This window comes from Electrophorus electricus, chromosome 2 (genome assembly GCF_041902795.1).
Source record: "Electrophorus electricus isolate QZ-2024a chromosome 2, ASM4190279v1, whole genome shotgun sequence".
NCBI classification, from domain to species: domain Eukaryota; kingdom Metazoa; phylum Chordata; class Actinopteri; order Gymnotiformes; family Gymnotidae; genus Electrophorus; species Electrophorus electricus.
The window spans coordinates 14,838,091-14,982,269 of NC_137498.1; the positions used below are offsets into that span (position 1 = coordinate 14,838,091).

The 144,179-nt window shown below is 39.7% G+C and overlaps 5 protein-coding genes and 1 long non-coding RNA gene across 6 annotated transcripts; 3 read left to right on the forward strand and 3 right to left on the reverse strand.

Moving 5' to 3' along the window:
- The first annotated feature begins 11,492 nt into the window (after positions 1 to 11,492).
- On the forward strand, positions 11,493 to 13,980 carry LOC145660287 (uncharacterized). The gene is made up of 3 exons (XR_014126535.1): positions 11,493 to 11,787; positions 11,945 to 12,012; positions 13,398 to 13,980. It is a non-coding gene; the product is annotated as an uncharacterized LOC145660287 (long non-coding RNA).
- Positions 13,981 to 18,328: 4,348 nt separating this feature from the next.
- LOC145643470 (polymeric immunoglobulin receptor-like) lies at positions 18,329 to 112,356 on the reverse strand. Its single transcript, XM_081694743.1, has 4 exons — positions 112,311 to 112,356; positions 111,387 to 111,695; positions 33,303 to 33,611; positions 18,329 to 18,594 (listed from the first exon to the last, which is right to left on the reverse strand). The coding sequence occupies exons 1-4, from the start codon at positions 112,354 to 112,356 to the stop codon at positions 18,329 to 18,331; spliced, it is 930 nt and encodes a 309-aa protein (XP_081550869.1).
- Positions 47,585 to 50,028, forward strand: LOC145660288 (alpha-1-antitrypsin homolog). The gene is made up of 4 exons (XM_081724741.1): positions 47,585 to 48,295; positions 48,390 to 48,660; positions 48,831 to 48,978; positions 49,505 to 50,028. The coding sequence occupies exons 1-4, from the start codon at positions 47,617 to 47,619 to the stop codon at positions 49,694 to 49,696; spliced, it is 1,290 nt and encodes a 429-aa protein (XP_081580867.1). The 5' UTR covers positions 47,585 to 47,616; the 3' UTR covers positions 49,697 to 50,028.
- Positions 79,182 to 80,457, reverse strand: LOC145660289 (alpha-1-antitrypsin homolog). The gene is made up of 2 exons (XM_081724744.1): positions 79,528 to 80,457; positions 79,182 to 79,432 (listed from the first exon to the last, which is right to left on the reverse strand). The coding sequence occupies exons 1-2, from the start codon at positions 80,204 to 80,206 to the stop codon at positions 79,200 to 79,202; spliced, it is 912 nt and encodes a 303-aa protein (XP_081580870.1). The 5' UTR covers positions 80,207 to 80,457; the 3' UTR covers positions 79,182 to 79,199.
- On the reverse strand, positions 107,286 to 109,131 carry LOC145643381 (alpha-1-antitrypsin homolog). The gene is made up of 4 exons (XM_081694423.1): positions 109,017 to 109,131; positions 108,651 to 108,921; positions 108,320 to 108,467; positions 107,286 to 107,804 (listed from the first exon to the last, which is right to left on the reverse strand). Exons 1-4 carry the CDS (start codon positions 109,129 to 109,131, stop codon positions 107,613 to 107,615), a joined length of 726 nt encoding a protein of 241 aa, XP_081550549.1. The 3' UTR covers positions 107,286 to 107,612.
- A 21,456-nt stretch (positions 112,357 to 133,812) lies between the features above and the next one.
- LOC145643471 (polymeric immunoglobulin receptor-like) lies at positions 133,813 to 141,194 on the forward strand. The gene is made up of 3 exons (XM_081694751.1): positions 133,813 to 134,125; positions 138,571 to 138,888; positions 140,507 to 141,194. The coding sequence occupies exons 1-3, from the start codon at positions 133,813 to 133,815 to the stop codon at positions 141,049 to 141,051; spliced, it is 1,176 nt and encodes a 391-aa protein (XP_081550877.1). The 3' UTR covers positions 141,052 to 141,194.
- Positions 141,195 to 144,179: the final 2,985 nt, after the last annotated feature.

Here is a 144,179-nt window from a genome sequence, read left to right on the forward strand (position 1 = left end):
TGTCCACTACCCACTTCTGTATCCAGCTGCCTGTGTCAGAGGTCACACCTCATTGTGGTTGATGGTGGTACAGTCCTTTACATGTGGTGTATGATGTATGTGTTTGGTGCTTCTGTGCGTTTTCCCAAATACGGAGTGGGTGTGGGTTTGGGGGAGAGACTACAGTGAGTTCTGATCTCATGAATTCTGACATACCCATCAAATCCAAGACAGTACTACGCTATACTACCATGGAGACCTCAGGAGGGGCGGAGCTCACTACCTAAAGGATAAAGAGTTGGATTAGTTTTGAATAAATACATTTGGCAAGACAAGTGGTCCAGATCCCATTCCTTATGGTCCATATTTGGAATCTAATCTATAAAATATCCCATTTTGAAATCACTGCTTCTCTGATGTCATGAGAACCAGCTCATTTACATATCTCCACCTCTTCGGCCTACAGCAGTTTAACCTCTACCACCTACATTGCAGTTCTCAGACATATTTCAGATCTTAGTGCTTTTTAAATGAAGCACAGGGTAGCCAATCAGAACAGAGCTCATTTATCTTGCATTCTAAAGGTACAGCAACAGAAATGGGCTGTTTAATTCTTAGGGATAAGGAGATGTTAGAAAATAGTTGTGTAAAGCTGAATTATTATCTGACTTTTGCTGGAAGATCAAGCCACACAAACATTGTAAGAGGACACCAAAGAAAACTATAAAAGAAAGGATAAATGTAGGATATGCGCCCCCTCTAAAGGCGTTTAGTATTTGGTGAGATGGGAAGGTGAGTGGCTACAGCTACAGCTGAGGAAGCACCAGGGGCTCCTGTCTGGGTCTCACTGGGCAGCCATATGCAGGGCAGCTGTGTACAGCACAGGTTCTGAACTTGGCTGAAGGGTGCAGTTTCAGTACCTTGAACAGCAGTCAGACTGTCCTGGAGCTGAAAGATGTTTGGTCTGTGGTATTGGTCTACAACTCTGAACACGTTTTACTAAAGTCCGTCCTTATTCAATCCTTTTTATGAAACCTGCATCTCTAAGTACAAACCCCATCTCTAGGGAAACATTGAAACAAAAAATGACAAAAAAAAATTAGCAAAGCATTAGTCATTAGATTAGAACATATTCCATCACTGATACACCCTGATCAAACTGGTTTCATCAAAGGTGACACTCAACCATTAACATGCGTAGACTACTTTACCAAATGCATTACACTTCACTCCACATATTACAAACTGCTATAGTCACACTGGATGCAGAGAAGGCTTTCGATAAAGGAAACTGGAAGTTTTTCTCCTCACATTGTGTAAAATCCTTTATACCACACCAAAGGTCAGTACTAATGCAATAACATCAAATGTCACAGAGGCACTAGGCAAGGAAGCCCACTCTCTATTCCTGTTCTCAATTTTTACATTTATACATTTTTTTAAATTTTTTAGTATGTTTGCTGTTTTTGGCCCTTTTTTTCAGTTTTTATTTTATTTTGTTGTTGTTACATTGTAGTGCACACTAGCCCACAGCCTAAATTAGTTATGCTACAGATATTCATCATCAAACAGTCTACCTCTAAAGTGATCTTTAGATGGTTGCCATTATCAGAAACTCTTGTAATTAGCAAATGTGTTTAGTGATGGTCCAAACAGTCACAAAGGAGCCACAGAGCCACCCTGGACATGGAGCACAAGCCCCTGCTGACTGCTTTAGTGATTCTGTCTCAATGGTAGATCTCTCAGCTTCTCTTAAGTAGTTTTTACTTCAGCGTATGACAAATTACAACATGATCATAGATGTCTGCATTCCACCTGTACTTTATGAATAATATGAAAGTTATCAGACAATCCTCAGGTTTACCTGATTAAATGAGCAATGTTTATTTTGAGCAGCATGTAGTCTAGAGATCTTCTTGTCTGATCTCTCTAATATTTGCTAAGCTATACATTCAGTTTGGCCTTCTGATCACTAAGTGCAGGTGTGAAATGATGTGACCACATCACTGTGTAGCACTACTTCTTACTGCAGGATCACTTTCCTGAGGATGGGGACTGAACACTGGGCAGCAAAGGAGGAAGTGATGACACTAGAAAGACACTGTTAGATTTAGTCTGTATGTAAAAAGGAAGAGGAGGATTAATTTGTTTTGCACTTGAACACACTTCCCCTCTACTATGGACATTAGTGGGTGGTGAATTTCATTGGAGTTCTACAGAGAGAGCTGTAGAGTTCCAGGTCATAGTTGTGTGGTGATTCCCACAGACAGACTGTAGTCTGATCTGCAGTTTTCAGAGCGTTCAGTACACTGTAGTTTTGTAGAGTGTATAAGATGTGTAGCAGCGTTACTGCTGTAGCTGTGTTTTTATCGGCAATGATGTGCAGACGAAGTCCTGTGAAGCGTTTGAGGTTCTTCCTTATTGTACTGCTAAAGGATTCGAAGCATCGAAAGCTTTTGACAAAACAGCGACACCTGGTGGTTTTTAGAAATTATAGCAGCCATAGATTCAAAACTGCGCAGCTCTAGAAATAACACTGCACCGCCATCATATTTAATTTTTTTAATAGGTTTTTTGATGATCAGTAATGTTTAGACATACAATTTCTGAATTAACTTGTTTAAAATCATTTTTCCTTTTTATATGAAAACGCAGCATAGTAAAATGTTGCAAACTACACAGGGAGAGAACGGGTTGACGGTATGAAACATTTGTTCTCCCTTTTAGCCTCTATATTTTCCACATTTCCAATTTGTTTTATAGCTTATAGAACAGTACCAAACTCAGGAAACAGTCTCACCCTCATCCTTGCGTAGACGGCAAACACAGAGACTACAAATGAGATCTAAACAAACAAAACAGGAGTAAGGAGCAACACAGGTTCTTATCACAAACTAAATGAAAGACAAACACTCTTACCATGACAAAGCGCAACCAACACCGTCGCGAACTAACCAACAACCGAGAGAACCATATTAACGACGGCGTCATGAGAAACAATAACAGACAAACACGATACGTAGGGACGGGGTTTTATAAGACTATAATCAGGGATAAATTAGAAACAGCTGGAGACAAAGGGGAGGAGACAGGGACCCATAGAGAATGACGAAAACCCGGAAGTTACTAGGTTGCCTGGGAAACGGGGAATGCTCCGGTCTGTAGACGCGACAAACTGATACAAGCTCCGGGACGCTGTGTGATCTGAGTTTCGATGCCTTAGTATCAAACGTTATATCACTCTTTGGTTTCTGCACAGTTCTTAGATCGTTCTTCTGCCATTTTGTGGTGTTCCGTTTAGTTTGCATCATTTAGTAACGTTTGACGTTATGTCTACCTGTTTTGGAAATAAAGAATTTCGTTTACACATGTGCGTCAAGTCCTGCCTCCGCTTCACATTATCGTTCTGAAAACTGCACAGTGTGCAGATCATTGAGAGAGAGAGAGAGAGAGAGAGAGAGAGAGAGAGAGAACATGACAAGATGAAGTGGGTGGCCAGGGCAGGAATGCGAGGGAGGGAGAGAGAGAACAAGAACAAGCCTAAGGGAGAGATTTCTCCAAATGTACCTCTTCAGCCCATCAACTCTGCTCCAGCTCCACTCTCAGCTCTGCTCCAGCATTAACGCCACACGGTTCAGAATTTCTTTACAATCTTGATTGTTCAACAGCAGAGTTTGTCCACCACTGACCAATCAAAGAGTGACCACATACGAGCAGCATCCCTGTCATACCACATCCAAGAGGAACCCACAGCTCATAGAAGAGTGATTTGCAGTCCTGAATAACAACTGATAAATAACAATATGTATGCAAGAGACCACAGATGACCACAGCAGTTGGGGCAAACAAGATCAAGACTTCATAGATGAGAGTTTGGCCTACACATATGAATATGTTATACTATGTCATTTCAACCAAGAAAATCATGTCATGATAAATGAAGTTGTAGCTCAGTCTCTCTCAGTGTGTACATTTCTCAGCTACCTTTATGAGTGCGTTATGGAATTTGTAGTTCATGAAGCATTTATGTACAAAGTCTTGTAAGTTTGCGTTTTTTTTTTTTTTTTTTTTTTTTTTGTTTTTTTTTTTTTTTTTTTTAGCGCAGTTTTGTAGCTGGTTGGGTTGAGTCTTTAAATTAAAATTTTCTGTAATGTCTATGGAAGTGCTGAGCAATATGCTTCCAGATCCAAGACCACTGAATAAATGTGTGGTCACTGTTCATCCCCTATTTAGGTTAAATTTAAAGGCAGCATCAGACACTGAATTTTCAGTGTAAAGTGTCAGTCACACCGCACATGAGTAAAATCTGCCTGGCAAAAAAGTTCATTCACTTGAACAGACAAGAATGCAAAAAATGTGGAAATTTGCTTCCGGTAGTGAGTAATCAGGAGGCAGACAGATAGACTATTAGACACAATTTACCTGCCATTGACTAATTAGATTAGATTAAGAGTGAACTCATGCAAGATGTTTCTTTTCACATTTTAAGAGTAAAACTAACAGGAACAGGCCTTTGGTAATATGTAGATGCTGAAAGCAACAGTACATCTGTGGTGTGAGTAGAGTTCACATTCCTAGAGGTGGAATGATATTCTTACAATGCCGGCTCCAGTTTTGGCTACTAAGCACAAGACATCAATCATGCAGACAAATTGTCCACCAAATATGGAAAGATCCAGTACTCAATTTGAACATGAATGGAACAAATCCTCACTAAGTTCTCATGGACTGCATTGTGGGTAATAAAAATGCTCTGAAAGTAAAATACTCCTTTAATCATCTGTTAAAGTCTTCTTGTTCTAAAGCCTCATGCAGCCTGTTTTAGGCCCCTCTCCACTGCAGTCTAGCTCTTCAGTCTCCACCAGCAGGGCTTTAGTGAACTCTGCTCATAATATGGCAGGTTTAGCTTCACCTGCTATTTTCATTAGTAATAGAAAAGATCCCTTTGACCCGTTGAAGTAGTTTGGGTGTTATAGAGAAATGAACTGACCAAACAGCACTGAGGGAGGTCATTTTAGGTCACTCCCACTGGCAATCACATTTTGTCTCTATGACAACGGACTGAAACGTTCAAGTTACAATGATGACGTTCTCACTTATGATGTGAAACTATCTGCTAGATCACTGACTGATAAAGAAGAAAGAGGACATACCAAATGACAATGTATTAAACCCTACAGGATCACTATATATGTGAGTGAGAATGTTGTCATTCTTACTTATGTGTGTCTGTGTTGGGGATAGACGTTGGTCAGAACTTCATCTGAATGCACTTCCTCTCCACTATAACTGTAGTTGTCATATTATTCAGTAGAGTAGTTCTGAAGAGTGTGTGTATGGTGTGTATCAGCAGTCCTGCTGTAGCTGTGTGTAGTGTGTGTGTAACTCAGTAAGAATGCAGGTGTGTGTTTATCTGCTCCTTGTGCTCCATGCTGCTGATGGTGAGTGTTACCTTCTCTCTACTTCTGTAGATCATCAAATATCTACTCAGTAGCTACTTTATAAGAAACACTGAAAACATCTATAGGAGTTCAGTTAGAGACGACATCTCTGACCACGTATAAAAGGCACTTTAAAGGCACATGTGGACACTAGTGCCAATGGGTGATGTTACTGTTTCTAATAAAGTAGGTGGTGAGAATAAAATTGTGCGTGTGTGTGTGTGTGTGTGTGTGTGTGTGTGTGTGCGCGTGTGTGTGTTGTATATTACCTGAACATGTAAGGTAGAATTTAAGATTTGGTTATTGGGCTGCTTTCAGTTGTAAACCAAACCTTGAACACAATGTGTCATTGTGGTGCAGTTATATCTAATTACATATAACCCATGCATATCGGATTCAGTGCTCAGACTAGAGCATAATAATCAGAGTAAAGTAAGTAGTCAGTACATGGTTGTATAGTAAATGTTACTCTGAACAATCACAAATCTCTGTGTGCTTGAGATAGTTAAGCCATGTTAAAGAGAAAAGAGATGAAAAGAGTAAAGAGATGAAACTCAAATGTTGGGACATGCACATGAGGGGATTGATGGTGAAGGTCTTCTACTGGTGTGTTTCTGCAGGCTGTACACTGGAACATCAGAAGATCACAGAGATCACTGCATACGCAGGAGACTCAGTACTACTGCCCTGTTCCTGCACAGACCCACAAATCAGACCTGAGAGTTTCACCTGGCAGAAACACCAAAACTCCAGTTATACAGACCTCTCCAGTGAGAGTGAACAGTACAGAAACAGACTTCAGCTGGGTACTGCTCACGCTCCAGGAAATCTCTCTCTACTCATATCACACCTGACTGAGGAGGATGAGGGAGACTACAGGTGTCAAACTAAAGGGAATAAACACAAAGACATCAAACTTTATGTTTCAGGTAAAATATTATTCAGAAACACAGACAAATTAAAATCTCCTAAGTAGATTTCGCCTGGTGGATCTCCATCATGAACTTCGCTTTTCAAACATACATATAAATGTAATATAAATACATTCACCACACACTTTATTAGACACACATACATCACATTTTACTAAAATTCAAAAACAGGACATTTAAAAATAGAGAAACACCATTACATATTTATCTATCTAACATGTGGACCACATTATCCTCAGATATTAGTCACCAGACATCCTCTGTCACCAGTCTAGAAGAGTTAAACACAACTAACATACATTTCACCTGCCCTCACTGAACACTTTCAGTACCTCTAATAAGTGAATGTGTAGGTATAATTACAGACTGTGTCCACCTGGTGTCTTACACAGTTTGTGTGTTACCCTGCACGCAGGATATCACTGGTCAGTTTCTGACCACAGATGTCCCATTATATGTGGATACTGAACCATTCTCCACACGTCAGTCCCACTACAGTGCTGGAGGCTTGGTAGTGGGTGTTGTACTGGTATGAGTGGTTCAGGTACAGCAGTGTTACTGGATTCAGTGCTATGGGTAGGTTGAGAGTGTTCTGACAGTGAAAGATATCCAGCCAGCAGTGGTTCAGTGGTCAGACACTGACCATGACTGGAGTTGGAGGATGGTTAACACTAACTGTGTATTACACCAGATGGGCTAGAACCACTGACTCTACAAGATTCTTCTAATCCATTTATATTTTAATGCATGTGACAGAGAGCATAAACTTGCATAAATTCTGTAACAAAAGGATGTTAAACATTTCACAAATGGATTTGTTTTGTCTTCATATGATGGTTCACAGAATAATGTCACTGGTTGTACAGGTTACTTCATAACAGTAGTGTAACATGTCAGTGTTTCTGCTCTCTCTAGTCTGCAAGGATGTTGTGAATCCTCCCATAGTGCTGAGTGGATACGTGGGAGGGTCTGTCCTGCTGCCCTGTTACTGCACTGAACTGCTGGCCAAGCCAAAAACCGTCAGATGGAGTTTTATAGAAGAATCTAATGCCATCTACCCAACTGACCAGACAAACCATTACACTGATAGAATTAAGCTGGTTGCTGCTCCAGGAAATTTCTCTCTATTCATATCTGGTCTGACTAAAGAGGACGGGGGACAGTACAGGTGTCGCATCAGCAGTGATTATCTTATAGAGGTCAAACTCCAAGTAACAGGTAAACCAACCTCTTGTGTATTTAATGTATGAAATGTTGTTGACTGCATATAGTGACTGATCTGTACCAATAACTACTGTACTACATAAAACAAAAAATCTATCCAGCAGCAGGATCTGCAGTTCTACTTCTGTCTGTTTCTAGTTACAGCTTCTGTTTGTATTTGTATTTCATGCCTGTAGTTAATGACTCTTGTCTTCTGTCCTGTTTAGGTTCTAGTCAGTTATATACCCATATTACACATGACTTGTTTAGTTTCCTTATTTAGTTACTACTGTTCTCATTTGCTCTAGAGAGAGGGGGAGAAAGAGAAAGAGGGAGAGAAAGAGGGAGAGAGAGAGGGAGAGAGAGAGAGAGAGAGAGAGAGAGAGAGAGAGAGAGAGAGAGAGAGGAAGAGACTCGACCCAGGAGCCCCTAATTCATTCACTCCCAAAAAGAGAGAGAGAGAGAGAGAGAAACGGATAAATGGAGAGAGAAGGAGGGAGGGGGAGAGGGAGAGATAGAAAGAAAAAGAAAAATAAGAGCAGAGAAGAGTCTCCTCTCACAGCTGGTGCTGTTCATTAACACACACTAACACTAACACATCAGGACCAGTCCGAAGTACAAACAGACCAAACCAAATTATTACACTGTAGCAGACGACCTGTACACAGTGACTGACATTAAACACAGAACCACGTTGACAAAGTCCAGACTCAGAGAACACAGCCTGGCCGTCCAAACCAGCCGATATAAATGTCATGGCTGCCCAGAGAACAGAGACTCTGTCAGCAATGTAAATATGACACTGTAGAGACAGAGCTGCACTTCCTCACTGAATGTGAAAAATTCATCCAAATATGGCAAATTTACTTTACAAAATCTGAGACGATCCACCCCAACTTTAAGTGTCTGTCTAACACTGAAACTGCCTATCCTACTGGGCGAAAAGAAGGAAAGCAGCGCTTTAGCTGGGTGATACATATCTGCCTGCCATAAGATGAGGGACAGTGATTAACCCACCCAAACACACACACACACACACACACACACACACACACACACACACACACACACACACACACACACAGTTTATAAAAGTTACCTAACTATTTATTTTTTATAAATATTTTTTATTTTCCATCCTTATTAGTTTTTTTTTTCCTTTCTTTTCACTTCTTCCCTTTTACTTCTTCCAATTATTATTATTTCAGAACAATTACAGTTCTTCAAGTTCTTTATCGTAACAGAATTCTTAATTTCCATAATTGCAAAGGTTGTAATGTTGTGTAATGTTCATGTTATAATACTGCTTTGGCAATACTACAATACTATAGTTGTATATGGTCATGCCAATAAAGCTTACTGAACTGAAATGAACTGAGAGAGAGAGAGAGAGAGAGAGAGAGACTCGACCCAGGAGCCCCTAATTCATTCACTCTCAGAAAATGACTGAAGGACACACTGCACCTACAGAGCCCTGCAGCTTCAGACTTAGTCAACGTATCACCACCACTGACACACAGAGAACTGAACACGTCTGCTTGGCCAAACTGTACATACATCAGTTCTGTAGTACAAAATCTAAACATGTTAAATACATAACAGCCCTGAACCCTCATTACTTATAATTGATCACACTTTTCTATTCTTGCAGAGGCTCCATATAAACCTGTAAATCCTTCTCCAGTGGACACTGACACATCAAGTCCAACAGCTTCAACTAAACCTACTACTACAATGACGTCTCCAAAAGGTTATAAGACATTCAGTCCATCCACTTCCAATGGAGGTAACACGCATTGGTTTAACGAGTGTGGGGCAGGATGCAAGCGTGACTTAGCCTGGTTTGATGCGTTTTTGTTTTTAATGAAAATGAAAGCACACATGAACGTACTGTGCTAATGTTGCATACACAAGGTAATACAAGCGATTAAGGCAAAATAACACATTAGGGGTTGTACTGGATTGGGCTTTATAGGGTAAATAATGAGGGTGAGACTAGACCCAGGTGACGGGGGTAAGTGAAAGGGGAAACACAGGACCCCTGTGTGAGGGCATGAACCACACAAAGCATGTGGAGGAATAAAAACAAACAAAGGAGCACATGGGGAGGAGGATGGTGGTGAGAGGTGTTACAGTAGCACCCACACCCCCCTTAACACGGGGCTCCTGTGTGATGGTGGTGAGGGGTGTTACAGTAGCACCCACACCCCACTTAACACGGGGCTCCTGTGTGATGGTGGTGAGAGGTGTTACAGTAGCACCCACACCCCCCTTAACACGGGGCTCCTGTGTGATGGTGGTGAGGGGTGTTACAGTAGCACCCACACCCCCCTTAACACGGGGCTCCTGTGTGATGGTGGTGAGAGGTGTTACAGTAGCACCCACACCCCCCTTAACACGGGGCTCCTGTGTGATGGTGGTGAGGGGTGTTACAGTAGCACCCACACCCCCCTTAACACGGGGCTCCTGTGTGATGGTGGTGAGAGGTGTTACAGTAGCACCCACACCCCCCTTAACACGGGGCTCCTGTGTGATGGTGGTGAGGGGTGTTACAGTAGCACCCACACCCTCCTTAACACGGGGCTCCTGTGTGATGGTGGTGAGGGGTGTTACAGTAGCACCCACACCCCCCTTAACACGGGGCTCCTGTGTGATGGTGGTGAGAGGTGTTACAGTAGCACCCACACCCCCCTTAACACGGGGCTCCTGTGTGATGGTGGTGAGGGGTGTTACAGTAGCACCCACACCCCCCTTAACACGGGGCTCCTGTGTGATGGTGGTGAGGGGTGTTACAGTAGCACCCACACCCCCCTTAACACGGGGCTCCTGTGTGATGGTGGTGAGGGGTGTTACAGTAGCACCCACACCCCCCTTAACACGGGGCTCCTGTGTGATGGTGGTGAGGGGTGTTACAGTAGCACCCACACCCCCCTTAACACGGGGCTCCTGTGTGATGGTGGTGAGAGGTGTTACAGTAGCACCCACACCCCCCTTAACACGGGGCTCCTGTGTGATGGTGGTGAGGGGTGTTACAGTAGCACCCACACCCCCCTTAACACGGGGCTCCTGTGTGATGGTGGTGAGGGGTGTTACAGTAGCACCCACACCCCCCTTAACACGGGGCTCCTGTGTGATGGTGGTGAGGGGTGTTACAGTAGCACCCAAACCCTCCTTAACACGGGGCTCCTGTGTGATGGTGGTGAGGGGTGTTACAGTAGCACCCACACCCTCCTTAACACGGGGCTCCTGACGTGCATAACAGTTGACAAGGGAGCCTGAGCCCGGCATCACACAGCAGGGTCTGGGGAATCTGGACAAGGACAGGTGGGAAAGGAGGAAAAAAAAGGGGAAAGTCCATCGGGTGAGGGGTGGAAACAGGACTTTGTACCACAACCAGAGACCTGACAGCAGGCTGGACAGGAGACGAGTGGGTTCCAGCTTGGGCAGCGGGATGGACGGGAGCCCGGCTGAGAGTAGGAGCACAGGATACGGGATAACAGGAACCCAAACCACAGCTGGGATTGGGACAGTTACAAAGACAGGAATGGGGACAGACAAAGGCAGACACTGGGATTGGTAGAATAACAATGAAAGATTGTCAATTCCAGTACAACAGAGATGTTACAGGAGGTGAAGTGGGTGGCTAGGCCGGGAATGAGGGAAAGAGAGAGAGAGAGATAGAGAGATAGAGATAGATAGAGAGAGAGAGAGAGAGAGAGAGAGACACTAACAAATGCCTGGAACTCAAGCGCACACTGACAAAACAAGTCCAACAGCTTCATTCTAAACCTACTACTACAATAACATTTGAAAATGGATAAAGGTTTTTTTCCGAGAACAAATGTAGTCTTAATGACATTGACAATGTCAACTTTTATTAATTACTAATAATATTATCAATATTAATCAATATCAATATTGTCAACTCTCAGTCAAGTATAATGCCAAAATTTGTAATTTCAGATTGTAGCAATACAGAGACTCATTCATGCTCCATCCTCTTTGTTTTTGTGCCAAAAAAACATTTGCATTGAATGCTTGTTATGAAATTCATACAATATAATATTAAAAGTGACAAATAACACATCAAATTTTAATTCTGCTTCCTACATTCCCACATGCAGGAAATGCAGACAATTCTCCAGTATACACACGTCATGTCATCTTAGCTGGTGTGGGGGGTTTACTGCTGTTGATGGGATTAGGAGGAGTCATCTGCTGGAGATACAGAGGTATACACACACACACACACACACACACACACACACACACACACACACACACACACACATACACATACATATATACATACATACATACATACATACTTACATACATACATACATACATATCTATCCACATCCATCTCACACTGAGTTCATTTTGTAGTTCAGAGATGTGAACAGACGGTGAGCAGAGAGGGACAAACAGGACAGAGGAGAGATCAGCAGACACAGGTGAGTGTCACACATCCATGTTATAATATCAGTGAACTCTGATTCAGTACACAGATCTGTTCTACAGTGCCAAAGCTTGGATCAGGAATCTGACTGTTTCTGCATGAATGTTAAACCCAATGAAAAAGGCATGCAGGTACTGGTGAGAGGTTGTGTGTATCTGAGAGTATGGAAGAACTTTAAGGGTTCTTGTGTACACAGAGAACTTCACTACAGTCTCTTTGCACACAGTTGATTCCGAATACTAAATTGTGATGAACAGTTTGACATCATCCAATATGCAGTAGTTCAGCAGAGCAGTTCTTATTTGTTTAATATTCTGTAGTTTAACAGAGCAGTTATTTGTTTAATATTCTGTAGTTTAACAGAGCAGTTATTATTTGTTTAATATTCTGTAGTTTAACTGTTATTTGTCTAATGTGCTGTGGTTCACCAGCATGACAGTTATTCACTTAAGACTTTTGCAGCATGTGGCTCTGCTAGAGATGATGGGCACTGCATCATGCAAACAGGGTTATCCTGGCCATCTGGTATAAGGGAAAATAATGAACATTTTATTTTGTGCCGACCAATCCCTTTAAGTGGCACCAGAACGAGGCAAGAAACCTTCGGTCTGACTAATTTTCAAGATCTTGCCAGTAAAAACTCATTAATTAAAGAAAAAGTGATCCACGTACATTTATCATTAGTATTTAAAAAGGGCAGGTGATGTATGTATGTGGTTACTCTCCTCAGCCACTTTATTAGGATCACCTTTACACTACATCATTATCTTCTAGCTGCGTGTAGTTCCTCAGGCTTGTGTATAAACTCCAGACACACTGCTGTTCTTGTTACACACTCATACATGCCCTAAAGACACTACCACTGCAGAGACACTTGTTCCTTGACAGTGGTCCACCATCCAGGTAGGATCCACTCAGCAGTGCTCCAGTGGTCACCCAATAAACAGTGGTGCACACCTGTAAGATAGGTGCACCTATTACAGTAAAGACTGACTTCAGGTGAATGCTGGTTATTCCTTTTTTATAGTGGCTAGTGATTGATTACATGTTTGTGAATGAATATAAATCAGATTGAATGGAAGCCTATTATGTGTAGGTATAGAGCAGGGGTCTAGGTGTAAACACATCTGCATATGCGGATGTGTGCGTTAATGTGTACATAAGTTGTCTCATTTGCCTTGTTTGGTTTTCTACAGGAACACTGTAATGTAGTTTATTATAAACCCAAGTATTGTATTATAATGTATTTTACTGTTGTATAAATGCAACATATTTTTTCAATATGTTATGTATTAATAACTGTAATAAACCACACAACAGTGTGGGCATTATTCTGTATGCGTGTGTGTTAACATTTTGTAATTTTGATATTTTCTGCAGGATGATGTGATGTATTCTACTGTAGCCCATATTAACACCACCAGACCAGCACCCAGAGAAATGGATAATGGAGATAATACAGAATACGCCAGGATCAAACTAAATTAACAAACTTAAATTCACACACGAGTGTACGTGCACACACACACACACACACACACACACACACACACGCACACACACACACACAGACTTTTATTGTATGGTATCTAGCCAATGAACTGTTATGTTCTTCTGTCTTGGTTTCAGTGCTGTCTTTGTATAATTTGCTGTATCTATTGGTAATTACTAATTAACTGCTAATTAGTTACTCCAGGTGTGGTTTCAGACTGGCATAAGTTAGGAATTGTAGGTGGAGGACTAACAGTGACAGGGGCAGGACTAAGACTGATAATATTACAGTGTAGCCACTCCAAGAACCAGAGTACTTGTGTTTCATTCCTTTTGATTTTATCTTCTACTTGGGAAAGGAGGCTAACTGCTAAATCTAAATGTTAAATGCTGTAAACGTCAATTAAAATGTTTTCAGTCTGTAACTATAATTGTGATTCCTACAAGTATCATTTCCTACAAGTATCATATGTCTGCACAATAATAAAAACAATTTATTATATTTATTACATTATGGATTTTTTCATCAGAATGGTTTTTCTTCATTTTATTTGTGTATCTCTGTTGAAGCATTTTCGGATATTTAATCTTTAAATTGTAGCACATTTTTATGTTAAGCAGGTCATTTTATAGTCAAATGCCGTCCGTTGTCTGTACACATCACTTCCACTGTGAGAGTCTATTGCTGTTTCATAAATAAAGAGCCAAAGCAGGACAGAGAGTTGTGGTTTCTGTTTATACCCACTGATAACCACATACATCATGAAGGTGTGTGTGGTGCAGTTCACTGACAGCTGTTGGATGTCACTGTCTGTTACTTTCTCTTTAGGACCGAGGTTGAACTCCAAAGTAGAGCAGATGGTTCTGCAGAATTGTACACAGTGTGAAACCAGATCAGTGACATGGAAACAGTCTCACTCAGACTCGAGCAAAAACACCAAATGTGAAAATCACCTTTTATCCCAAACAGGCGACTCGGGTTCAGTTCTTGGTGTGAAAGGGTTTATATGTAGGCTGGTCATAGGAGGTGGTTGCTTAGGGCAGTAGAGCTGTGTTGAAAAGGTTCTGCAAAGTGAATTTATTTTGCTGTTGTAGGTGAGGGAGTTGGCTTGCTACAGCTTTATATGACATTATTACCAATATAGTTATACTAAAATATAAATATTAGGAGTGTAATGGTATGTATTTTTATCCCAAATCACCCCATACACATTACAGTTCAGTGTATGCAGTCATACGGAGAGTACACAGTAGCCTAAGTGTGAAGGCCGATGAACATAATGTGGAATCAAACTTCACATCTGCGATTTCCACTCCAAACCTTAAGCTATAAGCTATTAGCAAGTTAGCAACATGCGAGGGTAAATGTAGCTCAAGCTCGTTAGCAAAATTTACTGAATCATTAACACTATGACCTGTTTCTTTCAAATCACCTGTGTGGGAAAGTTTCTCAGTGACCTGAGTGGTGGACGAGGACAGTATGTTGGTGTTGTAGGGTGTGTGTGCAAAAACACATTCTAGATTTATTTGGGTGAACTAGAACCATAACCTGGCTAGTTTTAGCCAATTAAAAATATGATTAAAATCTTTGTTCTTCAATTTTGGAATGTATTGTTACCAACTGACCATGTCTTTGAAAGTGGGATCACAGATGATTTTGTCTAATTAGACTTCATAGTGTATTTGTATAAAGACAAATAGAATATTAATTTTTTTGTTATTCACCAGTGTTCTAATCTTATTTGAACTGTTCAAAACTCTTAAAAGACGAGCATCTTTACAAGCAGATAAAGTTAAGGCTACACCTGAAATGTTAGTCTGTTACCGATGAGGAACTGAGGGTACTTAGTAAGTCGGATAAAGTGGCTCTACTGCCTCCTGCTTATTAACTGGAGCTACGTCTTTCCAATTAAATGTTGTCCTCCTCTGCTAAAGACTAACAGAAGAGCACTACGTTACAGAATGCAAACAGACAAAATCGTTGCATGAAGTAAGGATTATTTAAGGCAGTAAGTCAAAAAGTCAAAAGATATTTCAGAAAATGAAAAGACAGGTTGGGGAAAATAAAGGCAAAAAAGAAATACAAAATAAATTGGTAAAAAGAGCTGGGAAAAGTTAAAGAGTAGGGCTAATTTTGTTGGAGTGTTTGGCACAGGACAAGGTGCTTCTTACAGCCTGCCATGCTCGTCTGAAGAAGATGCGTACTCTCTTCAACTTCTTGTATTGTACTGAGCCTTTATATTTAAAACAAAAGTAGAATTTTAAAACTGTGTTCATGGAGTGGATGTATGTAAACTCTGATTATTGAAGTGGTGCTTTGATGTTACTCACAAGCTGGGGTGCTCTCCACTTTGGGTGCCTGAAATCATTAAGATTGCGTTTGGCTAGTTGTCGAACAAAATGCAATCGATTATGTTATTTGGCAGCGAAATCACAAAGGGGGACACCATTTCGGGGACTGGATGACAACCATTGGTCATATAAAACCTTCAAATGGACCACACACTGTGCGTCCAAAAAGTAATGCATTAGGGCTGAACCCCAAAGAATCTTGAAATGTGACGGATAACAAATAGGAGCAGAGGAACACCTTCATCCCAATCTTTATCATACTCAGCACAGTAAGACCTCAGCATATTTTTGAAAGTTTGATGGAACCTTTCCAATGCACCTTGAGACTCAGGGTGATATGCACTGGAGAAGTGGTGTTGGATCTTTAACTCATATTTTACTTGGGCAAATAGGTTTGAAGTGACATTAGTCCCTGTTAGATTGGATACATTTAGGTAGGCCAAAGGTAGTACAGAACTTAATCAATGCTTTAAACACAGCTTTAGATTTATGTGAACGAAGGGGGAATCGCTTCTGGGTACATAGTGGTGGTGCACATTAACGTCAACAAGTAACGATGTCCTGCCCATGTCTGTGGCAGGGGACCTACCCAATCTATGAGAACTCATTCAAAGGGTTCACCCACCAAAGGAATTGGAACCAAAGGTGCAGGGGGAATAACCTGGTTTGGTTTCCCAACAAGTTGGCATGTATTACAAGACCGACAGTAATTCACTACGTCTTTTCGGATTGACGGCCAAAAGAAATGTCTCAAAATCCGCTGTGCAGTCTTTCGCACACCCAGATGACCTGACAATGGGTGATCATGTGCTAAAAACAAGATATGGGCACGGTATTTAGCTGGTACCACTATTTGCGTCACTGTGTTCCACTCTTCACTAGGGTGAGTCAAAAACTATTTCCACATTAGCACTTCGTTTTCAAGGTAATACTCACTGGTATATCCTGTAGCTTTTTCTCCTTGTTTATCTATGAGGGTGAAGCAATGAAAAGGGTGCTGTCTTCTCTCTGAACCACAGCCAGCTCCTTTTGTGACATGAGATCGGGCATCTCAGGATCAGGAACAATGGGCACAACTTTTTCTTTAGGCGCTGCAAACACAGGTGCATCACCACCTACTGGCACATCACACATGAATGTTCCTTTCAGGGGAAGCACATCACCAAGTTTCTGTGCCTGAGCACAGGTCAAAACACAAGCAGGAAATGTGCCTAATGCCTCTTGTGTAGACTCACTAACCTCCACAGGATTCTCTATTACCTCAGGCATAGGGAACACCATACCAGTGGTCATATCATTACCTAAAATGAATGATACACCACGGATGGGCAGTTCAGATTGTACCGCCGCTTTAGCTGGCCCTGAATACACACTTGAGCATAGGTACAGATTATGTACAGGGAGCCTCATAATACTTAGTCCTACACCCTGCACAAACACATGGTTACCACTATATGTGTCTGATGACAATGACAGCACACTTCCCAATATCAGTGATACAGCAGCACCAGTATCCCTTAATCCCGTGATTGGCCGTTGTCCCTCATCATTAGTGAGAGACAGAACCTTGGAAAATAAGGGGCTGAAAAGCAGGTTCTAAACATTCAATTGTATCTGAGGGTAGAACACTCATCGCATTTATTTTCTTAGCTGCTCTTGCTGCCTTGCACTGTAGGGTTGGACAAGATGCAATGATGTGCCCTTTTTCATGACAATAGAAACACTCCCTTGTGTCCATTGTAGGAGAGGAAACAGGTGCTCGTGGTGGTTTCAGGGTTTTGTGAGGACTAGGACTAGGCAGAGTTGTAGTTGTATAGGTACACAGAGCAAACTCAGTTTTGTGAGTTAGAACATTCATCCGCCATAGTAGCAGCAGATGCCACTGTGCTCGCTTTCTACTCATTCAAGTAGACAATTCTTTCTGGCGGACAATTTTTAAACTCGTCGAATGTTTTCACACTACTTGCACTACATCACTTCTCAAATAAACAGGTTTTCTCCCTTGCAAACTGTATGTGTCTGGTTGGGGGATTTTCTCAAATGCCAAAAATTCTACCTATAGGCTTCTGGCACCAATTCATAAGCATGCAGTATTGCAGCTCTCACAACATCATAGTTAAAGCTCTGCTCTAAAGTTAATGATGAGCAAACCTCTTGTGCTTTTCCCACTAACTTGCACTGGAGCATGAGTGGCCAAAGATCCTTAGACCAATTTAATGCTGTGGCAATACCTCTATCCCGAAATGCTTGTACTAAACTTCTGCCGGCTGACGTCAAATCCATGTGCCACCTGTGTAGCGGATACAGGAGCAGTGAGCGATCCTGGCAGGCATGGTTTTGGTACCTGGCTACTGCCTTTAGCCAAGCCATCTGATATAGGGGAGGAGAACTTCCGGGGCCGAGGAATAGGACCCTCAGGACCCATGCTCTGCCTCCGGATTGCTGCCTCCTTATCTGCCTTTTCAACCTCAAGCTGTAAGGCCCACACCCTCAGTAACTGTCTCATGTTCCTGCCTCTTGATTTCCAGCTCCATAGCCAGCATCTGGTCACCACCAGGAAACTGGATGATCTGAGGCTCTATGCGTGAGCCGACCACAGAGTCGTCTCTGGTTTCCACCATTGACATGCCCTGTGTCAGGTTCACCACAACACCAACAGGACCACCTCGTTCTGGCAAAATTCCCCCTTGTACTAAGCAGGCCTCTAAGACTTCCTTGATTTCCCATTTTGTGGCTGAATAGGTCACCACAACGTCAAAGAAATCTGCTAGTAGTAACAGGTCTGCCTTTCTACACAGATCAAACTGCTCCAGGGTAGGACAAAGAGTAAAACCAGACTAATCAAAACTCACAATCCTAAGACAAGTGCTCCCAACACACTATGGCAAAACCCAAATGACACAACCACCCGTCCCACAAGAGAACACCACCAACCAGCACAGAAAACCCACCAAAACACACAAGGGGCAAAGAAAAAAAGGAACAAAGGACCCAATTATGCCCCAGTTATGTTACGACCCTGTCTAGGCTGGGAGGCTGTAACACAGGGTTGAGTATTACAACAGTAGAAATGAGTAACAGGATGAATAACCAGACAAAGCTGACAGCAAAGATCTAGTGAAGTTACAAGCTTTAGGTGTTTAAAGACAAGAAACTGGTGCAATTGCATCAGGAGTGACCAAGGCCAACACAACAAAACCACACTAGAAACAAAACAGCAACTGACTAAGCTAACAAATGAAACTTACAATGACTACACTGTGTGAAACAAAGATAAACCCACACCCAAACAAAAGGGCAGCCACTCCCTACCACCAGTGTGTAACTATATACGGGACAATATATATATAAGACACAAGAAACATATACTAACAAGCCATCAAACAAGGGGCAAATCCAGTCATACACATAAAGTCTAGCAAACACAAGCTCAAAATGTAGCAACAAGTCAAGAGCAGGAGCAAACTCTTCTCCAATGAGCTTTAATCCAAGCATTTTGTCTCTTCCTCTTCCTTTTATATTGTCCTCTGCTCACGGGAAAACCTGGTGTGGATTAGGAGAGAGGCAGAGGCAAAACCTGGAACACAGAATGCAGACATACAGGCGGACATAACATCACTGTCTCCATTTGCAAACCGAGAAAGTCAATATATGCAGCAGACTTGCCCTCAGGTGATGCAAGGACTGTGCTTTAGGAGCTGTGTTTAAGGCTGATTTCAATTGTCACAGGGATGATGTGAAACTCATTGTAGCATGATTGGTGTGCTAATTCATGTATTTCAAATAAGATTTAACAAAACAGAAACTCCACGAGTGCATCTGTATTTTATCTCCTAACAGAGATGTTATGCTACTTAGCTAATTACTAAAAGTAAATTCCTTCTAGTCTCCTGACAATTAAAATCCATGCAAAGAAATTTTAATGATGCAGAATTTGTGCACTAGGGACTGCTTTCCATGCTGATGTAACAGCCTACAGTGATCACGTAAAGCTCATCATATTATTCCTAGAGAGTAACATTCTGTCCCTCAAAGGCAATGAAACAAGAAAATGTTGGTTGGTGGGACTGAATTTTGCATCCTAATGGGGAGAAGACAATTCAAGCCAGTTTTTAAACTATGCCTTTCAGGCACCAAAAAGGAGGAAATGATGGATGGATCCAGAAGTCCCATTGCTGTATGGTTTCTGTAGTGTAGAGGTTATCATGTTTGCTTTACATGCAGAAAGGCACTGATTCAATACCAGGCTGAAACACTTTTCTTGGTAAATGTGTAACTGCTCTCCTTACAACTGAATGGAGGGCTGTTCTTCACAGAGCAAAGTCAGGCTCCTTAACTAATCCCCAAACTGATGAATTAAAACTCGTAGCGTAATGTCTATGCTAATTCAAGACTTTCAAACATTACTACAGGAAGTATAAACTTTAGTGAGTGTGTTCTCATTTTGTTTCCTAAAAGAGTTTATGCTAATTAGCTCAATTTTAAAAGTTACTTTCATCAAGTCTATGAAAAAATCCTTGCAAGGCAATTTCAAGCATACAGAATTTGAACTTCGGTGGGGTTGTCTGAATTTTGCATCCTAATGCTTGAGAAGTCAGACTGCTTAGCCAGATTTAAAACTATGATTTTCAAGCCCCAAAAATGAGCAAATGCTGGAAAGCAGCATTTTTTTCTGCAACTTTGAATCAGATATTTCTGTTAAATTAGAATTGTGAACCATTTAAATTTTAGGTACGTCTGCTCGTGCAACGCATTTTAGGCCATCCAACATACCCACGAAATTTGCGTAAAATTTACTAATCGTCAAAATGATTTATTGCTTGATTTGATTGGTTGATTTGACAGCTGTCAATCATCCTCGTCCGAGTCATCTTAGAAAAGAAAATTGATCCAATTATTCTAGTATAAATGTGATTAATAAATATACTTTTAAAAATATACTTATGTGGAGATGGTGGCCTACAGGTTAGTGTGGTTGAACAGCGTGAATAGGCCTAGAATTATTTAGATGTATGTTATAAGCCACAGTGACCTCTGTATACATTTCTGTAGACGTTGCCGGTTGTACGAGGTGAAATATTTGTGAGCTCCGCCAGAGGGCTCGATGAATCGTGGATGACAGTAGCGGGATTCACCCCCTCTGCCTCTGTGTGACAAATTAACGCACTTTATCTGCAGTTTAGTCCACAAAAGGTTTAAAATAAAGGGATTTATTCCCTCTTTTTGAACATTGTTCATCGTGTAACATTGCTGTATGAATATGTGAATTCCTAAATTCTCTGGCAAGCGGCGTGATTGGCAGCTGTTTCATCAAATAGAGGCGGTTTAGATGAAAACGTAGACCCCTCAGTTGCCTTATTTAGTCATCCCTTTAATGTTTAAAGGTCTGCGTACTGTGTACTGTCAGAGCTTCAGTGTTGTTAGCAGATAGCCTGGGTTTGACGCTGTTTGGCGAAACTCGTACAACCATAAGAATGATTTGATCGCCAATACTTTTGGACATCATGGAAAGGAAGAGGCTTATTTTAGCTGAAGTTTATGTGGAGTTGTTTGGGTGCTGCTAGCATAGACTAGCTTGGCTGCTAGCATGGACTAGCATTGATGTTTGCATAGCAAATCACTTGATGTTTTCATTCACTGCTGTAAAAATTTGTAATCCTGCTACAAATTGTAACTATAAATGAGAAAGTATACTACTTCTTTACAGTATTACAGCATTTACAGTATTTTCCTCAGTATTTACAGTATTAGCTACAGTATTTTCCCTTAATGATGCTAACAATGATGCTATGAAGCTAATATTGCTGTGGAACTTACTAAAGTAACTTACTGTGGTGTTTTAGCAAAAACAAACAAACAAAAACATGCAAAGTGCATGTATAGTGACTGATGACTTTGTGTGCATTTGGAGAGGTCTTTGGATGTCTAGGACACCTAGTGGGAAATACTGTGTAGCTACTTAGTCATTTCATGTATATGCTCAAAACTGTTCACTTTATTACACAAGACCCTGGTGAATCAGGAAATATAGAGGATGAGTTTACAAGGTTTAAAATAAAGGGATTTATTCCCTCTTTTTGAACATTGTTCATCGTGTAACATTGCTGTATGAATATGTAAATTCCATGTCCCTTCTCTCTCTCTCTCTCGTTCTCACACACACAATGTCCTCTATTAGTACTACAACTGACTTGTTTTAGTTAGGGAATACTATGTCTTCACTTACAGCTAACCTAAGCTCAGTAAGTAAATCATTCCTAAGTAACCAAAATATGCTTAATAAGGTCCAGCCAAATCCTGACAGCTCCTGATGTTCATCATAGTGTAAGGTGCATTATACAAGTGTCAGTCAGCAAACCAAACCAATTCTTCAGTAGAAATTACACCATTAAAACCTTTCTCTCATTCCAGAGGTCCTAAGTAAAACTACTAAAATCTACTGCAGTGATCAATGCCAAAGGAGATCAAAGTCGATAATAACAGACCTGAAATTTAGAAATATTCATATTGGGTAACAAGCACTAAACTATGAGATTAAAACAATGTATAAACAAGTGTTTCTGCATGGTCCATACAGCACTCATGGCACCAGGCATGGCTGATGAACACCATACTGGAAGCAGTATTATAAATGTTATACAGGACTGAAATCTTCTCTCATTCCAGAGGTTCCACTTAAAACCACAAAATCTACTCCAGTGATCACTGGCCAGACAAGACCAGTAACTACATCCTCTCAGAGGCCTACAGTGAGCACAGCACAGTGGCCCCTGCTGAAGGACGTCATAATTCTCTTGCTTTATGAACATACCAAAGACAACAAACCTGATCCTAGATTCATGTTTAATCTGAATACTGATGTCTATCAACAATGATCAGATCCCAGAATTCAGTGTGTGGGATTTGTGGCAGAGGGAGCACTTTCCTTTTCAGGTCATGTGACATTTTGTTTACGCTGTTTTCATATATGTGAACTCTTGTGTAAACCTGCATAGGAAGGAACTTATACATGTGAACTCTTGTGTAAACATTCATAGGAAGGAACTCCAAGGCCTGAGTCATTAGTTCAGAGCAATAAATCTGTCAGATCTGGGATTTAATTTTAAGACAGTAAATCAGTTAAGTAAGTATTATAAGATGTAAAATAGTTATACGTGCACCTAACAAACACACAGACACACACACACACACACACACACACACAGAGACACACACACACCAACATACATTCAGTCATACACTCACCCCACACCCATTGTAAATGTATAGCAGGGGGAGATCAAACAGAGTGTGATACAGATGGTAGTTATACAAATGATGGAGTTATTTTCCCAAAAGTCAAGGGAGTGGAGCATGATGCAGTAATCAGACAAGGAATCAATTAAATTTCAAAGAACAAAAAAACTAACAAAAAAAAAAAATTAAAAAATTAAAGTCAGTTAGTGATTGACTGATTAAAACATGAAGTTGATATCTGGATCACAGCAGAACCTAAAGCCCACAAAACCAAAAAAGAAACATAGACATGTGTGTCTGGGTCTGTGTGTGTTTGTGTGCATCAGCATTGGCTGTCCAGTTTTCTTGACCAAGTGTGTATTGACCAAAGAGCTGCGTTACAAACAATAAAAAAGTGAGAAATAAATAACACAAACAGAAATAAAGAAGTGAGTACAATTCTCACATCTGTAAACTGGTAGCTATATACACATATATGGGAGCAGGCATATATTTGTGAGTGTGTGTGTGTGTGTGGGGGGGGGGGGGGTAGGTGTGTATCACTTTGTACATTTAGTGTGTGTGTAAAATTATGTTTTTTTTTCCAGGTTCTTCAAATGTGGGTCTGGCCATCCTGAAGCAGCCGTATGTGTGTGTGTGTGTGTGTATGTGTGTGTATGTTTTTGTTTGTATGAATGTGCATGGGTGTGGGTGCATGTGTTTTTATGTGTGTGTATGTATGTGTGTGTGCCAAGTCCCCCCCCAGCTAGACACATCACAGATAGTGATGTCCAACAGATAGTGGCATGTCCAACTGCTGTCAGTGAACTGCACTCTACACACATTCTGCTGTCAAACTGCACCACACACCCCTTCATGATGTACTTGGTTATCAGTGGGTGTAAACAGAAACCACAACTCTCTGTCCTGCTTTGGCTCTTTATTTATGAAACAGCAATAGAATCACAGTGGAAGTGATGCATACAGCGAACAGTTTGGCATTTAACTTTAAAAGGCATGATTAATAACAGAAAAAAAATACTGCTATTTAAAGGTCAAATATCAAAAAATCCTTCAATAGAGCTACATACATAAAATGCAGAAAAATTATTCCTTGGGAAAAATACGATAATGTAATAATAAAATGCAATACATTTTTTACAGACTCATAGAGCAAAATGATGCTTGTTGGAGTCAGAATTTAGTTCTAGATTGACTAATTAATTTGACATTTACAGCATTTAACATTTTTGATTTAGCAGTTAGCCTCCTTTCTCAAGTGTGCCAAAGACATACAAGCAAAAAACCCCACAAGTTCTCTGGTTCTATATTTTGTCAGTCTTAGTCCTGCCTCTACAAGTCCTACTTTCTGCTAGCATCTAATTAGCAATTAGCAAGTAATTAGCACCGGTTCCTCTCTACCAGACCGAACCACAGCACAGATTTCAGTGCCATTTAACAGGATAGGTCGGTGAATAATCAAATTTACTTAATTTTCCCTTAACCCAGGTGGAAAAGACATGGTTGGAGTAAACTAAAGGAGCAGATTTTGCTCCTTTAATTTAGAACAAAAGCTGCTAATGTTGCTAACAGACCATGCTTTTACTCAATAAATGTATACAATGTCATTTTAGACATTTATTAGACATTTCAATATTACTTTATTCATGTATTTCACTACTTTGGTAAATTTCTTTCAATCACCAAAACAGGTCCACATGAGTAAAGGTATTTTTTCACATGAGATGAAAAATTTCCATATTCCATACATTGCTTTATGCAGTGATCCATGTCAAATTCTACCTCAATAGGAAGATAGCTGAGATTGTTTTGAACACTGTGATATCAAACATGTAAGTACCTTTAAGGTGAATTTAAGAAAATAAGCAGAACAGGCATTGCTCTGAGCCTTCAGATGGTTAAATGTCAGTAGTACACCAAAATTTTGTCACTGTAGAGCCTGCAACACACAGATCACCATTTCTGACGGCTCTTGTAAAAATATGTGACCACACTGTACTGTCATAAAAAATGAGTTAAACAACAATCATAATGTTTTTTTAGATGTTGTGATTTCTGATGGCTGGGTGCTGCTGCTCTCTGCTTATCCCAGATATAAATACCTTTGTGTAAATGAATGTATGAGGATGACAACACCTGTAGAGAGAAGGTAACACTCACCATCAGCAGCGTGGAGCACAAGGAGTAGATAAACACACACCTGCATTCTTACTGAGTTACACACACTACACACAGCTACAGCAGGACTGCTGATACACACCGTACATACTCTTCAAGACAGTCTACTGAATGACTTCACAAGTACACTTATAGTGGAGAGGAAGTGTATTCAAATGAAGAGATTCTGATAAATCTCTAACACACAAACACACACAAACTTGTTCAGGTCAGTGGGTACAGCTGATTAGATGTGTGTGGCAGGTCTGTTAAACAGGTGTGTAGGTCTGTAGCTGGTCTGTTGATTTCTCTTGGTTTTCTTCTCTACTGCAGACTAGCTGTTCCATCTCCACCAGCAGTGTTATAGTGAACTCTGCTCATTTCTGACACAGAAGCAGGTCACATGAACAATAACAACTCAGTTCATTCAGGATCTGACTCTGCACATGGTAAAATGGATGTTAATGGACACAATGAGAAAACAATCTGATTATAACAGCTTTCTAATAAGATTTTTACCTTTGTTTCTCTTGGTGTAATAAACCACAGCCACAATAATGTGGAGGAAGATCACAGTGACCAAAGCAAAGGGGATTTAGGGCAGTGTCTGAGGAGAGACTATAACAATACAACAAGCACTGACCCCAGTCTTACACAGCAGCAGAATACATTTATTTAACACAGCTGTGAACTGTTTCCTCTTCCAAACACTCCCTCTTAAACTAAATGTTAAACTAAATGACATTTACTACTAATATTATTAACATTAGTAGTAGTATTCGTAGTAGTAGTATATAGTGGGGAATCATTTTATGGAGTTGATGGGAGAATATTATTAAAGATGGAGAGATGAAAGTGAAGCGCAAATAGAACATCATATTTTAACACAGGAGCCCCGTGTTAAGGAAGGTGTGGGTGCTACTGTAACACCCCTCACCACCATCACACAGGAGCCCCGTGTTAAGGGGGGTGTGGGTGCTACTGTAACACCCCTCACCACCATCACACAGGAGCCCCGTGTTAAGGGGGGTGTGGGTGCTACTGTAACACCCCTCACCACCATCACACAGGAGCCCCGTGTTAAGGAGGGTGTGGGTGCTACTGTAACACCCCTCACCACATCACACAGGAGCCCCGTGTTAAGGGGGGTGTGGGTGCTACTGTAACACCCCTCACCACCATCCTCCTCCCCATGTGCTCCTTTGTTTGTTTTTATTCCTCCACATGCTTTGTGTTGTTCATGCCCTCACACAGGGGTCCTGTGTTTCCCCTTTCACTTACCCCCGTCACCTGGGTCTAGTCTCACCCTCATTATTTACCCTATAAAGCCCAATCCTGTACAACCACTAATGTCAGTTATTTTGCCTTAATCTCTTGCATGACATTGTGTATGCAACATTAGCACAGTATGTTCATGTGTGCTTTCATTTTCATTAAAAAATGCATCAGACCAGCTAACTCATGCTTGCATCCTGCCCCACACTCGTTAAACCAATGCGTGTTACCTCCATTTGTAGTTGATGGACTGAATGTCTTATAACCTTTTGGAGACGTCATTGTAGTAGTAGGTTTAGTTGAAGCTGTTGGACTTGTTGTGTCAGCGTCCACTGGAGGAGGATTTACAGGTTTATATGGAGCCTCTGCAAGAATAGAAAAGTGTGATCAGTTATAATTAATGAGGGTTCAGGGCTGTTATGTATTTTGTATGTTTAACTTTAGATTTTATACTACAGAATTGTATTTACAATTTGTACAAACAAAATTGTTCAGTTTGCTGTTTGGTTTGCTGTATGTCAGTGGTGGTAAAACAACAGCAAAGTCTGAGGTTACAGGGCTCTGTACTTCCTTTATGAAGCAGGAAGAATTGCTTTTTAAAAAAAAAAAAAATCAGTAATTTTCTGTGAGCAAATCAAATAATTACAGAGAGGCAAGGAGGTGGGACGTAATATTCTGTCATATTTTCTTATTGATTCTTAATGTTTGGTGCCTAAAAAGCCAGAGCTGTTTATGAAATTGTGCTTTTTAAACCTCATTACACAGTATAGTCAGCCACAATTCTGGTGTGTTTATACTCCAGTTTCAAATGAAACTCTGACGAACTTCTATCCGCAACACACACAGGATGTTTGTGTGGCTTAATCTTCCAACAAAAGTCAGTTAATAATTCAGTTTTACACAGCTATTTTCTAACCTCTCTTTATCCCCTGGAATTAAACAGGCCATTTCTGTTGCTGTGCCTTTAAGATGTAAGATAAATGAGCTCTGTTCTGATTGGCTGCCCTGTATTGTGCTTCATTTAAAAAGCACTAAGAGCTGAAATATGTCTGAGAACTGCAATGTAGGTGTTAGGGGTTAAACTGCTAAGGCCAAAGAGGCAGAGATAAGGAAATGAGCTGGTTCTCATGACATCAGAGAAACGGTGATTTCAAAACAGGCTATTTTTACAGATTATATTCCATATATGGACTGTAAGGAATAGGAGAATAAACAATGTGTTTTGAAAATTTAACAATCTTTACATATTACTTAAAATGAAATTACTTTTCATTTGAATAAAGTGAGTGAAATTCAGTTTTCCATGATATGGGCCCTTTAAGGATATGAAACCAGATTTGACTTTGGCAAAACCAATAAGCAGAGTCAATCTTCTCTGTTTGTATTTGGTACCTTTTGCCTTTATCACTCTAGGATGGCACTGCCATCCTGTGGGAGAAACTGACTTGGAGAACCAAGATGGATGACGCTTGTCCACAAACTGCCTAATTACTACTTCTTTGTGTGATATTCTGTGCAGATGAGTTTTTGACCGGGACAGATGTATAGAGAATAATTTTTTTTTTTTAAATTTCCATCAGTCATTCAGTGTTTTTGTTTCAATCTTTCCAAGAGATGACATGGGGGTTTAATCATGAAGTTAGCACCTTGAGATGTAGATATCAGTAAAAGGACTGAATAAGGACGGACTTTAGTAGAACATGTTGACCAATTGCTGTGGCAATACATATGGGAGGTGAAAGACATGCATGCTGGGAATTTTCACATTTGTAAACTCATTGCTTTGACCTCAGAGACAAAAAAAAAAAAAAAGACTAATTAAGAAAACTGTCTATAAACTGGAGTCACTGGAGTGAATGTGACAGAATCCATGCTGCCAGAGTCAGTTAGTTGATTGACTGATTAAAACATGAAGTTGATATCTGGATCACAGCAGAACCTAAAGCCCACAAAACCAAAAAAGAAGCATGGACATGTGTGTGTCTGTGTCTGTGTGTGTTTGTGTGTGTGTGTGTGTGTGTGTGTGTGTGTGCGCGCAAGCATGCATGAATGTGTTAGTGTAGGCATGAATGTGTGTATGTGTTTGTGTGCATCAGCACTGGCTGTCCAGTCTTCTTCACCAAGTGTGTAGTGACCAAAGAGCTGCATCACAAACAATAAAAAAGTGAGGAATAAATAATACAAACAGAAATAAAGAAGTGAGTGTGAGTGTGTGTGTTATTATTATTATTAGTATTCGTAGTAGTAGTATATAGTGGGGAATCATTTTATGGAGTTGATGGGAGAATATTATTAAACAAATGCATCTTAAATTCAGTGGTAGTTGATGAACAGAATGAATGTGGGGCCTCTGCAAGAATAGAAAATATGATGAGTTGAAAGTACTGAAGGTTCTGTGCTTTCATGCGTTTTACATGTTTACATTTATATTTTGTACTACAAAACTGATGTATGTACAGTTTGTAAAAGCAAAAGTCTTCGGTTCACTGTGTTACTGGTGGTTAATAGGATGGCTAAGTGTGAGGTTACAGGTTCTGTAGGTGCAGTGTGTCCTTCAGTCATTTTCTGTGAGTGAATGAAACAGGGACTGCTGGGTCAAGTCCTCATGGAGTGGATTAGTCTTCACCTGAGCAGAATAGCTGTCCCGGGGGGGGGTCTCTCTCTCTCTCGCTCTCTCTCTCTCTCTCTCTCTGCAGACATGCTCCCTCATTCCTGGCCTGGCTACCTCCTGTCACATCTCTGTTGTGCTTGGACTGACACGACTTTTCATTGTTACCCTACCAGTCCCAGTGTCTGCCTTTGTCTGTTCCCATTCATATCTTTGTAACTGTCCCAATCCCAGCTGTGGTTCGGTTCCTGTTATCCCGTATCCCGTGCTCCTACTCTCAGCCGGGCTCCCGTCCATCCCACTGCCCAAGCTGGAACCCAGTCGTCTCCTGTCCAGCCTGCTGTCAGGTCTCTGGTTGTGGTACAAAGTCCTGTTTCCACCCCTCACCCGATGGACTTGCCCCTTTTTTTCCTCCTTTCCCACCTGTCCTTGTCCAGATTCCCCAGACCCTGCTGTGTGACGCCGGGCTCGGGCTCCCTTGTTAACTGTTATGCACGTCAGGAGCCCCGTGTTAAGGAGGGTGTGGGTGCTACTGTAACACCCCTCACCACCATCACACAGGAGCCCCGTGTTAAGGAGGGTGTGGGTGCTACCGTAACACCCCTCACCACCATCACACAGGAGCCCCGTGTTAAGGGGGGTGTGGGGGCTACCGTAATACCCCTCACCACCATCACACAGGAGCCCCGTGTTAAGGGGGGTGTGGGTGCTACCATAATACCCCTCACCACCATCACACAGGAGCCCCGTGTTAAGGGGGGTGTGGGTGCTACCGTAATACCCCTCACCACCATCACACAGGGGTCCTGTGTTTCCTCTTTCACTTAGCTGTCCATAGGGTCTAGTCTCACCCTCATTATTTCCCATATAAAGCCTGAACCTTTCCAAACACTAATGTCAGTTATTTTGCATTAATCGCATGTATTACTCTGTGTATGCGACGTTCACACGGTATGTTCATGTGTGCTTTCATTTTCATTTAAAACCGCATCAAAGATAAATCACGCTTGCATCCTGCCCCACACTCGTTAAACCAATGTGTGTTACCTCCATTGGTAGATGATGGACTGAATGTCTTCTAACCTGTTGGAGACGTCATTGTAGTAGTAGGTTTAGTTGAAGCTGTTGGACTTGTTGTGTCAGTGTCCAATGCAGTAAGATTTACAGGTTTATATGGAGCCTCTGCAAGATTAGAAAAGTGTGATCAGTTATAATTAATGAGGGTTCAGGGCTGTTATGTATTTAACATGTTTAGATTTTGTACTACAGAACTGATGTATGTACAGTTTGGCCAAGCAGACGTGTTCAGTTGTCTGTGTGTCAGTGGTGGTGATACGTTGGCTACGTCTGAAGCTGCAGGACTCTGTAGGTGCAGTGTGTCCTTCAGTCATTTTCTGAATGAATGAATTAGGGACTTCTGAGTCAAGTCTCTCTCTCTCTCTCTCTCTCTCTCTCTCTCTCAGTGCATTTCAGTTCAGTAAGCTTTACTGGCGTGACCATATACCACTATAGTATTGTATTATTGCCAAAGCAGCGTTATAACATGAACATTACACAACATTACAACCTTTGCAATTATGGAAATTAAGAATTCTGTTATGATAAAGAACTTGAAGAGAAACTGTAATTGGGCTGAAATAATAATAATTGGAAGAAGTAAAAGGGAAGAAGTGAAAAGAAAGAGAAATAAATAAATAATAAGGATGTAAAATAATAAATAGTTAATAATAATAAATAGTTAGGTAACTTTTATAAACTGTGTGTGTATGCGTGTGTGTGTGTGTGTGTGTGTGTGTGTGTGTGTGTATGCGTGTGTGTGTGTGTGTGTTTGGGTGGGTTAATCACTGTCCCTCATCTTATGGCAGGCAGATATGCATCACCCAGCTAAAGCGCTGCTTTCCTTCTTTTCGCCCAGTAGGATGGGCAGTTTCAGTGTTAGACAGACACTTAAAGTTGGGGTGGATCGTCTCAGATTTTGTAAAGTAAATTTTCCGTATTTGGATACATTTTTCACATTCAGTGAGGAAGTGCAGCTCTGTCTCTACAGTGTCATATTTACATTGCTGACAGAGTCTCTGTTCTCTGGGCAGCCATGACATTTATATCAGCTGGTCTGGACGGCCAGGCTGTGTTCTCTGAGTCTGGACTTTGTCAACGTGGTTCTGTGTTTAATGTCAGTCACTGTGTACAGGTCGTCTGCTACAGTGTACTGACGTTTTAGGGCCAGATAACGCTGCATTTTGCTTTGTGCTTGTGTTTGTGTTCCAGTGGGTGATGTAGTTTAGTTTGTGAAGTGTAATAATTTGGTTTGGTCCGATTGTACTTCGGACTGGTCCTGATGTGTTAGTGTTAGTGTGTGTTAATGAACAGCACCAGCTGTGAGAGGAGACTCTTCTCTGCTCTTATTTTTCTTTTTTTATTTTTCTTTCTATCTCTCCCTCTCCCCCTCCCTCCTTCTCTCTCTCACCCTCCCTCCTTCACTCTCCATTTATCCCTTTCTCTCTCTCTCTCTCTCTCTCTCTCTCTCTTTTTGGGAGTGAATGAATTAGGGGCTCCTGGGTCAAGTCTCTTCCTCTCTCCCTCCTTTCCTCCCTCCCTCTTTCTCTCCTCCCCTCTCTCTCTCTCTCCCTCTTTCTCTTTCTCCCCCTCTCTCTAGAGCAAATGAGAACAGTAGTAACTAAATAAGGAAACTAAACAAGTCGTGTGTAATATGGGTATACAACTGACTAGAACCTAAACAGGACAGAAGACAAGAGTCATTAACTACAGGCATGAAATACAAATACAAACAGAAGATGTAACTAGAAACAGACAGAAGTAGAACTGCAGATCCTGCCGCTGGATAGATTTTTTGTTTTATGTAGTACAGTAGTTATTGGTACAGATCAGTCACTATATGCAGTCAACAACATTTCATACATTAAATACACAAGAGGTTGGTTTACCTGTTACTTGGAGTTTGACCTCTATAAGATAATCACTGCTGATGATACACCTGTACTGTCCCCCGTCCTCTTTAGTCAGACCAGATATGAATAGAGAGAAATTTCCTGGAGCAGCAACCAGCTTAATTCTATCAGTGTAACGGTTTGTCTGGTCAGTTGGGTAGATGACATTAGATTCTTCTATAAAACTCCATCTGATGGTTTTTGGCTCTGCCAGCAGTTCAGTGCAGTAACACGGCAGCAGGACAGACCCTCCCACGTATCCACTCAGCACTGTGGGAGGATTCACAACATCCTTGCAGACTAGAGAGAGCAGAAACACTGACATGTTACACTACTGTTATGAAGTAACCTGTACAACCAGTGACATTATTCTTTGAACCATCATATGAAGACAAAACAAATACATTTGGGAAATGTTTAACATCCTTTTGTTACAGAATTTATGCAAGTTTATGCTCTCTGTCACATGCATTAAAATATAAATGGATTAGAAGAATCTTGTAGAGTCAGTGGTTCTAGCCCATCTGGTGTAATACACAGTTAGTGTTAACCATCCTCCAACTCCAGTCATGGTCAGTGTCTGACCACTGAACCACTGCTGGCTGGATATCTTTCACTGGCAGAACACTCTCAACCTACCAGTAGCACTGAATCCAGTAACACTGCTGTACCTGAACCACTCATACCAGTACAACACCCACTACCAAGCCTCCAGCACTGTAGTGGGACTGACGTGTGGAGAATGGTTCAGTATCCACATATAATGGGACATCTGTGGTCAGAAACTGACCAGTGATATCCTGCGTGCAGGGTAACACACAAACTGTGTAAGACACCAGGTGGACACAGTCTGTAATTATACCTACACATTCACTTATTAGAGGTACTGAAAGTGTTCAGTGAGGGCAGGTGAAATGTATGTTAGTTGTGTTTAACTCTTCTAGACTGGTGACAGAGGATGTCTGGTGACTAATATCTGAGGATAATGTGGTCCACATGTTAGATAGATAAATATGTAATGGTGTTTCTCTATTTTTAAATGTCCTGTTTTTGAATTTTAGTAAAATGTGATGTATGTGTGTCTAATAAAGTGTGTGGTGAATGTATTTATATTACATTTATATGTATGTTTGAAAAGCGAAGTTCATGATGGAGATCCACCAGGCGAAATCTACTTAGGAGATTTTAATTTGTCTGTGTTTCTGAATAATATTTTACCTGAAACATAAAGTTTGATGTCTTTGTGTTTATTCCCTTTAGTTTGACACCTGTAGTCTCCCTCATCCTCCTCAGTCAGGTGTGATATGAGTAGAGAGAGATTTCCTGGAGCGTGAGCAGTACCCAGCTGAAGTCTGTTTCTGTACTGTTCACTCTCACTGGAGAGGTCTGTATAACTGGAGTTTTGGTGTTTCTGCCAGGTGAAACTCTCAGGTCTGATTTGTGGGTCTGTGCAGGAACAGGGCAGTAGTACTGAGTCTCCTGCGTATGCAGTGATCTCTGTGATCTTCTGATGTTCCAGTGTACAGCCTGCAGAAACACACCAGTAGAAGACCTTCACCATCAATCCCCTCATGTGCATGTCCCAACATTTGAGTTTCATCTCTTTACTCTTTTCATCTCTTTTCTCTTTAACATGGCTTAACTATCTCAAGCACACAGAGATTTGTGATTGTTCAGAGTAACATTTACTATACAACCATGTACTGACTACTTACTTTACTCTGATTATTATGCTCTAGTCTGAGCACTGAATCCGATATGCATGGGTTATATGTAATTAGATATAACTGCACCACAATGACACATTGTGTTCAAGGTTTGGTTTACAACTGAAAGCAGCCCAATAACCAAATCTTAAATTCTACCTTACATGTTCAGGTAATATACAACACACACACGCGCACACACACACACACACACACACACACACACACACGCACAATTTTATTCTCACCACCTACTTTATTAGAAACAGTAACATCACCCATTGGCACTAGTGTCCACATGTGCCTTTAAAGTGCCTTTTATACGTGGTCAGAGATGTCGTCTCTAACTGAACTCCTATAGATGTTTTCAGTGTTTCTTATAAAGTAGCTACTGAGTAGATATTTGATGATCTACAGAAGTAGAGAGAAGGTAACACTCACCATCAGCAGCATGGAGCACAAGGAGCAGATAAACACACACCTGCATTCTTACTGAGTTACACACACACTACACACAGCTACAGCAGGACTGCTGATACACACCATACACACACTCTTCAGAACTACTCTACTGAATAATATGACAACTACAGTTATAGTGGAGAGGAAGTGCATTCAGATGAAGTTCTGACCAACGTCTATCCCCAACACAGACACACATAAGTAAGAATGACAACATTCTCACTCACATATATAGTGATCCTGTAGGGTTTAATACATTGTCATTTGGTATGTCCTCTTTCTTCTTTATCAGTCAGTGATCTAGCAGATAGTTTCACATCATAAGTGAGAACGTCATCATTGTAACTTGAACGTTTCAGTCCGTTGTCATAGAGACAAAATGTGATTGCCAGTGGGAGTGACCTAAAATGACCTCCCTCAGTGCTGTTTGGTCAGTTCATTTCTCTATAACACCCAAACTACTTCAACGGGTCAAAGGGATCTTTTCTATTACTAATGAAAATAGCAGGTGAAGCTAAACCTGCCATATTATGAGCAGAGTTCACTAAAGCCCTGCTGGTGGAGACTGAAGAGCTAGACTGCAGTGGAGAGGGGCCTAAAACAGGCTGCATGAGGCTTTAGAACAAGAAGACTTTAACAGATGATTAAAGGAGTATTTTACTTTCAGAGCATTTTTATTACCCACAATGCAGTCCATGAGAACTTAGTGAGGATTTGTTCCATTCATGTTCAAATTGAGTACTGGATCTTTCCATATTTGGTGGACAATTTGTCTGCATGATTGATGTCTTGTGCTTAGTAGCCAAAACTGGAGCCGGCATTGTAAGAATATCATTCCACCTCTAGGAATGTGAACTCTACTCACACCACAGATGTACTGTTGCTTTCAGCATCTACATATTACCAAAGGCCTGTTCCTGTTAGTTTTACTCTTAAAATGTGAAAAGAAACATCTTGCATGAGTTCACTCTTAATCTAATCTAATTAGTCAATGGCAGGTAAATTGTGTCTAATAGTCTATCTGTCTGCCTCCTGATTACTCACTACCGGAAGCAAATTTCCACATTTTTTGCATTCTTGTCTGTTCAAGTGAATGAACTTTTTTGCCAGGCAGATTTTACTCATGTGCGGTGTGACTGACACTTTACACTGAAAATTCAGTGTCTGATGCTGCCTTTAAATTTAACCTAAATAGGGGATGAACAGTGACCACACATTTATTCAGTGGTCTTGGATCTGGAAGCATATTGGTCAGCACTTCCATAGACATTACAGAAAATTCTAATTTAAAGACTCAACCCAACCAGCTACAAAACTGAGCTAAAAAAAAAAAAAACAAAAAAAAAAAAAAAACAAAAAAAAAAAAAACGCAAACTTACAAGACTTTGTACATAAATGCTTCATGAACTACAAATTCCATAACGCACTCATAAAGGTAGCTGAGAAATGTACACACTGAGAGAGACTGAGCTACAACTTCATTTATCATGACATGATTTTCTTGGTTGAAATGACATAGTATAACATATTCATATGTGTAGGCCAAACTCTCATCTATGAAGTCTTGATCTTGTTTGCCCCAACTGCTGTGGTCATCTGTGGTCTCTTGCATACATATTGTTATTTATCAGTTGTTATTCAGGACTGCAAATCACTCTTCTATGAGCTGTGGGTTCCTCTTGGATGTGGTATGACAGGGATGCTGCTCGTATGTGGTCACTCTTTGATTGGTCAGTGGTGGACAAACTCTGCTGTTGAACAATCAAGATTGTAAAGAAATTCTGAACCGTGTGGCGTTAATGCTGGAGCAGAGCTGAGAGTGGAGCTGGAGCAGAGTTGATGGGCTGAAGAGGTACATTTGGAGAAATCTCTCCCTTAGGCTTGTTCTTGTTCTCTCTCTCCCTCCCTCGCATTCCTGCCCTGGCCACCCACTTCATCTTGTCATGTTCTCTCTCTCTCTCTCTCTCTCTCTCTCTCTCTCTCTCTCTCAATGATCTGCACACTGTGCAGTTTTCAGAACGATAATGTGAAGCGGAGGCAGAACTTGACGCACATGTGTAAACGAAATTCTTTATTTCCAAAACAGGTAGACATAACGTCAAACGTTACTAAATGATGCAAACTAAACGGAACACCACAAAATGGCAGAAGAACGATCTAAGAACTGTGCAGAAACCAAAGAGTGATATAACGTTTGATACTAAGGCATCGAAACTCAGATCACACAGCGTCCCGGAGCTTGTATCAGTTTGTCGCGTCTACAGACCGGAGCATTCCCCGTTTCCCAGGCAACCTAGTAACTTCCGGGTTTTCGTCATTCTCTATGGGTCCCTGTCTCCTCCCCTTTGTCTCCAGCTGTTTCTAATTTATCCCTGATTATAGTCTTATAAAACCCCGTCCCTACGTATCGTGTTTGTCTGTTATTGTTTCTCATGACGCCTTCGTTAATATGGTTCTCTCGGTTGTTGGTTAGTTCGCGACGGTGTTGGTTGCGCTTTGTCATGGTAAGAGTGTTTGTCTTTCATTTAGTTTGTGATAAGAACCTGTGTTGCTCCTTACTCCTGTTTTGTTTGTTTAGATCTCATTTGTAGTCTCTGTGTTTGCCGTCTACGCAAGGATGAGGGTGAGACTGTTTCCTAAGTTTGGTACTGTTCTATAAGCTATAAAACAAATTGGAAATGTGGAAAATATAGAGGCTAAAAGGGAGAACAAATGTTTCATACCGTCAACCCGTTCTCTCCCTGTGTAGTTTGCAACATTTTACTATGCTGCGTTTTCATATAAAAAGGAAAAATGATTTTAAACAAGTTAATTCAGAAATTGTATGTCTAAACATTACTGATCATCAAAAAACCTATTAAAAAAATTAAATATGATGGCGGTGCAGTGTTATTTCTAGAGCTGCGCAGTTTTGAATCTATGGCTGCTATAATTTCTAAAAACCACCAGGTGTCGCTGTTTTGTCAAAAGCTTTCGATGCTTCGAATCCTTTAGCAGTACAATAAGGAAGAACCTCAAACGCTTCACAGGACTTCGTCTGCACATCATTGCCGATAAAAACACAGCTACAGCAGTAACGCTGCTACACATCTTATACACTCTACAAAACTAGTGTACTGAACGCTCTGAAAACTGCAGATCAGACTACAGTCTGTCTGTGGGAATCACCACACAACTATGACCTGGAACTCTACAGCTCTCTCTGTAGAACTCCAATGAAATTCACCACCCACTAATGTCCATAGTAGAGGGGAAGTGTGTTCAAGTGCAAAACAAATTAATCCTCCTCTTCCTTTTTACATACAGACTAAATCTAACAGTGTCTTTCTAGTGTCATCACTTCCTCCTTTGCTGCCCAGTGTTCAGTCCCCATCCTCAGGAAAGTGATCCTGCAGTAAGAAGTAGTGCTACACAGTGATGTGGTCACATCATTTCACACCTGCACTTAGTGATCAGAAGGCCAAACTGAATGTATAGCTTAGCAAATATTAGAGAGATCAGACAAGAAGATCTCTAGACTACATGCTGCTCAAAATAAACATTGCTCATTTAATCAGGTAAACCTGAGGATTGTCTGATAACTTTCATATTATTCATAAAGTACAGGTGGAATGCAGACATCTATGATCATGTTGTAATTTGTCATACGCTGAAGTAAAAACTACTTAAGAGAAGCTGAGAGATCTACCATTGAGACAGAATCACTAAAGCAGTCAGCAGGGGCTTGTGCTCCATGTCCAGGGTGGCTCTGTGGCTCCTTTGTGACTGTTTGGACCATCACTAAACACATTTGCTAATTACAAGAGTTTCTGATAATGGCAACCATCTAAAGATCACTTTAGAGGTAGACTGTTTGATGATGAATATCTGTAGCATAACTAATTTAGGCTGTGGGCTAGTGTGCACTACAATGTAACAACAACAAAATAAAATAAAAACTGAAAAAAAGGGCCAAAAACAGCAAACATACTAAAAAATTTAAAAAAATGTATAAATGTAAAAATTGAGAACAGGAATAGAGAGTGGGCTTCCTTGCCTAGTGCCTCTGTGACATTTGATGTTATTGCATTAGTACTGACCTTTGGTGTGGTATAAAGGATTTTACACAATGTGAGGAGAAAAACTTCCAGTTTCCTTTATCGAAAGCCTTCTCTGCATCCAGTGTGACTATAGCAGTTTGTAATATGTGGAGTGAAGTGTAATGCATTTGGTAAAGTAGTCTACGCATGTTAATGGTTGAGTGTCACCTTTGATGAAACCAGTTTGATCAGGGTGTATCAGTGATGGAATATGTTCTAATCTAATGACTAATGCTTTGCTAATTTTTTTTTGTCATTTTTTGTTTCAATGTTTCCCTAGAGATGGGGTTTGTACTTAGAGATGCAGGTTTCATAAAAAGGATTGAATAAGGACGGACTTTAGTAAAACGTGTTCAGAGTTGTAGACCAATACCACAGACCAAACATCTTTCAGCTCCAGGACAGTCTGACTGCTGTTCAAGGTACTGAAACTGCACCCTTCAGCCAAGTTCAGAACCTGTGCTGTACACAGCTGCCCTGCATATGGCTGCCCAGTGAGACCCAGACAGGAGCCCCTGGTGCTTCCTCAGCTGTAGCTGTAGCCACTCACCTTCCCATCTCACCAAATACTAAACGCCTTTAGAGGGGGCGCATATCCTACATTTATCCTTTCTTTTATAGTTTTCTTTGGTGTCCTCTTACAATGTTTGTGTGGCTTGATCTTCCAGCAAAAGTCAGATAATAATTCAGCTTTACACAACTATTTTCTAACATCTCCTTATCCCTAAGAATTAAACAGCCCATTTCTGTTGCTGTACCTTTAGAATGCAAGATAAATGAGCTCTGTTCTGATTGGCTACCCTGTGCTTCATTTAAAAAGCACTAAGATCTGAAATATGTCTGAGAACTGCAATGTAGGTGGTAGAGGTTAAACTGCTGTAGGCCGAAGAGGTGGAGATATGTAAATGAGCTGGTTCTCATGACATCAGAGAAGCAGTGATTTCAAAATGGGATATTTTATAGATTAGATTCCAAATATGGACCATAAGGAATGGGATCTGGACCACTTGTCTTGCCAAATGTATTTATTCAAAACTAATCCAACTCTTTATCCTTTAGGTAGTGAGCTCCGCCCCTCCTGAGGTCTCCATGGTAGTATAGCGTAGTACTGTCTTGGATTTGATGGGTATGTCAGAATTCATGAGATCAGAACTCACTGTAGTCTCTCCCCCAAACCCACACCCACTCCGTATTTGGGAAAACGCACAGAAGCACCAAACACATACATCATACACCACATGTAAAGGACTGTACCACCATCAACCACAATGAGGTGTGACCTCTGACACAGGCAGCTGGATACAGAAGTGGGTAGTGGACAAGAGCTGCATCGTACACAGAATGAACAAGTGAGGAATAAATAACACATGGATGTGTGTCTTCATGGGCGTTCATGTTGTTCACAGGCTTAGAGAGGAACAAAACAGCAGAATTGTAAGCCCACTAACCCAAAAAGGAAGCATGTACATGCGTGTGTGAGAGTGTATCTGGGTGGGGGTTCTTGTATTTACAAGTATTATTTTGAATGGACATTTACTGTGTGTGTAAAATGATGTCTTTTTCCCAAGTCCTTCATATGTGGGTCACTGCAGCAGCAGTGCATGTTTGTGTGTGTGTGTGCATGCACATGCGTGTGTGCGCGTGCGCATGTTTGTGTTAGGTGTGTTAGTTATGTATTGCTAAATTGTTAAACAGCGCACCAAGTGTAGCAGTACATATGCGAGGAGGAAGACATACATGCTGGGAAACTACACTGTCTTTATGGTATTATAGTTTTTTGCAAGACACAAACCAATAACTCATATAGCCTGTCTACTGACCTGCTATACAAAAACAAGTACCTTCTCTGATTTACATTCATTTTGTAATTCTAAAACACGTTTTTCCAATATGCTAAACACAATTCTCTATATTATACACCTACTTTAAAACAGAAATACCTGTTTCTTATAGAAAAGCCTCAAATGCAAATGATAAATGGATGTATCAATTAACCAAACCCAGGACTCATAAGTGAAGACACTTATGATTGATTTGTACCATAAGACATCAGAGCCTGAGCAATATAAAGAGGCCACAGGTTAGCTATATTGGTTGGATATCAATGGAGGCCAGTATTTGACAGAGAGGATGAGGAAGCGGATGAAGACAAGGAACCATCACGGATGAGATCTGGGACACTTTGGTTGATCATATGGTTAAGCATGTGTTGTGTTTCAGGAAAGCTCAGCAGGGGTCCAGCCTAATCTGAGTCACTCAACTATAGTCAGGGTCCCTGAGCAGCATGGGAGTGATATCACAATGTGTGCAGCCATTAGCCAGAGTGATGGCATTCATTATCATGTCACTCTTGGTCCCTACAACACTGCCCACATGATCACCTTCCTCCACACACTACACAACAGACTCTTTCCCCATCACTAGGGGACTGCACCAGAGCAGTCCAGGTTTGTTGTCATCTGCAACAAGGTAAGTTTCCACCAGGCTGCTCTGCTCCACACTGAACACTCCTGATTTGTTGTGCATCACGCTCCACCACACCCTCCATTCCTAAATTCTATTGAGGAGTTCCTTTTCAGCATGGAAGGTCCATGATCACCAACCCCACATACACATACGCCTTCTCCAGGTGACGGAGGAAGCTTGTGGTGACATTGATGATGGAGCATGTCAGGGGTGGATACGTCACTCCAGATGGCACTTCCCCTGACTGTCTGGCCACACATCACCTGTGATGTTGATAAGATCTTGTAGCCAAACCCATGCAGGAGACAAGATGCAACCTAATTTTTGTTTCATTGTTACAAGCCTATTTTGTTATCTTCTATGTATTACAGTATATACAGCATGTGTCTTGCAGTAATGATCATGCAAAAAATTGAACTTTCCCCTTGTAATTGTGTTTTACTTTATGGTGTATGTGTACTGAATATGCATACATAGTCTGTATATTTGTGAAAATACGTGTATGTATGAGTACTATGACAAGCTAGTTGCCATGTACAAAAAGCCATTAATGTTATATTAGTGTAGACGCTTGTCGCAAAAATATCATTTTGGAAAGAGTTGAAATCGTTTGGATGAAGTGTTTGCTTTTTCAGGAAGCATGTGACATTTTGTATGTCAAAATTCATGAGATCAAAACTCACTGTCTCCCCCAAATCCACCCCCACCCCCCACCTTGGGCAAACAAACAGAGGCACCAAACACACACATCATACACCACATGTAATGGACTGCACCATATATACAGTCAACCACAATGAGGTGTGACCTCTGTCACAGGCAGCTGGATACAGAAGTGGGTAGTGGACAAGAACTGCATCATATACAGAATGAACAAGTGAGGAAAAAATACCACTAACAGAAACAGTGTGTGTGTGTGTGTGTGTGTGTGTGTGTGTGTGCGCGCGCGCGCGCGCAGCAGCATGGGCTGTCCAAGCCTCCTGACCAATTGATGAACAAATGAGGAATAAATAACATAAACAAGTGAGCACATTTCACATACCACATTACAAAAAAAAAAGAAAAAAAAAAAACTAATACATTTATAAAAACAATGCATAGACTTATAGAGCAAAATAATTCTTGTAAGAGTGACAATACTCTGTACTCTGTTTCTTAATTTTGTCAGTCTTAGTAATGTCCCTACAATAAGGTAGGAACCTTATGCTGGTCTGAAGTAACTAATTAGCAATTAGCAAGTAATTAGCACCGGTTACTCTGTACCGGACCGAACCACAGCGCAGATTTCAGTGCCACTTAACAAATAAAGTCAACAAATTTACTTTATTCTCCCTTAACCCGGGTGGACAAGACATGTTTGGAGTCCATATTTCGCTCCTTTAGAACAAAAAGCTGCTAACGTTGCTAACAAACATTGGAAGCCAACAGCAACGACAGCTAATAGGATTTGTAAATAAGTCAGATATCGAGCTACATGTCCTCAAACCTCATCCAGGTCGCTTCCCGGTGACGTGTTTCTTCACTTGTCTAGTTCACAGTGAGTTATACGACACACCGACTAGTCTGGGAGACATTTATTAACACTTGGATGCGGTTTGACCGGCTTGAGAGAAGTTTGTGGGCATGGATTTACGAAGGCTATATTTGAGCTGCTGTTGACCTCCAGTGTTTGTTAGCAACGTTCGCATTTAACAGCTTTTGTTCTAAACTAAAGAGGCAAAATTTTGACTTCAGACATTTCTTGGTAGATAGACAGAATCTGGGGTAAGTAGTGAGCTGCTGCTCTCAGATATAAATACCTTTGTGCAAATTTAATGTATGAGGATGACAACACCTGTAGAGAGAAGGTAACACTCACCATCAGCAGCGTGGAGCACAAGGAGCAGATAAACACACACCTGCATTCTTACTGAGTTACACACACTACACACAGCTACAGCAGGACTGCTGATACACACCGTACACACTCTTCAATACAGTCTACTGAATGACTTCACAGCTACACTTATAGTGGAGAGGAAGTGTATTCAGATGAAACTGACAAACTAACCACAACACAACACACACCAAATATAGAAATGCGGTAGGTTTTGTAAGTTGTCATGTGGTACGTCCTCTTTCTTCCTTATCAGTCAGTGATCTATCAGATATTCTCACATTGTCAGTGAGGACGGTCTCATTCTTAGTTAAGTGGCTCCGTCCTTTGTCATAGAGACACGATGTAGAAGCTCAGGGGGTGAGACCCAACATAACCTCCCTCACTGCTGTTTGGTCAGTTCATTTCACTACGACACCCAAAGTACTTCAAAGGCTTATTAATGAAAACAGTGTAACGCTTCTTACCTGGAGTGAGGAACAGGTGCTACGGGGTAACCGCGATGCGTGGAGTAAACATGGAGAGACACACACACACACACACACACACTGTTGTGGGCAATCTGAAAGACTTTTATTCTCTCCTGGACCACTTCAAGCCATCATTGTACTTATACGTAAAGGAAACAATAAAAAGCACCGTACAGCGTTACCAAAGAAAAAGGAATGTTGAGAAGACGAACAGAAAGGTGACGGTTCTCCCCCCTCTCACACACACACACACACACACACTCTCTCTCAGTTACTCAATCTACATAACCATAAAGCTCCCTCTTAAAGGCGCAGTACAACTGTATCTGTTACAACAGCATGTGGAATTACAGCAGCCACAGTACCGGCTACCTGAGACTTTCAAATTGTTTGAACAGATATTTAAAGGAGCATTTAATTTCAGAGCATTAATTTTTTACTCACAGTGCATAAAACATAAAACAGGGTGTATTTTAATTGCACATGTTCAGCTTGTGTGATTCATTTTCAAATTTGATGTGGAATTTGTTTGCAGGAGTAACGTGTTTGTTGGTCAAAAACTGGTCTTCACTTTGTAAGAATGTCATTCCACCACTAGAGATGTGAACTCTACTCACACCACAAATGTACTGTTGCTTTCAGCTTCTGCATATCAAAAGCCTTTTCTTGGTCCATGCAATAATGCACAGGCTAAAGGTATGGATTATGTATGTCAATAAAAAACATCAATTTTATAGAAGGAAAATTGGACTTTTAAAAAATCATTTATCAGTCTTAATAAGAAATTTGTAATTTTATAATACCAGTGTTGCCATATGATTTACGTAAAATTGTAACATGGGTCCACCTAGTGGTAAAACGTTAATTGCAGTTTTTACTGGATTGTAACTTAATTGGTGGTTTGAATTTTTTTTTTACATGTAATCTCATAAGAACTCAGTTGATTATCCCACATTTTGACTCTATTCTCTTAATTATGAGTAAATACAGTGCCTATTCCTACAAAGGCATAATGATCTATTGCACTAATGTAAATTGTACTGTACTGTTACCGCCGCCAAGATTTATATATATTCAGGGAAACCACAAAGGTGTAGCGGAACTAAAGAAATTATGTGTGACCATGGGCTCACTCAGAGGCCTCAATCTCCTTACAGTTACTCTGTAACAAAAAGTCCCCTGTGCACAAAGGTATTATTAAGTAAAGCAAAGCACTTCTGAGAGAGTTCTGAAGTCCTAGACAGCCTGCCTGCTGCCCATGGTGCTTAAATTATAGTTAGTTTCAGCACCAAAGACAGCCACAAACAGAGCCATTTAGTAAATCTTAGTTCTTTTTTTGTTGTTGAGGTTGCTGTTCAGTTTCCAGTTTTGTATGAAGGATTTACTAAAGATGCATGCTAAACATATATTCAGTGCTAACATTTATCTCCAGTTGTCTCTCTCAACATCTCAACAAGCTAAATTCAGTTTTACACAATCAACACAACTCAGAGTTCTTATTCTATATGTTACATTCTACATAAAATTCACCAGGTTGCCTTTACATTATGTAATGATGTCATTAGTTTGATGTTAGATTATTAGTTATTATGTGTATGATGTCATATCCTGAGTTATCATTATTTTGATTCATATTGCTAAAAAGGACACTCTGGGAGTAACATTAGCTACTGTTACCTTAAACAAAAATCAAGAGAATGCCAGATTGATCCTTCCCCAGAAAACTGTTGAAGCTAAAATTGTCCTGGGGAAATGTTCCTGTGGGTTGTGGCTGTGAATTATAAAAAAACGACAAACAGTTCACAGTGTGAACCTTCATGATGGAAAAAAAAAATTCCTACTTAGTGTCATCAAGGAATGTTTTACAATGTAAGTAGATTTTCCAATAGTTAACTAAATGGTGAAGTGTGTGACAGGAAGTTAATGTTTATAATCTCTCTTACATTATCCTAGGGGGAAATATAAACATGCTGTGACACTTCAATTAAGTAGTATTAAGGCACACCTCAAATCCACCATATGTACCTCATCTCCATCAGGTGGACCTCCACCAGGCAGACCTCATCTTCACCAGGTACACCATATCTCCACCAGGCAGAATTTAACTCCAACAGGTAGACATCAGCTCCACCAGGCAGTCCTCAGCTCCACTGGGAGGTCCTCGATATTGATGAGCAAGACACTGCAGCAGCTGTTTTCACCACAGTTAATACTGTGTTCCACTGAATAAATGATGATTTGATAATTATTACAGTCTGTAATATGTAAATTAGAGTCACATGTAGCATTAGCATTCCTGCTCAAATTCTTAATCAATCATTTCATACACATGTATCACTGAATCCTGTGGAACTGGAAAATGTACAAAACAGACATGGCAAGGAGACAAATGTAATGACACAAGCTTCCAGTTTGTTTGCTCTTCATGCATGCTGGCTGACCATGAAGGACGGTCCACAATAGTCGGTGCCAACTCTCAGACCAAATCAGGTTTCACAAAACAGGTTATTGAACTTGTCCTGAACTTGTGCCAAACCAAAGTATATTAAAAAAAATCTCACAAGCTTAGGTCTGCTTGCCTGATCTTTTTAAGATAGCAGAAAAAGTACAAATACTCTTTAGCTAATTTTGGGATCAACTGAACACTGGACACAACATTTGAACATTTGACTCTTTGTATGTAGTTTAGCTAAGAACATGATCATAAGAAATCTCAGTAATACTGGCATGTCAGGCACTGAAGAGACAAGCCTCATATCCTTATCAATAGAATTATGTGCTAAATAAAACATAAGGGGTTTAATTCTATGTGAGTTGGAACTGAAATGAAAATGAAACTTCACTGCGTGTACAATGCTGTTCTCAATTTTAAAATTAAATCCACAATATATTTTAACATCCCTGGATCTAGACTGCTCTGGTTGAGGAGGCAGTAAAACATAATGGGTTGGCATGTGTTTAGTCATATTTTGAAAGCCAGAACTATATTCTGGGCTTGATTTGAAGAGGGATGTGAGGAGATGCAAATCTCACAGTGAAAAAAAAAAAAATACATGCGGACAACCAACCCCTTGTAAAACATATCTCCCTTTACACCCCATCTGGATTAATATTAATGTGATGTCATTTAAGATGTCTTACTATTTTCACTCTAACCTTCTGTATGTTTTACACGCTAAGTTTCGTTGGGCGTATCAGGAATTCCTCGTGTCAAACAAGGTGGATCCGTAGAGTTGCGATCTTTCTCTTTACATTGGTGACTCAGTGGAGGGTTTGGTGCGTCATGCATCTGTCTTGCATGATTCTAGAAATGCAGCAAGATCTATGCACTTTATTCAAGAAGAAAAACAATAACCAACATTAACCAGTGAAAGATGTTTGGAGTTAATAAAACAGAAAATCTGATCCTATAACCGGGAATGTCCTAATATACAATCAAATAAGTTTTTTTTCCCCACTTTTAAAGGCAAACATGTTTCACAATCTGCTCAACCGTCATGATGAGAAATGCTAAGCTAATTTAGTCAGATATTATTGCTAGCAGTGTGGCTAACTCTACAACACGTCTGTGCATTTAAACCACATAAAGGCTCAGAGATGGAGCTTGCAGCTGACCCTGATGGTAAATGATGACAGCAGAGCTAATGATACAAGCTTAAATTGAAATATGAGGTAAATAAATAAAATAAAAATGCATACACCTGAGACTGAAATGTGCTGTGTGGCTAAATGTGCACTTTCAAAAAGCTTCCAAAACGCTGCGATGCCGAGGAATCGTTCAAGCTGTGTGAAGGTTCTCAGAGAGGTCAGTGGTACCGAGAAAACAAAGAGCTCTGAAAATACTAAGTACATCTTAGCTAATATGAAAAAAGACTGCCATCCTGTATAGCTGATAAAAATAACTGCACTTATGTACAAAGATCAGTTAGTGTATTCGAAGACCGCAGCAGCCGAGTTTGGAATGAGACTACACAGCCTCACAGGAATCAATACCAGAGCTAACGATGCCAGCGTACAGGGGTTTGGCATCAGTAATGTTAACTAAAGGATAAATGCTGTGCAATGTTCCTGCTCTATTTGAAACAGCCCCTCAGTGGTTAATGTTTAAAGGACTGACCTCAGATTACACCAAACAGGCTATAAAATGTATGAACTCAATCCCAATAGTTTACTGCTGACAGGACGTGGATGGTAAGTAAATGTACTGTAAGATGACTGATATTCTGGAGATACAAGTAATTTTTTCCTCAGATCTTGTTTGAACTAAATGACAAACACTTCAACAGCGATCTATTACATCTTTAAAAATGTAAAAACAGAATTAAAGACGACTCAAAAGTAGTCTCCATGCAGGCTATCACGTATATACCTCTCTTATGAAAATCCATGTATTGACTATTTTCTAATGTTGTGTTTAAATGAACCTGAGTGTGATACATTTCAAATCTGTGCAGTGCTTCTGCAGGTGTTAAAATGTGGGGAAAGGTCCAGTGCCATTTGATTGTTGTCCTCATACTGTCAGTGGACTGGACTGTAGGCATCAAGGACCAAGATCATGATCATGACCATTCAGCAGATCACCATCAACATCTCCATCATGGCAAGGATGCAGCCCACCCCCACCACGATGGAGAAGACAAACCCTGCCACAAACTCTCACCCCACAATGCAGACTTTGCTTTCTCCCTCTACAAGAAGCTGGCCAGCCATCCTGACACCCAGGGCAAGAATATGTTCTTCTCTCCTCTGAGTATCTCCATGGCTCTATCCATGCTGGCCCTGGGGGCCAAGGGTAATACCCACTCACAAATCTTCAGCACTCTGGACTACAGTGCTCTCACAGCTGATCAGGTCAATGAAGGCTATGAGCACCTTCTCCACATGCTGGACCACAGCCAGGATGCCCTACTGTTGGAGATAGGAGGAGCTGCAGCTGTACAAAAAGGCTTCAAGCCTGAAGACAAGTTTCTGAAAGATATCCAGCACTTCTACAAAGGTGAAGCCTTCAGTGTGGACTTTTCCACACCTGAAGTCGCTGTGCAAGAGATCAACAAGTTAATTGCCAAAAAGACCAAGGACATGATCACTGATATGGTCAAGAGTCTGGATGTTGACACTGTGATGATGCTCATCAACTATGTGTATTTCAAAGGTAAGAGTAGACAAGTAGAACCCACTAGAGATTAAATAATTTTCATGTATTTCACCTGATCTGCAGTAACCAGTTTTGTATTTCACTCTGTCAGGTAAATGGCAAGAGGCTTTTAAAGTGGAGGACACCAGCAAAGCTGACTTTCATGTGGATGAGAACACCACAGTGTCTGTGGATATGATGAACAGAAATAGTGAATATGACTTCTACTATGACCAGGGCAACTTTACGTCCGTTATCATGCTGCCATATAATGGAAACGCCTCCATGATCATCGTCCTGCCTGACCAGGGAAAAATGGAGGAGTTGGAGAAACACATCAGCAAGGATCACCTCAAGTACTGGAAGGACAAAGTCCACAAAACGTAATGTATCATGAAATGCTTTTAAAAATATAATTTCACTTATAGATATATAGTAGTACCAAAAAGTAGAACCTTTACTCCCTGACAAGGTTAACAAGGGCAAAAATGTTTTAAATAATTATTTTTTGCTTATATTATTCCATGTAAGAGTGCATTTGCCTTCTCTCCAGTACTTTGGACTTGTATATGCCCAAGTTCTCAGTGTCTGCCTCCTCCTGTCTTGGGGACACTCTGAAGGACATGGGAATGATTGATGCATTCTCAGACAGCGCAGACTTCTCTGGAATCAATAAGGTGGCCAAGTTGGCAGTTTCCAAGGTATGTGGAGAAACATTTCAAGAGATTCACTCTCATGTTTAAAGTGTCACATTATGAGTTTGGGAAAAATTATTTAAAACCATCTCAGTAGATGTCTGGGGGGTCCTTGGGGAAAAAAAAAACTGATGGATTTCTGATGCCTTTTTGTTTTGGTAAGAACACTGATTTGATCACTCTCTTCTGTAACGAGAAATTTGGTGGGATCTCGGCAGAGACTGCCCATCTTAAATATCCAGTAGAATTTTGTCTGCACTCAGCCTCAAATAAAACAATGAATTTCTAGGTTTGCCTCTCTTGATATGATACAATATGTAGTTACACTTCTATAGCGCCTTTCTCAGTACCCAAGGACACTTTACAATCAACACACTGCACAATGATTTTACATCCAGTCAACACACTAATGAGAAGCAGCAGCCAAATTCCAACTGCTGTCCATCAAGGACTGTTCAGAAGTTAATGCATCTACTGCATACATACATTAAAGTGTCATTCAATGACTGCCCAGATTGGTCCTTCCCCACAGGTCCTGCACAAGGCCGTCCTCAGCGTGGATGAGCAGGGCACTCAGGCTGCAGCTGCCACTACTGTTGAAATCGTGTACTACTCATACTTTAATTTCAAAATGGAAGTCAGTAGACCCTTCCTAGTCTTCATTGTGGAGAAGAACACCAGGAGTATCCTCTTCATGGGAAAGATCACCGACCCCACTGTGTAGTAGCAGATGTCTCCCACACAATCTTGTCAGCAATACAGTGTTAGTGCTACTGAGTTATCTCTCATATCAATTAGTAACAAATATAACCATGTCTCTATATTATCTATTAAAGGCTAAAGGTTGTGTTGTTTAGTCAGCAACAGACATTACAGAAGTGACTTTGTTTAGCTATAAACAAACAAAATATAAAATGCAGCTTTCAGACTTAGTCCAGTTCCCATAAACCAGATATGAGAAAAAGAAACAGACTGTTGGATTACTTCTGATGGCACAGTGAATACAGATGTACACAAACTCAGGCATCTGCACATTAATAAAGTTTTTAAATGAAACTTGAATGGGTCTTAATTTTTTACAAACCAATCTTAGCGTCTCTAGACATCAAGGGCAACTAAGACATTAGGGATGTTAATGATATTTGTCAGTGTTTCATACACATATTACATGTGGAACTGTGTAATTCTGAAACAGACATGGCAATGTGACAAACATACATTAACCTCCAAACTCTCTGACTGACCTGTGACTCAGTTTGGAGTTCTTTCAAATCAAATCAAAACAACATTTATATAATGCTTTTTAAAACAGAAATTGTCACAAAGCAGCTTTACAAATGTCCGAGTCCAAGCCCCCAGTGAGCAAACCAAGGGCAACAGTGGCAAGGAAAAACTCCTTAGAGCATGAAGAAGAAACCTTGAGAGGAACCAAGATTCAAAGGTGGGGCCCATCCTCCTCTAGCCAACAATGGTCACCACAATAATAATGTAAAAAAAAAAAAAAAAAAAAAATGAAAAAATAAGCACTTAATGTCTAGTCCAAGGTCTTAGTCTTGTCCCGAGTTGTGCATTCCCAGTGTGTTGTCTTGTATGTTGATTCACTGACTGCAAATCCACAGCCGGACTGATGACTCTACAGGGTCATGTGGGAGGGTCTGTTCTACTGCCCTGCTCCTGGACTGGACTACACACCAAATCACACACTCTTAAATGGACCTTCAGAGACAAAGAAATCTACATCACTGACCAGACTCAGCGTTACACAGGCCGAGTTCTGTGGCTCAGTGATTCTGCAGGAAATCTCGCTCTACTCATATCACAGCTGACTGAGGAGGATAAAGGGGTATATGTGTCATCCGCAGTCAGCTCTTCAGGAGAGTACTACCTGATATTACAGGTAGAAGAGACTTTGGCAGTTTTCACTTAGTTTGCATGAAGTTCAAAGGTTCAAAGGTTCAAAAGGCTTTATTGTCATTTCAGCTATGTACAAGTACACAGCAAAAACAAAACAATGTTCCTCCACGACCATGGTGCAACACAACACAAAACAAGTGCAACAGACAACACACTAAACGAGTGCAAACAATACAATACAGTGCAAGATGTCAAACTATACAATACAGTGCAAAATGTTGGAAGTGCTGCTCCCGATCAGGACTGACTGAGTGTGGTGGAGTGTGGTGGAGAAGGCATCATCCGTAGAGTGGTTGGAGCGGTACGTGAACTGTAGGGGGTCCAGAGAAGGGGGAAGCTGGATCTTGATGCGTCTCATGACGAGTTTCTTGAAGCAATTCATGATGATGGATGTGAATGCGACAGACTGGTAGTCATTGAGACACGACACCATGGGCTTCTTAGGCACAGGGACTATGGTGGTAGTCTTGAAGCATGTTGGGACAACGGTGCAGCTCAGAGAGATATTGAAGTTGTCTCTCAGGACATCTGCAAGCTAGTCAGCACATTCTCTGAACACACGACCCGGGATGTTGTCTGGTCCAGCAGCTTTCCATGGGTTAACTCCACGCAGAGTTCGCCTCACATCAGCCAGTCAGGTCATTTTGTGGAGGGATGGACTTCTCCGCTGCAACATTCTTCTGTGCTTCAAACCATGCATAGAAGTCATTCAGTGCATCTGGGAGGGAGGCATCACTATCACAGGAAAGTTTTCCTGTAGTTAGTAATGGCCTGAATGCCCTCCCACATTTGCCGTGTGTCACCAGTGTCTCTGAAGTGTCCATGGATGCTCTGTGCATGTACACACTTTGCTTCCATGATCGCACATATCTGAGTTGGGGGCGGGGCTCCGCCCGGTACGCACTGGAGATGTAAACAAGATCCAGCGTGTTCACTCCTCTCGTTGCAAAGTTCACATGTTGATGGAATTTAGGCAGTACTGACTTGAGATTTGTGTGGTTGAAATCTTCGGCGACAATAGACAGTACGTCTGGATGAATGTTCTGCAGTTCACTAATTGCTCCATACAGCTCCTGGAGAGCCTCTCGTGTGTTCGCGCTGGGTGGAATGTAAAGCATGATTATAAACATGGAGGTGAATTCCTGCGGTGAATAAAAATGTCTGCATCTAACCATACTCCACCAGTGGTGAGCAGTACTTAACGACAAGCACAGAGTTTTTATATCAGCTCTCATTGATATAAATGCATACTCCTCCTCCACGTGTTTTGCCGGAGAGTGCATTGTTTCTATCAGCACAGATTGAGACTAATCCCTCCATCTGAATGACGGCGTCTGGAATGCTGTCGCTGAGCCACATTTCAGTAAAGACTAAAACACAGCAGTCTCTGAACTCTCGCTGTCTAGTCTGCTGGAGTCTGATGCAGTCCAGTTTATTATCCAAGGAGTAGATGTTTGAGAGGAACAGAGATGGTAGAGCTGGTCTGCTAGGATTAGCTTTTAGCCTAGCAGGGACCCCAGCTCGCTTCCCCCGCTTCTGCTTCCTTGCACAACACTTGCAGTGTCTCCCCCTCCGGCATTCAGTCTTAGGCGATGCCGTGGTCGGCAGGCCTCGTTCCCATAACAACCCGAGCTCACAGAGCGTCTGAAGCACTTCGTTGTCCAGGTAAGTTTTTGCATGGTGTCTTAAGTGTAGCAGGCTCTGGCGGTGGTATACATGGAGGTTGGTTGCTCCCATGTATTTGTGGTTTAAATTGTTGGAAATATGTGTTGTAGAGATGACAAATAGTAACACAATAGCACCATTTATCAGACCTGGAGTGGCTGCTGCGTGCTACCGTGTCGCCACCTTCGTTTATATATATAATATATATAAAATGTTTTTAAAATATACAGTTTTAAGCTATACAGAGTCTCTCTCTCTCTCTCTCTCTCTCTCTCTCTCTCTCTCTCTCTCTCTCTCTCTCTCTCTCTCTCTCTCTCTCTCTCTCTCTGCTCCAGTGGCCAAAGTCCACACTACATCAGTACGTTCAACCACAGCATCATATCAGACACCTACTGCAACACACAGCACAGAGACCGCAGATAAAGGTAAGAGGTCATAGTTCTGATGGGTTTAGTTAAGATGTGAAGATATTACAGGTAAATTAATTATCCACAGGTCTCATTTTGTCCACAAGCAGTTTTGAGCTGTACTGAGATTTTAATCAGATCTCTCTCTCTCTCTCCACTTACAGGTATAAGAACCTTCAGTAGTTATGGTCTGTTATGGTCTGCCAAAAAGGCTGTAAATGACAATATTTGTATTTGGAAGCCCCTAGCCAATCATATTTATGGACTACCAGCAAAGGCCTGTGTGTGCTTTCTAGTCTCTGCCAGATTACATGATAGTTTCTTTCTCTCTCTCTCTCTCTCTCTCTCTCTCTCTCTCTCTCTCTCTCTCTCTCTCTCTCTCTCTCTCTTCATCTCCTGAAGAAACACTTCACACAGTGAGTTCGCTGTGTAGTTTTGTTACAAAGTCATGTAGGAAATGTATGTTGAGTTTATTCGTGTATGGTCTGTGTGTGCTTTCTAGTCTCCATCACAGTGGCTACACTGTGGCTACACCCTGTGGCCACACCATGCGGCCACAGCATGCATGTGCATTTCACAGGGACAGCAGCTGGGTCAGAGTGGGTGTGTGCGCTGTGAAGTGAAGTTATAACAGAGTAACAGCAAGTCTTCTCAGGACCCATGTGGCACTGTGTTTGGTTTTGTGAGACTAAAAAAAAACTGCTGATGAGAACATTAAAGAACAGAAGAGCTCTGGCCAAGCTCATTTGTTCTCACTTCCTCTCTGCTGGGTGGACATTAGGGTCTGGTGGACTGAAGTACTGCTAAGAGACTTCTGGAGTCAGTGTGTGTCCACAGTGGTAGTAGAGTTCTGGGTGTAGAGTTGTCAGTGGTGTTTCCATAGTGACAAAGTTGCTGAGTTTGTGTCTTCTCTTCACTGTGCTTCATCTCACTAAAAGTTATTGTGAAACTCTCGAAATGCTCAGTGACATGAACTGTACAGTTACGTGTTAATCTAAAAATGTTATTAAAGTGAGTTGAACCTTTTCAGGTAGAACTGGAAATTTCTTTTTGCTTAGCACGTAATTATTAAATATATCTGCATATCTTAAGATTAAATCTTATGAAGTCTGTGTACTTTTTAATATAGTTAAAATATAATTGTCCTATATTTCCTGGTATACGTTTCTATAGGCTACACTGTAGTAAAGAGTAGAAGACAATTACATGTTATTGCTTTAGTACGTCTTTGTCTCCATGTGCTTTTGTATGTTTTAGTTTGTAGCTCCTCCCCTGCTCTGCCCCTTGACATGTGTCTCATGTGAGTTTTGTCTCTTACCCCTCCCAGTAATTGTTCCCAGACATTCCCTGTTTGTCTCCTGCTGTATAAATACCCTAATGCTAATGTCTGCAGTCATGGTAGTGTATGACCCTACTTTCATGTAAATACTTGTGTCATGAAATAACTCAGCTCAGTGAATACATCAAATATAACATACAGGCTCCACTTTCACAGCAATGTTCTTAATCTATTAGTGTTGTGCGAAAAATATGGTTTGTGGACTAAATTGTGGTAGAAAAGTATTAGATATGTGTATGCATTTTAATGTGAATATGTGCAGTTTTTAAAGTCAATAAACATTTTGGTCTCAAAACACCTTATGAACACCCCAGAAGAAGGAGGAGACTGTTCTGGTCTGAGAGCTCAGGATGTCTGACGTCTGCTGTGGTTTCATTTCTCACAGTTCCAACCAGTGGGCAGTGGGTACCAGACCAGATTCTAAAGCCCTGCTTATGTACCTCTGCAGCTGAGCTGTGGTCACATACTCACAAGCTCAATTTTCTTCGTGTATTTCTTGCCTTATGCCATGACAGGCTTATCAGTGGTTTCTAGCTAGAAATAGTAGAAAATACTACATTTATTCTGTAATGTGTAGTTTAATAATCAAAACAGCAAAACTCTGACTGCTGGGTCTATACTAATGTGAAATTGGGATAAAGGATGATGAAACACAGACTAAAACTAGGACTAGGCTCCAATGTGTTCTCAATGGCAGGTCCAGTTTGACTGTAATTTAGTACAAAACAGGTTTAGTATGAGTAGGACTGGTATGGTTACTGATAATTTGGGGAATATTGTGTACTGTGAGGAGAGATGTCAGTACTTCACTGAGAAAAGGGACTGCTCATGTACTACCCAAACCATGTCTATGTTCAAAGTCTGATTAATAGAGTTTATCAAAGTTCAAATAGGTTCTTATTGTGAGTAATGCAGGTTTTTGTTGTTTGTTTTTGACTCATTCAGTAAATTCAGATTACTCACAAAAAATCTTAAAGAACTTTTCTACATAAGCAATGGTCCACAAGAAATTATTGTGATGTGGAAACTGAAAAACCAAACAAAAAGCAGGTCCTCTCACTATCTATAAATTCTTAAATGTGTGTGTGTGTGTGTGTGTCTGTGTGTGTGTGTGTGTGTGTGTGTGTGTGTGTGTGTGTGTGCATGCTTATAGACTCTGGAGACATAGAGCAGACAGCATTCAGTAGTCACTGTGTATAATAGTTCAAAGCATATTTACCAAAAAAACATATATGATGCAATGAATAAAATATTAAATACACAGGACATTATAAGACAGTGCAAACATGAAATATATCATACCATGAAAAAGTAATGCAAAAATGTGTATGTGTGCAAGCTTTGAGGTGATTAACTCTGTAAACTACATTTTATAACTATAAACTTAGAAATAGGAGTTTGAAAATAAGAGTGACAGGATAATACTGTTTGTTTCTCTCCTCTACATCAGAATCCACCCCCTTTTGCTTTATAATGAGCATGTGTGTCTCCTATATGGTTTTACAGATGCAGCATCATGGTCAGTGTGGGGTTGTGGGATACATCACAAAGGAAGAAGCAACCAGAGTTCTCACAGGTCAAAGGGCATGATGGCACTGTGTGTGGTGCAGTAAAGCTGGTGATGTGAACTTGAAAAGAAACATAAGAGCTCTGGCCAAGTTCATTTGTTCCCAGTTCCTCTCTGCTGGGTGGACATTAGGGTCTGGAGTACTGAAGTAATGCTGTGAGAGTTCTGGAGTCAGTGTGTGTCCACAGTGGTAGTGGAGATCTGGGTGTAGAGTTGTCAGTGTGTGCTGGGAAGTCAGTGGTGTTTCCATAGAGACAAGGATGCTCAGTTTGTGTTTTCTCTTTACTGTACTTCCTCTCACTAAAGGTGAGTGTGAAATTCTCTCTTAATGCTGAGTGACATGAAACTGTACATATATGTGCTAATCTAAAAATGTTATTAAAGTGAGTTGAATCATTCAAGATTTATTTGGCCAAATTAGAATCATAACCTGGCTGGTCTTAGAATGAAAAATATGATTAAAAGGTCCAGAATATAAACAGACTATATCTTTGCATGAAGTAAAGTTTATAAATCAAAAATAAATCAAAAAGTCAAAAGATGTTATTTCAGAAAATGAAAAGACAAGTTGGGGAAAATGAAGGGAAAAAAGAAATACAAAATAAATTGCTAAAAAGAGCTGGGAAAAGTTAAAGAGTAGGGTTAATTTTGTTGGAGCGCTTGGCACAGGACAAGGTGCTTTTTATAGCCTGCCATGCTCATCTGAAGAAGATGCATACTCTCTTCAACTTCTTGCATTCTGAGCCTTTATATTTGAAATAAAAGTAGAATTTTTAAACTGGTGTCCATGGAGTGGATGTATGTAAACTCTGATTATTGATGTGGTGCTTTGATGCTACTCACCAGCTGGGGTGTTCTCCACTTTGACTGCGTCTGTAATAGATTCCCCTACTCCACTCAGATCCTCTCTTACATCTACAGATGTTTATTTTTCCCAAAAATCAATACAAGTGCAATTACATAATAAAGTACAGGCACATATTTAAAGTGAACAAACATCATGTCCTACTGTGTGTTCTTAATGGAAAGCTAGATTTATGCAAGAAAGTACATCTGCACCTTCTACATGGGCGCTGTGGTCCAAAGAGCAAATCTCTCCCGTTGACTCTGTGATCATAAAGTGTTCAGCAGTTCTGCTCCGGATGGTACGAACCTCCTTACAGTCCTCCTGTTTCTTGGGTGAGAAATGAGAAATAATCAGTGATGAATTGTAAAGGAAATGAATCATCCATTGACCCCACCTGGGCAGTTGAAACTCCACTAATGGACAGCATATTTTGGATTGTCATGTATACAAGTCAGGGAAATGTGAAGGCAAAATAAATAAAACTGTGGATGCAGTAAAAAAGATGTATACACTTACACTTTCTCCCAGATTGGCACAGTAATGTTGCTTAAACCAAGCAATGGGAGCAGGGTCTCTATGACTCTTGTGTCTTCTGGTAATAAAATTAGTAATGAAGTTGTCCCTTGGCATCTAGAAAGGGCAGAAGAAAGCTCTATTGTACTGAACGATAACAAAGCTGTTTACTTTCTTTTAAAAAGTCGTAACAGTTTGCATGTGTTTTTGGACATTTAAAAAAAACCTTTAATTTTTAAGAATTAAAGATTTATTTCTAAGAAGTAACTGAATTTGAACTGAAATTTGATTACAACACAATTTTCTACAAAACAAGGCTTATTTTACATGCTGCATTTGTGCACAGGATTACGTTTGTACCCCAGTTTCATATCTCTATATGGAAAGGAGCAATCAACGCCTGTAGACTTTATTGTTTTATATACAAATGGCCACCCGTAGCTCAATTTCTTCTACAAATGTTAATATATGTGAATCAAAGTTTGCCTGTTGTCCGACAATACATAATGGCCACACTAGTGGTCTTACAGAGGCTTTCCCTTGTCTCAGTCAACGTATTTCATCTAATGCAGTTCGGTTACCCGAATATTTTCAGCTACGTCCCCTTTTATTTATTATTATTATTTTATTATTTTATTATTTATTATTTTATTTATTATTTATTAGACGAACACGAATAACGAACACAGTGGCGCTCACACGAAACAGGCAAGATGAACATGAGCAACGTTGAACACAGCTTACAAACAAAGTGCACCACGTACGTGAACATTAGCGAGAACACAGACCGACAGGGATATACACACCAACCGGTGCTAAACACACACAGACATTAGGAGAATAACCCGGTGCAGGTGTGTGTGACTACATAGTCGTGGTTTCACACAAGACCATGAACTCCCACTGCAGGCGGCGGGCCGTACCACGTGACTATTGGGGCGGGGAGCTCACTATCAGCTCACTAATTAGTTCTCCGTTCAGTCAAAAGTTCTCTATCATTAAAATGTGTGTTCTCATTTTAAATTCGCATATTGGCTACTTGTTTATAATACGATTCCGTTATCAAATATTTAGTATCTGCCTTTGTAGATAAAACTAAATGCTACTTACGTTTAGTTTTCGTTTCTCAGTACCTCTTATGCGTGAAGAATTGTTTGTAGTCTCTGTTGATGTTTTGTCTAAAATGATCGTCATCGGCAAATCCACTCAATAAACTGATCTGGGGTCAGAAATAGAATGACACAAATTATGACATAATCGAGCGCTAAATTCTGTTCAGTGGTTCTTTAGAACAATGACAGAAGTGCAGCTGAAATGACATTATAGTCTCATATTATAAATCACATTTTAAAATAATTTCCCCCTCTTTATGCTATCATTTTGTTATCAGGCTCAGATTAAAAAATCTAAATAAATAAAGTAAATATAACCTAGACTTGTAAACTATATATTAATTAATTAGTAATCATTCCTCATAGGTACAATTCATTCACTCTGTATTCATTATAATCCAAAGTCATTCACTCATTAAGGATCAAAATGCAACCTAAACAACAACAATAATAATACATTCTTAAGAAATTATACCTTTTTAACTGAAAATTAGGCTAATTGATCACAATACAATGTTCAACAAAACAGCTTATCTTTACTCTGGTGTTTCAGTACCAAGGCTACGCAGTTATGCAAACACTTTCTTGCATAATATATGCTTATATTATGAAATTGAGCAACTAGACAAACAGAATTAAATGCTCCATTCATTACTGATTCAAATAGTTTATTATTTTTAAAAAATATATTTTTTAAAAGTGCAGGATTGTAGCCCCAAAATAACCTGCATGTGGTTTTACAGGGGTTATTCCAATATGTGCTTTATAACACAACGTTTTGATCACAACTTCACAAAGGTTAATTACTGCTGAAAATAAGTAAGGTTAGCATACATTTTTTAAATTTTCTTATAGCCTATAAAGAACACCCAACCAAACAACCTAGCTGCAAAGAGACAATGATAAAAACATCATTACATGTATTATATAGGCATAACAGATTTCAAATTAATGTGGTAAGTGCAGTGGACAGGATGGAGTCTAGAATTCATCGTCTGTTGAAGCATCTGTGGTGACATCCTCATATGGCTCTTCAGTGTCTTCACCACCTTTAGGTGGTGTGTTTCTTTCACAGCTACCAGGTCTGTCTTCAGCTCCTCAAGCTTTGGGAATACAACACTGTGCAGGCCACAGTAAGCTTGAGCAGAAATTCCTGAAGGGTAGTTTAAAAAAAATAAAAATGAAATAAAATCAAACTGGGTAATAAAAGCACCATGAAAAAATACCACAACACAATCTACAATCTAACAACCAAACATCACACCCCCTCAAAAATAAACACAATCACATTCTGAATGCAAGATTATATATAATCAGGTCATAAACACAACATGAATAATTAACTGATCATATTAATAGGGCTTTGAAAAGTAGGATCCAGTGTAGAGTCACGTATGAATGCTGGGAAACAAAGTATCTATCAGTATGGCCCTTTGTAGGAAAGATGATCTGTAAAACAGTTCAAGAACATATATGTAAGGCAGGCTTGAACCCAGCTCAGCTAAGTGATAACACCAATAGCCTATTGGGTGAGCAGCCACGCTCTAACAAAGGATGGCCCCTGTCCAAAACAGTTAGATCTTGGATCAGGTAAAACAAAAGGAAAAAAACTAAACACCATGCCAAGCATGGAAAAAGGGAGAACAAAGGACGTAACGGGAAGATATGGCAAGCCCGATGCACTGAGGAAAACCAAACTAAAATTTCCCAAACAAGACCAGAAAACAGGGAACAACTTGAATGGGTAAGGAAAGCCTTGGGAGAGAGACAGACTCGAGAGGGAAAACTGGAGAGGGGAGGTGTAAAAACACAAACACCCTCACAGATAAGAAGTGAGGTGTAGCAGGAAGGCTCACGGATCTCAATACCTGAAGTTACCAGCTAAGAGCTTGGCTCAAATGTTTAGCAAACAACCAGCTCTGAATGACTGGGTCACGGGGCTTTTATTAGGTCTAACCCAACTGTTGGGTGTTAAACCTGATTAGTGGTGTGGTTGACTTGAGGCCTCCCTCTGGTGGCAGGAGGGGCCTTGGCCTGGTGCCAGCCCTTACAGTATCCTATATGAAGTGAACTGCATTAACAAACAAAGCTCAAATTGTTACCTAAATGGAGCAACCAAATTACTCAGTTATAACTATCATTGTTATAAGGATAGTGAATGTCATTAGAACAATGCTAAAAATCATATCATATTAATGTAAATATTTATTAATCTAACAAGCAAATGTGGTGGAGTCCGACAGTAAGGTGTGTTTCTACAGGTTGCGTATTGGAACACAACAGGGAGACAAAACACATCACTGCACACACAGGAGACTCAGTACTGCTACCCTGCAGCTGCATAAATTTGCTTGCCAAACCTGAGAGTTTCACCTGGAAGAAATACCACCCAAAAAGAAAAACATGGGATGTGATCTCCAGTGAGAGTGAACAGTACAGAAACAGAGTTCAGCTAGGTACTGCTCACGCTCCAGGAAATCTCTCTCTACTCATATCACACCTGACAGATGAAGATGAGGGAGATTACGATTGTATGCGTAAGGAATATGAACAACTATACATCAAACTCACTTTTAAAGGTAAGTAACTTAGGTCCATATTCTTAGTGCATTGATAATCTCATAAATAAACTGAACTTTAGCAAACTAGTGTTACATTATACCTGTAGCACCTGTTACACCTAAAGAGCACTCTTAGACCATCAAAGGCTGATATACTGGACATATATCAGTATGAATGCTACAGGTCACTTGGGTAGTGTTTTCTCACTGATGTGGCTTGGTGTGATGGGACAGGTAAGGCCAGATGCTCGCGGATGTAGAGAGAAATTTATTTTGTTCCAACTTTGTGATGGGTGAACAGGCCAGGGTCAAAACAAGGAAAGGCAAGGCAGGGGTAATCCAAATCATACAGTCCGAGTCCAGCAACCAAAGAGCAATAACAAACCAAGCAAACTATACAAACGGGGTAGGAAAAAATCAGTAGTCTGGAGAGCAAAAAACACAGTCGAAACACGGGAAAGCAATCAAGGAAATAACGCTCGGTATGCACAGTCGAAACTAGTGGCAATACCTCGCAATGCTGGTGAGGTCTAAACAGGTTTATATACAGGTGGGAAGTAGAAAACAGGTGCTGTCAATATTCTGGTGATGAGGATCTGAATGAATGTGTATGATTGGATGAGTCCTTGACCTTGCAACGAATGGCATGTTGGGTGTTGTAGTGTGCTTGGAGTTCGGTCGACGTTACACTTGGTAGGTGTTTGTTTGCAAAAGGACAGCTAAAACAAGTCCAGGGTAAATATACATTTCATCCATTTTTATAGGGGTGTATTTGTGGTTAAAGTGGTCTTGTACTTTAAAAATACTTGACTGGGATTTATATTATGACTTAATCTTCTGGAAACAATCCATAATGTCACTGACCCTCATTTTGTCTTTCATGTTATTTCTAAAGTGTATAGTTGGACTATGACAGTATCAATAAACTGCCAGTGTAAAATTGTTTCCCAGCCACACTACATCTTATACACCCAAAGTGACAGAAATGTCATGTTTTTGATTCATTGCTTAGTACTAGATGTCCAAATAACTATTTTATCTATTTTACCTCATAATGACATTTTTCTTAAAGAGTTATGAGTCCTAACTATGACCATCCACAAACAGTAAGTAGGAACTGTGTGAACTGAAACCTCAAACTACTGTGGTTGGGGAAATACTGTTTTGCACTGGCATTTTGATATCATAGTCAGCACATGTCAACATTTATGAAAAATACAAATTTGATGTAAAATGTATTACTTCACAAAATGACAGATATCCACTGTTTTTGACTTAGCATCTTGTACAAGATGTGCTCCCAGTTGTCCAAATACATATGTTTTACCTCAAAATTGTTATTTTTTATTAACTTTCAAGTCCAAAATCATGTGTCCTAAGGAAGTACCAGCATCAAACTATTTCTCAATCACACTAGTTTGACTAAAGGCTTTATAACAAAATGACAGGAGTGATCTGTTTTTGACTCATCTCACCCAATATTAGATGTATTTCCAATTGTCCAAAGACATGTTTTACCTGAAAATTGCATTTTTCTTCATGTGTCCTGACTATGACAGTCAATAAAGTGATAGTGCAAAACTGTATTTCCCAACCACAGAAGTCTAATTACAGGCTATACAACCACATTGACAGCTTTTTGGTCAACATACAAAACAAATTTAAAATATATATTTTAAATACTTCTAATACTTCAGTGGGAATTTTATTTTGACATAATTTGATTTGTTTTGTGGCCGTATCACAATGCTCAAGAGGGATAATTCCATTGCATTAGTGCTAACTCTATAATATAACACCATTACTTGGAAAGTCAACACTTCATTATAAAATTTAGTTTTTAAATAAACTTTTAAACATGCGCTGATGACCTTGTTCACCTCCCCCCCCCCCCCCCCCCCCTCAGGTACAATCACATGTCTACTAGTGTCACGAATGTAAACCATCCTGAATGTTCCGATACACATTTATAATGGGTCAGTACTGTAGCCAAACTTGCAAACACAAGTAGTACTAAAGCAGTACACCATCTTATGCTAACAAACACATGTTCCTCTCCAGGGATCTCAACAACAGAATTTACATCAAGATTTGATGGCAAAACAAGTGCAAAGGTTCCAGCTGACGCTTCCACTACTGACAGTGCAAAGACTCTGACTGACGGTAACATGCATTTACTGCATATCAACATGGTCTCCTAATATCTTAAAAAGCAATTAAAATGCATGCTGTGTAAAAACACAAACACTAACATGCACACAAATACACATAACATTTGTATAACATTTGCCTTCAGATGTCCAAAACCCTGCTGGTGATCTATTATATATCCTCATGACTACTGCTGTGGGAGCTGTCCTCCTCCTGCTGCTGGGTCTCGTGGGGGTCTTGTGCTGGAGATACAAAGGTAGACACACACACGCACACGCACACGCACATGCATGCATACAAGTTGTGGGTCACACTGTCTGTTTTTCTAATGTAGTCCAGAGACATGGACAAACGAGGCTAAGAAAGGGGCAAACAGAAGAGAAGAGAGAGCAGGAGACACAGGTGAATGCTCACATACCATCCACTGTAACATAAGAAAAACAACCTCCGCATCATTACTGGCACACGTCCTTCAAGGTCAAATCTTCCATGGTGTGTGTGTGTGTGTGTGTTTTTACAGGATTGTTCTGCTGTGCTTTGTTCACCTGTTCAAGTGAGTGCTATTTTGTATCTGAATAGTGGGGGGGGGGGGGTTCAGATGATACAACACAATTCGTACAATACCATTCAAATAACGGATCACATACATCACGTACAGCACTTTTTAAATTTTTTTATTTTTTTTTTATAAGGAAAACCATCTTTGGGAAACAGGTTGTGAAGTTCAGGTTTTGTTGAAGCAGTAACAAATACCTGAGCAGAGGGTTTTATACAGATAGTGTGTGGGGTTCCCTAGTTGTGTGGGGTCCATGGTGAGTTTCTGATACAAAGCAGCTCTTGATGAACATTTTTGATGATGGCTGTTGTGATCTCCAGTTTGAAATCAGTGGAGATGGTGGTGTATAGGAAGCTCAGACTCCACATCACTTACTGTACTGAGTTACAAAGAGAGATGGACAGTTGTCTTATTTCAGAAATGTATCATCCATCTCTACTGCTTTTTGCATGTTGACCTCCAAGTTGTTTTCAGTGCACCACAAAGCCAGACGAGCCACTTGACTCCACTAGCAGTCCCGTCAATGTTGCTAATGAGTCCTGTTAGGGTCATTTGCTTGATGATAGCTGGAGATGCACTTGTTGGTGTAGCAGGAGAAGAGGAGGACTGAGAGTGTCCAGCCTTGAGGAACCCCAGTGCTGATGGATAGGGGCTCTGACAGATAAGGTTCCAGGCACACAAGCTACTTTCTATCTGACAGGTAGTTGAAAATACCCTGACAGACACAGGGTTCCACTCTCAGTTGTGTTGAAAGCTGAGCTGAAGTCTACAAACATGACTCTGTTATAGGATCCTAGAAGGTCCAGATGAGTACAGACATAGTGTTGATTGTGACTGTGCATAGTGCAGATTGCTCTGTATGCAAACTATATCAGTCCAAGGAGGTGGGAGTGATAGACTTGACATAAAACAGAACCAGCTTCTCGAAGCATTTCATGACTACTGATGTTAAAGCTTCTGACCTGTAGGTATTAAGTCCTTCTTTGGACAAGGATTATTTACCATTAAATTCTACATGTGTTTCACTTCACCTGTGTCCTTATGGAGCACAGCTCTTATCACTGCATTCATATGAAAACGGGTCTTCTGGACATGTACCAGTGATTTCACACCACATATAGCATATTGTTGTTGCCCTTTGCATGATGGTCACAGGTGCATAAAGGTTATTGGTGCATTTGAATTGTGCATTTGTGTGTATGTATAGACTCTTATATACAGTATTTTTGTGAAAGTGTGCTTTAGTGTTCACACAAGTTTGCTAATTTTCCATTTCTGTGTTTCTACAGGAAGATTCGAGTGTCCTATACGCAACTGTAAATCGAAAAGCGAAATGCAAAACAGCACAAGAACAGGTGTGCATCATACTGAATGTGTGTTTTGTAAACATGTGTGTTATGTAACAATTGTTAATGTGTTATTCCTACAGGATGATATCACTTACTCCACTGTAATACACAGTCAGAAAACCAAACCAGCATCCACTCCAATGGATAATGCAGATTAAACAGAATATGCCAGCATCAAATTAAATTCAAATTAAGCACACACTCTCTCACACACACACACACACACACACACACACACACACACACACACACACACACACACACACACACACACACACACACACAAACACACACAAACAAATGCAATCAAGCAAATGGACAAAAAATAAACATACAAAAACATATATGGTAGCCAGTAAATAGCAAGTATTTTATTTGTTTCTTCACTGTAAATGCCTCATTAGGGGTTAATCTGCTGAAAGATGATTTGAATACTTCTGTGAATTATTAGCTTTTTTGCATGTAATTTATTAGTAGTAGTGCTTTTGGCTTTAATGAAATAAAAAATGATGTGTAAATGTTCACGGTACGGCCCCTCCTCCCAGACGTCTTTTTCTGTGTGTGTCGCCCTGTGTTTCACACCTGCTCCTCATTTTGTGTCATCACTGTGCATGAGTAATTTGTGTCATTTCTGTGCATGAGTATAACTCTCATGTTTAGTAGTGTATGTTGTTATTGATTGACCATGTATTAGCCTATGTGCTACATTGTCTGTTGTCTGGTGTTAATAAACGTAACTTTTGTCGGCTCATTCGTGCGTCCTGCCTAGCCTCCGTCGTTACATAAATGTGCATATCATTTTATGTCAAGTGCTTTATTGTTGACTGTAGCCATTACTTCACTGTGAGAATTTATTTCTGTTTTAAAAATAAAGAGCAAAAGCCAGATGAGAGTGGTTTCTATTTTTACCTGCTTAAAATGACACATTACACCTTTATAGAGGTGAGGCACTAAAATGAGTTTAGACTGTGTACCAGTCTATATGTACACCTGCTCCATAGGTATGACTGTAGAATTAGTTTAGGCTATAAGACATGACACTGTTTCATGGGTTTCTAAATCTCTGAAAGTGTAGGTGGGACGTTTTTCATCAAATTACCTAAATTATTGCAAATTCCATTAGCATTAAAATGTCTTGCCACTGGAAGTGACAAATTCTTAATTCTGATGGTCCAAAGGTGTTCAACAAAACAATCAGCAAACATTCTCTTGGTTCCTCCAATATACAGATGAATACATCTCTTGCAAAAGATAAAATAGACCACTCCTGGAGTAATGCATGAGGAGGAATAGGTGATAAAAACGGATCCTTTTATTCTAGTTATTATATTGCCTTTGTTAATAAGGTTTTATGAAGCACATCTAGAGCAGGCTACAGTACCAGTTATTATTATTATTATTATTATTATTATTATTATTATTATTATTATTATTATTATTCAACGGGTCATTTACCTGTCTTTAAGGGCATGCCTGTTTGTTAGTTTATTATTGATTATACACACACACACACACACACACACACACACACACACACACACACACATATATATATATATATATATATATATATATATATATATATATATACAGAGAAATTTCAGACCGCGACCCTTCATAAGCTGTGCAAGCAAAGTGCTTAAGAAGTTGTATATTTTTCTATAGATATCCACTCGACATCTCTAAATACAGTACCTTGCAGCTGCTTCCCAAGAATCTTCAAGTGCACAAGTGCTTCAAGTTTCCAGAATAAATGTATATTAGAAGTATCTAGATAACACTTCCCCTTTGGTCAAACACACATCACTTATGAAAAGCAAGACAATGTAATTTGGTAGAGCACCTTTCATCCACAATAGCAATTCAAAGTGCTTTGCACAAATATATAGTAGCAACAAAGAAAAAAAACATTAAAATAATATGAAAGATGCTAATAAAAAGGACACCATGTACACAAGGTACAGGATGGCAACACTGTCAGTGAAACGATAGATAGATAGATAGATAGATAGATAGATAGATAGATAGATAGATAGATAGATAGATAGATAGATAGATAGATAGATAGATAGATAGATAGATAGATAGATAGATAGATAGATAGATAGATAGATAGACTTTGACAATAGAATTTGGCAAGAGCTGATTACATGTGACTGTGATGCATCACTTTAAATAGTGTGTTAAGCCGTCCAAAATGAGCTAAACTTTAAAAATACATGATGCAATCTGGTTTATGAGAATACATTAGAATTATTTGGTTCAGTTAACCAACTGCCATCAAATCTATTGGTAATCTTGCTGGTATTTAATTATGTTTATCAGGGATATTTTGTACATAGGCTTGTCCTAATTCTACAAATTGGAGTCAGTTTCCCAACAGAGTGATGCAATAACATAAAAGAGCAGAGTGCCACTTTAAATACTCCTAACAATATAATGCTGTACATTGAAACTGAACCTAAATTAGTCAATGATGTGTTTATGTACTACTGTGGTTAAAGCAAAACTCTCTCATTAGTTGCATAAATTAATGTGTTTCTGCAGGCTACACACTGGACAGCACAAGGGAGATCAAATATATCACTGCTTACACAGGAGATTCAGTACTGCTGCCCTGTTCCTGCACGGACCTACACACAAAATCTGAGTTTCACCTTGAAGAAACACAACACTAAGAGAAACACATGGGACATGATCTCCAGTGAGAGTGAACAGTACAGAAACAGTTCAGCTGGGTACTGTTCATGCTCCAGGAAATCTCTCTCTCCTCATATCACACCTGACTGAAGGGGATTGGGGAGTGTACAGGTGATATCTTAAAAGGAGAGAATATTAAGACACCGTACTCACCGTTAAATCTCTATCAAGCACAGTGATAATGTCATCATTAGACTGAAACCACAACCTTTGACTGTTCCAGACCTTCTGTGTTAAGCCATGTTTAGAGCAGTACTTTAACCAGATGTTACTCAAATGCACCACCATGTTGTAATGAATGCCATTAGGGTTGCAAGCAGTCAGCACTGAGGTAGTAGATGACAATTTTAATTTTAGATTAAAACTGCAGCTATGAACATAAGATTTATTTGAGCCGTTAACACACGTAATACATAAAATTCTCTCTGAACAAGCTTCTCTCACTTCTCCATTCTGAGAGTGTAGTGATCACTGCAGAAAATCACTCCAGATGAAGCATCTGGGTCAAAGCATTTAGGTAGTGTCATTTAGCTTTTTATTTGAAATCGAAAACCTACCCGAAACTAGCAAGGCCTCCTGTTGGGTCTACATGAGCATATGGAGGGTGTCTGTGGTGGTTCAGTCTGCAGTCTGGCAGGGAACGTGGAGATGGAGAATGTCACTGCTTACTCGGTCCTGCAGCCCTGCTCCTGACTCGGTCCTGCTGCCCTGCTCCTGCACTGACCCACACGCCAGACCTGAGAGGTTACACTGTGCCAGGCACAATTCAACCAGAAACACGTGGAGTGAGAGTGAACAGTACAGAAACAGAATTCACCTTTACTGCTCACTCTCCAGGAAATCTCTCTCTACTCATATCACACCTGACCGAGGAGGATGGCGGGCTGTACTTATGCAATCATAAAGGAGCTCAAAACAGATACATTAGGCTCAATGTACAACGTAAAACATTACATAGTATATATATATCAGTGGGCTTGTATGTTTAAAAATGCCCATAAAAAGTATAACTTTTTAAACATAGCATAGCTTTTAAATAATGACTAGAGATAATGTGTGCAATATGGCTCAGGGCCAACTGTCTCCTAAATGAGTAAAAGGATTATTTCATCTTCATTTTCAACATTCAGAGTGGTCTTTGCGCTGCACCACCCCTCACTCCTCACTGTTGTTAGTCTCTCCTCAGACTCTGCCCTACATCCTCTTTGCTTTGGTCACCGTGATCTTCCACCACATCATCGTGGCTGTGGTCTACTGTACCAAGAGGACCAAAGATACAAACAACATAAACAAGCTGTTGTAGTATCACTACGCCTCCTGAAATTAAGAATTTATCATCCATTTTACCTCAGCATCAGTTCCTGCCACACTTATCAACTAAAAGCAAGGAATTATAGTATAGATAGGATAGGTGAATAGATGTTGCGAATAACCATCAAACTATCTGTGGAGATTGTATAGCCTGCACTGTATAGATGAACAACTGTTCAATTAATTTTTATTGAAATTTAAAGTTCAGTTACATTACATTGTAAAGCTATAAATGAGACATTGCAGTTCCTGAGGAGTATTATAATTATTAACATTTTTACCTTCTCTGGTAAAGTACTGTTTTGATAGTTCCTCTTTTGTTTATATACTGTTTATAAACTATGTTTAAACATGTATTAAGCATTGTTAGATTAATAGTCCATCAAAATGAAATTCTCTTTTAGTCCTCCAGATGGCACTGTTTCTGCGTGGTGAGGCCAAGGTTTCTGACAGAGTGTAGAGGACAACATAGTCACCTGGAACATACTGCCTCTTTATCTTTATTCGGACAATTCAGTCTGTCGTTGTAGACATTTAGTTAGTAGTCTATAGACTGTCAACTTAGTCGTTTTAGCTTTGATTTTAGTGCTCGATGCACTGCTTCTGGTGTGAAATGAGCTTAAGTTGTTGGCCTATGTTGTGGTAAAAATGTCTTTATTAGATCAACTTGATGCAAGTTCAGATGTAATACTTTGCAGATGTAAGTTCAGAGGTAATACTTTTAAAGTCTCTTAGCTCTTCAGAAAATCCTCCCCTTCCCCCCAGCAATGGTCAAAGTGCGTTTGGTTCAACTTATCTGAAGAAAAGTTTTACTTATCATAATAAACATAAGCACTCTTACCTGTGGACTTCAAGGACTTTTCCTAATGAAGAGTGTTTCTCGTCATTTCTTGTCATTGCATGTACAGGTAGAATGAGATGAGTGCAACACTTTTTTCTCTCAGTTACTCAGAGACTATTTGGACTAGACCAACCACTTCTTTACATATAAAGCTTACATCTGTCTTCTAATTAGTCATGCCATTTAAAAATGATTACACATGACATCCACTTATTTAGTTGAATAGAAGAAGTCAGATGTTGCAACTGACCCCAACCCTGGGGACGGTCTCAGCACAGATCAGGGACGGTTGTATCATGTTACATATACATTATTTTTACTTTTGCCTCATCTTAACTGATCCCTTGGCTTCAGGCTTCTCTCTTTTTTTAGGAAGTGGGAATAAGATTGGTGTGAGAGACGGTGAAGTCCAGGTCCAGTGGCCCTGACTATATATGAGACTCTTCTCAGAATACTGAAGGGAACTCCTCAGAATACTGAAGGCCTCCTCCTCACTTTTGGTGTAGCCTACTGAAAACAAAGTGAACACAACGTCTGCTTTTATATGATTTATTCACTTATTCACGTTATGCCACCCCCCGCACGCAGGTATAAGAAAATACAAATATTTTGTTTGTTGTGACAGCCCAAGTGCCACAAGGCAAGGAGCAGGAAGCACAGACGTCTCTTGACGAAGACATGCATTTATTAAATGACCATTAACGCCAACCTGAGCACAAACAAAGACCGACAACCACTCCAGTAACAGATGGGTTTAAATACGTTCATAAATGATGCATGTACAAAGGGGCAGGTGTGCTGGACTGAACTAACAGCACTTAGGGAGTCATTTTGGGTCTCTCCCACTGGGCCGCCACATCTCTGTGACAATGAACTGAGCCAATGATGACATTCTCACCTATAATGTGAGACTGTTAAGGAAGAAAGAGGAAACACCAAATGACTTTTAAAAACTTATAAAACCCTACTGCCTCCCTATATTTGTTGTGTGTGTTGGGGATAGAAGTTTGTCAGAGCTTCATTTGAATACACTTCATCTCCACTATAACTGTAGTTGTCAGAACATTCAGTAGACTGTATTGAAGAGTGTGTACGGTGTGTATCAGCAGTCCTGCTGTAGCCATGTGTAGTGTGTGGAACTCAGTAAGAATGCAGGTGTGTGTTTATCTGCTCCTTGCTGCTGATGGTGAGTGTGACTTTCCCTCTACTTCTGTAGATCATCAAATATCTACACAGTAGCTACTTTGTTAAGAAACACTGAAAACATCTAGTAGGAGTCCAGTTAGAGACGACATCTCATATATTTCTGATAACGTATAACACTCCATGTTATCTGAATATATAAGGTAGAATTTGAACAATTACGATTTGCTTTTTAGACTGCCATCAGTCATAAATCTTGAAATCAATGTATTATTGCGGTGCAGTTAAATCTCATGCATATCAGCTGCAGCACTCAGGCTAGAGTATAATAGAGCAAAGTAAGCAATCGTTATACTGTGATGGAGTAAATCTTACTCTCAACAATCCCTCTACTAGATAAAGGAAGTAACAGTATAGTGTAACTTACAAGTATGTAAAAGATAATTAGGCTTTCTGCATATAATAATGTGCTTAAAGCAATTCACTGCGTGCTTGAGATAGTTAAGCCATGTCAAAAAGAAAATCAATGTTGAATTTTTAATTTGAAACACACATGTGCTGAAGACATTGATAGTGAAGGACTTCAACTGGTGTAGCTGAAGGCTGTACACTGGAACATCACAGGATCACAGAGATCACTGTATACGCAGGAGATCCAGTACTGCTGCCCTGTTCCTGCACTGATATACACACCAGACCTGAGAGCTTCACCTGGTATAAATACAACACAAACAGAAAAACATGGGAAGTGATCTCCAGTGAGAGTGAACAGTACACAAACAGAGTTCATACTTAGAACTGACCACACTTTTCTATTCTTGCAGAGGCTCCATATAAACCTGTAACTCTTACTCCAGTGGACACTGACACATCAAGTCCAACAGCTTCAACTAAACCTACTACAACAATGACATCTCCAGATGGTTATAAGTTATTAATTTCATCAACTACTAATGATGGTAAGATTAATTTATTTAATAGTATTCTCCAATCAACACCATAAAATGATTCCCCACTAAATACTACTACTACTAACAATAATAATAGTAAGTGACATCAACAATTAATTTCTTAATGCAGTTCACTTCATATAGGATACTGTAAGGGTTGGCACCAGGCCAAATCCCCCTCCGGCCACCAGAGGGAGGCCTCAAGTCAACCACACCACTAATCAGGTTTAACACCCAACCGCTGGGTTAGACCTAATAAAAGCCCCGTGACCCAGTCATTCAGTGCTGAGTGTTTGTTAAATATTTGAGCCAAGCTCCTAGCTGGTAACTTCAGGTATTGAGGTCTGTGAGCCTTCCTGCTACACCTCACTTCTTATCTGTGAGGGTGTTTGTGTTTTTATACCTCCCCTCTACAGTTTTCCCTCTCTAGTCTGTCTCTCTCCCAAGGCTTCCCTTAGCCATTCAAATTCTTCCCTGTTTTCTGGTCTTGTTTGGGAAATTTTAGTTTGGTTTTCCTCAGTGCATCGGGGTTGCCATTTCTTCCCGTGACGTCCTTTGTTCTTCCTTTTTCCATGCTTGGCATGGTGTTTAGTTTTTTTCATTTTGTTTTACTTGATCCAAGATCTAACTGTTTTGCACAGGGGCCCACCTTTGATAGAGTGTGGTTGCTCACCCAGTAGGCTATTGGTGTCATCACTTAGCTGACCTGGGTTCAAACCTGCCTTACATATTGTGGGGTTTCATAAATTAAATGAATGCTAAGCTTACACTAATAGAGAATAATGCGCAGAATGGAATGGGACTAATGCTTGAATTAATAAAATAATTACTGTATGTCCAGACATAAAAGGAAATGCCCTAGACATGCATATGTGTGATTACACAAGAAGACATGTGTAGGAGACGGTCAAACAGAGGTGACGGCTGAGATGGAAAAACACAAAAGCAGAAGTGGTGCAAGGCCAGAAAAACTATAAGTCTGTCTGCTGCAAAGTTATGCTTTAGATCTCACTCGCACTGCATTGTGAAGTGACATCTCCAGAGCTCTGCATTAATAAAAGGCCACAGGGTAACGCATTGGTTCCCTTCTCTTCTTTCCTGCATCAACGGACACGACAATATACGTTCTTGAACTGTTTTACAGATGATCTTTCCTACAAAGGGCCATACTGATAGATACTTTGTTTCCCAGCATTCATACGTGACTCTACACTGGATCCTACTTTTCAAAGCCCTATTAATATGATCAGTTAATTATTCATGTTGTGTTTATGACCTGATTATATATAATCTTGCATTCAGAATGTGATTGTGTTTATTTTTGATAGGGTGTGGTGTTTGGTTGTTAGATTGTAGATTGTGTTGTGGTGATTTTTAATGGTGCTTTTATTACCCAGTTTGATTTTTTTTTTTTTTTTAACTACCCTTCAGGAATTTCTGCTCAAGCTTACTGTGGCCTGCACAGTGTTGTATTCCCAAAGCTTGAGGAGCTGAAGACAGACCTGGTAGCTGTGAAAGAAACACACCACCTAATGGTGGCAGGTTATGGTGAAACTGATGAAGACACTGAAGAGCCATATGAGGATGTCACCACAGATGCTTCAACAGATGATGAATTCTAGACTCCATGCTGTCTACTGCATTTACCACATTAATTTCAAATCTGTATGCCTATATAATACATGTAATGATGTTTTTATCCTTGTCTCTTTGTAGCTAGGTTGTTTGGTTGGGTGTTCTTTATAGGCTATAAGAAAATTAAAAAATGTATGCTAACCTTATTTCTTTTCAGTAGTAATTAACCTTTGTGAAGATGTGATCAAAACGTTGTGTTATAAAGCACATATTGGAATAACCCCTGTAAAACCATGTGCAGGTTATTTTGGGGCTACAATCCTGCACTTTAAAAAAATATATTTTTTAAAAATAATAAACCATTTGAATCAGTAATGAACAGAGCATTTAATTCTGTTTGTCTAGTTGCTAAATTTCATAATATAAGCATATATTATGCAAGAAAGTGTTTGCATAACTGCGTAGCCTTGGTACTGAAACACCAGAGTAAAGATAAGCCGTTTTGTTGAACATTGTATTGTGATCAATAAGCCTAATTTTCAGTTAAAATTGTATAATTTCTTAAGAATTTATTATTATAGTTGTTGTTTAGGTTGCATTTTGATCCTTAATGAGTGTTCAAATGACTTTGGATTATAACAAATACAGAGTGAGTGAATTGTACCTATGTGGAATGATTACTAATTAATTAATATATAGTTTACATGTATAGGTTATATTTACTTTATTTATTTAGATTTTTTAATCTGAGCCTGATGACAAAATGATAGCATAAAGAGGAAATGATTTTAAAATGTGATAGTGTGATTTCTGATATGAGACTATAATGTCATTTCAGCTGCACTTTTTTCGTTGTTCTAAACAGCCACTGAACAGAATTTAGCCCTCCATTATGTCATAATTTGTGTCATTCTATTTCTGACCCCAGATCAGTTTATTGAGTGGATTTGCCGATGACGATCATTTTAGACAAAACATCAACAGAGACTACAAACAATTCTTCACGCATAAGAGGTACTGAGAAACGAAAACAAAACGTAAGTAGAATTTAGTTTTATCTACAAAGGCAGATACTAAATATTTGATAACGGAATCGTATTATAAACAAGTAGCCAATATGCGAATTTAAAATGAGAACACATTTTAATGATAGAGAACTTTTGACTGAACGGAGAACTAATTAGTGGGCTGATAGTGAGCTCCCCGCCCCACTAGTCACGTGGTACGGGCCGCCGCCTGCAGTGGGAGTTCATGGTCTTGTGTGTAACCACGACTATATAGTCACACACACCTGCAGCGGGTTATTCTCCTAATGTCTGTGTGTGTTTATCCCCCTGTCGGTCTGTGTTCTCGCTAATGTTCACGTACGTGGTGCATTTTATGGTTTGTAAGCTGTGTTCAACGTTGCTCATGTTCATCTTGTCTGTTTCGTGTGAGCGCCACTGTGTTCGTTATTCGTGTTCGTCTAATAAACGTCTGTCTACGTCAAGGGAGTTTGTGGGACCTGCGGCACTCGGGACGTCTCAGCTGTTTAATTTAACGGACCGCACAAATATTTTAAAATGTGGCATAAGTGAGTAGAGAATGAACTAGCTAAAAGGAAACGTTGATGAATAAAAGGGGAAGTAGCTGAAAATATTCGCGTAACTGAACTCCATTAGATGAAATGCGTTGACTGAGACAAGGGAAAGTGACTTCTGCGCTTGTTTTAGAAAAGTCTCTGTAAGACCACGAGTGTGGCCATTATGCACTGTCGGACAACAGACAACCTTTGTTTCACATGTATTAACATTTGTAGAAGAAATTGAGCTACGGGTGGCCATTTGTTCTGTTATATAACTATATAAAACAATAAAATCTATAAGCTTTGATTTCTCATTTCCATAGAGTTATGAAACTAGGCTACAAAAGTAATCCTGTGCACAAATGCATGTAAAATAAGCCTTGTTTTATAGAAAATTGTGTTGTAATCAAAGCCTAATTTTCAGTTCAAATTCAATTACTTCTTAGGAATAAATCTTTAATTTTATTTTTTAGTTGTCAAAAAACACATACAAACTGTTCACTTTTTAAAAGAAATAAAATGGCTTTATTATCGTTCAATACAATAGAGCTTTCTTCTGTCCTTTCTAGATGCCAAGGGACAACTTCATTACTAATATCATTACCAGAAGACACAAGAGTCATAGAGACCCTGCTACCATTGCTGGGTTTAAGCAGCATTACTCGGCCAAACTGGGAGAAAGTGTAAGTGTCTACATCATTTTATACGATAATTTTAATGATTTATATAGACTGCATCCACAGTTTTATTTATTTAGCCTTCACACTTTCCTGACTTATACAGATGGTAGTCCAAAATATGCTGTCCATTAGTGGAGTTTCCACTGCCCAGGGGTGGTCAATGGATGATTCATTTCCTTTACAATTCATCACTGATTATTTCTCATTTCTCACCCAAGAAACAGGAGGACTGTAAGGAGGTTCATACCATCCGGAGCAGAACTGCTGAACACTTTATGATCACAGAGTCAACGGAAGAGATTTGCTCTTTGGACCACAGCGCCCATGTAGAAGGTGCAGATGTACTTTCTTGCATAAATCTAGCTTTTCATTAAGAACACACAGTAGGACATGATGTTTGTTCACTTTAAATATGTGCCTGTACTTTATTATGTAATTGCATTTGTATTGATTTTTGGGAAAAATAAATTGTAGATGTAAGAGAGGATCTGGGTGGAGTAGCGGAATCTATTACAGAGGCAGTCAAAGTGGAGAACACCCCAGCTGGTGAGTAGCATCAAAGCACCACATCAATAATCAGAGTTTACATACATCCACTCCATGGACACCAGTTTAAAAATTCTACTTTTATTTCAAATATAAAGGCTCAGAATGCAAGAGGTTGAAGAGAGTACGCATCTTCTTCAGACGAGCATGGCAGGCTATAAAAAGCACCTTGTCCTGTGCCAAGCGCTCCAACAAAATTAGCCCTACTCTTTAACTTTTCCCAGCTCTTTTTACCAATTTATTTTGTATTTCTTTTTTCCCTTCATTTTCCCCAACCTGTCTTTTCATTTTCTGAAATAACATCTTTTGACTTTTTGATTTATTTTTGATTAATAAACTTTACTTCATGCAAAGATTTTGTCTGTTTGCATTCTGGACCTTTTAATCATATTTTTCATTCTAAGACCAACCAGGTTATAATTCTAATTCAGCCAAATAAATCTTGAATGATTCAACTCACTTTAATAACATTTTTAGATTATCACATATATGTACAGTTTCATGTCACTCAGCATTAAGAGAGAATTTCACACTCACCTTTCGTGAGAGGAAGTACAATAAAGAGAAAACATAAACTGAGCATCTCAGTTTATGTAATTCCTTATCTCAATGGAAACACCATTGACCTCCCAGCACACACTGACAACTGTGTTCATGAGTAGGGGTTGGGTCTCTGATAGAGGGCTAGGGTGAGGTCTTAGAGCTAAATGGCCCTCCAAACTGAGGGATTCAGAGTCTCACTTCAAATTGTGCATTAGGAGAAATTTCTCAGAATCCCTTGTGAATCATTGAAAAAATCTTTTGTAACTCAATCCCAAGGGGCAAGATGACACTTGAAAACAAGGGGTAGGAGGAAAAATGAGAGGGGATTGGGCCTTGGTAAAAATCTAAGCAATAAATCTAAGAATCAAATGGTTTAAAACATATTACTTTTAATATGCATGGTTTTACCTAATCCTAGAGATATATAATAAAGTTATCTGTTACAAGACAAGGGGGTTTTCAGATCCAGTACAGACTTTAAGTCCTATAAGATCAAATACATTTGAAAAAAGAACTAAAATTCTTACTCTCTAATTCACCATCTTAAAAAAAAATGAGATCCCCTCTAAAATCCTCAATGTCAGACCTAGCTACCATACACTGTACATTCTTTAAATTGAGAACAGCATTTTGAAGTCTGATTTCTGACTCAGTTACTGTTCAAATGGACAAATTAACACAAATTACATCAAATATGGCCCATCCAGTTACTGGCTTAGACACAGCGTTAGTGTAATTCTTATTACTTTATCTGACACCAAATCAAAGGTGATAAATCTGATTTTGAACCCTGACAGACTCAGAGGGGCCTGGATGTTGCACCAACTGCTGTGATCAGATCATCATAGTGAATCAACATACAAGACAACGCACTGGGAAATAACTCAAAACTGATTTATAAATGAGTCACAGGACTGTTAGAGAGTTTGGAGCTTAATGTACGTCTGTCACATCGCTATGTCTGTTTTAGAATTACATAGTTCCATATGACTTAAGTAATATTTGTATGAAACACTGATATATATGACCAACATCCCTAATGTTATAACTGCCCCTGATTTGTGTGCTACAGACTGCCATGATTGGTTTGTCAAAACAAATGAAGACTCATTCAAATATCACTCAACAACTTTATTTCCATTCAGATGCCTGGGTTTGTGTACATCTGTATTCACTGTGCCATCAGAAATAATCCAACAGTCTGTTACTTTTTCTCATATCTGGTGTAAGGGAACTGGACTAAGTCTGAAAGGAGCATTTAATTTTAAGTTTAATTATAGCTAAATGAAGTCCCTTCTATATGTAGCTCACTAAACTAGCACAACATTTAGCCTTTCATTGCTCCGAGATAATACAGAGACGTGACTATATTTGTTGCTAATTGATATGAGAGATATCAGTAGCACTCCCATCGTACTGCTGACTAGACTGTGTGGGAGACGTCTACCACTACACAGTGGGGTCGGTTATCTTTCCCATGAACAGGATCCTCCTGGTGTTCTTCTCCACAATGAAGACTAGGAACGGTCTGTTGACTTCTGTTTTGAAAATAAATGACAAGGGCATGAATTCAAGAGTAGTTGCAGCTGTAGCCTGAGTGCCCTGCTCATCCACGCTGAGGACGGCCTTGTGCAGGACCTGTGGGGAAGGACCAATCTGGGCAGTCATTGAATGACACTTTAATGTATGTAAGCAGTAGATGCATTAACTTCTGAACAGTCCTTGGTGGACAACAGATGGAATTTGCCTGCTGCATCTCACCAGTGTGTTGACTGGATGTAAAAGCATTGTGCAGTGTGTTGATTGTAAAGTGTCCTTGGGTACTTGAAAGGCACTATACAAATGTAACTTCATATTGTGTCATATCAAGAGAGACAAACCTAGAAATTCACTTTTTTTTTTTTTTTATTTGAGGCTCAGAGTGCAGTCAAAATTCTACTGGATATTTAAGATGGGCAGTCTATGAACAATATCTCCCACACTCATAATGTGACACTCTAGACATGACAGCATTTCTCCACATACCTTGGAAACTGCCACCTTGGCCCCCTTACTGATTCCAGAGAAGTCTGCACTGTCTGAGAATGCATCAACCATTCCCATGTCCTTCAGAGTGTCCCCAAGACAGGAGGAAGCAGACACTGAGAACTTGGGCATATACAAGTCCAAAGTGCTGGAGAACAGACATGGTCAGTCAGGCAAACGCACTCTTACATGGAATAGCATGGGCAAAATATTTATTTAACACATTTTTTTCATTGGTAACCTTGTCAGAGAGTAAAGGTTTTACTTTGTGGTACTACTTAATATGTATAAATGAAAGTATATTTTAAAAAGCATTTCATGATACATTACATTTTGTGGACTTTGTCCTTCCAGTACTTGAGGTGATCCTAGCTGATGTGTTTCTCCAACTCCTCCATTTTTCCATGGTCAGGCAGGACGATCATCATGGAGGTGTTTCCATTATATGGCAGCATGATAACGGACGTAAAGTTGCCCTGGTCATAGTAGAAGTCATATTCACCATTTCTGTTCATCATATCCACAGGCACTGTGGTGTTCTCATCCACATGAAAGTCACCTTTGCTGGTGTGCTCCACTTTAAAAGCCTCTTGCCGTTTACCTGAGAGAATGAAATACAAAACTGGTTACTGCAGTTCAGGTGAAATACATGAAAAATTATTTAATCTCTAGTGGGTTCTACTTGTCTCCTTTTACCTTTGAAATACACATAGTTGATGAGCATCATCACAGTGGCAGCATCCAGACTCTTGACCAGATCAGTGATCATGTCCTTGGTCTTTTTGGCAATTAACTTGTTGATCTCCTGCACAGCGACTTCAGGTGTGGAAAAGTCCACACTGATGGCTTCACCTTTGTAGAAGTGCTGGATATCTTTCAGAAACTTGTCTTCAGGCTTGAAGCCTTTTTGTACAGCTGCAGCTCCTCCTATTTCCAACAGTAGGGCATCCTGGCTGTGGTCCAGCATGTGGAGAAGGTGCTTATAGCCTTCATTGACCTGATCAGCTGTGAGAGCACTGTAGTCCAGAGTGCTGAAGATTTGTGAGTGGGTATTGCTCTTGGCCCCCAGGGCCAGCATGGATAGAACCATGGAGATACTCAGAGGAGAGAAGAAGATATTCTTGCCCTGGGTGTCAGGATGGCTGGCCAGCTTCTTGTAGAGGGAGAAGGCAAAGTCTGCGTTGTGGGGTGAGAGTTTGTGGCAGGGTTTGTCTTCTCCATTCTGGTGGGGGTGGGCTGCATCCTTGCCATGATGGAGATGTTGGTGGTGATCTGCTGAATGGTCTTGATCATGATCCTGCTCCTTGATGCCTACAGTCCAGTCCACTGACAGTATGAGGACAACAATCAAACAGCACTGGACCTTTCCCCACATTTTAACACCTGCAGAAGCACTGCACAGATTTGAAATGTATCACATGCAGGTTCATTTAAACACAACTATTACATTAGAAAATAGTCAACACATGGATTTTCATAAGAGAGGTATATACGTGATAGCCTGCATGGAGACTACTTCTGAGTCTAGTCTTTAATTCAGTTTTTACATTTTTAAAGATGTAATAGATCACTGTTGAAGTGTTTGCCATTTAGTTGAAACAAGATCTGAGGAAAAAATTATTTGTATCTCCAGAATATCAGTCATCTTACAGTACATTTACTTACCATCCACGTCCTGTCAGCAGTAAACTATTGGGATTGAGTTCATACATTTTATAGTCTGTTTGGTGTAATCTGAGGTCAGTCCTTTAAACATTAACCACTGAGGGGCTGTTTCAAATAGAGCAGGAACATTGCACAGCATTTATCCTTTAGTTAACATTACTGATGCCAAAACCCTGTATGCTGGCATTGTTAGCTCTGGTATTGATTCCTGTTAGGCTGTGTAGTCTCATTCCAAACTCAGCTGCTGCGGTCTTCGAATACACTAACTGATCTGTGTACATAAGTGCAATTCTTTTTATCAGCTATACAGGATGGCAGTGTTTTTTCATATTAGCTAACATGTACTTAGTACTTTCAGAGCTCTTTTTATTCTCGGTACCACTGACCTCTCTGAGAACCTTCACACAACTTGAACGATTCCTCGCCATCGCAGCCAGTTTTGGAAGCTTTTGAAAGTGCACATTTAGCCACACAGCATGTTTCAGTCTCAGGTGTATGCATTTTTATTTTATTTATTTACCTCCTATTTCAATTTAAGCTTGTATCATTAGCTCTGCTGTCATCATTTACCATCAGGGTCAGCTGCAAGCTCCATCTCTGAGCCTTTATGTGGTTTAAATGCACAGACGTGTTGTAGAGTTAGCCACACTGCTAGCAATAATATCTGACTAAATTAGCTTAGCATTTCTCATCATGACGGTTGAGCAGATTGTGAAACATTTTATGTTTGCCTTTAAAAGTGGGAAAAAAAACTTATTTGAATCTATATTAGGACATTCCCCTGATTATACGATCAGATTTTCTGTTTTATTAACTCCAAACATCTTTCACTGGTTAATGCTGGTTATTGTTTTTCTTCTTTAATAAAGAGCATAGATCTTGCTGCATTTCTAGAATCATCCAAGGCAGATGCATGACGCACCAAGCCCTCCACTGAGTCACCAATGTAAAGAGAAAGATCGCAACTCTACGGATCCACCTCGTTTGACACGAGGAATTCCTGATACGCCCAACGTAACTTAGCGTGTAAAACATACAGAAGGTTAGAGTGAAAATAGTAAGACATCTTAAATGACATCACATTAATATTAATCTAGATGGGGTGTAAAGGGAGATATGTTTTACAAGGGATTGGTTGTCCGCATGTATTTTTTTTTTTCACTGGGAGATTTGCATCTCCTCACATCCCTCTTCAAATCAAGCCCAGAATATAGTTCTGGCTTTCAAAATATGACTAAACACATGCCAACCCATTATGTTTTACTGCCTCCTCAACCAGAGCAGTCTAGATCCAGGGCTGTTAAAATATATTGTGGATTTAATTTTAAAATTGAGAACAGCATTGTACACGCAGTGAAGTTTCATTTTCATTTCAGTTCCAACTCACATAGAATTAAACCCCTTATATGTTTTATTTAGCACATAATTCTATTGATAAGGATATGAGGCTTGTCTCTTCAGTGCCTGACATGCCAGTATTACTGAGATTTCTTATGATCATGTTCTTAGCTAACCTACATACAAACAGTCAAATGTTCAAATGTTGTGTCCAGTGTTCAGTTGATCCCAAAATTAGCTAAAGAGTATTTGTACTTTTTCTGCTATCTTAAAAAGATCAGGCAAGCAGACCTAAGCTTGTGAGATTTTTTTTAATTGACTTTGGTTTGGCACAAGTTCAGGACAAGTTCAATAACCTGTTTTGTGAAACCTGATTTGGTCTGAGAGTTGGCACCGACTATTGTGGACCGTCCTTCATGGTCAGCCAGCATGCATGAAGAGCAAACAAACTGGAAGCTTGTGTCATTACATTTGTCTCCTTGCCATGTCTGTTTTGTACATTTTCCAGTTCCACAGGACTCAGTGATACATGTAGGAAATGATTGATTAAGAATTTGAGCAGGAATGCTAATGTTACATGTGACTCTACTTTACATATTACAGACTGTAATAATTATCAAATCATCATTTATTCAGTGGAACACAGCATTAACTGTGGTGAAAACAGCTGCTGCAGTGTCTTGCTCATCAATATCGAGGACCTCCCAGTAGAGCTGAGGAGTGCCTGGTGGAGCTGATGCCTACCTGTTGGAGTTAAATTCTGCCTGGTGGAGATATGGTGTACCTGGTGAAGATGAGGTCTGCCTGGTGGAGGTCCACCTGATGGAGATGAGGTACATATGGTGGATTTGAGGTGTGCCTTAATACTACTTAATTGAAGTGTCACAGCATGTTTATATTTCCCCCTAGGATAATGTAAGAGAGATTATAAACATTAACTTCCTGTCACACACTTCACCATTTAGTTAACTGTTGGAAAATCTACTTACATTGTAAAACATTCCTTGATGACACTAAGTAGGAATTTTTTTTTCCATCATGAAGGTTCACACTGTGAACTGTTTGTCGTATTTTATAATTCACAGCCACAACCCACAGGAACATTTCCCCAGGACAATTTTAGCTTCAACAGTTTTCTGGGGAAGGATCAATCTGGCATTCTCTTGATTTTTGTTTAAGGTAACATTAGCTAATGTTACTCCCAGAGTGTCCTTTTTAGCAAGAGGAACCATATGAATCAAAATAATGATAACTCAGCATATGACATCATACACATAATAACTAATAATCTAACATCAAACTAATGACATCACATAATGTAAAGGCAACCTGGTGAATTTTATGTAGAATGTAACATATAGAATAAGAACTCTGAGTTGTGTTGATTGTGTAACACTGAATTAAGCTTATTGAGATGTTGAGAGAGACAACTGGAGATAAATGTTAGCACTGAATATATGTTTAGCACGCATCTTTAGTAAATCCTTCATACAAAAATGGAAACTGAACAGCAACCTGAACAACAAAAAAAGAACTAAGATTTACTAAATGGCTCTGTTTGTGGCTGTCTTTGGTGCTGAAACTAACTGTAATTTCAGCACCATGGGCAGCAGGCAGGCTGTCTAGGACTTCAGAACTCTCTCAGAAGTGCTTTGCTTTACTTAATAATACCTTTGTGCACAAGGGACTTTTTGTTACAGAGTAACTGTAAGGAGAGTGAGGCCTCTGAGTGAGCCCATGGTCACACATAATTTCTTTAGTTCCGCTACACCTTTGTGGTTTCCCTGAATATATATAAATCTTGGCGGTAACAGTACAGTACAATTTACATTAGTGCAATAGATCATTATGCCTTTGTAGGAATAGGCACTGTATTTACTTATAATTAAGAGAATAGAGTCAAAATGTGGGATAATCAACTGAGTTCTTATGAGTTTACATGTAAAAAAAAAATTCAAACCACCAATTGTTACAATCCAGTAAAAACTGCAATCTAACGTTTTACCACTAGGTGGACCCATGCTACAATTTTACGTAAATCATATGGCAACACTGGGATTACAAAATTACAAATTTCTTATTAAGACTGATAAATGATTTTTTAAAAGTCCAATTTTCTTCTATAAAATTGGTGTTTTTTATTGACATACATAATCCATACCTTTAGCCTGTGCATTATTGCATGGACCAAGAAAAGGCTTTTGATATGCAGACTGCGCCTTTAAGAGGGAGCTATATGGTTATGTAGATTGAGTAACTGAGAGAGTGTGTGTGTGTGTGAGGGGAGAACCGTCACCTTTCTGTTCGTCTTCTCAACACTCCTTTTTCTTTGGTAACGCTGTACGGTACCTTTTACTGTTTCCTTTACGTATAAGTACAATGATGGCTTGAAGTGGTCCAGGAGAGAATAAAAGTCTTTCAGATTGCCCACAACAGTGTGTGTGCGTCACTCCAAGTTAACTCCACGCATCGCGGTTAGCCCGTAGCACCTGTTCCTCACTCCAGGTAAGAAGCGTAACACTGTTTTCATTAATAAGCCTTTGAAGTACTTTGGGTGTCGTAGTGAAATGAACTGACCAAACAACAATAAGGGAGGTTATATTGGGTCTCACCCCCTGAGCTTCTACATCGTGTCTCTATGACAAAGGACGGAGCCACTTAACTAAGAATGAGACCGTCCTCACTGACAATGTGAGAATATCTGATAGATCACTGACTGATAAGGAAGAAAGAGGACATACCACATGACATCTTACAAAACCTACCTCATCTCTATATTAGGTGTGTGTGTGTGTTGTGGTTAGTTTGTCAGTTTCATCTGAATACACTTCCTCTCCACTATAAGTGTTCTTGTGAAATCAATCAGTAGACTGCATTGAAGAGTGTGTACGGTGTGTATCAGCAGTCCTGCTGTAGCTGTGTGTAGTGTGTGTAACTCAGTAAGAATGCAGGTGTGTGTTTATCTGCTCCTTGTGCTCCACGCTGCTGATGGTGAGTGTTACCTTTTCTCTACAGGTGTTGTCATCCTCATACATTTATTTGCACAAAGGCATTTATATCTGGGAGCAGCAGAGAGCAGCAGCTCACCACTTACCCCAGATTCTGTCTATCGACCAAGAAATTTTGCCTCTTTAGTTTAGAACAAAAGCTGTTAAATGCGAACGTTGCTAACAAACACTGGAGGTCAACAGAAACTCAAATATAGCCTTCGTAAATACATGCCCACAGACTTCTCTCAAGACGGTCAAACCGCATCCAAGTGTTAATAAATGTCTCCCAAACTAGTCGGTGTGTCACCGGGAAGCGACCTGGATGAGGTTTGAGGACATGTAGCTCGATATCTGACTTATTTACAAATCCTATTAGCTATCGTTGCTGTTGGCTTCCAATGTTTGTTAGCAATGTTAGCAGCTTTTTGTTCTAAAGGAGCGAAATATGGACTCCAATCATGCCTTGTCCACCCGGGTTAAGGGAAAATAAAGTAAATTTGATTCTTCGCCGACCTGACCCGTTAAGTGGCACTGAAATCTGCGCTGTGGTTCGGTCCGGTAGAGAGGAACCGCTGCTAATTACTTGCTATTTAGTTACTTAAGACCAGCATAAGGTAGGAATTGTAGGGACTTTAGTAAGACTGACAAAATTGAGAAATAAGAAAAGTACAAGAGTATTGTGACTCTTACAAGGATAATTTTGCTCTATAAATCTGTACATTTATAAAAACTTGTTTATTTCTGTTTGTGTTATTTATTCCTCTCTTGTTCATTCTGTGTATGATGCAGCTCTTGTCCACTACCCACTTCTGTATCCAGCTGCCTGTGCCTTGTAGTTGATTGTATATGTGGTACAGTCCTTTACATGTGGTGTATGATGTATGTGTTTGGTGCTTCTGTGTGTTTTCCCGAGTGTGGGTGGGTTTGGGGGAGAGACTACAGAGGATTCTGATCTCATGAATTTTGACATGCCCATCATATCCCTTATTGAGCTAGCAGTCAAACAAGTCAGTACTACTCTATATTACCATGGAGACCAGAGGAGGGGCAGAGCTCACTACCTGTGGGTTAAAGAGCTGGACTGGTACTGAATAAATCCATTTCAATCAGGAGGTCTCAGCTATCAGGACTTCCCAGAGGGTTTCAGCCAGACAGCTGTCTCCCAATGTGAAGACAGTGTTTGTTTGTTTGTTTGTTTGTTTGTTTTAGCCTATTTATATGGTTTACCCCCATGTTGCTCAGGGACACTATAGTACTTCCTGACACTTCGTCCAGTGTAGTGATTCAGATTAGGCTGGACCCCTGCTCAGCTTTCCTGAAACAAATGCACATGCTTTACCATATGGTCAACCAAAGTGGCCCAAAGCTCATCTGTGATGGTTGTTCTTCCTCGTCCTCATCCTCTCTTTCAAATATTGGCCTCCATTGATATCCAACCAAGACATCGAGCCTGTGGCCTCTTTATAGTGCTCAGGCTCTACAAATAGTATAGTGCTCCATGTACAAATTAGTCATAATTGTCTTCACCTATGAGTACTGGGTTTGGTTAATTGATAAATGGATGTATCATTTGCATTTGAGGGTTTTCTATAAGAAATGATGTGTCCAATATAGAGAATTGTGTTTAGCGTATTGGAAAAAAATGTGTTTTAGAAATACAAAATGAGTGTAAATCAGAGAAGGTGCTTTTGGTTTAGTATAACAGGTCAGGAGCTGGGCTACATGAGTTAGTGGTTTCAATTATTGTCACATGTCACCGTTTTTGTGTCCTGCAAAAAACTAATATCACAAAAACAGTACAGTTTCCCAGCAAGCACTTGTTCCTCCTACCAAACTTGGAGCACTGTTTAACAATTTAACAATACATAACTAATACTGTCTCTCTCTTTCTCTCTCTCTCTCTTGCTCACACACACACACACACACACACACACACACACACACACAAAACATGCACAGCTGTTGCAGGATGGCCAGATCCACATCTGAAGGACTTGGAGAAAGACAATTTTACACACACAGTAAATGTACATTCAAAGTGATACTTGTAGATGCAAAAACACCCCCTCCCCCACCCTGCCCTGCTCTCTCTCACACTCTGACACACACTCTCTCTCTCTCTCTCTCTCTCTCTCTCTCTCTCTCTCTCTCTCTCCTTGTTGGGTGTTTGTGCTTCAAGTTCTCTTATGTTGTTCCTCTTATCCTAGAGGCTTAGAACAATTTACAAATAAAAAATGAACAAATAAGAAAAAAATAAAACCATAAAGACAGTACAGTTTCCCAGTATGCACCTCTTCCTTCTCACATATGTATTGCTAAACTTGGTGCACTTTAGCAATACATAACACACACACACACACAGACATGCATATGTGCATGCTTCCTTTTTGGGTTCGTGATCTTAAAATTCTGCTGTGCTGTTCCTCAGAGTGGTGTGTGAACGACATGTTTACTTCTTTCACACACCCACGAAGATTGTCGAACAGTCTCCAAATCCTCATCAGTGTCAGTGATCTAGCTCTGAACTTCATGGTTTAATCAGTCAATCACTAACTGACTCTGGCAGCATAAATTCACTCCAGTGACTCCAGTTTAAAGACTTTTCTTATTTAGTCCCAAGTTATTCTGATGCCACCATAGTCATAGCTACCAGTTTACAGATGTGAGAATTCCCAGTATGCACCTCTTCCACCTGACATATGTATTGCTAATCTGGTTGCACTGGGTGCTACGTGTGAAATGTGCTCACTTGTTTATTTGTGTTTGTGTTATTTATTCCTCATTTGTTCATCAATTGGCCAGGAGGCTTAGACAGCCCATGCTGGGGGTTTTGTCTTTTTACAGTTTTAATTTTATTTTGTTGTTGTTGTTACAGCGCAGTGCACACTAGCCTACAGCCTCAGTTAGTTACTTTATAGATATCCACCATCATCAAACAGCTTTTGGCAGCTTTAGCAACAAAAAGAACAAAGTAACAGAGAAAAGGTGAGAAAATGTTTCTACTTCCTGTGATAACTGTTGGGTTGTGATGACATTGTACTGTCTACATCCAAAGTGGTCTTTACTTTGGTGACTCCTTTAGTGGTTCTGTGTCAGTGGGTGGATTTCACAGCTTCACTTAAGCAGTTTTGTCTTAATAGTATGAAAGCTACAACATGATCATAGACTGCTGCAATCCACCTGTACTTTATGAATAATATGAATATCAGACCATCCTCATGTTTACCTGATTAAATGATCAATGTTTATTTTGATCAGCATGTAGTCTAGAGCTCTTCCTGTCTGATCTGTCTAATATTTGCTAAGCTACACATTCAGTTTGGCCCTCTGATCAGTAAGTGCAGGAGTGAAATGATGTGTCCAAACAGTGCTGAGGGGGATCACTGTGTAGCACTACTTCTTACTGCAGGATCACTTTACTGAGGATGGGGACTGAACACTGGGCAGCTCAGGAGGAAGTGATGACACTAGAAAGACACTGTTTCACTGTTAGATTTAGTCTGTATGTGAGAGAGAAAGAAGTGGAGGAATAATTTATTTTGTACTTGAACACACTTCCTCTCTACTGTGGATATTAGTGGGTGGTGAATTTCAGTGGAGTTCTACTGAGAGAGTTGTAGAGTTCCAGGTCATAGTTGTGTGGTGATTCCCACAGGCAGACTGTAGTCTGGGGTGCAGTTTTCAGTGTTCAGTACATTGTAGTTTTGTAGAGTGTATAAGATGTGTAGCAGCGTTACTGCTGTAGCTGTGTGTAGTGTGTTGTGGAATGCAGGTGTGTTTTTATCTGCAGATGAGTTTTTACTTCCTTTTTGGTAATGATGTGCATAGGAAGTCCTGTGAAGCGTTTGAGGTTCTTCCTTATTGTACTGCTGAAGGATTCGAAGCTTTGGAGCATTGAAAGCTGGTGACAAAACAGCGACACCTGGCGGTTTTTAGAAATTATAGCAGCCATAGATTGAAAACTGCGCAATACAACACTCCACCGCCTTCATATTTCATTAAAAAAAATGATCAGTAATGATGTTTAGTAATTAAATTCTGCAATAATTAGTTTAGAATCATTGTTTCCATTTTTATGTGAAAACATAATACAAAACTATACTGGGAGACAACAGGTTGATGTAATGAAACATTTACCCTCCCTTTTGGGTTCTATAATTTGCACATTTCCAATTTTTTAGTAAAAAGATAAAGCTTCCAAGTTATAGGACAGTGCCAAACTTATGAAGCAGTCTCAAGCTCATCCTGTGTATCTGTGATGTTTGAAGCTTCAAACAAGATTAGTCACATGTTATTAGTAACTTTAGTGGTAATGTTAGTGGTAATAACTTTAGTGGGAAGGGAGAGGGAGAGAAGGAAGGAGGGAGAGAGTGGAGAGGGAGAATGAATGAGTGAGTGAGTGAGAGGGAGGCAGAGACAATCTATAATCAATATAATCATACATTTACATCTTATATCTTGATGGTCATGCATACATCATACCAACATCTATTGGGAAATCTCTTAGTGATTTCCAGTACCATCATCAGTTGGCTGGTACCATCAGTACCATCAGGTGACTGGACCTGGAGCAATTAAGTATGTCATATATAATAATTAAGTATGTGATATATAATAATAATAATGGAGTATGTCATATATAATAATAATTAATTATGTCATATGTAATAATAACCATTTTACATGTACATGTGCAGCCATGTTTAATAGTGAAGGCCTTTATCTCGTGTGTTTCTGCAGGTTGCATGTTGGTAGGGAATCTGAGGACAGACGACATCACTGCATACACAGGAGACTCAGTACTGCTGCCCTGCTCCTGTACTGACCCACACGCCAAACCTGAGAGTTTGACCTGGGAGAAATTCCAAGACTTCAGTCACACTGTGATCTCCACTGTGAGTGAACAGTACAGAAACAGAGTTCAGCTGGGTACTGTTCACTCTCCAGGAAATCTCTCTCTACTCATATCACACCTGACTGAAGAGGATAAGGGAGTCTACAGGTGTTATCTTACAAACCAGAAATATAAAGACATCAGACTCACCGTTAAAGGTAAAACACTCGAAGCTTTGGAGAATTGAAAGCTGGTGACAAAACCACCTGGTGGTTTTCAGAAATTATAGCAGCCATAGATTCAAAACGGCGCAGCACTATAAACAATACAACACTGCACCGCCTTCATATGTCATTAAAAAAAATGGATGATCAGTAATGATGTTTAGTAATTAAATTCTGAAATAATTTGTGTAAAATCATTGTTTCCCTTTTATGTAAAAACAACAGGTTGGCGTTATGAAACGTTTACTCTCACTTTTGACTTCTATAATTAGCACATTTCCAATTTTTTTTAGTAAAAGGATAAATCTTCCAAGTTATAGGACACTGCCAAACTTATGAAAGTCTCACCCTCATCCTGTGCTTCAGTGACATCTGAAGCTTTGACCTTCATTAGTCACGTGTTGTTAGTAACTTTAGTGGTAATATTAATGGTATTATTCACTTTAGTGCTAATAGTAACTGATACAGGCTTCGGTACACAGTGTGATACGAGCTTTGATGCCTTAGTATTAAATGTTACATCACAATTTTATTGTTTCTGCACAGTTCCTGTATCGTTTTTCTCCCTTTTTGGTGTTCCATTTAATCAGTGTTTAGTTTGCATCATTTGGTTAATTTTGCCGTTGTGTCCACCTGTTTTGCAAATGAAGAACTTTCGTTTACACATGTGCGTAAAGTCCTGTCTGCCTCTGCGTTACATTATCGTTCTGAAAACTGCACAGTGTGCAGATCATTAATGTAGGTGGACCAGCTGGATCAAAATCACTAATGTGTTCTTATTTTAGCTTTTTGATTTGAAACATCTAAAATAAGAAGCAAGGCTTTGCTATGACAAGTTGCAAATGGGCATAAACAAACAGTCATAAAAGTTGATTTAGTCAATGTTGATGTCAGTTTGACATTACAAGTGACATATTTGGAGCTTGTTACTGTAATTATTTACCCCTGTCCCACTTACCTACAACCAAAGGCAGAGGTGCAGGCAAAGGTTTAATGAACATAAAACTACAAAATGTATTTGATTCCAAATTATGCCTGTAATTATAATTTATATTCTGAAGAGAATGCTCTACTGCATTATCTAGCATGTGTTATGAGAATATGCATAATCACCTTTCTATAATTCCTCAGTCTTAATACATCCTGCTTTGTCAGAGGTTCTGTCAACCTAACATAGGGTTTGATCTACTAAACTTACAGTGCAGAGATTGGATACTTTACAGGAAACTGGTGTCAGCACTCTAAATATATAGAAAAATATAGCTGGCTCTTCACTCAGCCTCAATCCACCAGTGCAGAGAATTTTCACTACAGCTTTGGACTTCCTCTCTCTTAATAAATTATCAAGTGATTAACATCATCTGCAAGTGTCTGGACTCCATCAGTCTCATTACATATACTACACGGAGAGCCGAGCTTCATGAGTTCAATGTAGCAAAGAGTTCATTAGCATAACAGAAGAGAAGTAGATACACAATAGAATAGAATAGATATTATAATGAAACCAATTAGAATAAAATAGATATTATAATGAAACTCTGTAAATAAGTTACAGAAATGTGGCACAGAAAATACTTTCTAAATGTTACCTAAGTGCCAGATTGAGTGAAAGACAACATGGACATTAAAGAAGGTTAAGTGGGTGGCCAGGCCAGGAACAGTAAGAGAGAGAGAAGGAGAGGCAGAAAGAGAATGTGACTGAGAGAGAGCATGACAGAGAGAGAGAGAGAGAGCACAAGCCCAAGGGAGAGATTTCTCCAAATGTACGTCTTCAGTCCACCAACTCTGCTCCAGCTGCACTCTCAGCTCTGCTCCAGCATTAACTCCATATGGTTCAGAATTTCTTTAGTCTGATCTTGATTGATCAACAGCAGAGTTTGTCCAACACTGACTAATCAAAGAGTGACCACATACGAGCAGCATCCCTGTCATAGCACATCCAAGAGGAACCCACAGCTGGTAGAGTGATTTACTGTCCTGAATACCAATTGATGAATAACAATATCTCTGCAAGAGACCACAGATGACCACAGCAGTTGGGGCAAACAAGAACAAGACTTTATAGTTGAGAGTTTGGCCTACACATATGAATATGTTATGATTTTCTTGGTTGAAATGACATAGTATGCAATGACAAATGACGTTGTAGCTCAGTCTCTCTCAGTGTACACATATCTCAGCTACCTGTATGAGGGCATTATGGAATTTGTAGTTCATGAAGCATTTATGTACAAAGTCTTGTAATTTTGCTCTTTTTTTATCTTAATTTTGTAGCTGGTTGGGTTGAGGCTTTAAATTAGAATTTTCTGGAATGTCTATGGAAATACTGAGCAATATGCTTCCAGATCACTCCCTATGACATATGCTGCCTGCTAAGGCATCTTATTTAGGTTCAATTTAAAGGCAGCATCAGACACTAAATCTGCAGTATAAATAATCTTTCACACCGAACACGAGAAAAATCTGCCTGGTGAAAAACCTCATTCACTTGAAGGGGCAAGAGCTTTACTTGCTTCTTTCTGAAAGAAAAGCAGCTGCTATTCTTATACTAATTATTAGAACAATGTCACAAGTAGTGTTAGCTGTTTTCTGAAGGACTACGTTCCCCAAAATTACACAATACCAAGACCGCCCATAATCCCCTCATTTTGCTCCACCCATGTGAAAACATGAGCGAGGTGGCAGTTAGATGTGACCGACGCTTAAGTCTTCATACATGATGGGAATGTAATTAGAATGGGAATCTAACTGGATCATTTCTGTTACTCAGACCTTTGCCTGTACAGACAACACCAGACCCCTCACTAGACACACAGACAAACTCAGTGAGATCAGGTGGAAAACTGAACAAACATCAGCACTTCAAGAATCTGTAGCATTTGTTGTATGTGCCACTTGATTGCTGTAACAGCTGGAGTGCCGCAGGGCGCGGAGCAGGACGCACAGACTCCCTCGACTTTGACAGACATTTAATAACACGTAACGCTTACGACGACGGCACTCACAAAACATAAACGGATAACACGAATACACGTAACACTGGCAGGAACACCAACGACGGCAACATGAACATATACGTTTAACATGAATACATGTAGGACTAGCAACACAAACAATGACCAACACTAATGCACACACCAACAGGGGTTTAAATACACACAGACACACACAACATTAAACCAGGGGTAGGTGTGTGCCATCATGGGGGCTCTGTTACAAAACAAAAAATCATTTCAACTGCACTCGGTGGGCCGTACTGCATATACTGGTCTGTACCAATAACTACTGTACTACATAAAACAAAAAATCTATCCAGCGGCAGGATCTGCAGTTCTACTTCTTTCTGTTTCTAGTTACATCTTCTGTTTGTATTTGTATTTCATGCCTGTAGTTAATGACTCTTGTCTTCTGTCCTGTTTAGGTTCTAGTCAGTTATATACCCATATTACACACGACTTGTTTAGTTTCCTTATTTAGTTACTACTGTTGTCATTTGCTCTAGAGAGAGGGGGAGAAAAAGAAAGAGGGAGAGAGAGAGGAGGGAAGGAGAGAGAGAGAAAGGAAGAAATAGAGAGAGAATGAGGGATGGAGAGAGAAGGAGAGAAGGAGGGAGGGAGGGAGGGAGGGAGCGAGGGTGGGCAGAGGGGGAGAGAGAGAAGGAGGGAGGGAGAGAGACAATATATAATCAGACATTTACATCTTATAACTTGATGGTCATGCATCCATCATACCAACATCTATTGGGAAATCTCTTGGTGATTTCCAGTACCATCATCAGTTGGCTGGTACCATCAGTACCATCAGGTGACTGGACCTGGAGAAATTAAGTATGTCATATATAATAGTTAAGTATGTGATATATAATAATAATGGAGTATGTGATATATAATAATAATTAAGTATGTCATATATAATAATAATAACGGAGTATGTCATGTGTAATAATAACCATTTTACATGTACATGTGCAGCCATGTTTAATAGTGAAGGCTTTTATCTCGTGTGTTTCTGCAGGCTGCAGTTTGGCAGAGAATCAGAAGACAGACGACATCACTGCATACACAGGAGACTCAGTACTGCTGCCCTGCTCCTGTACTGACCCACACGCCAAACCTGAGAGTTTCACCTGGAAGAAACGCAACACAAGCAGAGACACATGGGATGTGATCTCCAGTGAGAGTGAACAGTACAGAAACAGAGTTCAGCTGGGTACTGTTCACTCTCTAGGAAATCTCTCTCTACTCATATCACACCTGACTGAAGAGGATGAGGGAGACTACAGCTGTTATCTTACAAACCAGAAATATAAAGACATCAGACTCACCGTTAAAGGTAAAACACTGTTTTTGATCCGAATCCAACTGCAAATGATAAATCCAGCTTTAAGGTTTTCTTATGTATCCACACTAGCAAAGTCTTGGTTGTCTGAGTTACTTGTAGACTTTCTGCTGTCATATTTGTTGTTGTGCTGTCATCTGTGCACATTAGCAGTAACATTTAGTTCAGTGATGGTCAAATACTCCTTTAATTGTAACAAATATCTTGGGCAGTTCAAGTAAGAATGTCTCAGGTTTTTAACACACATGCTTCTTTGTTTTGGTTTTTCTGTTCCGACCCTTCGTTTGGTTTTCCTGTCACTGTTTTCATCTTTGTCTAGTTTGCATTCGTTAATCTTTGTATAAATATCCCTTGTTTTAGCGTCTTGGTTGTGGGTCTTTGAATGTGCTTTCTCTCGTCCTCCCGTGAGTTTATTGTTGTTTGGTAACGTTATTAGCCTGCTCGTTATTCAAGTGTTTACTGTTTAACTTCCTTCTTGGTAATGATGTGCAGACGAAGTCCTGTGAAGCATTTTAGGTTCTTCCTTATTTTACTGCTGAAGGATTCGAAGCTTGGGAGCATTGAAAGCTGGTGACAAAACAGTGACACCTGGTAGTTCTCAGAAATTATAGCTGCTTTAGATTCAAAACTGCACAGCATTATAAATAATACAACACTCCACCGCCTTCATATGTCATTTAAAAAAAATGGATGATCAGTAATGATGTTTAGTAATTCAATTCTGCAATAATTTGTTTAAAATCATTGTTTCCCTTTTTATGTGAAAACTTGATACAAAAGTATACTGGGAGACAACAGGTTGGCGTTATGAAACATTTACTCTCACTTTTCACTTCTATAATTAGCACATTTCCAATTTTTTAGTAAAAAGATACATTATAGGACAGTGCCAAACTTGTGAAACAGTCTCACCCTCATCCTGTGGTTCGGTGACCTTTGAATCTTCAAACATCATTAGTCACGTGTTATTAGTACGTTTATTGGTAATATTAGTGGTAATAGTAACTGATACAAGCTTCAGTACACTGTGTGATATGAGCTTCGATGTCTTAGTATCAAATGTTCCATCACAATTTTATTGTTTCTGCACAGTTCCTGTATCGTTCTTCTCCCTTTTTTGGTGTTCTGTTTAGTCAGTGTTTAGTTTGCATCATTTTGTTACTTCTGAAGTTATGTCTACCAGTTTTGGAAATGAAGAACTTTTGTTTACACATGTGCGTCAAGCCCTGTCTGCCTCTGCTTTAAATTATCGTTCTGAAAACTGCATTATGCAGATCATTAATGTAGGTGGATCAGCTGGATCAAAATCACTGATGTGTTCTTATTTTAGATTTTAGAATTAAAACATCTAAAATAAGAGGTAATGCTTTGCTATAAGTTGCAAATAGGCGTAAAACAAACAGTCATAAAAGTTGATTTAGTCCATGTTGATGTCAGTTTGACATTACAAGTTTCTGTTACTGTAATTATTTACTCCTGTCCCACTTACCTACAACCAATGGCAGATGTGCAGGCAAAGGTGTAATGCACATAAAACTTACAAGAAATGATCTGATTTCAAATTATGCCTGTAATTACAATTTAGCATGTGTTATGAGAAATCTAACATGAGAAAATGTGTGACTGAGAAAGCAGGATATATTATAACTAAGGAACCTTCCTTAGTTATAATATATCCTGCTTTCTCATGGCTTTACCATTCTCTTAGCCTAACTTTGGGTTTAACCTACTAAATGTGCGGTGCAGAGATTGGATCCTTTATGTAACCCACCTATTCTGTCTACATTGCATTCTGGCAGTGTTAAAATCACAATGCAAGAGGCAGTATTGGATCCTTTACTGTGATAAACATAAGTAGCCTAATGTAAAAATTACATATGTGATCATGAATGATCAAACATTAGAAACAGAATGCTAAAATAACAAATTGATTTTATCCAATGCGACTTATAATTATGACTGAGTATAACTTGAGCAATTTAGGGTTAAGGGCCTTGTTCAGGGGCCCAAGAGTGGCAATTTGGTAGTTCAAGAATGTGATCAGTAGCATGTGTTATATGTGGCACTTGGCTTGATATAAAGAATTCTAGTGCTTCCACACTGATGCTCTATCACAGAGTTATACATATATTGTCTGATCTTTCTGTGACTGGTAGAATGGCGTGGCATTAGAGATCAACCTACATTTTATTAGTAACAAAATAAAACACCTTATTTATAGACCAGGCCAGAACACTTTCAATCGAGTGTCATGACAATCATTGTCAAAGCGTTCATTTATAACAGAGTCATATAGGAGTTTTCATTTCAGCCTCTCCAGCCAGTGTCAAGAACAGGAAGGTACTACGTGGTTTGAGGTGTTCACATCTGCTCAGTTTTCCTAGTATCCTCATGTCCCGCAACCGCCCTCAGTCCGTGATTGCAACTCCCGTCTTCCCCGGCACAACCTCACCAGATCCTCATCACCTGTTTACTAGTGCCACATGTGTCTCATCTTTGCTACACTATTTATTCTCTCTGGTTTCGTTCACTCCCTGCAAAGTATTATCGCTGGTCTATCAGCATGTACTGAGCAATTCCCTGGTGTGTGTATATCTGGCCATTACTCTCGCCTGTTTCACTTTACAATTGTTGCTTATTCCGCTACAAATAAAACTCGGCTGTCCACAAGCGTCTGGCCTGTTCTAAGATGTCACCCCTCACTTGGTAAGCAACAACTAATTGTAACGCGGGAGGGGTGGAGAGTGAACACTCGTGTGAAGTGACGACGCCGTAACGAACCAAACTGATTGCATAGAATAAATAAATAATAAGTTTAATATTCGACAAAGACTAACAACACATTATAGAATGAAGAACAAACAGGCTAACAGAAGAATAATAATATGATAACAGGGTGAGGGCGAGAAATGAACAACAAGGGAATACAACATTAAGGGAAGACTAACGGAGAACAACAATAATGAAACATAACAGTGAGCATAAAGACAGACAAACGGGAACAACACAGGACTGGGCTACATAAGATGAACAAACGGTATTGGTCATCAGACCTGATTTTCCTCTGGGGGTATTGGGGTGGCTTTAGTGGCTGTCCTCATTCTCAGCCGACTCTGTCTGCTGGGGGGTCCCGTTATGTTATTTTAACTGGAAACATTTAAAACTTAGGTAAAAAAACAAAAAAAACCCCAACAACCTATAGCCCTTGAATGAAGTGTTATGTCAACTAATCCACTGATAGTATTGTGTTATGAAGAGAAGACTGTATGACAGCTGTCTGTCAGAATCAGCCTTTATAAAAGTGTATTTAGGTTTGTGTTAGCTGTTATGAAGGACTTATGAAGACCACTCTTAACAAACATGTTAATAAATTTGAAATGTAGATTCTGATCAAATATTAAAAAATTGTTAAATTGGTACTTAATATCAAACAAAGCTCAAATTATTACCTAAATGGAGCAACCAATTTGCTCAGTTACACCTTATAACCATCATTGTTATAAGGATAGTGAATGTCATTAGAACAATGCTAAAAATCATATAATATTAGAGTAAATATTTATTAATTTAACAAGCAAATGTGGTGGAGTATGACAGTAGGGTGTGCTTCTACAGGTTGAGTATTAAATCACTATTAAATTAAGCAATTAAAAAACAACAGGGAGACAAAACACATCACTGCACACACAGGAGACTCAGTACTGCTACCCTAGTACTGCTAGTACTAAAGCAGTACACCATCTTATGCTAACAAACACATCTCCCTCTCCAGGAATCTCAACAACAGAATTTACATCAAGATTTGATGGCAAAACAAGTGCAAAGGCTCCAGCTGACGCTTCCACTACTGACAGTGCAAAGACTCTGACTGACGGTAACATGCATTTACTGCATATCAACATGGTCTCCTAATATCTTAAAAAGCAATTAAAATGCATGCTGTGTAAAAACACAAACACTAACACGCACACAAATACACATAACATTTGTATAACGCTTGCCTTCAGATGTCCAAAACCCTGCTGGTGATCTATTATATATCCTCATGACTACTGCTGTGGGAGCTGTCCTCCTCCTGCTGCTGGGTCTCGTGGGGGTCTTGTGCTGGAGATACAAAGGTACACACACACACACACACACACACACACACACACATGCATGCATACAAGTTGTGGGTCACACTGTCTGGTTTTCTAATGTAGTCCAGAGACATGGACAAACGAGACTAAGAAAGGGGCAAACAGAAGAGAAGAGAGAGCAGGAGACACAGGTGAATGCTCACATACCATCCACTGTAACATAGGAAAAACAACCTCCACATCATTACTGGCACGTGTCCTTCAAGGTCAAATCTTCCATGGTGTGTGTGTGTGTGTGTGTGTGTGTGTGTGTGTGTGCGTGTTTGTTTGTTTGTTTACAAGATTGTTTTGCTGTGCTTTGTTCACATGTTCAAGTGAGTGCTACTTTGTATCTGAGGGGGGTTCAGATGATACAATACAATTAGTACAATATAGTTAAAATAAAGGATCACATATATCACATACAGCACTTTTTTATGGTTTTAAATTTTTTTTAAAGGAAAACCATCTTTGGGAAACACAAGTTGTGAAGTTCAGGTTTTGTTGAAGCAGTAACAAATACCTGAGCAGAGGGTTTTATACAGATAGTGTGTGGCGTTCCCTAGTTGTGTGGGGTCCATGGTGAGTTTCTGATACAAAGCAGCTCCTGATACACTGATGAACGTTTTTGATTATGGCTGTTGTGATCTCTAGTTTGAAATCAGTGGAGATGGTGGTGTCTAGGAAGCTCAGACTCCACATCACTTACTGTACTGAGTTACAAAGGGAGATGAAATAATAGCAGTCCAACATGACTAATCATATCAATCACTGTTTTTGGTAGAAATTATATTACTACATGGTAAATAATTTACCAGTAGGTGTAGCAGAGTCATAGAAAACCATCAGACCCAATATTCATGATATACATGCTCCTGAGTTTGTGTAATTGAATAATTAATTGAAATGGGTGTGTTCAAAATAATAACTGTGGAGTTCAATTAGTGAGGTCATTCCTTCTGTGAAAAAACAGATGTCAATCAGGTGGCCTTTATTTAAAGATGAAGCCAACACATGTACATGCATTTCTCTCTGAAAATCTGAGAAAAATGGGTCGTTCCAGACATTGTTCAGAAGAACAGCATACTTTGACTAAAACTTTGATTGGAGAGGGGAAAACATATAAAGAAGTGAAAATGATATAAAGAAAATGATAGGCTGCTCAGCTAAAATGATCCCCAATGCTTTAAAATAGAAAACAAAACCAGAGAGATGTGGAAGAAAATGGAAGACTACCATTTGAATGGATTGAAGAATAACCAGTATGGCAAAGACTCAGCCAATGATCAGCTCCAGGGTGATCAAAGACAGTCTGAAGTTACCTGTGAGTACTGTGACAATTAGAAGACGCCTGTGTGAAGCTAATCTATCAGCAAGAAGCCCCCGCAAAGTCCCACTGTTAAAAAGAAGACATGTGCTGAAGAGGTTACAATTTGCCAAAGAACACATGGACTGGCCTAAAGAGAAATGAAGAAACGTTTTGTGGACTGATGAAAGTAAGATTGTTCTTTTTGGATCCAAGAGCCGCAGACAGTTTGTCAGATGACCCGCAAACACTGAATTCAAGCCACAGTACACTCTGAAGACAGTGAAGCATGGTGGTGCACGCATCATGATATGGGGATGTTTCTCTTATTATGGTGTCGGGCCTATTTATCGCATACCAGGGATCATGGATCAGTTTGCATATATCAAAATACTTGAAGAGGTCATGTTGCCTTATGCTGAAGAGGAAATGCCCTTGAAATGGATGTTTCAACAAGACAACGACCCCAAACACACCAGTAAGCGAGCAGCATCTTGGTTCCAGACCAACAAAATTAAAGTTACAGAGTGGCCAGCCCAATCCCCGGACTTTAATCCGATAGAAAACTTGAGGGGGACATAAAAAATTCTGTTTCTGAGGCAAAACCAAGAAATGGAGAGGAACTGTGGAAAGTTGTCAAAGCATCCTGGGCTGGAATACCTGTTGACAGCTGCCAGAAGTTGGTCGACTCCATGCAACACAGATGTGAAGCAGTTCTCAGAAACAGTAGTTATACAACTAAATATTAGTTTAGTGATGCACAACAACGCTAAATCCTAAAGATTTTTCAGTTTATACAGTAAATATTTGAGTTTGTGAAGAAAAAATGCTAAATGATTACACATGACATCCACTTATTTATTTGAATAGAAGAAGTCAGATGTTGCAACTGACCCCGACCTTGGGGAAGATCTCAACCCAGATCAGGGACGGTTGCAGCATGTTACATATACATTATTTTTACTTTTGCTTTTTGCCTCATCTTAACTAATCCCTTGGCTGCAGGCTTCTCTCTTTTTTAGGAAGTGGGAATAAGATTGGTGTGAGAGACGACTGAAGTCCAGGTCCAATGGCCCTGACTATATATGAGACTCTTCCCAGAATACTGAAGGGAACTCCTCAAAATACTGAAGGCCTTCTGCTCACTTTTGGTGTAGCCTACTGAAAACAAAGTGAACTCAATGTCTGCTTTTATATGATTTATTCACTTATTCACGTTATGCCACCCCCCGCACGCAGGTATAAGAAAATACAAATATTTTGTTTGTTGTGACGGCCCAAGTGCCGCAAGGCAAGGCGCAGGAAGCGCAGACGTCTCTTGACGAAGACATGCATTTATTAAACGACCATTAACACCAACCTGAGTACGAACAAAGACCGACAACCACTCCACTGACAGAGGGATTTAAATACGTTCATAAATGATGCATGTACAAAGGGGCAGGTGTGCTAGACTGAACTAACAGCACTTAGGGAGTCATTTTGGGTCTGTCCCACTGGGCCGCCACATCTCTGTGACAACGGACCGAGCCAACTTAAGTAAGAATGATGACATTTTCACTTATAATGTGAGACTGTTAAGGAAGAAAGAGGACACACTAAATGACTTTTAAAAACTTATAAAACCCTACTGCCTCCCTATATTTGTTGTGTGTGCTGGGGATAGAAGTTTGTCAAAGCTTCATTTGAATACACTTCATCTCCACTGTAACTGTAGTTGTCAGAACATTCAGTAGACTGTATAGAAGAGTGTGTACGGTGTGTATCAGCAGTCCTGCTGTAGCCGTGTGTAGTGTGTGGAACTCAGTAAGAATGCAGGTGTGTGTTTATCTGCTCCTTGCTGCTGATGGTGAGTTGACTTTCTCTCTACATCTGTAGATCATCAAATATCTACTCAGTAGCTACTTTATAAGAAACACTGAAAACATCTAGTAGGAGTCCAGTTAGAGACGACATGTCATATATTTCTGATAACGTATAAGAGACACTCCATGTTATCTGAACATATAAGGTAGAATTTGAACAATTACGATTTGCTTTTTAGACTGCCATCAGTCATAAAACCAAATCTTGAAATCAATGTATTATTGTGGTGCAGTTAAATCTCATGCATATCAGCTGCATGGGAATCGAACTGGATCATTTCTGTTACTCAGACCTTTGCCTGTACAGACAACACCAGACCCCTCACTAGACACACAGACAAACTCAGTGAGATCAGGTGGAAAACTGAACAAACATCAGCACTTCAAGAATCTGTAGCATTTGTTGTATGTACCACTTGATTGCTGTAACAGCTGGAGTGCCGCAGGGCACAGAGCAGGACGCACAGACTCCCTCGACTTTGACAGACATTTATTGATACTTAACGCTTACGACGACGGCACTCACACAACATAAACGGATAACATGAATACACGTAACACTGCAGGAACCCTAACGACGGCAACACAAACATATACGTTTAACATGAATACACGTAGGACTAGCAACACAAACAATGACCAACACTAATGCACACACCAACAGGGGTTTAAATACACAGACATACACAACATTAAACCAGGGGCAGGTGTGTGCCATCATGGGGGCGTGGTTACAAAACAAAAAGTGACTTCAACTGCAGGCGGTGGGCCGTACCCCGTGACCAGTGGCGAGGGGAGCGTTCCGTGACAATTGCTGGCTTAATATAAAGAATTCTAGTGAAGGCTTCCACACTGATGCTCTATCACAGAGTTACATATATTGTCTCTGACCTTTATTTAACTGTTAGTTTTGTGGCATTACTTAAGACATTCACAATCATATAAACATCAAAATGGAACACTTTATTTCAGGACCAGGGCAAACGCATCACTTTCAGTACAAAGTAATTTATAACAGAGTCATATGGGAGTTTCATTTCAGCTTCATCACCCAGTTTCAAGAACAGGAAGGTACTACATGGTTTGAGGTGCTCACATCGGTTCAGTTTTACTAGTTGCCTCACTTGGTAAGTGACATCTAATCATTATTATCACATTATTATCACAGAAGGTCTTCTTTTGGTGTGTTTCTGTAGGCTGTATACTGGATCATCACATAATCACAGAGATCACTGTATACGCAGGAGACTCAGTACTGCTGCCCTGTTCCTGCACTGATATACACAACAGAGCTGAGAGCTTCACCTGGTATAAATACAACACAAACAGAAACACATGGGAAGTGATCTCCAGTGAGAGTGAACAGTACAGAAACAGAGTTCATACTTAGAACTGACCACACTTTTCTATTCTTGCAGAGGCTCCATATAAACCTGTAAATCTTACTCCAGTGGACACTGACACATCAAGTCCAACAGCTTCAACTAAACCTACTACAACAATGACACCTCCAAATGGTTAGAAGTTATTAATTTCATCAACTACTACTGATGGTAAGATTAATTTGTTTAATAGTATTCTCCAATCAACACCATAAAATGATTCCCCACTAAATATTACTACTACTAACAATAATAATAGTAAGTGACATCAACATTTAATTCCTTAATGCAGGTCACTTCATATAGGATATATTTTGGGGCTACAATCCTGCACTTCTAAAAAATATATATTTTAAAAAAATAATAAACCATTTGAAGCGGTAATGAATGGAGCATTTAATTCTGTTTGTCTAGTTGCTCAATTTCATAATATAAGCATATATTATGCAAGAAAGTGTTTGCATAACTGCTTAGCCTTAGTACTGAAACACCCGAGTAAAGATAAGCCTTGCTTTGTTGAACATTGTATTGTGACCAATAAGGAATGATTACTAATTAATTAATATATAGTTTACATGTATAGGTTATATTTACTTTATTTATTTAGATTTTTTAATCTGAGCCAGATAACAAAATGATAGCGTAAAGAGGGGGAAATGATTTTAAAATGTGATTTATAATATGAGACTATAATGTCATTTCAGCTGCACTTCTGTCATTGTTCTAAACAGCCACTGAACAGAATTTAGCGCTCCATTATGTCATAATGTGTGTCATTCTATTTCTGACCCCAGATCAGTTTATTGAGTGGATTTGCCGATGACGATCATTTTAGACAAAACATCAACAGAGACTACAAACAATTCTTCACGCATAAGAGGTACTGAGAAACAAAAACAAAACGTAAGTAGAATTTAATTTTATCTACAAAGGCAGTTTTTTCCCAAATTAGAAACTAAATATTTGATAAGGGAATCGTATTATAAACATGTAGCCAATATGCGAATTTAAAATGAGAACACACATTTTAATGATGGAGAACTTTTGACTGAACGGAGAACTAATTAGTGGGCTGATAGTGAGCTCCCCGCCCCACTAGTCACGTGGTACGGCCCGCCGCCTGCAGTGGGAGTTCATGGTCTTGTGTGAAACCACGACTATGTATTCTCGCACACCTGCACCGGGTTATTCTCCTAATGTCAGTGTTTTTTTGTTTAAACCCCGGTTGGTGTGTGTATCCCTGTCAGTCTGTGTTCGCTAATGTTCACGTACGTGGTGCACTTTGTGTTTGTAAGATGTGTTCAATGTTGCTCATGTTCATCTTGCCTTTTTGGTGTGAGCGCCACTGTGTTCGTTATTCGTGTTCGTCTAATAAACGTCTGTCTACGTCAAGCGAGTTTGTGGGACCTGCGGCACTCGGGCCGTCACAGCTGTTTAATTTCACGGACCGCACAAATATTTTCAAATGCGGAATAAGTGAGTAGAGAGTGAACTAACAAAAGGAAACCTTGATAAATAAAAAGGGGACGTAGCTGAAAATATTCGGGTAACCGAACTCCATTAGATGAAATACGTTGACTGAGACAAGGGAAAGTGACTTATGGGCTTGTTTTAGAAAAGCCTCTGTAAGACCACGATTGTGGCCATTATGCACTGTCGCACAACAGACAACCTTTGTTTCACATTTATTAACATTTGTAGAAGAAATTGAGCTACGGGTGGCCATTTGTTCTGTTACATAATAACTGTATATAAAACAATAAAGTCTACAGGCTTTGATTTCTCATTTCCATATAGAGATATGAAACTGGGGTACAAAGGTAATCCTGTGCACAAATGCATGTAAAATAAGTCTTGTTTTATAGAAAATTGTGTTGTAATCAAAGCCTAATTTTCATTTCAAATTCAATTACTTCTTAGGAATAAATCTTTAATTCTTAAAAATAAAAGTTTTTTTTTTTTAAATGTCCAAAAACACATGCAAACTTTTTAAATGAAAGTAAACAGCTTTATTATCGTTCAGTACAATAGAGCTTTCTTCTGCCCTTTCTAGATGCCAAGGGACAACTTAATTACTAATATTATCACCAGAAGCCAGAAGAGTCATAGATACCCTGCTCCCATTGCTTGGTTTAAGCAACATTACTGTTCAAATCTGGGGGAAAGTGTGAGTGTATACATCTTTTTACTGCATCCACAGTTTTATTTATTTTGCCTTCACATTTCCCTGACTTGTACAGATGGCAATCCAAAATATGCTGTCCATTAGTGGAGTTTCCACTGCCCAGGTGGGGTCAATGGATGATTCATTTCCTTTACAATTCATCACTGATTATTTCTCATTTCTCACCCAAGAAACAGCAGGACTGTAAGGAGGTTCGTACCATCCTGAGCAGAACTGCTGAACACTTTATGATCATAGAGTCAACGGGAGAGATTTGCTATTTGGACCACAGCGCCCATGTAGAAGGTGCAGATGTACTTTCTTGCATAAATCTAGCTTTCCATTAAGAACACACAGTAGGACATGATGTTTGTTCACTTTAAATATGTGCCTGTACTTTATTATGTAATTGCATTTGTATTGATTTTTGGGAAAAAAAAAAAACATCTGTAGATGTAAGAGAGGATCTGAGTGGAGTAGCAGAATCTATTACAGAGGCAGTTAAAGTGGAGAACACCCCAGCTGGTGAGTAGCATCAAAGCACCACATCAATAATCAGAGTTTACATACATCCACTCCATGGACACCAGTTTAAAATTCTACTTTTATTTCAAATATAAAGGCTCAGAATGCAAGAAGTTGAAGAGAGTACGCATCTTCTTCAGACGAGCATGGCAGGCTATAAAAAGCACCTTGTCCTGTGCCAAGCGCTCCAACAAAATTAGCCCTACTCTTTAACTTTTCCCAGCTCTTTTTACCAGTTTATTTTCTATTTCTTTTTTCCCTTCATTTTCCCCAACCTGTCTTTTCATTTTCTGAAATAACATCTTTTGACTTTTTGATTTATTTTTGATTAATAAACTTTACTTCATGCAAAGATATAGTCTGTTTGCATTCTGGACCATTTAATCATATTTTTCATTCTAAGACCAGCCAGGTTATGATTCTAATTTGGCCAAATAAATCTTGAATGATTCAACTCACTTTAATAACATTTTTAGATTATCACATATATGTACAGTTTCATGTCACTCAGCATTAAGAGAGAATTTCACACTCACCTTTAGTGAGAGGAAGTACAGTAAAGAGAAAACATAAACTGAGCATCTCAGTTTATGTAATTCCTTATCTCAATGGAAACACCATTGACCTCCCAGCACACACTGACAACTGTGTTCATGAGTAGGGGTTGGGTCTCTGATAGAGGGCTAGGGTGAGGTCTTAGGGCTAAATGGCCCTCCAAACTGAGGGATTCAGAGTCTCACTTCAAATTGTGCATTAGGAGAAATTTCTCAGAATCCCTTGTGAATCATTGATAAATGGAAGCAGAAGCAAGGGGGAAGATTTCAACCACTACCCTTTGTAACTCAGTCCCAAGGGGCAAGATGACACTTGAAAACAAGGAGTAGGAGGAAAAATGAGAGGGGATTGGGCCTTGGTAAATATCTAAGCACTAAATCTAAGAATAAAATGGTTTAAAACATATTACTTTTAATACGCATGGTTTTACCTAATCCTAGAGATATATAATAAAGTTAAGATATCTGTTACAGGACAAGGAGGTTTTCAGATCCAGTACAGACATTAAGTCATATAAGATCAAATAAATTTGAAAAAAAGAACAAAAGTTTTTACTCTATAATGCACCAGCTTAAAAAAATGAGATCCCCTCTAAAATCCTCAATGTCAGACCTAGCTACCATACATTGTACATTCTTTAAATGGAGAACAGCATTTTGAAGTTTGATTTCTGACTCAGTTACTGTTCAAATGGACAAACTACAACTGTATACATATTTTTACAAATATGGCCCATCCAGTTACTGACTTAGACACAGCGTTAGTGTAATTCTTATTACTTTATCTGACACCAAAGGTGATAAATCTGATTTTGAACCCTGACAGACTCAGAGGGGCCTGGATGTTGCACCATTTGCTGTGATCAGATCATCATAGCGAATCAACATACAAGACAATGCAATGGTTAATAACTCAAAACTGATTTATAAATGAGTCACAGGACAGTTGGAGAGTTTGGAGCTTAATGTATGTCTGTCACATCGCTATGTCTGTTTTAGAATTACATAGTTCCATATGACTTAAGTAATATTTGTATGAAACACTGATATATATGACCAACATCCCTAATGTTATAACTGCCCCTGATTTGTGTGCTACAGACTGCCATGATTGGTTTGTCAAAACAAATGAAGACCCATTCAAATATCACTCAACAACTTTATTTCCATTCAGATGCCTGGGTTTGTGTACATCTGTATTCACTGTGCCATCAGAAATAATCCAACAGTCTGTTACTTTTTCTCATATCTGGTGTAAGGGAACTGGACTAAGTCTGAAAGGAGCATTTAATTTTAAGTTTAATTATAGCTAAATGAAGTCCCTTCTATATGTAGCTCACTAAACTAGCACAACCTTTAGCCTTTCATTGCTCCGAGATAATACAGAGACGTGACTATATTTGTTGCTAATTGATATGAGAGATAATTCAGTAGCACTCATCATACTGCTGACTAGACTGTGTGAGAGACTTCTACCACTACACAGTGGGGTCGGTTATCTTTCCCATGAACAGGATACTCCTGATGTTCTTCTCCACAATGAAGACTAGGAACGGTCTGCTGACTTCTGTTTTGAAAGGCAAAGCTAACATGAGCACGATTTCAACAGTTGTGGCAGCTGCAGCCTGAGTGCCCTGCTCATCCACGCTGAGGACGGCCTTGTGTAGGACCTGTGGGGAAGGACCAATCTGGGCAGTCATTGAATGACACTTTAAAGTATGTAAGCAGTAGATGCATTAACGTCTGAACAGTCCTTGATGGACAGTAGTTGCAATTGGGCTGCGGCATCTCACCAGTGTGTTGACTGAATGTAAAATCATTGTGCAGTGTAAAGCATCTTTGGGTACTGAGAAAGGCGCTGTATAAATGTTACTTCATATCATATCATATCAAGAGAGGTAAACCTAAAAATTAAATTTTTTATTTGAAACTGAGAGTGCAGTATAAATTCTACTGGATATCTAAGATGGGCAGTCTCTGCCAAGATCCCACCAAATTTCCCATAACGGAAGAGAATGATCACATCAGTGGTCTTTCCAAAACAAACAGACATCAGAAAGCCATTGATTTTTTGCCCCAAAGACCCCCCAGACGTCTACTGAGAAGGTTTTAAACAATATTTCCCAAACTTATAATGTGACACTCTAGACATGACAGCAAATCTCTTAAAGGGTTTACCACATACCTTGGAAACTGCCACCTTGGCCCCCTTACTGATTCCAGAGAAGTCTGCACTGTCTGAGAATGCATCAACCATTCCCATCTCCTTCAGTGTGTCCCCAAGACAGGAGGAAGCAGACACTGAGAACTTGGGCATATACAAGTCCAAAGTGCTGGAGAACAGAGATGATCAGTCAGGAAAACACACTCTTACATGAAATAGCATAAGCAAAAATATTTATTTAATACTTTTTTGCCATTGGTGACCTTGTCAGGGAGTAAAGGTTCTACTCTGTGGTAGTACTTAACATGTTTAAGTGAAATTCTATTTTTAAAAGCATTTCATGATGCATTACGTTTTGTGGACTTTGTCCTTCCAGTACTTGAGGTGATCCTTGCTGATGTGTTTCTCCACCTCCTCCATTTTTCCCTGGTCAGGCAGGACGATCATCATGGACACGTTTCCATTATATGGCAGCATGATAATGGACGTAAAGTTGCCCTGGTCATAGTAGAAGTCATATTTGCCATTTCTGTTCATCATATCCACAGGCACTGTGGTGTTCTCATCCACATGAAAGTCACCTTTGCTGGTGTGCTCCACTTTAAAAGCCTCTTGCCATTTACCTGACAGAGTGAAATACAAAACTGGTTAGCGCAGTTCAGGTGAAATACATGAAAAATTATTTAATCTCTAGTGGGTTCTGCTTGTCTACTCTTACCTTTGAAATACATATAGTTGATGAGCATCATCACAGTGGCAGCATCCAGACTCTTGACCATATCAGTGATCATGTCCTTGGTCTTTTTGGCAATTAACTTGTTGATCTCTTGCATTAAAAAATGCATCAGACCAGGCTAACTCATGCTTGCATCCTGCCCCACACTCGTTAAACCAATGCGTGTTACCTCCATTGGTAGTTGATGGACTGAATGTCTTATAACCATTTGGAGACGTCATTGTAGTAGTAGATTTAGTTGAAGCTGTTGGACTTGATGTGTCAGTGTCCACTGGAGGAGCATTTACAGGTTTATATGGAGCCTCTGCAAGAATAGAAAAGTGTGATCAGTTATAAGTAATGAGGGTTCAGGGCTGTTATGTATTTTGTATGTTTAACTTTAGATTTTATACTACAGAATTGTATTTACAATTTGTACAAACAAAATTGTTCAGTTTGCTGTTTGGTTTGCTGTATGTCAGTGGTGGTAAAACGACAGCAAAGTCTGAGGTTACAGGGCTCTGTACATCCTTTATGAAGCAGGAAGAATTGCTTTAAAAAAAAAAATAAAATCAGTAATTTTCTGTGAGCAAATCAAATAATTACAGAGAGGCAAGGAGGTGGGACGTAATACTCTGTCATATTTTCTTATTGATTCTTAATGTTTGGTGCCCAAAAAGCCAGAGCTGTTTATGAAATTGTGCTTTTTAAACCTCATTACACAGTACAGTCAGACACAATTCTGGTGTGTTTATACTCCAGTAGAAACACCTAGTATGCACACAGTTAGACACTGTAGCCTGTCTGTTTCCATGAATATTTTAGAGATCACTGGTCAGTTTCTGACCACATGACCAAGGCTCCTTGGATTAAAGATGGAGAGATGAAAGTGAAGCACAAATAGAACGTCATATTTTATTTCTGAGTGTTTTAGGTCTGTGATCTATTAGTGTTGCATCATTGAGTTCAGATTCATATTTTAGAAGAGCATATTATTCCATATTTGCTACTAGGATGTCTAGGCAATTCATTTGTTTTTACATAGTGCAGTAGTTATTGGTACAGACCAGTCACTAAATGTAGTCAAAAACATTTTAGACATACACTAAATATAAAAGTGGTTTGTTTACCTTTTACATTGAGATTGACAGTTGTATGGTGAACACTGATACTACACATGTACTTTCCCTCATCCTCTTTAGTCAAACCAGATATGAATAAAGAGAAATTTCCTGGAGCAGTAACCAGCTGAATTCTATCAGTGTAATGGATTGGCTGGTCAGTTGGGTAGATGTCTTTAGATTTGTTTATAAAATTCCATCTGACAGTCTTTGGCTTGGCCAGCAGTTTAGTGCAGGAACAGGGCAGCAGGACAGACCCTCCCACGTATCCACTCAGCACTGTGGGAGGATTCACAATATCCTTACAGACTAGAGAGAGCAGAAACACTGACATGTTACACTACTGTTATGAAGTAACCAATACAACCAGTGACATTCTTCTGTGAACCATCATATGAAGACAAAACAAATCCATTTGTCAAATTTTTAACATCAAAAAGATGTTCTGATGTTCTGTAACTTACAAAGTTTATGCAACAGTTTATGCTCTGTCACATTTGATAAATATGAATGGATGGGAAAAATATTGTATTTGTAGAGTCAGTGGTTCTAGCCCATCTGGTGTAATACACAGTTAGTGTTAACCATCCTCCAACTCCAGTCATGGTCAGTGTCTGACCACTGAACCACTGCTGGCTGGATATCTTTCACTGGCAGAACACTCTCAACCTACCAGTAGCACTGAATCCAGTAACACTGCTGTACCTGAACCACTCATACCAGTACAGCACCCACTACCAAGCCTCCAGCACTGTAGTGGGATTGATGTGTGGAGAATGGTTCAGTATCCACATATACTGGGACATCTGTGGTCAGAAACTGACCAGTGATGTCCTGGGTGCAGGGTGACACACAAACTGTGTAAGACACCAGGTGGACACAGTCTGTAATTATACCTACACATTCACTTATTAGAGGTACTGAAAGTGTTCAGTGAGGGCAGGTGAAATGTATGTTAGTTGTGTTTAACTCTTCTAGACTGGTGACAGAGGGTGTCTGGTGACTAATATCTGAGGATAATGTGGTCCACATGTTAGATACATAAATATGTAATGGTGTTTCTCTATTTTTAAATGTCCTGTTTTTGAATTTTAGTAATATGTGATGTATATGTGTCTAATAAAGTGTGTGGTGAATGTATTTATATTACATTTATATGTATGTTTGAAAAGCGAAGTTCATGATGGAGATCCACCAGGTGAAATCTATTTAGGAGATTTTAATTTGTCTGTATTTCTGAATAATATTTTACCTGAAACATAAAGTTTGATGTCTTTGTGTTTATTCCCTTTAGTTTGACACCTGTAGTCTCCCTCATCCTCCTCAGTCAGGTGTGATATGAGTAGAGAGAAATTTCCTGGAGAGTGAGCAGTACCCAGCTGAACTTTGTTTCTGTACTGTTCACTCTCACTGGAGAGGTCTGTATAACTGGAGTTTTGGTGTTTCTGCCAGGTGAAACTCTCAGGTCTGATTTGTGGGTCTGTGCAGGAACAGGGCAGTAGTACTGAGTCTCCTGCGTATGCAGTGATCTCTGTGATCTTCTGATGTTCCAGTGTACAGCCTGCAGAAACACACCAGTAGAAGACCTTCACCATCAATCCCCTCATGTGCATGTCCCAACATTTGAGTTTCATCTCTTTACTCTTTTCATCTCTTTTCTCTTTAACATGGCTTAACTATCTCAAGCACACAGTGATTTGTGATTGTTCAGAGTAACATTTACTATACAACCATGTACTGACTACTTACTTTACTCTGATTATTATGCTCTAGTCTGAGCACTGAATCCGATATGCATGGGTTATATGTAATTAGATATAACTGCACCACAATGACACATTGTGTTCAAGGTTTGGTTTACAACTGAAAGCAGCCTACTAATCAAATCTTAAATTCTACCTTACATGTTCAGGTAATATACAACACACACACGCACACACACACACACACACACACACATACACACGCACAATTTTATTCTCAGCACCTACTTTATTAGAAACAGTAACATCACCCATTGGCACTAGTGTCCACATGTGCCTTTAAACTGCCTTTTATAGGTGGTCAGAGATGTCGTCTCTAACTGAACTCCTATAGATGTTTTCAGTGTTTCTTTTAAGTAGCTACTGAGTAGATATTTGATGATCTACAGAAGTAGAGAGAAGGTAACACTCACCATCAGCAGCATGGAGCACAAGGAGCAGATAAACACACACCTGCATTCTTACTGAGTTACACACACACAGCTACAGCAGGACTGCTGATACACACCATACAGACACTCTTCAGAACTACACTCTACTGAATAATATGACAACTACAGTTATAGTGGAGAGGAAATGCATTCAGATGAAGTTCTGACCAACGTCTATCCCCAACACAGACACACATAAGTAAGAATGACAACATTCTCACTCACATATATAGTGATCCTGTAGGGTTTAATACATTGTCATTTGGTATGTCCTCTTTCTTCTTTATCAGTCAGTGATCTAACAGATAGTTTCACATCATCAGTGAGAACGTCATCATTGTAACTTGAACGTTTCAGTCCGTTGTCATAGAGACAAAATGTGGTTGCCAGTGGGAGTGACCTAAAATGACCTCCCTCAGTGCTGTTTGGTCAGTTCATTTCTCTATAACACCCAAACTACTTCAACGGGTCAAAGGGATCTTTTCTATTACTAATGAAAATAGCAGGTGAAGCTAAACCTGCTATATTATGAGCAGAGTTCACTAAAGCCCTGCTGGTGGAGACTGAAGAGCTAGACTGCAGTGGAGAGGGGCCTAAAACAGGCTGCATGAGGCTTTAGAACAAGAAGACTTTAACAGATGATTAAAGGAGCATTTTACTTTCAGAGCATTTTTATTACCCACAATGCAGTCCATGAGAACTTAGTGAGGATTTGTTCCATTCATGTTCAAATTGAGTACTTGATCTTTCCATATTTGGTGGGCAATTTGTCTGCATGATTGATGTCTTGTGCTTAGTAGCCAAAACTGGAGCCGGCATTGTAAGAATATCATTCCACCTCTAGGAATGTGAACTCTACTCACACCACAGATGTACTGTTGCTTTCAGCATCTACATATTACCAAAGGCCTGTTCCTGTTAGTTTTACTCTTAAAATGTGAAAAGAAACATCACTCTTAATCTAATCTAATTAGTCAATGGCAGGTAAATTGTGTCTAATAGTCTCTCTGTCTGCCTCCTGATTACTCACTACGGGAAGCAAATTTCCACATTTTTTGCATTCTTGTCCGTTCAAGTGAATTAACTTTTTTGCCAGGCAGATTTTACTCATGTGCGGTGTGACTGACACTTTACACTGAAAATTCAGTGTCTGATGCTGCCTTTAAATGTAACCTAAATAGGGGATGAACAGGGACCACACATTTATTCAGTGGTCTTGGATCTGGAAGCATATTGGTCAGTACTTCCATAGACATTATAGAAAATTCTAATTTAAAGACTCAACCCAACCAGCTACAAAACTGAGCTAAAAAAAAAAAAAAAAAAAAAAAAAGCAAACATACAAGACTTTGTACATAAATGCTTCATGAACTACAAATTCCATAACGCACTCATAAAGGTAGCTGAGAAATGTACACACTGAGAGAGACTGAGCTACAACTTTATTTATCATGACATGATTTTCTTGGTTGAAATGACATAGTATAACATATTCATATATGTAGGCCAAACTCTCATCTATGAAGTCTTGTTCTTGTTTGCCCCAACTGCTGTGGTCATCTGTGGTCTCTTGCATACATATTGTTATTTATCAGTTGTTATTCAGGACTGTAAATCACTCTTCTATGAGCTGTGGGTTCCTCTTGGATGTGGTATGACAGGGATGCTGCTCGTATGTGGTCACTCTTTGATTGGTCAGTGGTGGACAAACTCTGCTGTTGAACAATCAAGATCAGACTAAAGAAATTCTGAACTGTGTGGAGTTAATGCTGGAGCAGAGCTGAGAGTGGAGCTGGAGCAGAGTTGATGGGCTGAAGAGGTACATTTGGAGAACTCTCCCCCTTAGGCTTGTTCTTGTTCTCTCTCCCTCCCTCCCACTCCTGCCCTGGCCACCCACTTCATCTTCTATCATATCCATGTTCTCTCTCTCTCTCTCTCTCTCTCTCTCTCTCTCTCTCTCTCTCTCTCAATGATCTGCACACTGTGCAGTTTTCAGAACGATAATGTGAAGCGGAGGCAGAACTTGACGCACATGTGTAAACGAAATTCTTTATTTCCAAAACAGGTAGACATAACGTCAAAAGTTACTAAATGATGCAAACTAAACGGAACACCACAAAATGGCAGACGAACGATCTAAGAACTGTGCAGAAACCAAAGAGTGATGTAACGTTTGATACTAAGGCATCGAAACTCAGATCACACAGCGTCGCGGAGCTTGTATCAGTTTGTCGCGTCTACAGACCGGAGCATTCCCCGTTTCCCAGGCAACCTAGTAACTTCCGGGTTTTCGTCATTCTCTATGGGTCCCTGTCTCCCCCCTTTGTCTCCAGCTGTTTCTAATTTATCCCTGATTATAGTCTTATAAAACCCCGTCCCTACGTATCGTGTTTGTCTGCTATTGTTTCTCATCGCGCCTTTGTTAATATGGTTCTCTCGGTTGTTGGTTAGTTCGCGACGGCGTTAGTTGCGCTTTGTCATGGTAAGAGTGTTTGTCTTTCATTTAGTTTGTGATAAGAACCTGTGTTGCTCCTTACTCCTGTTTTGTTTGTTTAGATCTCATTTGTAGTCTCTGTGTTTGCCGTCTACGCAAGGATGAGGGTGAGACTGTTTCCTAAGTTTGGTACTGTTCTATAAGCTATAAAACAAATTGGAAATGTGGAAAATATAGAGGCCAAAAGGGAGAACAAATGTTTCATACCGTCAACCCGTTCTCTCCCTGTGTAGTTTGCAACATTTTACTATGCTGCGTTTTCATATAAAAAGGAAAAATGATTTTAAACAAGTTAATTCAGAAATTGTATGTCTAAACATCATTACTGATCATCAAAAAACCTATAAAAAAAATTAAATATGATGGCGGTGCAGTGTTATTTATAGTGCTGCGCAGTTTTGAAGCTATGGCTGCTATAACTTCTGAAAACCACAAGGTGTCGCTGTTTTGTCAAAAGCTTTCGATGCTTCGAATCCTTTAGCAGTACAATAAGGAAGAACCTCAAACGCTTCACAGGACTTCGTCTGCACATCATTGCCGATAAAAACACAGCTACAGCAGTAACGCTGCTACACATCTTATACACTCTACAAAACTACAGTGTACTGAACGCTCTGAAAACTGCAGATCAGACTACAGTCTGTCTGTGGGAATCACCACACAACTATGACCTGGAACTCTACAGCTCTCTCTGTAGAACTCCAATGAAATTCACCACCCACTAATGTCCATAGTAGAGGGGAAGTGTGTTCAAGTGCAAAACAAATTAATCCTCCTCTTCCTTTTTACATACAGACTAAATCTAACAGTGACACTCTTTCTAGTGTCATCACTTCCTCCTTTGCTGCCCAGTGTTCAGTCCCCATCCTCAGTAAAGTGATCCTGCAGTAAGAAGTAGTGCTACACAGTGATGTGGTCACATCATTTCACACCTGCACTTAGTGATCAGAAGGCCAAACTGAATGTATAGCTTAGCAAATATTAGAGAGATCAGACAAGAAGATCTCTAGACTACATGCTGATCAAAATAAACATTGCTCATTTAATCAGGTAAACCTGAGGATTGTCTGATAACTTTCATATTATTCATAAAGTACAGGTGGAATGCAGCCGTCTATGATCATGTTGTAATTTGTCATACGATGAAGTAAAAACTACTTAAGAGAAGCTGAGAGATCTACCATTGAGACAGAATCACTAAAGCAGTCAGCAGGGGCTTGTGCTCCATGTCCAGGGTGGCTCTATGGCTCCTTTGTGACTGTTTGGACCATCACTAAACACATTTGCTAATTACAAGAGTTTCTGATAATGGCAACCATCTAAAGATCACTTTAGAGGTAGACTGTTTGATGATGAATATCTGTAGCATAACTAATTTAGGCTGTGGGCTAGTGTGCACTACAATGTAACAACAACAAAATAAAATAAAAACTGAAAAAAAAGGGCCAAAAACAGCAAACATACTAAAAAATTTAAAAAGATGTATAAATGTAAAAATTGAGAACAGGAATAGAGAGTGGGCTTCCTTGCCTAGTGCCTCTGTGACATTTGATGTTATTGCATTAGTACTGACCTTTGGTGTGGTATAAAGGATTTTACACAATGTGAGGAGAAAAACTTCCAGTTTCCTTTATCGAAAGCCTTCTCTGCATCCAGTGTGACTATAGCAGTTTGTAATATGTGGAGTGAAGTGTAATGCATTTGGTAAAGTAGTCTACGCATGTTAATGGTTGAGTGTCACCTTTGATGAAACCAGTTTGATCAGGGTGTATCAGTGATGGAATATGTTCTAATCTAATGACTAATGCTTTGCTAATTTTTTTTTGTCATTTTTTGTTTCAATGTTTCCCTAGAGATGGGGTTTGTACTTAGAGATGCAGATTTCATAAAAAGGATTGAATAAGGACGGACTTTAGTAAAACGTGTTCAGAGTTGTAGACCAATACCACAGACCAAACATCTTTCAGCTCCAGGACAGTCTGACTGCTGTCCAAGGTACTGAAACTGCACCCTTCAGCCAAGTTCAGAACCTGTGCTGTACACAGCTGCCCTGCATATGGCTGCCCAGTGAGACCCAGACAGGAGCCCCTGGTGCTTCCTCAGCTGTAGCTGTAGCCACTCACCTTCCCATCTCACCAAATACTAAACGCCTTTAGAGGGGGCGCATATCCTACATTTATCCTTTCTTTTATAGTTTTCTTTGGTGTCCTCTTACAATGTTTGTGTGGCTTGATCTTCCAGCAAAAGTCAGATAATAATTCAGCTTTACACAACTATTTTCTAACATCTCCTTATCCCTAAGAATTAAACAGCCCATTTCTGTTGCTGTACCTTTAGAATGCAAGATAAATGAGCTCTGTTCTGATTGGCTACCCTGTGCTTCATTTAAAAAGCACTAAGATCTGAAATATGTCTGAGAACTGCAATGTAGGTGGTAGAGGTTAAACTGCTGTAGGCCGAAGAGGTGGAGATATGTAAATGAGCTGGTTCTCATGACATCAGAGAAGCAGTGATTTCAAAATGGGATATTTTATAGATTAGATTCCAAATATGGACCATAAGGAATGGGATCTGGACCACTTGTCTTGCCAAATGTATTTATTCAAAACTAATCCAACTCTTTATCCTTTAGGTAGTGAGCTCCGCCCCTCCTGAGGTCTCCATGGTAGTATAGCGTAGTACTGTCTTGGATTTGATGGGTATGTCAGAATTCATGAGATCAGAACTCACTGTAGTCTCTCCCCCAAACCCACACCCACTCCGTATTTGGGAAAACGCACAGAAGCACCAAACACATACATCATACACCACATGCAAAGGACTGTACCACCATCAACCACAATGAGGTGTGACCTCTGACACAGGCAGCTGGATACAGAAGTGGGTAGTGGACAAGAGCTGCATCGTACACAGAATGAACAAGTGAGGAATAAATAACACATGGATGTGTGTCTTCATGGGCGTGAGATGTGTCTTCATGGGCGTTCATGTTGTTCACATGCTTAGAGAGGAACAAAACAGCAGAATTATAAGCCCACTAACCCAAAAAGGAAGCATGTACATGCGTGTGTGAGAGTGTATCTGGGTGGGGGTTCTTGTATTTACAAGTATTATTTTGAATGGACATTTACTGTGTGTGTAAAATGATGTCTTTTTCCCAAGTCCTTCATATGTGGGTCACTGCAGCAGCAGTGCATGTTTGTGTGTGTGTGTGCATGCACATGCGTGTGTGCGCGTGCGCATGTTTGTGTTAGGCGTGTTAGTTATGTATTGCTAAATTGTTAAACAGCGCACCAAGTGTAGCAGTACATATGCGAGGAGGAAGACATACATGCTGGGAAACTACACTGTCTTTATGGTATTATAGTTTTTTGCAAGACACAAACCAATAACTCATGTAGCCTGTCTACTGACCTGCTATACAAAAACAAGCACCTTCTCTGATTTACATTCATTTTGTAATTCTAAAACACATGTTTTTCCAATATGCTAAACACAATTCTCTATATTAAACACCTACTTTAAAACAGAAATACCTGTTTCTTATAGAAAAGCCTCAAATGCAAATGATAAATGGATGTATCAATTAACCAAACCCAGGACTCATAAGTGAAGACACTTATGATTGATTTGTACCATTAGACATCAGAGCCTGAGCAATATAAAGAGGCCACAGGTTAGCTATATTGGTTGGATATCAATGGAGGCCAGTATTTGACAGAGAGGATGAGGAAGCGGATGAAGACAAGGAACCATCACGGATGAGATCTGGGCCACTTTGGTTGATCATATGGTTAAGCATGCATGTGTTGTGTTTCAGGAAAGCTCAGCAGGGGTCCAGCCTAACCTGAGTCACTCAACTATAGTCAGGGTCCCTGAGCAGCGTGGGAGTGATATCACAATGTGTGCAGCCATTAGCCAGAGTGATGGCATTCATTATCATGTCACTCTTGGTCCCTACAACACTGCCCACATGATCACCTTCCTCCACACACTACACAACAGACTCTTTCCCCATCACTAGGGGACTGCACCAGAGCAGTCCAGGTTTGTTGTCATCTGCAACAAGGTAAGTTTCCACCAGGCTGCTCTGCTCCACACTGAACACTCCTGATTTGTTGTGCATCACGCTCCACCACACCCTCCATTCCTAAATTCTATTGAGGAGTTCCTTTTCAGCATGGAAGGTCCATGATCACCAACCACACATATGCCTTCTCCAGGTGACGGAGGAAGCTTGTGGTGACATTGATGATGGAGCATGATGGAGACAAGATGCAACCTAATTTTTGTTTCATTGTTACAAGCCTATTTTGTTATCTTCTATGTATTACAGTATATACAGCATGTGTCTTGCAGTAATGATCATGCAAAAAATTGAACTTTCCCCTTGTAATTGTGTTTTACTTTATGGTGTATGTGTACTGAATATGCATACATAGTCTGTATATTTGTGAAAATACGTGTATGTATGAGTACTATGACACAAGCTAGTTGCCATGTACAAAAAGCCATTAATGTTATATTAGTGTAGACGCTTGTCGCAAAAATATCATTTTGGAAAGAGTTGAAATCGTTTGGATGAAGTGTTTGCTTTTTCAGGAAGCATGTGACATTTTGTATGTCAAAATTCATGAGATCAAAACTCACTGTCTCCCCCAAATCCACCCCCACCCCCCACCTTGGGCAAACAAACAGAGGCACCAAACACACACATCATACACCACATGCAATGACTGCACCACATATACAATTAACCACAATGAGGTGTGACCTCTGTCACAGGCAGCTGGATACAGAAGTGGGTAGTGGACAAGAACTGCATCATATACAGAATGAACAAGTGAGGAAAAAATACCACTAACAGAAACAGTGTGTGTGTGTGTGTGTGTGTGTGTGTGTGTGTGTGTGTGTGTGTGTGTGTGTGTGTGCGCGCGCAGCAGCATGGGCTGTCCAAGCCTCCTGACCAATTGATGAACAAATGAGGAATAAATAACACAAACAAATAAACAAGTGAGCACATTTCACATACCACATTACAAAAAAAAAAGAAAGAAAAAAACTAATACATTTATAAAAACAATGCATAGACTTATAGAGCAAAATAATTCTTGTAAGAGTGACAATACTCTGTACTCTGTTTCTTAATTTTGTCAGTCTTAGTAATGTCCCTACAATAAGGTAGGAACCTTATGCTGGTCTGAAGTAACTAATTAGCAATTAGCAAGTAATTAGCACCGGTTACTCTCTACCGGACCGAACCACAGCGCAGATTTCAGTGCCACTTAACGGGTCAGGTCGGCGAATAATCAAATTTACTTTATTCTCCCTTAACCCGGGTGGACAAAACATGTTTGGAGACGGTATTTTGCTCCTTTAGTTTAGAACAAAAGCTGCTAACATTACTAACAAACACAACGATAGCTAATAGGATTTGTAAATAAGTCAGATATCGAGCTACATGTCCTCAAACCTCATCCAGGTTGCTTCCCGGTGACGTGTTTCTTCACTTGTTTAGTTCACAGTGAGTTATACGACACACCGACTAGTCTAGGAGACATTTATTAATACTTGGATGCGGTTTGCCCGGCTCGAGAGAAGTCTGTGGGCATGTATTTACGAAGGCTATATTTGAGCTGCTGTTGACTTACAGTGTTTGTTAGCAACGTTAACATTTAACAGCTTTTGTTCTAAACTAAAGAGGCAAAATTTGGACGTCAAACATATCTTGGTCGATAGACCGAATCTGGGATAAGTGGTGAGCTATTGCTCTCTGCTGATCCCAGATATAAATTCCTTTGTGCAAATGAATGTATGAGGATGACAACACCTGTAGAGAGAAGGTAACACTCACCATCAGCAGCGTGGAGCACAAGGAGCAGATAAACACACACCTGCATTCTTACTGACTTACACACACACTACACACAGCTACAGCAGGACTGCTGATACACACCGTACACACTCTTCAATACAGTCTACTGAATGACTTCACAAGAACACTTATAGTGGAGAGGAAGTGTATTCAAATGAAACTCTGACAAACTTCTATCCGCAACACACACACACACACTGCTGTGTGTGATGGCCAGAACCACATTTGAAGCACTTGGAGAAAGACATAATTTTACAAACATAGTAAATGTACAAAGTGATAAACCTGCAAACGTGATACACCCCTGCCCACCCCAAAACACACACACACACACATGCACCCACACTCACAAATACATGCTCTCATACACGCACACACACACACTGTCACTGATGTCACTGTGGAAACAGCTACCAGTTTACAGATGTGAGAGTTCCCAGCATACATCTCTTCCTCCTCACATATGTATTGCTAATCTGGGTACACTGGGTGCAATGTGTGAAATGTGCTTTACTTACTTACTTGCAACCCCACATTGACTATGATGCTGCATCTGTGAAACCATATAGGAGACACATATGCTCATTATAAAGCAAAGGGGGTGGAGTCTGATGTAGAGGAGAGAAACAAACAGTATTATCCTGTCACTCTACTCTCAAACTCCTATTTCTAAGTTTATAGTTTTAAAATGTAGTTTACAGACCTGCTTTTTGTTTGGTGATTTTTCAGTTTCCGCTTCACAATAATTTGTTGTGGACCATTGCTTATGTAGAAAGGTTTTTTAAGATATTTTGTGAGTAATATGAAGTTCTGGATTTACTGAATGAGTCGAAAACAAACAACAAAAACCTGCATTACTCACAATAAGACCCTATTTGAATTTTGATAAACTCTATTAATCACCCTTTGAACATAGGCATGGTTTGGGTAGTACATGAGCAGTCCCTTTTCTCAGTGAAGTACTGACATCTCTCCTCACAGTACATAATATTCCCCAAATTATCAGTAACCATACCAGTCCTACTCATACTAAACCTATTTTGTACTAAATTACAGTCAAACTGGAACTGCCATTGGAGCCTAGTCCTAGTTTTAGTCTGTGTTTCATAATCCTTTATCCCAATTTTACACTAGTATAGACCCATAAGTCAGAGTTGTGCTGTTTTGATTATTAAACTACACATTACAGAATAAATGTAGCATTTCGTATTATTTCTAGCTAGAAACCACTGATAAGCCTGTCATGGTATAAGGCAAGAAATACACTAGAACAAAATTGAGCTTGTGAGTGTGTGACCACAGCTTAGCTGCAGAGGTGCAGAAGCAGCACGGTTGTCACTTCTGGTCTAAAATGGGCTTTAGATTCTGCTCTGGTACCCACTGCCCACTGCTTGGAACTGTGAGAAATGAAACCACAGCAGACGTCAGACATCCTGAGCTCTCAGACCAGAACAGTCTCCTCCTTCTTCTGGGGCGTTCATAAGGTGTATGGAGAGCAAAATGTTTACTGATTTTAAAAACTGCACATATTCACATTAAGATGCCATACACTTATCAAATACATTTCTACCACGATTTAGTCCACAAAACATATTTTTCTCACACCACTAAAATTAAGAACACTGCTTGTATGTTATATTTGATGTATTCACTGAGCTGAGTTATTTCATGACACAAGTATTTACATGAAAGTAGGGTCATACACTGACCATGACTGCAGACTGCATTAGGATATTTATACAGCAGGAGACAAACAGGGAATATCTGGGAACAATTACTGGGAGGGGTAAGAGACAAAACTCACATGAGACACATGTCAAGGGGCAGAGCAGGGGAGGAGCTACAAACTAAAACATACAAAAGCACATGGAGACAAAGACATACTAAAGCAATAACATGTAATTGTCTTCTACTCTTTACTACAGTGTAGCCTATAGAAACGTATACCAGGAAATATAGGACAATTATATTTTAACTATATTAAAAAGTACACAGACTTCATAAGATGGAATCATAAGATATGCAGAAATATTTAATAATTATTTGTTAAGTAAAATATTTTTCCAGTTCCCTGAAAAGTCAGCTCGCTTAAATAACATTTTTATATTAACAAATAAATGTACAATTTCATGCAATTCAGCATTAAAAGAGAATTTTACACTCACTTTCAGTGAAGAGAATACACAAACTCAGCAGCATTGTCACTATGCTGAGCCCACAGGGCCCCTGGTTCCGCTGTGAACCAGACATGCATGTTGTGGTTTCAGTGTGGGGGTGTCTGTGGAGGAAGAAAGAGGAGGCTTGAGAAGCCACTTGAAGGCTGAAAAAGCCTCCTTGTTGACAACTTGCCGTTAAAGCAGCCATGTAACACAGCCAGTCTACTGGTGGACAAAAACTGAATACACTACTTATAGTGTAGCCATAACACTTTATAAACATAAAATACATAAATACAGCAAACATCATACAGCATAAATACATAAAATCAGCAATAGAGTGGGTTGTTTTTTTTGTAATGAATGGTGTTTTAAACTACGGATGTCCCCTCCAGCACAAATCCTTTTTTCTTGTAATAAAGTGTAAATATTTGTATTATTCTATTTATTATATATTTGAAAGACATTTGACAAGCCAGTTAAACAGAGCCTGGGTGATCAGTTATAATTAGACTCTGCCTTTGCTAGGAGCCGTTACACTTAATACTAAAAAGCGCTGGTTAAAACCACAAGGACCAAAACCACGACTAACAGCTCGCTCAGGCCACGTGTGTTTCTTTTTAAAAACAGCTCAGCTAGCACAGATGTTCTAAACCATCACTTGGGCCCAATCACATTTCACCCCTTGACCCTACCACTTAACCCTGGCCCTCTATATGCCGTGTTCATAAGTAAGGGTTGGGTGTCCGATAGAGGGCTAGGGTGCACTGTTAGTGCTAAATGGCCCTCCAAACTGAAGGTTTTCAGAGTCACACTCCAAATTGAGTGTGAAATGTCTCAGAATCCCTTGTGAATCATTGATAAATGGATGCAGAAGCAAGGGGGAAGATTTCAACCACTACCCTTTGTAACTCAGTCCCAAGGGGCAAGATGACACTTGAAAACAAGGGGTAGGAGGAAAAATGAGAGGGGATTGGGTCTTGGCAAAAATCTAAGCACTAAATCTAAGAATAAAATGGTTTAAAACATTACATTTAATACGCATGGTTTTACCTAATCCTAGAGATATATAATAAAGTTATCTGTTACAGGACAAGGGGGTTTTCAGATCCAGTACAGACATTAAATCCTATAAGATCAAATACATTTGAAAAAAAGAACTAAAATTCTTACTCTCTAATTCACCATGTTAAAAAAAATGAGATCCCCTCTAAAATCCTCAATGTCAGACCTAGCTACCATACATCGTACATTCTTTAAATTGAGAACAGCATTTTGAAGTCTGATTTCTGACTCAGTTACTGCTCAAATGGTCAAACCAGAACTGTATACATATTTTTACAATTATGGCCCCTCCACTTACTGGCTTAGTAGCAGTGTTACTGTGATTCTTATTACTTTATCTGACACCAAACCAGAGGTGATAAATCTGATTTTGAACGCTGACAGACTCAGAAGGGCCTGGATGTTTTCACCAACTGCTGTGATCAGATCATCATAGTGAATCAACATACAAGACAACACACCGGGAATGCACACCTTGGGACAAGAACAGGACCTCTAGAAAGTTGGACTAGACATTAATTGCTTATTTTTTAATTTGTTACATTTATTTTTCTTTTTAAATTGTTATTATTGTGGTGACCATTGTTGAGCAGAGGAGGATGGGCCCCCCTTTTGAGTCTTGCTTCCTCTCAAAGTTTCTTCCCCTTATTTCTTCTTCTAGAGAGATTTGTCTAGAACTGTTGCCCTTGGCTTGCTCCCTGAGAGCTTGGACTTGATCATTTGTAAAGCTGTCTTGTGACAACATCTGTTGTAAAAAGCGTTATATAAATACACTTTGATTTGAAAGAACTCATTTATAAATGAGTCACAGGTAAGTCAGAGAGTTTCGAGGTTAATGTATATTTGTCACATTGCCACATTTGTTTTAGAATTACATAGTTTCCATAATTTAAGTAATATGTGTATGAAACAATGACAAATATCACCAACATGCCTAATGTTATAACTGCCCCTGATTTGTGTGTTAGAGACTGCTATGATTGGTCTGTCAAAACAAATGAAGACCGATTCAGGTCTCACTCAAATCCTTTATTACCATTCAGATGCCTGAGTTTGTTGACAGTAAACACAGCACCACCCAGGGCCCAGGGCATGGTAAACATTGTGCCACCAGGGCAGAGGGGACGGTAAACACAGTGCCATGTAGGCCCAGGGCACAGTAAGTCCTTACGATGACATTGTTTCTTAATGGTGAGGCCAAGGTTTCTGTCAGATAGTGTAGTGGACAACATACATTCTACATAGTGCAGCTTTCACTTTATTTGGAGAATTAAGTCCATGATTGTAGACATTTATTTAATAGTCTATAGACTGTCAAATTGGTTATTTTAGCTTTCATTTTAATTGGACAGTCCAGTCTGAAAGCAACAGTACATTTGTGGTGTGAGTAGAGTTCACATCTCTAGTGGTGGAGTGACATTCTTACAGAAGGAGGACCAGTTTTTTGGCCAACAAACACGTTACTCCTGCAAACAAATTCCATATCAAATTTGAAACTGAACCACACTAATCAAACTGAACATGTGCAATTAAAATACACCCTGACTTATGTTTCATGCACTGCATTATGTATAAATAAATAAAAAATAATGCTCTGAAATTAAATGCTCCTTTAAATATCTGTTCAAACTTTTTGAAAGTCTCAGGTAGCCAGCACTGTGGCTGCTGTAATTCCACATGCTCTTGTAACAGACACAGTTGTACTGCGTCTTTAAGAGGGAGCTTTATGGTAATGTGAATTGAGTAACTGAGAGAGTGTGTGTGTGTGTTTGTGTGAAGGGAGAACCGTCACCTTTCTGCTCGCCTTCTCTGTTTCCTTTACGTGTAAATACAATGAAGGTAGCCGTGTGACCTGGCTTGAAGTGGTCCAGGAGAGAAAAAAAGTCTTTCAGATTGTCCACACCAGTGTGTGTGTCACTCCATGTTAACTCCACGCATCGCGGTTACCCCGTAGCACCTGTTCCTCACTCCAGGTAAGAAGCGTTAGACTTTTTTCATTAATAAGCCTTTGAAGTACTTTGGGTGTCGTAGTGAAATGAACTGACCAAACAGCAGTGAGGGAAGTTATGTTGGGTCTCACCCCCTGAGCTTCTACATCGTTTCTCTGTGACAAAGGACGGAGCCACTTAACTAAGAACGAGACCGTCCTCACTGACAATGTGAGAATATCTGATAGATCACTGACTGATAAGGAAGAAAGAGGACGTACCATATGACATCTTACAAAACCTACCGCATCTCTATATTTGGTGTGTGTTGTGTTGAGCTTAGTTTGTCAGTTTCATCTGAATACACTTCCTCTCCACTTAAGTGTAGCTGTGAAGTCATTCAGTAGACTGTATTGAAGAGTGTGTATGGTGTGTATCAGCAGTCCTGCTGTAGCTGTGTGTGTGTGTGTGTGTGTGTGTGTAACTCAGTAAGAATGCAGGTGTGTGTTTATCTGCTCCTTGTGCTCCACGCTGCTGATGGTGAGTGTTACCTTCTCTCTACAGGTGTTGTTATCCTCATACATTCATTTGCACAAAGGTATTTATATCTGGGAGCAGCAGAGAGCAGCAGCTCACCACTTACCCCAGATTCTGTCTATCCACCAAGAAATGTTTGAAGTCCAAATTTTGCCTCTTTAGTTTAGAACAAAAGCTGTTAAATGCTAACATTGCTAACAAACACTGTAAGTCAACAGCAGCTCAAATATAGCCTTCGTAAATACATGCCCACAGACTTCTCTCAAGCCGGTCAAACTGCATCCAAGTGTTAATAAATGTCTCCCAGACTAGTCGGTGTGTCGTATAACTCACTGTGAACTAGACAAGTGAAGAAACACGTCACCGGGAAGCGACCTGGATGAGGTTTGAGGACATGTAGCTCGATATCTGACTTATTTACAAATCCTATTAGCTGTCGTTGCTGTTGGCTTCCAGTGTTTGTTAGCAATGTTAGCAGCTATTGGTTCTAATGGAGCGAAATATGGACTCCAAACATGTCTTGTCCACCCGGGTTAAGGGAAAATAAAGTAAATTTGTTGACTTTATTTGTTAAGTGGCACTGAAATCTGCGCTGTGGTTCGGTCCGGTAGAGAGGAACCGCTGCTAATTACTTGCTAATTGCTAATTAGTTACTTCAGACCAGCATAAGGTAGGAATTGTAGGGACATTACTAAGACTGATGAAATTAAGAAAAAGAGTATTGTGACTCTTACAAGCATCATTTTTCCCTATAAGTCTATACATTTACAAAAACAATTTATGTTTTGTTTTGTTTTTTATTATGGTGTGGTATGTGAAATGTGCTCACTTGTTTATTTCTGTGTGTGTTATTTATTCCTCTTGCTCATTCTGTGTATAATGCAGCTCTTGTCCACTACACACTTCTGTATCCAGCTGCCTGCGACAGAGGTCACACCTCATTGTGGTTGATTGAATATGTGGTACAGTCCTGTACATGTGGTGTGTGATGTATGTGTTTGGTGCTTCTGTGTGTTTGCCCAAGTGGGGAGTGTGGGTGGGTTTGGGGGAGAGACTAAAGAGAATTCTGATCTCATGAATTTTGACGTACCAATAATATCCCTTATTGAGCTAGCAATCAAACAATTTGGTATTACTCTATTTTACTGTGGAGACCAGAGGAGGGGCAGAGCTCACTACCTGCAGGTTAAAGAGTTGGACTGGTACTAAATAAATCCATTTCCATTAGGAGGTCTCAGCTATCAGGACTTCCCAGAGGGTTTTAGCCAGACAGCTGTCTCCCACTGTGAAGACAGTTTTTTACTTGTTATGGTTTAACAAGTAAAATGGTTTATTATGGTTTACCCCCGTGCTGCTCAGGGACACTGACTATAGTACTTGCTGACACTTCCTACAGTGTAGTGACTCCAATTAGGCTAGAGCTTTCCTGAAACACAACCCATGCTTAACGACATGGTCAACTAAAGTGGCCCAGATCTCATCCGTGATGGTTGCTCTTCCTCCCGCTCATCCTCTTCCTCATCCTCGCTCTCCAATACTGACCTCCATTGATATCCAATCAAGATATCGAGCCTGTGGCCTCTTTATAGTGCTCAGGTTCTGATTTCTAAGTGTCATTAGTAAAATTCGTCAAGTGTCTTCACCTATGAGTACTGGGTTTGGTTAATTGATAAATGGATGCATCAATTGCATTTGAGGGTTTTCCATAGGAAACACACATATTTCTGTTGAATGATGTGTCCAATATAGAGAATTGTGTTTAACGTATTGGAAAAAGAAATGTGTTTTAGAAATACAAAATGAGTGTAAATCAGAGAAGGTGCTTTTGGTTTAGTATAACAGGTCAGGAGTTGGGCTACATGAGTTAGTGGTTTCAATTATTGTGTCACATGTCCCTGTTTTTGTGTCTTGCAAAAAACTGTAATATCACAAAAACAGTACAGTTTCCCAGTAAGCACCTCTTCCTCCTAGCAAACTTGGAGCACTGTTTAACAATTTAACAATACATAACTAACTATCTCTCTCTCTCACTCACACACACACACACACACACACACACACACACACACACACAAACATGCACAGCTGCTGCAGGATGGCCAGATCCACATCTGAAGGACTTGGAGAAAGACAATTCTACACACACAGTAAATGTACATTCAAAGTGATACTTGTAGATGCAAAAACACCCCCTCCCCCACCCTGCCCTGCTCTCTCTCTCTCTCACACACACACTCATTCACTCACTCTCTCTCTCACTCTTCTTGTTGGGTGTTTGGGCTTCAAGTTCTCCTATGTTGTTCCTCTTATCTTAGATGCTTAGAAAAATTTACAAATAAAAAATGAACAAATGAGAAGAAAAAATAAAACCATAAAGACAGTACAATTTCCCAGCATGCATTTCTTCCTCCTCACATATATATTACTAAACTTGGTGCACTTTAGCAATACATAAATAACACACACACACACAAACACAGACATGCATATGTGCATGCTTCCTTTATGGGTTCGTGAGCTTAAAATGCTGCTGCGCTGTTCTCTGAGTGGTGTGTGAATGACATGTTTACTTCTTTCACTCACCCATGAAGACTGTCAAACAGTCTCCAAATCCTCTTCAGTGTCAGTTATCCAGTTCTAAACTTCAAGGTTTAATCAGTCAAACACTAACTGACTCTGGCAGCAGAAATTCACTCCAGTGACTCCAGTTTAAAGACTTTTCTTATTTAGTGCTAAGTTATTCTGTCACCATAGTCATAGCTACCAGTTTACAGATGTGAGAATTCCCAGCATGCACTGCTTCCTCCTCACATATGTATTGCTAATCTGGGTGCACTGGGTGCTACGTGTGAAATGTGCTCACTTGTTTATTTCTGTTTGTGTTATTTGTTCCTCATTTGTTCATCAATTGGTCATGAGGCTTGGACAGCCCATGCTGCTGCGCACACACACACACACACACACACACACACACACACACACACACACACACACACACTGTTTCTGTTAGTACTATTTTTTCCTCAGTTGTTCATTCTGTGTATGATGCAGCTCTTGTCCACTACTCACTTCTGTATCCAGCTGCCTGTGACAGAGGTCACACCTCATTGTGGTTGACTGTATATGTGGTACAGTCCTTTATGTGTGGTGTATGATGTAACTGTTTGGTGCTTCTGTGTGTTTCACTAAGTGGGGCATGGGGGTGGGTTTCAGGGAGAGGCTACAGTGAGTTCTGATCTCATGAATTTTGACATACTCATCAAATGCAAGACAATACTACTCTGTGTTACCATGGAGACCTGAGTAGTGGCAGAGCTCACTACCTACAGGATAAAGAGTTGGACTAGTGATGAATAAATACATTTGGCAAGACAAGTGAGGTATCCAGGTCCAGTTCTATGGTGGGTGTGAAGACCTATTGTGCAGAAAATGTAAAAATAAAAAAAGCAAATTCATTAGAATGGAAATATGTGCGCTACAGTTCCGAAATACAGAGCAACTTCAGAAATGCTGCAAACTCAGTCACAACATAACGGAACTGTTTTCGGAAGTTGCCTCGCATTTCCAAAATATAGCACACGTCATTTTGAATAAAGTGTTTTCTGAATTTGTATAAAGTTCAGGAATTTGCATCAAGTTTGTAAACTGTACCACATGTGTTTACCTTCTGTGTTCTTGAAAAGAAACAGTAAATCAAACATAATGTGGAATACAAGTGTAGCAACAAGAGTGAAGGTGAAGTAGGTGAGACACTGATTCAGAGATGGAACTGCACCTTAACAATCACAGAACCACAAAAGGTACCAAATACAAACAGTGTAGACTGACTCTGCTTATTGGTTTTGACAGTCATATCTGGGCCCATGTCCTTAAAGGGCCCCTACCATGGAAAACTGAATTTCACTCACTTTATTTAAATAAATAATTTTTAAGTAATATGTAAATATTGTTACATTTTAAAACACATTGTTTACTCTCCCATTTCTTACAGTCCATATATGGAATATAATCTGTAAAAATAGCCTGTTTTGAAATCACTGTTTCTCTGATGTCATGAGAACCAGCTCATTTACTTATCTCTGCCTCTTTGGCCTACAGCAGTTTAACCCCTAACACCTACATTGCAGTTCTCAGGCATATTTCAGCTCTTAGTGCTTTTTAAATGAAGCACAATACAGGGCAGCCAATCAGAACAGAGCTCATTTATCTTGCATCTCAAAGGCACAGCAACAGAAACTGCCTGTTTAATTCCAAGGGATAAAGAGAGGATGGAAAATAGTTGTGTAAAATTGAATTATGACTCTTTTTGAAAGATAACGCCACAAAAACATTGTAAGAAGACGCCTAAGAAAACTCTAAAATAAAGGAAACATGTAGGATATGTGACCTCTAAAGACCTTTTGGTGTATTTGGTGAGGTGGGAAGGTGAGTGGCTACAGCTACAGCTGAGGAAGCACCAGGGGCTTCTGTCTGGGTCTCACTGGGCAGCCATATGCAGGGCAGCTGTGTACAGCACAGGTTCTGAACTTGGCTGAAGGTTGCAGTTTCAGCACCTTGGACAGCAGTCAGGCTGCCTTGGAGGTGAAAGATGTTTGGTCTGTGGTATTGGTCTACAACTCTGAACACGTTTTACTAAAGTCCGTCCTTATTTGGTCCTTTTAATGAAATCTACATCTCTAAGTACAAACCCCATCTCTAAGTAAAACTCAATGTCATCTCTTGGAAACATTGAAATAAAAAATGAAAAAAAAAAAAAAGCAAAGCATTAGCCATTAGATTAGAACATATTATTCCATCACTGATACACCCTGATCAAACTGGTTTCATCAAAGGAGACACTCAGCCATTAACAGGGTAGACTACTTAACCTAATACTGTGACGGTGGCAGTTCAGAGGGAGCGAGAGGCAAGGTTGCGCCAAAGTGCTCTTTATTTTCCATTGTCAATATGTGACGGTACCACTACTAATGACAAACACTACTCTGTTCCAGTAGTCCTTGTAGCGATGTACACGTTGGGAGTGAGCAGTCCGACGGGCCACTAATGTGCTACACTCTCTCTTGACCTGTGAGTTTAAATAGAGAGAACGAACAAGAACAGGTGAAGGTGATTAGTAGTCAGGAGACTGGGAATGAGGCAGGTGTTTAGTGTGATCCCTAGCAGGAGTGGGCGTGTCCCTCCCTCTGGCTGCCCGGCCAACCGTGACAAATACGTCACACCTCACTCCACATATTAGAAACAGCTATACAGAGAAGGCCTTCAGTAAAGAAAACCTGAAGTTTTTCTCCTCACATTGTGTAAAATCTTTAAAACCACACCTGAGGCCACAGTCAGTACTAATATAATACCATCACAAAATGTGCATAGAGGTACTAGGCAAGGAAGCCCACTCTCTCTATTGCTGTTCTCAGTTATTTTATATATACATTTATTTATTACTATTTTTGCTTTTTAGGGGGGTTGTCTCTGTACAGTTTTTATTTTATTTTGTTGTTGTTGTTACAGCGCAGTGCACACTAGCCTACAGCCTCAATTAGTTACTTTACAGATATTCAGCATTTAGCAAACAGTTAAACAGCTTTTGACAGCTTTAACAACAAAAAGAACAAAGTAACAAAGAGAAAAGGAGAGAAAATGTTTCTACTTCCTGTGATAACTGTTGGGTTGTGATGACATTGTACTGTCTACATCCAAAGTGGTCTTTACTTTGGTGACTCCTTTATTGGTTCTGTGTCAGTGGGTGGATTTCACAGCTTCTCTTAAGTAGTTTTTTCTTAATAGTATGAAAACTACAACATGATCATAGACTGCTGCCTCCACCTGTACTCTATGAATAATATGAATGTTATCAGACAATGCTCGTGTTTACCTGATTAAATGATCAATGTTTATTTTGATCAGCATGTAGTCTAGAGCTTTTCCTGTCTGATCTGTCTAATATTTGCTAAGCTACACATTCAGTTTGGCCCTCTGATCACTTTAAGTGCAGGAGTGAAATGATGTGTCCAAACAGTGCTGAGGGGGATCACTGTGTAGCACTACTTCTTACTGCAGGATCACTTTACTGAGGATGGGGTCTGAACACTGGCAGCTCAGGAGGAAGTGATCACACTAGAAAGACACTGTTTCATTGTTAGATTTAGTCTGGATGTGAAAGAGAAAGAAGTGGAGGAATCATTTATTTTGCACTTGAACACACTTCCCCTCTACTGTGGATATTAGTGTGTGGAGAATTTCAGTGGAGTTCTACTGAGAGAGTTGTAGAGTTCCAGGTCATAGTCGTATGGTGGTTCCACTAGACAGACTGTAGTCTGGGGTGGTTTTCAGTGTTCAGTACACTGTAGTTTTGTAGAGTGTATAAGATGTGTAGCAGCGTTACTGCTGTAGCTGTGTGTAGTGTGTTGTGGAATGCAACTGTGTTTTTATCTACAGATGTGTTTTTACTTTCTTTTTGGAAATGATGTGCAGACGAAGTCCTGTGAAGCGTTTGAGGTTCTTCCTTATTGTACTGCTGAATGATTCGAAGCATTGGAGCATTGAAAGCTGGTGACAAACAGCGACACCTGGTGGTTTTCAGAAATTATAGCAGGCATCGATTCAAAACTGCGCAGCATTATAAACAATACAACACTGCACCGCCATCATATTTCATTAAAAAAAAAAAGATGATCAGTAATGATGTTTAGTAATTATATTCTACAATAATTAGTTTAAAATCATTGTTTCCCTTTTTATGTGAAAACATAATACAAAACTGTACTGGGAGACAACAGGTTGATGTAATGAAACATTTACCCTCCCTTTTGGGTTCTATAATTTGCACATTTCCAATTTTTTAGTAAAAAGATAAAGCTTCCAAGTTATAGGACAGTGCCAAACTTATGAAACAGTCTCAATCTCATCCTGTGTATCTGTGATGTTTGAAGCTTCAAACAAGATTAGTCACGTTATTAGTAACTTTAGTGGTAATGTTAGTGGTAATAGTAACTTTAGTGGTAATGTTAGTGGTAATAGTAACTTTAGTGGGAAGGGAGAGGGAGAGAAGGAAGGAGGGAGGGAGTGAGTGAGTGAGTGAGTGAGTGAGTGAGAGGGAGGCAAAGACAATCTATAATCAATATAATCAGACATTTACATCTTATAACTTGATGGTCATGCATACATCATACTAACATCTATTGGGAAATCTCTTAGTGATTTCTAGTACCATCATCATTTGGCTGGTACCATCAGTACCATCAGGTGACTGGACCTGGAGCAATTAAGTATGTCATATATAATAATTAAGTATGTCATATATAATAATAATGGAGTATGTCATATATAATAATAATAATGGAGTATGTCATATGTAATAACAGCCATTTTACATGTAAATGTGCAGCCATGTTTAATAGTGAAGGCCTTTATCTCGTGTGTTTCTGCAGGCTGCATGTTGGTAGGGAATCTGAGGACAGACGTCATCACTGCATACACAGGAGACTCAGTACAGCTGCCCTGCTCCTGTACTGAACCACACGCCAAACCTGAGAGTTTCACCTGGCAGAAATACAACACAAGAAGACAAACATGGGATGTGTTCACCAGTGAGAGTGAACAGTACAGAAACAGAGTTCAGATGGGTACTGCTCACTCTCCAGGAAATCTCTCTCTACTCATATCACACCTGACTGAAGAGGATGAGGGAGAATACTGGTGTTATCTTAACCAGTGGAACTATAAATACATCAAACTCATCATTAAAGGTAAAACACGGTATTTGATCCAAATCCAACTGCAAATGATAAATCCAGCTTTAAGGTTTTCTTATGTATCCACACTAGCAAAGTCTTGGTTGTCTGAGTTACTTGTAGACTTTCTGCTGTTATATTTGCTGTTGTGCTGTCATCTGTGCACATTACCAGTAACGTTTAGTTCAGTGATGGTCAAATACTCCTTTAATTGTAACAAATATCTTGGGCAGTTCAAGTAAGAATGTCTCAGGTTTTTAACACACATGCTTCTTTGTTTTGGTTTTTCTGTCACTGTTTTCATCTTTGTCTAGTTTGCATTCGTTAATCTTTGTATAAATATCCCTTGTTTTATCATCTTGGTTGTGGGTATCTGAATGTGCGCTCTCTCGTCCTCCCGTGAGTTTATTGTTGTTTGGTAACGTTATTAGCCTGCTCGTTATTCTAGTGTTTACTGTTTAACTTCCTTCTTGGTAATGATGTGCAGACGAAGTCTTGTGAAGCGTTTGAGGTTCTTCCTTATTGTACTGCTGAAGGATTCGAAGCTTTGGAGCATTGAAAGCTGGTGACAAACAGCGACACCTGGTGGTTTTCAGAAATTATAGCAGCTAAAGATTCAAAACTGCGCAGCACTATAAACAATACAACACTGCACCGCCTTCATATGTCATTAAAAAAAAAAAAAAAGGATGATCAGTAATGATGTTTAATAATTAAATTCTGAAATAATTTGTGTAAAATCATTGTTTCCCTTTTATGTAAGTACAACAGGTTGGCGTTAGGAAATGTTTACTCTCACTTTTGACTTCTATAATTAGCACATTTCCAATTTTTTTTAGTAAAAAGATAAAGCTTCCAAGTTATAGGACAGTGCCAAACTTATGAAAGTCTCACCCTCATTCTGTGCTTCAGTGACGTCTGAAGCTTCGACCATCATTATTCACGTGTTGTTAGTAACTTTAGTGGTAATATTAATGGTAATATTAACTTTAGTGGTAATAGTAACTGATACAAGCTTCGGTACACTGTGTGATACGAGCTTCGATGTCTTAGTATCAAATGTTACATCACAATTTTATTGTTTCTGCACAGTTCCTGTATCATTTTTCTCCCTTTTTGGTGTTCCATTTAGTCATTGCTTAGTTTGCATCATTTTGTTAATTTTGCCGTTGTGTCTACCTGTTTTGCAAATGAAGAACTTTCGTTTACACATGTGCGTCAAGTCCTGTCTGCCTCTGCGCTACATTATCGTTCTGAAAACTACACAGTGTGCAGATCATTAATGTTGGTGGACCAGCTGGATCAAAATCACTAATGTGTTCTTATTTTAGATTTTTGATTTAAAACATCTAAAATAAGAAGCAAGGCTTTACTATGACAAGTTGCAAATGGGCGTAAACAAACAGTCATAAAAGTTGATTTAGTCAATGTTGATGTCAGCTTGACATTACAAGTGACATATTTGGAGCTTGTTACTGTAATTATTTACCCCTGTCCCACTTACCTACAACCAAAGGCAGAGGTGCCGGCAAAGGTTTAATGCACATAAAATTACAAAATGTATCTGATTCCAAATTATTCCTGTAATTATAATTTATATTCTGAAGAGAATGCTCTACTGCATTGTCTAGCATGTGTTATGAGAATATACATAACCACCTTTCTGAAATTCCTGTCTTAATGCATCCTGCTTTTTCAGTGGTTCTGTCAGCCTAACATAGGATTTGACCTACTAAACTTATAGTGCAGAGATTGGATACTTTACAGGAAACTGGTGTCAGCACTCTAAATATATATAAAAATATAGCTGGCTCTTCACTCGGCCTCAATCTACCAGTGTAGAGAATTTTGACTACACCTTTGGATTTCCCCTCTCTTCATAAATTATCAGTGATTAACATCATCTGCGAGTGTCTGGAGTCCATCAGTCTCATTACAAATACTACGCGGAGAGCCGAGCTTCATAAGTTCAATGTAGCAAAGGGTTAAAGAAGGTGAAGTGGGTGGCCAGGCCGGGAACAGTAGAGCATGTCTGCTGGAGCATCGAGAGAGAGAGAGAGAGAGAGAGAGAGAGAGCACAAGCCGAAGGGAGAGATTTCTCCAAATGTACGTCTTCAGTCCACCAACTCTGCTCCAGCTCCACTCTCAGCTCTGCTCCAGCATTAACTCCACACGGTTCAGAATTTCTTTATTCTTATCTTGATTGATCAACAGTAGAGTTTGTCCAACAATGAATAATCAAAGAGTGACCACATACGAGCAGCATCCCTGTCATAGCACATCCAAGAGGAACCCACAGCTGGTAGAGTGATTTACTGTCCTGAATAACATTTGATGAATAACAATATCTCTGCAAGAGACCACAGATGACCACAGCAGTTGGGGCAAACAAGAACAAGACTTCATAGTTGAGAGTTTGGCCTACACATATAAATATGTTACAATTTTCTTGGTTGAAATGACATAGTATGCCATGACAAATGACGCTGTAGCTCAGTCTCTCTCAGTGTACACATATCTCAGCTACCTGTATGAGGGCATTATGGAATTTGTAGTTCATGAAGCATTTATGTATAAAGTCTTGTAATTTTGCTCTTTTTTTATCTTAATTTTGTAGCTGCTTGGGTTGAGGCTTTAGATTAGAATTTTCTGGAATGTCTATGGAAATAATGACCAATATGCTTCCAGATCCAAGACTGTTGAATAAATGTGTGATCACTGTTCTCCCTCTGACATATGCTGCCTGCTAAGGCATCTTATTTAGGTTCAATTTAAAGGCAGCATCAGACACTAAATCTGCAGTATAAATAATCTTTCACACCGAACACGAGAAAAATCTGCCTGGTGAAAAACCTCATTCACTTGAAGGGGCAAGAGCTTTACTTGCTTCTTTCTGAAAGAAAAGCAGCTGCTATTCTTATACTAATTATTAAAACAATGTCACAAGTAGTGTTAGCTGTTTTCTGAAGGACTACGTTCCCCAAAATTACACAATACCAAGACCGCCCATAATCCCCTCATTTTGCTCCACCCATGTGAAAACATGAGCGAGGTGGCAGTTAGATGTGACCGACGCTTAAGTCTTCATACATGATGGGAATGGAAATCTAATTAGAATGGGAATCTAACTGGATCATTTCTGTTACTCAGACCTTTGCCTGTACAGACAACACCAGACCCCTCACTAGACACACAGACAAACTCAGTGAGATCAGGTGGAAAACTGAACAAACATCAGCATTTCAAGAATCTGTAGCATTTGTTGTATGTGCCACTTGACTGCTGTAACAGCTGGAGAACCGCAGGGCGCGGAGCAGGACGCACAGACTCCCTCGACTTTGACACACATTTATTAACACGTAACGCTTACGACGATGGCACTCACACAACATAAACGGATAACATGAATACACGTAACACTGGCAGGAACATGACAGCAACATGAACATGTACGTTTAACATGAATACACGTAGGACTAGCAACACAAACAATGACCAACACTAATGCACACACCAACAGGGGTTTAAATACACACAGACACACACAACATTAAACCAGGGGCAGGTTTGTGCCATCATGGGGGCGTGGTTACAAAACAAAAAATCATTTCAACTGCACTCAGTGGGCTGTACTGCATATAGCGACTGGTCTGTACCAATAACTACTGTACTACATAAAACAAAAAATCTATCCAGCAGCAGGATCTGCAGTTCTACTTCTGTCTGTTTCTAGTTACATCTTCTGTTTGTATTTGTATTTCATGCCTGTAGTTAATGACTCTTGTCTTCTGTCCTTTTTAGGTTCTAGTCAGTTATATACCCATATTACACACAACTTGTTTAGTTTCCTTATTTAGTTACTACTGTTCTCATTTGCTCTAGAGAGAGGGGGAGAAAAAGAAAGAGGGAGAGAGAGAGGAGGGAAGGAGAGAGAGAGAGAAAGGAAGAAATAGAGAGAGAATGAGGGATAGAGAGAGAAGGAGAGAAGGAGGGAGGGAGGGAGCGAGGGTGGGCAGAGGGGGAGAGAGAGAAGGAGGGAGGGAGAGAGACAATATATAATCAGACGTTTACATCTTATAACTTGATGGTCATGTATCCATCATACCAACATCTATTGGGAAATCTCTTAGTGATTTCCAGTACCATCATCAGTTGGCTGGTACCATCAGTACCATCAGGTGACTGGACCTGGAGCAATTAAGTATGCCATATATAATAGTTAAGTATGTCATATATAATAATAATGGAGTATGTGATATACAATAATAATTAAGTATGTCATATATAATAATAATAACGGAGTATGTCATATATAATAATTAAGTATGTCATATATAATAATAATGGAGTATGTCATATATAATAATAATGGAGTATGTCATATGTAATAACAGCCATTTTACATGTACATGTGCAGCCATGTTTAATAGTGAAGGCCTTTATCCTGTGTGTTTCTGCAGGCTGCATGTTGGTAGGGAATCTGAGGACAGACGTCATCACTGCATACACAGGAGACTCAGTACTGCTGCCCTGCTCCTGTACTGACCCACACGCCAAACATGAGAGTTTCACCTGGAGGAAACGCAACACAAACAGAAACACATGGGACGTGATCACCAGTGAGAGTGAACAGTACAGAAACAGAGTTCAGATGGGTACTGTTCACTCTCCAGGAAATCTCTCTCTATTCATATCACACCTGACTGAAGAGGATGAGGGAGTCTACAGGTGTTATCCTAACCAGTGGAACTATAAAGCCATCAGACTCATCATTAAAGGTAAAACACTGTATTTGATCCAAATCCAACTGCAAATGATAAATCCAGCTTTAAGGTTTTCTTAGGTATCCACACTAGCAAAATCTTGGTTGTCTGAGTTACTTGTAGACTTTCTGCTGTCATATTTGTTGTTGTGCTGTCATCTTTGCACATTACCAGTAACCTTTAGTTCAGTGATGGTCAAATACTCTTTTAAACAATGTCACAAGTAGTGTTAGCTGTTTTCTGAATGACTACCTTCCCCAAAATTACACAACATCAAGAGCAGCCATAATCACCTGATTTTGCTCAACCCATGTGAAAAAATTAAATCTTAAATCTTAAGTCTTCATACATGATGGGAATGTAATTAGAATGGGAATCTAACTGGATCATTTCTGTTACTCAGACCTTTGCCTGTACAGACAACACCAGACCCCTCACTAGACACACAGACAAACTCAGTGAGATCAGGTGGAAAACTGAACAAACATCAGCACTTCAAGAATCTGTAGCATTTGTTGTATGTGCCACTTGATTGCTGTAACAGCTGGAGTGCCGCAGGGCGCGGAGCAGGACGCACAGACTCCCTTGACTTTGACAGACACTTATTGATACATAACGCTTACGACGACGGCACTCACACAACATAAACGGATAACACGAATACACGTAACACTGCAGGAACACTAACGACGGCAACACAAACATATACGTTTAACATGAATACACGTAGGACTAGCAACACAAACAATGACCAACACTAATGCACACACCAACAGGGGTTTAACTACACACAGACACACACAACATTAAACCAGGGGCAGGTGTGTGCCATCATGGGGGCGTGGTTACAAAACAAAAAATCATTTCAACTGCACTCAGTGGGCCGTACTGCATATAGCGACTGGTCTGTATCAATAACTACTGTACTACATAAAACAAAAAATCTATCCAGCAGCAGGATCTGCAGTTCTACTTCTGTCTGTTTCTAGTTACATCTTCTGTTTGTATTTGTATTTCATGCCTGTAGTTAATGACTCTTGTCTTCTGTCCTTTTTAGGTTCTAGTCAGTTATATACCCATATTACACACAACTTGTTTAGTTTCCTTATTTAGTTACTACTGTTCTCATTTATCTAGAGAGAGGGGGAGAAAAAGAAAGAGGGAGAGAGAGAGGAGGGAAGGAGAGAGAGAGAGAAAGGAAGAAATAGAGAGAGAATGAGGGATGGAGAGAGAAGGAGAGAAGGAGGGAGGGAGGGAGGGAGGCAGGGAGCGAGGGTGGGCAGAGGGGGAGAGAGAGAAGGAGGGAGGGAGAGAGACAATATATAATCAGACATTTACATCTTATAACTTGATGGTCATGTATCCATCATACCAACATCTATTGGGAAATCTCTTAGTGATTTCCAGTACCATCATCAGTTGGCTGGTACCATCAGTACCATCAGGTGACTGGACCTGGAGCAATTAAGTATGCCATCTATAATAAAAATGGAGTATGTGATATACAATAACAATTAAGTATGTCATATATAATAATATTAACGGAGTATGTCATATATAATAATAACCATTTTACATGTAAATGTGCAGCTATGTTTAATAGTGAAGGCCTTTATCTCGTGTGTTTCTGCAGGCTGCATGTTGGTAGGGAATCTGAGGACAGACGTCATCACTGCATACACAGGAGACTCAGTACAGCTGCCCTGCTCCTGTACTGAACCACACGCCAAACCTGAGAGTTTCACCTGGCAGAAATACAACACAAGAAGACAAACATGGGATGTGATCACCAGTGAGAGTGAACAGTACAGAAACAGAGTTCAGATGGGTACTGCTCACTCTCCAGGAAATCTCTCTCTACTCATATCACACCTGACTGAAGAGGATGAGGGAGAATACTGGTGTTATCTTAACCAGTGGAACTATAAATACATCAAACTCATCATTAAAGGTAAAACACGGTATTTGATCCAAATCCAACTGCAAATGATAAATCCAGCTTTAAGGTTTTCTTATGTATCCACACTAGCAAAGTCTTGGTTGTCTGAGTTACTTGTAGACTTTCTGCTGTTATATTTGCTGTTGTGCTGTCATCTGTGCACATTACCAGTAACGTTTAGTTCAGTGATGGTCAAATACTCCTTTAATTGTAACAAATATCTTGGGCAGTTCAAGTAAGAATGTCTCAGGTTTTTAACACACATGCTTCTTTGTTTTGGTTTTTCTGTCACTGTTTTCATCTTTGTCTAGTTTGCATTCGTTAATCTTTGTATAAATATCCCTTGTTTTATCATCTTGGTTGTGGGTATCTGAATGTGCGCTCTCTCGTCCTCCCGTGAGTTTATTGTTGTTTGGTAACGTTATTAGCCTGCTCGTTATTCTAGTGTTTACTGTTTAACTTCCTTCTTGGTAATGATGTGCAGATGAAGTCTTGTGAAGCGTTTGAGGTTCTTCCTTATTGTACTGCTGAAGGATTCGAAGCTTTGGAGCATTGAAAGCTGGTGACAAACAGCGACACCTGGTGGTTTTCAGAAATTATAGCAGCTAAAGATTCAAAACTGCGCAGCACTATAAACAATACAACACTGCACCGCCTTCATATGTCATTAAAAAAAAAAAAAAGGATGATCAGTAATGATGTTTAATAATTAAATTCTGAAATAATTTGTGTAAAATCATTGTTTCCCTTTTATGTAAGTACAACAGGTTGGCGTTAGGAAATGTTTACTCTCACTTTTGACTTCTATAATTAGCACATTTCCAATTTTTTTTAGTAAAAAGATAAAGCTTCCAAGTTATAGGACAGTGCCAAACTTATGAAAGTCTCACCCTCATTCTGTGCTTCAGTGACGTCTGAAGCTTCGACCATCATTATTCACGTGTTGTTAGTAACTTTAGTGGTAATATTAATGGTAATATTAACTTTAGTGGTAATAGTAACTGATACAAGCTTCGGTACACTGTGTGATACGAGCTTCGATGTCTTAGTATCAAATGTTACATCACAATTTTATTGTTTCTGCACAGTTCCTGTATCATTTTTCTCCCTTTTTGGTGTTCCATTTAGTCATTGCTTAGTTTGCATCATTTTGTTAATTTTGCCGTTGTGTCTACCTGTTTTGCAAATGAAGAACTTTCGTTTACACATGTGCGTCAAGTCCTGTCTGCCTCTGCGTTACATTATCGTTCTGAAAACTACACAGTGTGCAGATCATTAATGTTGGTGGACCAGCTGGATCAAAATCACTAATGTGTTCTTATTTTAGATTTTTGATTTAAAACATCTAAAATAAGAAGCAAGGCTTTACTATGACAAGTTGCAAATGGGCGTAAACAAACAGTCATAAAAGTTGATTTAGTCAATGTTGATGTCAGCTTGACATTACAAGTGACATATTTGGAGCTTGTTACTGTAATTATTTACCCCTGTCCCACTTACCTACAACCAAAGGCAGAGGTGCCGGCAAAGGTTTAATGCACATAAAATTACAAAATGTATCTGATTCCAAATTATTCCTGTAATTATAATTTATATTCTGAAGAGAATGCTCTACTGCATTGTCTAGCATGTGTTATGAGAATATGCATAACCACCTTTCTGAAATTCCTGTCTTAATGCATCCTGCTTTTTCAGTGGTTCTGTCAGCCTAACATAGGATTTGACCTACTAAACTTATAGTGCAGAGATTGGATACTTTACAGGAAACTGGTGTCAGCACTCTAAATATATATAAAAATATAGCTGGCTCTTCACTCGGCCTCAATCTACCAGTGTAGAGAATTTTGACTACACCTTTGGATTTCCCCTCTCTTCATAAATTATCAGTGATTAACATCATCTGCGAGTGTCTGGAGTCCATCAGTCTCATTACAAATACTACGCGGAGAGCCGAGCTTCATAAGTTCAATGTAGCAAAGGGTTAAAGAAGGTGAAGTGGGTGGCCAGGCCGGGAACAGTAGAGCATGTCTGCTGGAGCATCGAGAGAGAGAGAGAGAGAGAGAGAGAGAGAGAGAGAACAAGCCCAAGGGAGAGATTTCTCCAAATGTACGTCTTCAGTCCACCAAATATGCTCCAGCTCCACTCTCAGCTCTGCTCCAGCATTAACTCCATATGGTTCAGAATTTCTTTAGTCTGATCTTGATTGATCAACAGCCGAGTTTGTCCAACACTGACTAATCAAAGAGTGACCACATACGAGCAGCATCCCTGTCATAGCACATCTGAGAGGAACCCACAGCTGGTAGAGTGATTTACTGTCCTGAATAACAATTGATGAATAACAATATCTCTGCAAGAGACCACAGATGACCACAGCAGTTGGTGGCAAACAAGAACAAGACTTCATAGTTGAGAGTTTGGTGTACACATATAAATATGTTATGATTTTCTTGGTTGAAATGACATAGTATGCCATGACAAATGACGCTGTAGCTCAGTCTCTCTCAGTGTACACATATCTCAGCTACCTGTATGAGGGCATTATGGAATTTGTAGTTCATGAAGCATTTATGTACAAAGTCTTGTAATTTTGCTCTTTTTTTATCTTAATTTTGTAGCTGGTTGGGTTGAGGCTTTAAATTAGAATTTTCTGGAATGTCTATGGAAATACTGACCATTATGCTTCCAGATCCAAGACTGTTGAATAAATGTGTGATCACTCCCTCTGACATATGCTGCCTGCTAAGGCATCTTATTTAGGTTCAATTTAAAGGCAGCATCAGACACTAAATCTGCAGTATAAATAATCTTTCACACCGAACACGAGAAAAATCTGCCTGGTGAAAAACCTCATTCACTTGAAGGGGCAAGAGCTTTACTTGCTTCTTTCTGAAAGAAAAGCAGCTGCTATTCTTATACTAATTATTAAAACAATGTCACAAGTAGTGTTAGCTGTTTTCTGAAGGACTACGTTTCCCAAAATTACACAATACCAAGACCGCCCATAATCCCCTCATTTTGCTCCACCCATGTGAAAACATGAGCGAGGTGGCAGTTAGATGTGACCGACGCTTAAGTCTTCATACATGATGGGAATGGAAATCTAATTAGAATGGGAATCTAACTGGATCATTTCTGTTACTCAGACCTTTGCCTGTACAGACAACACCAGACCCCTCACTAGACACACAGACAAACTCTTTGAGATCCGTTGGAAAACTGAACAAACATCAGCACTTCAAGAATCTGTAGCATTTGTTGTATGTGCCACTTGATTGCTGTAACAGCTGGAGTGCCGCAGGGTGCGGAGCAGGACGCACAGACTCCCTCGACTTTGAAAGACATTTATTGATACTTAACGCTTACG

Excerpts from the sequence above, each read along its gene's own strand:
- LOC145660288 (XM_081724741.1), top strand. The coding sequence starts at position 47,617 with ATGTGGGGAAAGGTCCAGTGCCATTTGATTGTTGTCCTCATACTGTCA. Across the intron at positions 48,661-48,830 it reads AAGGACAAAGTCCACAAAAC|TACTTTGGACTTGTATATGC; the intron begins GTAATGTATCAT and ends CCTTCTCTCCAG. Across the intron at positions 48,979-49,504 it reads CCAAGTTGGCAGTTTCCAAG|GTCCTGCACAAGGCCGTCCT; the intron begins GTATGTGGAGAA and ends CCTTCCCCACAG.
- LOC145660289 (XM_081724744.1), bottom strand. The coding sequence starts at position 80,206 with ATGTGGGGAAAGGTCCAGTGCTGTTTGATTGTTGTCCTCATACTGTCA. Across the intron at positions 79,433-79,527 it reads CAACTATGTGTATTTCAAAG|GTAAACGGCAAGAGGCTTTT; the intron begins GTAAAAGGAGAC and ends TCATTCTCTCAG.
- LOC145643381 (XM_081694423.1), bottom strand. The coding sequence starts at position 109,131 with ATGCAAGAGATCAACAAGTTAATTGCCAAAAAGACCAAGGACATGATC. Across the intron at positions 108,468-108,650 it reads AAGGACAAAGTCCACAAAAC|CACTTTGGACTTGTATATGC; the intron begins GTAATGCATCAT and ends TCTGTTCTCCAG. Across the intron at positions 107,805-108,319 it reads CCAAGGTGGCAGTTTCCAAG|GTCCTACACAAGGCCGTCCT; the intron begins GTATGTGGTAAA and ends CCTTCCCCACAG.
- LOC145643470 (XM_081694743.1), bottom strand. The coding sequence starts at position 112,356 with ATGCAGGTGTGTGTTTATCTGCTCCTTGTGCTCCATGCTGCTGATG. Across the intron at positions 33,612-111,386 it reads CATCAAACTTTATGTTTCAG|GCTGTACACTGGAACATCAG; the intron begins GTAAAATATTAT and ends GTGTTTCTGCAG. Across the intron at positions 18,595-33,302 it reads CATCAAACTTTATGTTTCAG|CCACAAAATGGGAAATCAAG; the intron begins GTAAAATATTAT and ends TGACCTATTCAG.
- LOC145643471 (XM_081694751.1), top strand. The coding sequence starts at position 133,813 with ATGTTGGTAGGGAATCTGAGGACAGACGTCATCACTGCATACACAGGA. Across the intron at positions 134,126-138,570 it reads CATCAAACTCATCATTAAAG|GCTGCATGTTGGTAGGGAAT; the intron begins GTAAAACACGGT and ends GTGTTTCTGCAG. Across the intron at positions 138,889-140,506 it reads CATCAGACTCATCATTAAAG|GCTGCATGTTGGTAGGGAAT; the intron begins GTAAAACACTGT and ends GTGTTTCTGCAG.